The following is a 130,215-nucleotide window of genomic DNA, read 5'->3' as shown; positions in this document are numbered from 1 at the left end:
ATCTATCTAACAATCTCTCTCTCTCTCTCTCTCCATCTATCTATCTAACAATCTCTCTCTCTCTCTCTCTCTCTCTCTCTCTCTCTCTCTCCATCTATCTATCTAACAATCTCTCTCTCTCTCTCTCTCTCTCTCTCTCTCTCTCTATCTATCTATCTAACAATCTCTCTCTCTCTCTCTCTCTCTCTCTCTCTCTCCATCTATCTATCTAACAATCTCTCTCTCTCTCTCTCTCTCTCTCTCTCTCTCCATCTATCTATCTAACAATCTCTCTCTCTCTCTCTCTCTCTATCTCTCTCTATCTATCTAACAATCTCTCTCTCTCTCTCTCTCTCTCTCTCTCTCTCTATCTATCTAACAATCTCTCTCTCTCTCTCTCTCTCTATCTATCTAACAATCTCTCTCTCTCTCTCTCTCTCTCTCTCTCTATCTATCTAAGCTTTGCGTAACAAACGTAAGTTTACAGAAGGATTTCCTGTTCGCTTTAAATCATCCACGAGAAGACATCAAACACAAGCCTTGTACAGAAAGTGTCCAGTGTTTGACACAGACCGCTAGGGGTTTCTATGCACGCTGATATTACGCAGCGGGGCCAATGGCAACAAAGGATAACGAACGAGCGCTAGCTCCACCCCTTCGCTTTTCCTCTTATATATAAGCCTGGAGCTGACCCAGAAAACACACAGACCCGTGAGAAGATCGTGAGCACTGCGCTTTTGTGCCGGAGTATGACGCTTCAACTCGCGGAATATAAACTGTGATTCTTTGGCTTTGTCACATAAAGCTCGTTTTTCCTGCTGCGGTGGAGTCATCGAGCTGTGCGCGCGCAGGACACTGAGGTAAGACGCTTCAGCAGCGCTTCACGAAACTCAACGGTCGCGTCTAAATACGTCGCGCGCTACCTATGCGGACAGTGTTTTCGTGCTCGTGCGTTTTAGGGCAATCGTCGACGAGTGCAGCGTTTGGGGATGTGGAACGCGCGTGCGAGTCCGCAAACGCTGTCTTTGTAGGGAGCTCGCTAGGATTTGGGCCACGGCCGGTGTTTTAGTGCTCGGGGTGCTAGATCCATTGTTTGCTTCGCTGCATGGTGACTTTCTGTGGCTCTCTGTTGTGCATTTAGGTTTATGCAAGCTGGGCATGAAGTCGAATAATTTGCGTGCGTTTCTTTTCTTGTTGAAATTAAGATTGTTGTAATTAAGACGCTATTTAATTATGCAGCGTTTTAAAATACGTATTACGTACGTGGGGCGTGCGATGTGTATGAAGTGTTCACGTCAAACACTGATCCGCGGTTTAGGCTATTTAATTATGTTGTTTGCATGTTCACCATTGAGTCTTAAGACGTTTAGTGTTTGGGTGGGCAGTCAGGTGGGCTTCTCCTTGTTAAGCACTGTTTTTTTCTTTAGTGATCTAAAGTGAACCTCTTCGAACACTTGCACACTTGCCCATCATTGTGTTTATACCTTCTGGCACACATTAAGATTGCATCCTCCCTTAAATTAGGGAGGACAAAAGTGAACTTTGTTTTTGCCATCAATCAAATTCTGACTCTGAACCTCTTGCAGATTATATGGCAGAACACATGATGATGCCAATGAACCACGGTCAGGGAAACGGAAGTCTGCACGCCTACCGGATGGGCATGAACGGAGGCCTGCAGGCGGGCCCCCAGCAACACGGACCCCAGCCCGGCCTCCGGGCGATGCCTAACGGACAGATGATGCACTATGGAGCGGGGCCTCAGGGAAACATGGAGGCCGCCATGCGTCAACGGCCCAACATGGTCGGACCTATGAACGGACAGATGGGTCACCACCAAATGCAGTCGGCTAACATGATGTTTAACAACCAGCAGCCTCAGCAGCATCACATTCAACAGCACCAACAACAGCACCAACAACAGCACCACCACATGCATCCGACGCAACAACAACAACCGCAGCCCCCACAGCAGCAGCAACAGTACGTGAGCGGTGGTCTCACATCGCAACAGCTCATGGCCAGCATGCACCTTCAGAAACTCAACACCCAGTACCACGGACACCCGCTGGGACACATGGCGGGGAACCATATGGCCAACAGTGCACAGTTTCGAGTGGGTCAGGCCCAGCTGACCAACATGCAACACATGTCCGGACCCGCTCTCAGTTTAAACGGTATGGACGCCGACTTGATCGACGAGGAGGTTTTGACCTCGCTGGTCATGGAGCTAGGGTTGGACAGGGTGCAAGAACTTCCTGAACTGTTTTTGGGACAAAACGAGTTTGACTTTATTTCGGACTTCGTGAGCAAACAGCAGCCGAGCACAGTTAGCTGCTGAGCCTGTGTTGAACGGACGCTTGGGAGGCGATATGGGCCGAAAGAGAGTGGTGTTACTCCTTTGACGCGATATCGTTGCGACCGCGGTCACCAGAGAGAGGCGACGGCTTTCTTTGGACAGCAATGTGTGGACCTGTAAGAGGACGACAGTTCTGCTTCTTTCTCGCTGGAACCTAAAACCGTTTCCCAATGGTGAATGTAACAACATTTCAGGACCGTGAACTTGGTGCAATGTAAAGACACTCAACCCCTATTTGTCTTCAGTGCAGTTTTACATTTAAAAGTTTGTATTTATTTATTGCTTTATCAGACGTGTTAACATTGAACAAAGCAGCGATGACGTCTTTTAGAATGTGTGGCTTATAGGCAATGCTAAATTTATCCAGGGTACTGATTATTTAGACCCAGAGCTGTGTGACCCAAAACCGTAAGTCTAACGTTTTGATGGATGGGTGACGCTACCATGTTTAGTAACTCCAAACCACTGCTTGCTCACTTGCTCAGTAGTGGATAAAGCCTCTATCTTTGTCTGAGCTTTAGAGTTGCCTTAAATCAAGTTGCTTTTATTTATTTGTCCCCCATCGCCTCCTGGTCTATGGTCCAGGAGGGCTCAAATCTGTGTGTGATTTGTTAATAAAGATGGCTGAGTTTGAACTCTGGCCTAATTTTTCATCAATCTCTGATCTTATTTGTACAACAATTAGAAGGGATGAGATCCGTAAAGGCATGAGAAAATGTATAAAGAAATGTAGTTTTTGTTTGTAGGAATTTATTCTTCATCATTTATTCTTCCTAATGTCATTCCAAACCTGTGAGATATTTTGAAGAATGTTGGTAACAAACAACACTGGCCTCCGATGTCTGAACACAAAACCACAGAGACGTTTCTCGAAATGTCTTATTTTGCATTGCACAGAAGAAAAAGCCATATACCGGTTTCAAATAAACTCAAGGGTGAATAATTGACGGATATGTTATTTAAACTGTGTAACCTGGTCATGCAGTTGAAAACAACATTTCCAACAACGTATCTTATATAGATTATTAACTGATGAATAAATACAAGCTCCGCAAAAAAACAATCTTCTTTGGTCGCCAAAAACAACCTTCCTTGCTTAAAACCAAACATTATCTTTCAGGCTTAAAGGGGAATTAAATAACTACGCTTTCATAAAGCTGTTTCATAGCACCGTCTCCATCAGGACGCTTGTATATTACACTTTTAATACCAGAACACAGAATCCTAACTGCTAAAATGAAGCGCAAACCTTTCACCTACATACAAATGAAAGAAAGGTGTGTACGGAGGAGGTAATGGAAACTGTCCAGGTTAATTTGTGCTTACATTGACAATACACGGGCTTACACCAACCCTCGTGGCAATTGTCCTGGGAATAGAGGGCAAAGTGTTGTCCATTTACGGCCATGCTGTGGTGAGGGGGTTCTGGACGGGGGGATGGCTGAAGATTGCAGCGACAAGCCGTTAACGCTCCACTGTCACTTCCTGTTCCTCCTCGGCTAAGAAAGGGTGCAAAGAGGTTACTTAATAAATAGTAACATATTTCTCTCCCATTGCAGCGTTCTTGAGATGAGAGTAACTCTTGATCGTAGATTCTATACGTGGTTGTGAATGGTGAAGTTGCCAAAACGGAGACACGGATGCCATCAATAATTGCTGTTTGTTTAGAAACTGCACTGGTTGTGTTGAGTTTACGCTTTAGAAATGGGAAGATCCCTTAATCTTGGCTATATGTTGAGGTGAACACTAGCTGTCTAGTCTCTCGATGTTGTTCATAGTCACACTAAAGTGTAGATTCCCATTTAGGTTCTCGGAATGTCTTCAGTTCCTCATTGATTGATCGTTCCGTCTCAAGATCTGTCCAGCTCCAAACATGGATACATCTCCGTTTCCTGCGTTTAGATATCTGTATATTTATTTTGAGCAATAAACATATACACAGTATACACATATTCAAAATGAATGTGCACGTGGGTAATTCACACGGCCATAAAAGTATTGAGTTTGCGTCCATGGACGTTTTAATCACCATTAAGCTGTTAGCTTAAAAATGATGTGCGCACATTACAGGCTCTTTAAATAAACGTTTGGAGAAACGTCTGCATTAAATGATCAAAGCTGTTGGCTAAATTGCTAAACTGTCAACCTGTTATGTTTCTGGAGGCAATCGTTTATTAACAATGGCAAGATGTATTAAGAGACACCTTTTTCACAGAATTATGTTAAATTGGGCTAAATAGTTGTAAACCTGAGATGTTTCAAATGACAACCCCAACTTTTTGAGACCGATACAGCTCAAAAGAGAAGCGTTACACACGTTTGAATTGAAAGGTGGGGGTTTTCTGTATCACTAATCTCTCATCTTCTCTGGGGAATTCAGCCGTCCTATCAAACTTTAACACAACTTAATACACAGATATTAGATACATAGGTGTGTTTGTGCAACAGGGAGAAGGTAGGTGTGTATGGTTAGTGTTGTAATTGATAAAACACACGACTATTGTTTCGAGGAGAACAGTGTGCCTTGTATCGTCTCTGGGCGTCCTCAGATAACACCACTAATCCACAGGGTGTCTGTTAGATAAACTGGGTGTGGACAATTCTTACTTTCAGTTCTTGGCTGATTGTCGTTGCATAAGAATAAAAGATCGCATTCATATTCAACATCTAGTATAGTTATGTTTCATATTGTTACACTTGTGTTGTGTTTAAGAGTTTGTTGTTTTTCTGTGAGACTCGTGGTGCCAATGGTCCTATAAGGAACAAGACCAGACATACGCTAAGCGGGGTGTGACGGGAGACATTTGCTGTTGACTGTTTCTTGCTCTCTCTCTCTATCCGAGGCCACCCGCAATAATCTCTAAACATACACACCCCTCTGTTATTTTTGTGTGTGCTCTCTGAATTGTCCATTGTCAGTTCACTGCAATTAGCAGATGACAAGGTCATAAAAATTCTTGTTTAAAAGAACAGAAAAAGAGGGAGGCGATTACTGAAACTGAGATGGGTAGTCTGGGAAATTCTGTGCAGGGTTTTACCCAGGAGCCGCGCAGGATTATGGAGACCACCCCTCTCACGACATATCAGACGCTCAGCAATTTCTCTTTCTTAGACAGCTTTCCTGACAGCCGTTCGAGGGGTTTACTCATTCATGCCTGTTTCTAAAAAGAGAAGTTAGCACTTATTCTCAGAAATATCTCGACAGGAACAGTCAGTTAACTATAGTGAGACATTTTTTTAAGGCGGAAAACGGTTCTTCCATGGCATGTTAAATGCTCTTGAATGGAATGGTGCCATACATTTACTCAGTTGTCCCAAACATGTATACATTTCTTTGTTCGGTTAAACACAAAGATATTTGGAAGAATGTTAGCAACCGACCCTTCTAGCGCATTGACTACCATAAACACGATTGTATAATTTTTTTGTTCTGTTAAAAACAAAAGAAGATATTTTGAGGGGCATTTCTTGGGCACCTTTGACTTCCATTTTACGTTTTTCTACTATGGAAGTCAGTGATACCCAAGAACTGTCAATTGCTAACATTCATCCAAATATCCTTCTCTTTGTTCAACCAAGAAATGCGTTCAGGTTTGGAACATCCAGACGGTGAGTGATTCATGACACAATTTTCATATTTGGGTGGAGTATCCCGTCCAAAACAAAGGCTCATTAGAACTAAGTTCAGCGAATCGCTTACATTTTATAAATGTGACTTTGTGGTTGTTGAGAAAACAAAAAAGTGGGCGATGTCACATTTATATGTTCCTGAGGAGTCACACTCATGTACACTTTATAAAAAGTGCGTCATGATGCCATGGATAAAAGAACCATTTTGATGAATGGTTGCACAAAGAACCTTTAACAACCGAAGAAGTGGGAAAACATTTTTGGAGATAAAAAAGTTGGAAGAATCACTTAAAATGCAAATCGTTTATTCATCAGTAAACAGATGCTCTTCTAACCAATTCTTTAAATTAAACTATGAAAAAGGTTATTTGCCTTCAGGATGCAAGAACAAGGGTTATTGGTGGACTCGAAGACTACAAACTCTCGGATCTTGAAGCCTTTAGATAGGCCTTTCCTGCATATGAATTATTAGTTAAGATCCGAAGCAATACTGCGGCTTCAATTATATAGATTTTCAGTTTCAGATCACCAAATGAGAAAGATACAGGAAGAGAGCTCAAACTGTGAAAACAAGACGACCCTTTAACGAATACTGATGTTCAGATTTGCCATAAGCTTTCGCACATATCAAGATCTTCATTATTTCATATAATGGAATTGATCCCAGACGTGTTCAGGCAGGCCACAGCGCGTTTGACGGCCAAAATGGCTGGAGAATTCTATAGAGCGCTCCCCCTTCCGCTGTGTGACTTTCACCCCCTCTCTATCCACTGTTTATTGCCTTGGGCTTTTGAAGTTAAGGGCACTGTTTAAATTATTCATTTTTCTGTGTGAAGCTTACCTCGCAGCCAGGCCAGCTTCAACAAGCCAAGGCAGGAGTGCCACTGTTTGTTGTTTGTCAATGTTTGTGTGTGAGAGCGGCTTTAGGCTCCCGTGTGTTAATCTTAATGATGACCATGTGATTGCCGATATCACTCGGCTGTACGACTGTTCAACGCCAGGACGCACGGCGCTTTAACATAAAGAACCCGTGGCCAGATGGACAGCAATAAACTAAAGCCACCCGCGCAAGGTCATCCAAGTATATACTCTGAATGTCTCCAGTGTAGTGCAGCAGCATTTCAAGTACGTTGTTTTGGCACGTTGAGATGGAGCAGATTGAAATATCCATGTGGGTTTGATATTGGCCAACGGAGATAACTACTATCACGCTGACAACTGACGTACAAGCATGCAACATCGGCGGGCAGCACGCTTTCTCGGATGAGATGCACAACGGCACCAGCGAGCAATAAAGATGCGAAAACATTCAGGGGAGTCTGGAAGTGGTCAAACAAGTATCACAGATGGTAGATACTAAACCCGCACCTTGTGGTGCACAGTAGTGTGCAGGCGCTTCAAGCATTCAGAGCATTCTAGGGGCCATTTTTTATATTTGTAAAATGTCTGGCTGAGAGCGCACCTGTCTACACTTCCGCTTGGATAGCACCAGGTTTGCTGGATGCTCTTGAATTCTAAATATACTTGCTGTGATCATGCAGACTGAAAATAATGCTCAGATCCTGTGTTTTTCAAGGCATCTATACGGTCTTCCATACTTAAAAAATCTGTATGACGTTAGGAGGATGGAAGATAAGCTAATAAACGAAAAAATACTGTATTTACGGTAAATCTTTAGGTCAAGACATTGTTTCTAAAGTAGACTACAAAAACATCTAGCGTGAAAGGTGTTTCGAATCTTAACACATGTCGTGATACCGCATGATACCAAGATGTGATATTACTCTCCACAAAGGACTGTTCACACAGAGCAAACTCCACCCACAGAAATTACACAGATAACTCACAAACAGATGTTCATATAGAGACAGTTCCTACAAGGACGATTTTAGACAAACATTACAACTCAAATAAAAACACACACGAACTGCAGATTTGTCATTTTAGCTGCCGAATGCTCGGCTTATGATAAGAGCATTACTGTGTAAACACAATTACTGTTCGTTTTATAATGAAACGAAATAATTCAACAAAAGCTTTTCACGTATGTGATATCAAAACCTGAGAATTTTTTGAATTTGAGATTTTAACATAATGTAAAAAGCTGAATAAATAAGATTGATGAATGAGTTGTTAGAAAAGGAAATATGGCTGAGATACAACCGTTTAAATCCCAGGAATCTGGGAGTGCAAAATAATCTAAATATTGAGATTTTGAAGTTGTTAATCACGGGCACTGCGTCACAAAAATAAAGTTTAAGATATAGTTAAGGTAGAAATTTACCAAATATCTTCATGGAACGTGATCTTTCCTTAGTATTCCAAAAAAATTTGGCACAAAAGAAATCAATCATTTTGACCCATACAATGTATTTTTGTCTTTTCCTAAAAATGTTCCCGTGCTACTTAAGACTGTTTTGCGATCCAGGGTCACATATCTTGTCAAAAGCCTTCTTTTTGTTGAACCCACAACATTATTATAGATATACCTAGCACACAAGAAATGTAACTATTGGACAAAAGAACAAAAGTTCAGTCGTCTTAAAAAGGTCAGTTGTGCATTTCTTTCCTGTGAACGTTGTTAATGCCAGTTAATCTGTATGAATGACTAGTTCTGATAACATTCACATTTAAGCATTTGTCCAAATCGACTTGCATCGCATTGTTTTATACATTTGATTGACTGCGTGCAATCCCCTGTGATTGAGGACCTTTGGATTGCTAGCGTCATGCTCCACTGAGTCACAGGAAAGCTAATAAAGCCCTGATAAACACAGAAAAAGATATTTGGAAGAATGCTTGTATTTTTTGAAAAATGACAATGGTAGTCAGTGGTGCCCCAGAACTGTTCTTCAAAATATCTTCTTTTGTGGTCAAATGAAATGTATATAGCAATGTTTCCTACTATGGTGGCCAAGAACTGCTTGGTTACAAGCATTCTTCAAAATATCTTTTTTTAACAGATTTATACAGATTTGGAACAACTCGAGTAAATGACGACAAATTTTCTATTTTTGGGTGAACTATCCCTTTTAAATCTGCCTAACATGAGTCAAACCACTACTGATGTTGACAGAGCACTCCAGCACATTTGAGTCCACCGAGCTTTAAAAAAACATCAAGTCTGACTAACATCTGTACAGTTTGTAATAGCCCAGACCGCGCTGAAACTCATAACTGCATTGACAACAGGTTGGTTTAGCCAGAATGATGGAGGGGGGTTTTCCACAAAACAAACTAGAGTTTTTGTCACGTGACTGTATTGGCATAAAAGTATGCATAGATTCTGACTGAGGGATTTGGCCAATGTGTTTGCACACTCAATGGCTCCTTCCTGTTTTTTTTGCAAATGTGGTAAGACTTACAGTATGTGACATCCCCCTCTCTGCTCTATACATGTACCGATGTCAGTCAAAGACATAAACAAACTGCCACAAGAACACAACTCTGTCCCTTGAATAAACACTTTCACTGAGTGATGTGATAATATTTCACCAATATTTCAGATTCAATCTCTTTAAACGGCACGGCTTCATATGTTCCTTGAAGACAGCCATGCAATATATTCACCTAGTATTACCCATAGGAGCTTGTGTAACATCAAGTCCTTTTAAGCATGACACCTCATAAAAAACAACAAAAGATTGTGCTGCCCCCTAGTGATCAAAAAGTGTATGGAAAACCAGGAAAGTTTAATTGTATCATATCAATCATATCAACAGTAATTCATGGTAGATAGTAGCTAATCGACCAAAGAACAGTTCTGGTTCCTGTACATATGAAGATACGGATTAAATAAAAAAAACGTGGAAGAACCTACAGAAAATAGCTGCAGAACACTTCATTTTTATTTGAAGCTCATCGAGTATAACGCTCTCGATGTATGAACTCAACCATTTTGTATAAAGACTTCAAAAGTACAAACAACAAATTGAGACAATGTAAACATCAACACAATATAAAAAGCAGTTTAATCAGAGTTTAATAGCAGTAAATGTGTTGTCACACTAGACTTTGCGTTCCGGCGAGCGAAAACGTTTCCAATGTACCAAGGTCTGGCCGGCTATTTTGCAAGAAGACCAAATGAGAATTGAAACGCTACAAATTGACCTCTTCTATTATAAAAACTAAGTAGATATTATAGATTAAGGATAATCATATTATTAAATACAATTGATTAAAACAAGAGACGTATGTGACGTATCCTGTTAACACATTTGTTGTGAGGGTCGTTTTGTACACACAAAGTCTAGTGTAACGGCACCTTGGATGGTGTATAAAGTACTTTTTGTCAGATGGGTCATGGTTTCTGTGTGAGGTATCAGTCGGGTGTGGTTACCCGGCATGATCTAGTGTTTGTCTGAAGTGAATTGATGAAAACTAGTAATAAGCCACAAACACCCTTACTGATGTGGGCTGAAAAAAATATACATAATTAATTGTACAACATAAGAATTGAGGTCTAAAAAGGCCTATATACAGTCCAACTCCAGTCTATTCCTTGGCAAGGCCACAAACATGTGATATGTTCTGAAACAATACTAAAGATAACCGTAAATATGACACAAGAACAATCGGGAACATTAAAGGTCATAAAACATGACCGAAGTGTATGAAATGAATGGAGACATAAAATAAATGTTGCCGGAGCTCGAAAGCTTGCCGACACTTGCTACAGTACTGCTGGGGGACGCATGGATCCCAGCATGCCGTGCATCTTGAATGTGCTTGGAAGGGGTAGAGGATGAGGGCGTGACGGAAACTCAACGGCCCTGTTTCAGTCTGTCAATATGAAAGGTGAGTTTGAGAGCAGGACCCAACTTTAGCCCCATATATTTCATCATGACATCACTGCGGAGCAGGAGTAGAGCTTTGCCATCAATTTCCTGCAACAGAAGAGCCCCACCCAAATAAGACCACTTTAACTCCAGTTTTAATTACATTTGCCTGCAGAAAGAGTACAGCACAAAGCCGAAGTAAGACCAAGCAAACCAATGTTCTGCCGATAAAAAAAACTATTATTGTGTGGACTGCTTATATTTGAAAGAGAATTTGAAGCAACTTCATGCTAAATACCATAAAAGATAGAATACATGTTTTTGAATATCAATCTCGCTTTCCAACACGGATCATTAACAGCTTTACTCCTATCTAAAACAATCATAAAACAGATTTCAGAGGATGTGGGTTTTTACAAAAACAAAGAAAGTGATCGAGTCTCCCCATTTCTCACATACGTGTTTGCGGAAGAGGTCTGCGTGTGGTCCGAGCTGAGGGTCGATGTCTCTGATGAACTGCATAACATCCTCCACCGTCCACAAGTTGGGGTCCTGTCCGCTGGGCCGTGGGCTTTCTCTTGAGCTCAGGAAACGCTCTGAACCTGAGCAACAATATTAGGTTCACAATATATCTTTTTAAAGCTGCATTCAGACGTTAGTTAAATGAATCATTAAACTTATAAATTCAGCCACTAGATATAAGAATGTTATACTGTAAGTAATCCTCAACACTGGGTTACAGTTAAAATTAAAGTCCTACCCTCGCTTACTCAGCCTAGAGATGTTTCAAACATTTATACTTTTTTGTTCCATTTGTAAGAATGTTTATAACAGAACAGTTCTTGGGCACCATTGACTTCCATGGTAAGGAACAAAGTTAGTCAATGTTGCCCCAGAACGCTTTGGTTTCTTCATGATACTAAATATCTTCTTTTGTGTTCAACAGAACAAAGAAATTTATTCAGATTTGAAACAACGTGAGGCTGAAGAAATGATGACAGAATTTTTATCTTGGGGTGAACCGTCCTTTTAAAGGGTGTACCTGTTGATCCCAGGCGATGTAGCTGTCCTGGTGAGCTACTGTTCTGAGAAAGCGGACGTAAATGTCCAGGAGACAAGTGTTTTTTTTCCAAGACATCTGAGCTGCCGAACCCATTCTCCATCAGAAAAGGCTCTGATCGCAAGCAAAAATACCTTTTTGAATATGTATCTAATTCCATCTACACAACTATCCACAGTTTAGTGATCCTGTTAAAGGTTTAGTAAGAGGTGTAAATACCTTCTGAGGAGAGGCGATTTTTGGCTATTTTGTGCGGTATAGGATTGTTGTCGTAGGGGTCGGGCTGGAGAAACCTCTTAGTTCCTCGACCAGGTCCAGGGCACAGACTTTCTGTGAAGTTTCTCCTCTCTGCAACGTATACAAAGACTCTTTACAGCCACTGAAGGCAAACATCAAATTGGATTCAATGATCTATGCTAAGCAATGTTAAAAGTGCTATCGCCAGACCCGGAGATCGGCTGAATAGTTTCCAAAACTGTAAAGCTTATCAACTCTGGGGGAGTTGGAGAATGAGCCTATTTCCAAAAAAGTGGAGCGTTCCTTTAAAAAGCCCACGAGATAGCGAGAGCAGCATGAGCATTTGCATGCACGAGCGCTGACCTGTGTAAGTTCTGCTGTCGTAGTGAACTCCTCCCAGAAGGACAGGCCGGCTGCCAAACAATGGGTCACAGTGCAGGTTGTGACAGAGTTTCTCCAGAAATCGCAGCACGTATGTCACGCTGTTCACCGCCGGCAGTGTCAGAGTGTGGTGCTGTTGCTCAAAGTACGCTGTGGAGCCAAGTTTAGGGAAAAATTGCAAAATGAGGAGCTGAATTTGTAAAGAGATCATTGGTTTGAATGCTCAAATCTAAGCATGCGGACCTGATATGAGCTCTCCTCCATGGCCTGGTTTGAAACAGGAGAAGATTACGCTCTGGTTATGTGCGCAGTCCACACAGGCCTGAACACACTGTTGCAACACAGACGACGCTTGGCCTGGCCCGAAGTGGTCTGGCAGAGACTGGATTCGCCGAGCGTCCAGGTGGGGACCCACCTTCCCATACTTATTTAAGTACACACAAACTGAGAAGGAGAAATAAATGAAACGTTAGGAAAAACACAACAATTATTATTTCTCAAATTAATGTAGTTAGATTCATTAAGACTCTTGCAGTACCTGTAGGTGCCTGTAGGGCGGCACTAGGAATGGTGGCATTGTCCAGCGGAACCGAGCTGGTGTCCGGCTCTGGAGTGCTACTGCTTGGGGAGGTGGGCATAGGGTTTGGCATCAATCTGGGCTTTCTCTGTATGGAAATAGAGGTGTATAAATAACACTGCATCATTGATTCCTATACATTAGCCTGCTGATGTTCCAAGAGCAACACCTTGCTGCCCGGTTTGGGGCCTCTCTTTTTTGGAATCTTCATGGGTTCTGTCTGGTCCTGCTGTACTTTTTGGGCCCAGTTGGCTGGCAGTCTGCCTCTGGGTCTACCTGGGCCAGCAATAGCACCCTCCAACCACGCGGTCCTTTTGGCCCAACCCAGCTAAAAGACAAAGGAAAAACAACACATTGTCACTCATCCCCAAAACTGAGTAGAACACAAAGATACAACTAAGGTTGTGAAAAAGACCAATACTTTAGAACCAAATACACAGCAAAAGAAGAAAAAGACCCCAGACGCAATCTTGCCTTGCTTCCTGGTTTGGGGCCTCGCTTTTTGGGGATTTTAATCGTTTCCAGTTCTTTTCCAATCTGGGAACCAATCGTTCCCTTTTGACCCCAGGGTCCGGATAGTTTGGTTTTCTTGCGGCCGGGTTTACGTTTTTTCTGGGGTGGCGGTCTGCCTGGTGTAAGGGGCATGCCTGTCCCCTCCACGCTACTATCCGGAAGTAGACCAGGTGCACCTAATGTCTTCGGTAACCCGAATGCTTAAAAGAGAAAATGAAGGCTGAATTTAACAGCAGGTATATGTGAACATGAACAGGAAGCATCAGCAGTGCAGTAAGTTAAATGCAGACTGATAAAGGTGGTATACCACACCAATTAGCAAAGAAACACCACAATAGAAGACTTTATGTGCAGAACTCTGCATGCTGACCCATTTTTCTGTGAGCCATCTTAACAAAGAGACGAGTTGTGTTACACATTTTTGTCGAGGGTGGCCTCTAAAGTGCTAGAGAGAAAAGAGAGAGAGAGCAAGGAAGACAGCACAAAGAAAAGAGAAAAGGAAGAGTAAGAAGGAAAGAAAGAGATCTTGAAGAACAGATAAGCAAGATCAAATAAAACATTTACACGGCACTCTTTTAAAATGTGTGCTAAAATGAGACCAAAACAGCATTCTTCAAATTGCACAAAGCAATGACTTAAACTAAACCAAAACCTGTAAGAGAACTAACACACACACAAACCTCAGAGTATGAGCTTTACAGACCTGTTAATAAGGACAGCATTGCAGTTTATACAAATCCAACAAAGAAGAATGAATACTACACTGCCTCACTAAAAGAGGGTCTGTCGTTCCTGATCTTGCAGCGCGTGTCAATTTGTGGCGTCTTATTCTCTCACTCAGATCACTTCCTTCCTGCCCCTTACTTTCGATGCACTCTCTAAAGCCATGTTACGTTTGCTGATGCTGACAGGATACCCAGAGACGGTCGTCTTGCAGTTTATAATACATTTAATTGCATTGACTTACGGCTATGCTAAATACCGAACACTTTCTAGATTACTCACAATTCTGCAGCGAACACTGACAAGCATGATGATATTTTCCTAATGTCATTTAAACACGTTGACAAGCAAAACTCGCTTACCTCAACCATCTGTGAAGATCTACAGTCTCTTGATAGTGGCCTGGAAACTTTCTTCTTCTGACAAACTATCAAGCGTTGCGTCGTCTTTTTAACCCTCTTCTCTCACTCCCCAAATCATTTCAAGATGAGAGCCGCTATTGGGCACAGGGTTTGTAGTCATGCCAGATGGGTGGATGCCAACCTCTTGTAAATCAACACTGTGAAAAACAGTTTGTGTTCTCCCTGACTTTCCCTTTATCAGTTATTGCTTAACAACTGATGCCCAGAGATCCAACGGTACCAAATCTGTCCCTATTTATTCCTCTACCTTTGTGTTGCATGTTCACATTTGCGTTAATTTGCCTGGTTAATGGCAGGTTCTGCTTACCACCAAATAAAACATACCTGGCTCACGTTCACTGAATCTGGCAAATGTGCACTGTGCTCCTACATTGTTTGTACCCCCCCTAAAAAATCCTAATCCATTCTCCTGAGCTAATGCAAACAGGTGCAAATCTAAAATGATTAGAAATAAATCGCACCTTTTGTGCCTGGTGGCTGAAGGTTGTCTCCGGTAAGTGCGCACCAGCCCACGGGGAAGATGTCTCTGGAGTCGTAACGGCAGTAGTAATCGAAGGCACCTCGCCAACCGTCGAAGGTGACCAGCACCTCCACGCCTCGCACCTCGCCCACAGTGGCGGGACAGATGAAGTGAGGGTTCTTCCTGTCCACTGCCTCAAGCTTCATCCCCACCTGAAAAGAGTTTTGCTCTGGAGCTGGCGGCTCCTCCTGAAAAACGGAAAAAAGTGAGATTTTCTTCTTAGTTAAACGACTCGCATAAACACAGTAAACCTTTGAAGAAACACTTTTAAGCCAGACAAAGTGTTGTTTATGTTCGCGACGTTTGACAGGTACCTTGTGAAAGATTCGAGCCGGCGCCATTTCTGCTCCATTGAGAGTTTTTAATAAGAACATGGGCCATGAAGAGGCATTCAGACGAAACCCTGGAGAACAGCATTTACAGTTACTTGCCACTCAAAGTATAAAAAATGTTTGCTTTCTAATGTATGGATGCAAGATGGGATGCTCTGACAATTCAATATGTTGGTTGATTACATAAAAGCATGAGACGGCCTTTATTTGCGATGACTGTAAAGGTAAACATACTTGTTTCTAATTGTTGTGTTCTAAGAGTATTGTGCTAAAGTATAAATCGGTGGATGGTGACATCTAGAGGACAGTAATAAACCTTTATTTTAAAATAAATAGCATTTCAAAGCTTACTATAACAAATGTTATAATTTATTCAACTCTAACTAGTAAAAATGTTGTAATAAGAATTGTTTGTCTCTCTAACCGAGCGGCGGCTGCAGCATGCCTCCGTTCTTCTCGCAGCTCCCAATGGGTTGGATTTCTGAGGAGTCTACAAGGCGCCAGAAGTCATTCTTGTTGTCACTGCCATCTAGACGCAGACGGAGACGAGAGCCTGTCAGGCCCACCACAGTGGCGATGCAGGTGGATGTAGTGTTTCTTGGGTCCTCAGCTTCAAGCTTCATACCTGCCTTAAACTCGTTTACAGGAGGAGTGGTGCTCTGCAGAGAGGGTAGAGGTCACTTCTTTAACTTTAGATTTCAAAGTATTGTATATCGTAATGGAAACGGATGTAAGATTGATACTTGACGAATCCAGAATCACATGTGCATGACAAGACTCACCTGTCTGAAGCAGTGAGCGGGTGCTGCCGTTGCGCCGGTCTCTTTCAGGTACTTCTCCCAGCTAAAATGCCCTTAAACATCAAGGGAAACACGTGAGCATCAAATGGCGCTTCAAACCTTATATTTCAACCCTATACAGACTGTAACTAAGCAAGCCTGTCTCTCAACATGATGCTCAAACTTCAACTTAATCGTTCCATTCCTACAGGCTACAATTTCTGTTCTCACATTTATTTCAAAGCGGCAAGAAGAAACTTGTTACCTTGATACTGGGATTGCACTCGAGACGGGCGACCACTGCGAGGGTGCTTGATCCTCCTGCCATCTTTCCACTCAATAGCTAAAGGCAGAAAAGACTCATTGAATGTAAAAATAACAACATCCTTTAATATTATTTGTGAATCATACAGATGATTTCAAGCATCGACAACATAAACGTTATGTGGCCTTAACTCAACTTCTCGTAGACCTTAATTAACCTTATTAATTAAATTTAATACACTATAATATTAATATAAATTAGAAACAAAATAAATTGTTATACTATAACTAAACACAGACCGGAAGTTGACTTCGGGCCCGGTACATACATCTGATGAAACAGTCTACATCTATAAACTCTTGTTATAGTTCATTTCTATTTTAATGGATCTTCTCCCTTTATCAGCTGTGTCTGTGCCCCCAAAACAAGCGCTTACAAAAATTAAACCTGAACCCTATTTTACTGAAGTACCACGACACCATTGACAGTGTTGAAAATGTGCATAATTGTACACAAAAATTCAACCTACCTTTCTGTGGTATAGGTTTCTTCATGGTCCACCTTATTCAATCTCTCTATAAAGAACAAACACACACAAAAAAACATTATTCCATCAATATTTTTATTGTAGTACTTGTATTTGTATTGTGCTGGTCAGCTGTCATTGGTAAAGCACAGAACCATGAGCCAATTCCAGCTATATTACCAGGATCTAAACTACGTTGAAATCAAAATGTAATGATTTGTCTTAAAATGAATTATTTTTCGTCTAGACTGACCAAGAGGTCTTCAGGTCAGACGCTTAACAAGCAGTCATTGACCCTAAAGGTCAACATAAAGTGATAAACAACAGCATACTACATAAGTAAATCGCTTCAAATCGTCTTTTTGACTATAACAATAAACTATACGACTATAACATCATGGCATAAAACACTTGAGCAAAAATCCGTTAAACCACGCGTTGTCCCATAGGAATAAAAAGGCTAATAAAAATAAACAAGCTATTTTGCTCCCGCGCGTATTTATCGCTTATGTTTTCAAACGCCAACTTAATGTCTTCACGCAGTATACATAATAAAAACAGGAATTACAGTCATGAATACTCAATATATCTGTTTTGAAAGACGGCTCCAGTCTCACAGTTTTTCAAGTCTCTGTTCAAAAGCAGAGCGCCTTTGAGCGCCAAACACACGGTCCCTCCCTCTCCATAAATGACAGGGCAGCGCATCACTCTCTCCCAACTTTACACCTCCAACAAAATCGTATTATTTGCTGTTTTGTTCATTTAAAACGCGGGAATCCCTCCAGGGATCGCTTACGTGCACTCGACAGTTTAAATAAGAAACTTTATAATCGGCATACGTTACTCAATGAATAACATATGTTGCTATGCTACCTAGCATCACAACATGCATGACTTTTTTTATAACGTGACTTGTTTAAATTCCATTGCTCTCAGTCACAACTTACAGAAACAACACTCATTCAGTCAAAGTTGTCGTAGGGCAAAATTACACTTCTAGTGTGTGTACAGAAAACATTAGCTAAATGCTAACGTCTAGTCACTTTTTGTGCCTTTCCCTCTAAATGTACGTTTTGCTAACTCAAGTTATTAAGTGTCGTCGAAGCTGCTTCGCGATTGTTACGTACGGTAGTAAGGGGACTTTTTACCTTGTGCGGAAAGATTTTAGTGTAATTTCTCAAACGTGAGGTTTAGTGTTTATCCGCCATGTTTGTAGTGCGCGTTTGTGTGTGTATGTGTGTCGAGCGCGTGGTGAGGGGAGGGGCTGCACGCGACTGCACGAGACGATAAAAACCCATCGAATGAGCCAAGAAGGCAAACGCGTGTTTATCTCGACTTTATTCGTTTGTTTGTCTACCACGATGTGTGCGATAGAAACCGATTAAGTTGCTTCGTTGGTGTTTTGTTCGACAAAGCAGCAAAACAAGACAAAGCAACAAGAAAGGAAAAATCATGTTAAGGAGGCTATAATGCATTGTAACAAAGAATCAGAAACAGTGCTCAAGATTCTAAAAAATGTGTTTTAATATAAATTATACTAAATTAGCTTTTTTATGTAAAAACGTGAAGAACGTTTTATGTTAGTGGGTGCAGACAAAATGTATTAGCCTGATATCAAATCTATCGTCTAATATGTTTTTATCGTGCATTCCAATTAATATCAAATCAATTTAAAGTCGGCCATTATAACTCAAAAATATTACTATGGCACAAGAAAACATGATGACATACTAAAAAAATCAATTTTAAAAACAGAATTATATCATAATGGAAGCATACTCTTCATAATTATTAATGATGTGCTTTTTTATTTTAATCAATTTTCTATGTTACTATCAATTATAAATCTATTATATGATGTAGTGTTTGGTTCCAAAATGAGATACAAATCTTTTTTTTTTTAAATTGTGCATTCCAATTAATATCAAATGAATAAGTTGATTTGTTTTGATTTAGGCCATAATAACTAAAAAATATTACTATGACACAAGAAAACATGATGACATAATAAAAAATCCATTTTAAAAACAGAATTATATCATAATGGAAGCATACTCTTCATAATTATTAATGATGTGCTTTTTATTTTAATCAATTTTCTATGTTACTATAAAATATAAATCTATTATATGATGTAGTGTTTGGTTCCAAAATGAGATAAAAATCTTTTTTTTAATTGTGCATTCCAATTAATATTAAATCAATTTAAAGTCGATTTGTTTTGATTTAGGCCACAATAACTCAAAAATATTACTATGGCACAAGAAAACATGATGACATAATAAAATATCAATTTTAAAAACAGAATTATATCATAATGGAAGCATACTCTTCATAATTATTAATGATGTGCTTTTTTATTTTGATAAATTTTCTATGTTACTATAAATTATTCATCTATTATATGATGTAGTGTTTGTTTCCAAAATGAGATAAAAATCTTTTTTTTAATTGTGCATTCCAATTAATATTAAATCAATTTAAAGTCGATTTGTTTTGATTTAGGCCACAATAACTCAAAAATATTACTGACACAAGAAAACATGATGACATAATAAAAAATACATTTTAAAAACAGAATTATCTCATAATGGAACCAAACTCTTCATAATTATTAATGATGTGCTTTTTTATTTTAATCAATTTTCTATGTTACTATAAAATATAAATCTATTATATGATGTAGTGTTTGGTTCCAAAATGAGATAAAAATCATGTTTTTTATGGCGCATTCTAATTAATATCAAATCAATTTAAAGTCGATTTGTTTTGATTTAGGCCACAATAACTCAAAAATATTACTGACACAAGAAAACATGATGACATATTAAAAAATCCATTTTAAAAACAGAATTATCTCATAATGGAACCAAACTCTTCATAATTATTAATGATGTGCTTTTTATTTTAATCAATTTTCTATGTTACTATAAAATATAAATCTATTATATGATGTAGTGTTTGGTTCCAAAATGAGATAAAAATCATGTTTTTTATGGCGCATTCTAATTAATATCAAATCAATTTAAAGTCGATTTGTTTTGATTTAGGCCACAATAACTCAAAAATATTACTGACACAAGAAAACATGATGACATATTAAAAAATCCATTTAAAAACAGAATTATCTCATAATGGAAGCAAACTCTTCATAATTATTAATGATGTGCTTTTTATTTTAATCAATTTTCTATGTTACTATAAAATATAAATCTATTATATGATGTAGTGTTTGGTTCCAAAATGAGATAAAAATCATGTTTTTTATGGCGCATTCTAATTAATATCAAATCAATTTAAAGTCGATTTGTTTTGATTTAGGCCACAATAACTCAAAAATATTACTGACACAAGAAAACATGATGACATAATAAAAAATCCATTTTAAAAACAGAATTATCTCATAATGGAACCAAACTCTTCATAATTATTAATGATGTGCTTTTTTATTTTGATAAATTTTCTATGTTACTATAAATTATTCATCTATTATATGATGTAGTGTTTGTTTCCAAAATGAGATAAAAATCTTTTTTTTAATTGTGCATTCCAATTAATATCAAATCAATTTAAAGTCGATTTGTTTTGATTTAGGCCACAATAACTCAAAAATATTACTGACACAAGAAAACATGATGACATAATAAAAAATCCATTTTAAAAACAGAATTATATCATAATGGAACCAAACTCTTCATAATTATTAATGATGTGCTTTTTTATTTTAATCAATTTTCTACGTTACTATAAAAATGTATAATTTATTTTATTTTTCATTTAATGTTGTAGTGCCTCAACCTACACGTATTTCAGCTTATTCCAGATGTAACATGAAGTAATCGTTTCCATTCGTTGCCAGTGTTTTATTTAAACGTAATAAACATAAATGTTTAAAAAGTTTTAATAAACTTATGACCTTGTTTTGAAGCAGTTGGGAACACTTGTAACTGTAAGCTTTTGGCAGGCAGGGGTCGCGCAGCTGTCCAACGGTGACCGTGTCGTGTGAGCGAGGGCGGAGTGTAGTGAGAGGGCGGGGTCTAGTGGGAGGGCGGAGTGCACTCGGAGGGCGGGGTCTAGTGGGAGGGCGGGGTCCAGTGGGAGGGTTCATCTGTACGGATCCTCCTCACGGTGTTACCTGGAAAAACTATGGTAATACTTGAACGCCATAGTGAAGGCATGTCCCGTGAGCTCTCGGAAGATGACTTTTAAATAAGGTATAGACGCTATATTTAAGACACGCAATGTACACGACGGAACGCAGGCGCATGAGCCTGCACGACACGAAGAGAAAAGATCCCGTCCGAGTTTCGGCTGGAAGTTTATGGCAGGATCCTTTAGCTCTCGAAATCGGCGCCGCCAATAAAGGCTTAATATCGCCGCGGAGTCGTACCAGAGCGCTATCTGTCATGTATATCGCGGTAAACGACGGTTCTGTGGCTCCAACAGAAGAGAACCTCTCGTTGACATGTCTTAAAGAAGCCTGCGCAGACGCGCACGCGCTACTGAAGTGCATTTCGTTCGAGCGCATAGCTCTGGGCACCACAGAAGTCCTGGACGCGTTCTACAACGCAGGCAAGTTGAGACACGCACTTACTCGTAACTTTCCGTAATTTCTTTATTTTCCTAAAATGTTCTTTTCGTACTGTTGTAGATGTTGCAGTGGTGGAGATGAGCAATTGTATCTGTCAGCAGTCGCTCTTCTATCACCTGGGCGTCAGAGAGAGTTTCAGTATGACCAACAATGTCATCCTCTACTGTAACAAACAAGAAGATGATCTGCAAGTTGTGAAGGTGTGACATTGCACACTTACAACACATCATTGTACGATTCGTGAAAAGTGCACAAGGTTGTCATAAATGTGGGTTTTTTTAAGCCACTCATATAGAAATTGCGACACTGAAGTAGGAAAAGTCCAGGCTAGTGGTCACACTGAATTTGTAGACCAGGGTACACATGGGGTAATACAAATGTATAGATTGAATGCACTGTAGTGGCTTCGGATGAAGGCGTGCGCCATCTGCACAAATGTGATGTTATTAAAAAAATCTGTTTTAGTAAAAGACTAAAATACAGCTTTCCTGTAGCTCAGTGGTAAGAGCGCAAGGTTGTGGGTTCGGTCCCAGGGGACTGCAAATACCTATGTAAAATGTATAGAATAAAGCAATGTTAGTCGCTTTGGATAAAAGCGTCTGCCAAATGCATAAATGTACATTGAATTGGTCAAAATTATAGATTTTTCTTTTATGGCAAAAATCATTAGTATATTAAGTAAAGATCTTGTTCCATGAGGATATTTTGTAAATTGCCTTCCTTTAATATTTAAAAACTTTATGTGAGTTTATGGATTGCCACAGTTCCCCTGAATAACAACTTCAAACGGCAATTTTATCAATATTTAGATTTTATTGCACTCTCAGATTCCAGATTTTTTAATGGCTGTATTTCAGACAGATATTGTCCTATTCTAACGACTCATACATCCAAAGAAATCTCCTTTTTTCAGCTTTCCGATTTTGAAAAATTAAGACTGGATTCGTTGTCCATGGTCACATTTGTGTGATCGATCTTGTGACTTAAAACCTCATAGTTGTGACAACTAGCCCCGGTCTTTCCAGAATATGACTATAAATTGCTCTGTTAATTTGGTTCTCTGTATTCTTAACAGGAGCAATGTGGGAGCTACACTTTTATCCCCTACATGGTGTCACCGCAGGGTAAGGTGTTTGCCTGCGATGCCACTCTGATGAGAGGAATCACAGATTTCCTCCAATCCAGCTTTAAAATCGAATCCTTGCTGACCCCTTTGGTGGATCGACTGGTCAAGTTGTTGGAAAGTGTTCACATTCATTCGAGGTAAGTCTGTGCATCGTGTAACACTGCGCATGAACTTTCTTTACTGCATGTTTACAGTAAATCATTACATCACCCAAAACAGAAATGTTTTCATGATTTATTTAATTTTGTGTGTTTGCACCTCCTGCATTTGCAGGATGTTTTTATCTGAAGTGACTTACGGTTATACGTGTATTTGCTTGGAAGTCAAACATATAGTGTTTCCAGTGCTACATTTGACCAGGAAGCTCAGTCTATACCCATATTGCACTTTTTATACATGTTAAACACGTTTTCTGTTCAAAGCGAATACCTGCACGAGGCGATCCGCAGAGAGATCCGTCTGGCTCGAGAGCACTTCACAGGACAGGTGCTGAGTCAGGAGTTGGGTCGGATCCAGAAGCGCTTGGACTCGGTGGAGCTTTTGAGTCCAGACATCGTAATGAGCCTTCTGCTATCGTACAGAGACATTCCGGTGAGGACTGAAGTCATATGTTTACAAACTTAAGCAAACACGCAGTCATTTTATCTAGCGAACAACTCGTTGACTTTCTCACATTTCGGTCCATTTATGGCCTCATTATCGTAACTCAATTGTGTATTTCCTCAACCTTTGCTGTGTTCGGTACATGCCCACATACTTGTGTCAGCACTTCTTTGTGTGAGCGTATTGACTGCTCCTGCACATCCACACCTCAATTTGTTTAATTATTAATGAGATGTAGAAATGCAGTCACACCAGCCTTGATGCGTTTACCATTGTGTACTATTTTAAGATTTTCCAATTGAGCTATTTCATTGTGTGTGTAATATAAGAAAAGCAAGACATTTAATACTCCCTGACCAATTGACTAGACTCATTGTCAGAGGTTGTGAAATATATGAGGTGCCATCCAAATGAGTGAATAATTTATTCAAACTCGACTCTCTTTCCCTATCCCATTCAAGGATTATGATTCCATAATAAATCTGGTGGAGACTTTGAATAATTTGCCGATGTGCTTGGTGACGTCACATCAGAACATCAAATTTCAATTTATTTTTGCACTGAACAGGTGAGCATTCGGGTTTTGAAAACACATATTTGTTGTTTATTCATGGTTGTTTATTTGTGTGATACTACTTTATGTTAACATCAAGGGGTTTATGTGCATTTTTAGATAAAGGTTTATTATTGTTTAACATGCCTTTAAAGGAGGAATCACCCTGGTGACCGCGCCAAGGCTTTACAGCTCATTTTACCCATAGTGGAATCGGGGGGCTCGGTGGCCTCAGATGTGTACTGCCTGTGCGGCCGCATCTACAAGGACATGTTCTTGAGTTCAAGCTTTAAAGACACAAACAGCAGAGACAGAGCATGTTACTGGTGGGTCTTTCTTCATACGCTGCTAAACATCCTCTTTATTATAGGGTGCTTGGAATTAAATTAAATGTTGTCGAGTCCTTAAGACAAGATAAACCTGCTTGTGTGCAATAATAAACATGATGAATGACATTCCTTTTCCACACTCCATTGGTGTTTGTTTATATTTTAGGCTTAAACATTACACTTTACTTAAAGTTTGTGACATTATGCCAAAAACATAAGGTTCCCAATGAGCTAAAAAAAATCAAGATGAATGAAATATAGCTTTTTGAGTGCATTGTTGTTTTAAGGATGTTTCTTTGCTAAAATAAAACAAGACAGAAACATGGTTTAAAGCAATAGTTTACTCCAAAATAAAACATTTTGACATCATTTATTCACCTTCATGGTGATCATAATCTGTTCACATTTTGAGAAATGTCTCCGTGGTTTTGTGTTGATAAAATGCCAAAATGGACAAGTGTTGTATAGTAGCCAACATTCTTTAAAGGAGAACTCCGTTTTTTTGTGAAAATACACTTAGCACACGATATAAGTACAGGAGAGTCAAACTTTAAATAGGAAAAATATTGAAACTCCTTGGTCATTTTTGAATGCGATGCTACTGGTCTAATTAGATTCAATGATCTATGCTAAGCTGTGCTAAAAGTGCTATCGCCAGACCCGGAGATCGACTGAATAGATTCCAAAATGGTAAAACTCAACCATTTACTCTGGGGGAGATGAGAATGAGCATATTTCCAAAAAAAGAGGAGTGTTCCTTAAAAATATCTTTTGCGTTACGCAAAAAAAGTCTTAGGTGTTTTGAGTGACATTAGGGTGAGTAAATGATGAAAGATTTTCATTTTGTTCGTCATAAAAAACAATGTCCTATATCAGTGTACCCGAGAATCTAAATTTCATAACATATGAACTTGAACAGAGAGTAAATCTTGATTTTATTAAGCTTATCAATAATGTTTTTTGGTTTAAGGATTGGTCTAGTCTTGTTGTTGTATTTGCGTGTAAGGATAATTTTCGAAAATTCAACTTTGTTTTCTACCCTCATGTACTTTTACAGGTATGGCAAGGCCTTTGAGATCGAATCCTCTCTGCACTCTGGAATCAATAATGTTGTGCTTCTAATAGCCAGCGGGCATGAATTCGACACCTCTATTGAACTGCGTAAAATAGGTTTGTTTGTGTGTCCCTCACTTACCTTCACTGTCCTGATTGTATGCCTCCCCGTATATAGTTTGCTTCTACTATGTAATGCTTTTTGAGATAAAGTATCATATGTTAGTTAGTATATAGAAACTGACATTTAATGGCCTGCTTATTCAATTGAAATGCCCCAGGCACTGCACATATTGAATGCTTGATAGCACAAATGTGCTTTGAGAATGTGAGAAAATTGTATTTTTTGAATGTTAAGTGGATGTCGTCATGGTTTTTTATGTTTGCAGACATTCATGCCCCATCTCCTGTTTTCATAAACAGATATAGATGTGCATGAATGGATACTGTCGGTATAGGTTGAAACTCCGTCTATACTCCATAGTTTAACATGGATTTGGTTTAAGCTGCTCTGTGTTTGTGTCTGGAGTACAGGTGTCACCCTCAGCAGCCTGCTGGGCAGGAAAGGCAGTCTGGAGAAGATGCAGGACTACTGGGATGTGGGTTTTTATCTGGGGGCCGGGATCTTGGCCAACGAGCACAAGAAGGTCGCGGAAGCTTCTGAGAAACTCTACAGACTCAAAGCACCAATGTGGTGAGTAAAGGAAATCGCTTATTATCCATGTTGATTTTGGCTCCTTAAAGTAATGTAAAGGTTTGGTTGTCACCCCAGATTCAAACATCTGTTTTGTTAATACTTTTTAATATCATAACATTTCCATGGTTAAAATAGAAAGTGTTCTTAATACGAGGTGATTTCTCCCTGATAACAGGTATATTGCATCAATTATGGAGACGTATATAATATACAAGCAGTTTGCCAAACCTCGAGAAGTGAATCATCCCATACAAGAAACCGTGGAGTTTTGGATGAAGTTGTTGGTACAGGCGTGCAAGCCTACAGTTTCCACAGCCCACTGCCCAGTAAGACATGTTTTCTCAACAATACACCATTATTGTACCAGCCAAGAGGCAATTCCTTTTACTTTATTGTATTAACCACCACAGTTTAAAGAACAAGTCCAAAAATGTGGAGAACATAAACAAATCCAAAATATTTGTAGGTTCTCATTCTGGAACCAACCAAAGTGTTCCAACCCAGCATAATAAGTGTGAGCGAGGAAGACGACAGCCGGACGGTGCAGCTAAGACATGTTATACCTCCTGAGGTAAACACAAGTTGGGTTTCCATGTTTTATGGGGCTTTTCCATAGAGCAGAAATGTGTATACTAACTGTAAAAATCTCTGAACTTTACCCCTAAACCTAACCATCACAGAACACCTTTTTACATTTTAAACAACATTTTGTTTGACATATAAGCTGTTTTCCTCATGGTGACCAAAAATGTCCCAAGATTATGGAGATTTCTGTACCAGGACAGCCCACGCAAACACTCACTGCATTCAGGACTGATTGTATTGGCTGTAGTTTCATTCCATTGTTTTGTTAATCACGGTATTGTGAAATGGAGTATGAGAGACTTGCTGGCTGCCGTATGCTATGTAATTATTTGCTGTGCACATGTTTTTGGGAGTGTAATGTGCTTTATTTGGCTTTCCCAGAAGGGTCTTCATGAGTGGACTTTCCCAGCATCTGCTATTCGAGGAGTAAGGTACTGTATGCTTTTGGGAATGGTTTCCACAAAGTTTTCCATTCCATGCAAACAGAAAGAAGCTTTAGAGTTCATGCAGCAGTTTATAACCCCCGGTAGGGCTGGTCTGTTTTGGCCACAGGCCACAGATTTTCACTGAATAGGTCTTTTTTTTTAGAAACTTCCTCACTTTGCTTGGCCTAGTTGACGCCCATTGTCTTCTTTCCAGGTTTTTAGGTTGATTTATTTACAATTGAAAGAGAGATTACACAACGTTTCCACACGGAGACATCTAATTTGTATAAACCGGCGCATAAATTTCATCGAAACAAAGGCACCTAGTTTCATTTTCAAGTGTGCACTTTCCATGGCATTTTAGCTCTGTTTAGTCAGTTGGGTCTTTAACTACACTAAAAACTTCCAGGATTTTCCAGCTTGCAGTTGTCAAATCATACTTTAACGAACTGCATTTGGATCGATCTGAATGTAAAAGAGCTGCAACACATTTTGTGTACTATTTTCACAGCAGTACACATGATAAATGACGAATCACTGTTGTTCTCCCACAATTACACTCTTGCAGCGTCTCAAAGTTCGATGAACGGAGCTGCTTCCTGTACGTCCTGTATAATTCCGACGACTTCCAGTTGTACTTTCCCAGTGATCTTCATTGTAAAGGGTGAGCTGAACTCCTCCTTTTGTGCCAAAAACAACCTAGAAACCTTTTGTCTACAAGCCTTTTGCTTCTAATAAACTTAACATGAGCGATTGTGTAATGGCAAAAGAATGAAGTGTTGGCACAGCATCAATGATAAGATGGCGATGATAACGAAACGCTTTACTGAAATATCATGCGTCACGTGGAAACAGCTTTCCAAATGATTAAATGCCCTATCCTATAATTTGTCACTTTTCAGGTTTTGTGATCTGGTGAATTCCCTGTTGCATCAAACCGAATCTCCAGTGGAAGATTCCAGTCCTGTCAGTAGTGCTGAAGAAGTTTTAGAGGTAAACAAACACAAACTTGATTGTCCTCGCTACGTGTACAGTCTCAATAACCGTATAATTCATTCGAAGCATCTTTTAAGCACAATGTGCACAGACAACAACAACAACAAAAAATGATTTATTGTTGCCTTAAAAAGAATTAACACTGAATCTCTATGGCTCATTCGAAGCATTGCTCTGAAAGTGTTGCATTGAAATCTTGAGTCATGCCAAGTTGTGAGCGTAGAAGTCTTACATGACTTGTGCTACCATAATGCAACTGCTTTATCTGCCCGTTTGCTTCCCTTTTACTATCTTTAGTATTCTCATAACTCTACCGTTTCGTGATGCTCTTCCTTGCCCTTACTGCCGGTTTAGTGCTTATGTAGCATACTGCAATTGAATGCCTCTTATGACCAAACTGTGTTCCGCTGTGTTTTTAAAAAATACTTGGAATGCATTGTGCTTTTAACTTAGAGTTAAGCTTAGTTAATCATTGCTACATTTTTTGTTCTTGCGTAAGCTGCAGCAAAGAATTTTATTTTTGGGTCACTTCTCTGGGTTCTCTAAATAGAATAGTTACATTGAATAAATGTTTGACTAATATATTGCGTTATATAATGAGTGTTCCCCATCTATGCGATTACAATGCATTTGTTTTTCTCCATCTTTTGCAGTTCATGTATGAGAAAAATGTGAATGGAGACAAAGTGTTGCTGGGAAAAGGAACCTATGGGGTGGTGTACGCCGGTCGAGATCTCAGCAATCAAGTGCGCATCGCCATCAAAGAGATCCCAGAAAAAGACAGCATGTAGGAACACGTTTTTCCAGACAGCCAGTGTTTCTGGTTGGGTGGTTGACTTCAAATCACCTTCATTAATCAGTTTAGATGTCAGATTTTCTTTAAAGTGGTCAAATCGTTTAAATTTCCATTTACGATACGTTGAAAAGTGTTTGTCGTTTGGTACTATGAAAACATGCAGGACCTATTAGAACTTAAAAAACGTAGAAAACTAAAGAAAGATTTCATAACCATTGTATCTTAATCTTAAAGGGCTACTTGACCCAAAAATTAAAATTCTGTCATCAGTTACTCACCATCGAGTTGTTCCACATCTGTATGTATTTTGTTATTCTGATAAACACAGAGAAAGATATTTGGAAGAATTCTTGTAACCAAACAGATCTTGCCCACAATTGACTCCCATAGTTGGAAAAATGACATCATTTTTTGTTGTCCTGTCGTACACTAAAGACATTTGGAAATATGTAGTTCGGGGGCACTTTCGACTACCATTTATTCCTACTATGGAAGTCAATGGGGGCAAATCTGTCTGGTTATAAGAAGCATTCTTCAAAATATCTTTCTCTGTGTTCATCAGAACAAAGACATTTGTACCGATTTGGAACAACTTGAAAGCGAGTAAATGATGACAGAATTTGTGTATTTTTGTATTTTATCTTTTTATCAAATGTGTGACCCCAATTAAGTTATTTTTTATCCATTTGCATAATGGTCAAAGATCCCTAGAATTCATTGATGTTTGTAAGAGTAATTCTTATTTGAATAATGTCCACTTCATCCAAGTATCCCATAAAGTCAGATAATCATAATGTCTACTTGGTCTCATGTTGGTCTCTGTCTAGGACATGTATGTATACTGTCTTGTTTATGATATGTGTTATTGCGTGTCATTGATGGTTTTCTAAAAGAAAGTCTTCTCTTCTTGCTTGCAGCTACTCTCAGCCGCTTCACGAGGAGATCGCTCTACACAAGAGGCTGAAGCACAGGAATATTGTGCAGTACCTGGGCTCAGTTAGTGAAGACGGTTTTATCAAGATCTTCATGGAGGAGGTTCCTGGAGGTATTTCTCATTGTTGTCATAATTAATCTTTAACTGTTCCTCTTTGACGTGGGGGAGAAATATTGATTTTGCAAAGTCTGTTGAGAAATTCTCAGAAAAAGGGTGTGTTGTGTGTGATGTATGCGTGGGAGGAGATCTCTAGCTGGGAATGTAAAGAACATGTGCTATACTGAACACAAGACCACACCCCTTTTAGGGCAAGGACATGAGGAAAGCTGAAAATGAGATACTCAAGGCAAAACTCTGGTCTACAGACTTTGGTTTTTTATTTTAAGAAATACGTATGTCTTGTCCAAATGTTAAAATGGTACAAAAATGAGCTTGGGAGCGTATATATAACATTTACCAGCAAATATTTGCTCAAAATATTATGAATAATATATATTTTTTGATGTCCCATGTTTGTTGTCCACTCACAATACAAGTTATAAAAACAAAACTACTGTGCAAATCTTAAAATATTTATTGGTTCTAAGGATTACTTTTTGTTAACAGCTGTCAAAAAATGCCAAGGTCATATTTTACTTCAAAATGACATCATTTATATTTTGCATATAGAAAATAAAGCTTACTTTTATGGAAGTAAAGAATGTTGCTTTAAATTGTTTCTTTATGCAAAATATAATTTACTATTCTTTTGATTTGTGGTGAAATATGTTATTTGTGAGACGCTTTTTCAGTTATCACTTTGTCACACATTATAACTAATGATTAGTCACTGTGAACAGGAAGTTGCGATCGTTATTACTTCCATATTCTGACTTATTTCCGAGCGAATCAATTCTTTAGAATTAGAAAAATAGTAGACGTGGCTTGTTTTTCACTGCAATGTGATTGGCTGTATAACAAGTGGAACTGACAGCAGACTGACAGTTGAAGGGGAGGAGCTCATGGATGCTCCACCCAAGCCGTCCAACTTACATCATTTGAGATGGATCGTCACAAAAGGGCGGTGGGGTTTTCAGATTTTAAACGAACATTATGAGGGCACATTTATTTTTAAAAGAGAAGGACCTATACTCATGAGCTATTTACAATAAATGCTGCAATATTTTATGAAAATGCAAGAATTGTCCATTTTACTTTCACTGCGACTTTAAGGCTATTGTATAATTCTTCAACCTTAACAAAACAATTATTGACTTGCTTTTTCCCAACAGGAAGCTTGTCATCTCTGTTAAGATCAAAGTGGGGACCTCTTAAAGATAATGAAGCAACCATTGTCTTCTACACCAAACAGATTCTGGAGGGTCTGAAATATCTGCACGATAATCAGATCGTCCACAGGGATATCAAAGTAAAAAACATTACTGCACTATGAGATGATCAACATCAGAATTTCGTCTACATATTTCATCTCATGGTATTGATTTTCCTGTCTCCAGGGTGACAATGTTTTGATAAATACGTACAGTGGCGTGCTCAAGATATCCGATTTTGGCACCTCAAAGAGATTAGCAGGAATCAATCCTTGTACAGAGACGTTTACAGGTAAGCCGAGTCCTGTCGTGAATACTTGCACGCTTCTCGTGTTACAGTATGTACACTTGTGTGTTTACTTTACGAACTCCTCCCGATTCATTCGACCTCAGGCACACTGCAGTATATGGCTCCAGAGATCATTGACCAGGGTCCTCGTGGGTACGGGAAACCGGCTGATATCTGGTCTCTGGGCTGCACCATCATAGAAATGGCCACGGGGAAACCACCCTTCCATGAACTGGGGAGTCCTCAGGCAGCCATGTTTAAGGTGCTGAAATTCAAGTCTTTTTTTTATATATTTGATTTTATATTAATATCTATAGTCTGGTCCAGATTTTTTGTGCGCCGTGACAAAATTATGTTTAGAAGAATTTTGTGGGACCCCCTAGAAACAGTGTCCGGGACAACGATTTTGATAGAAGAACATATCTTTTACTATATTGTGTAGTTTAGGACACTTACGTGACTTGTATTCACAAGTTCACAACCCAAAACATCTATTATACACCCACTGTTGTTTGTTGTGATGTTTGTTTACATTCCTTTGTCACATTCTCGTCGGTCATTGGTAGCGAATTTTAATGGTTGACTGCACTTATGGAAAGGAAATCACACCCTGTTTGCCTTATAATTTTACCTCACAGGTGGGCATGTTTAAGATCCACCCCACGGTGCCGGAGTGCATGTCAGAGGAGGCTAAGGGTTTCATCATGTGCTGCTTTGAACCCAACCCAGATAAGAGAGCCACGGCCTCGGAGCTTTCAAAGAACCGCTTTCTGAAGGGCATCCCGAAAAAAAGAACAAAACCTCTGACGGAGAACTTCCTTATAGAACCTGCAGGTGAGCTAATAAAACGTGGTGTGTAGACCCTCATCTACAAGAAGATATAACAAAACATCCAAAAATAAAAACTTCAAACTTTTATGACTTTCTTCCGCTGAACACAAAAGCAGATTTTTTAAGAAAGTTGGTAACCGAACATCACTGACCCCCATTCACAAAACTAAGCAAGTGAATGGGGGCCGGTTATCAACATTCTTCAAAATATCTTCTTTTGTGTTCCGCGGAAGGAAGTCATTCAGGTTTGAGGGAATGATGAGGGAATTTGTAACTATCACTTTAAATCTGGTCTAATTGTGAACACATTTATTTCTGTATCTATCTCACATAGATGGCCTTGGAGCCAACGCACTTGTTTTGAGGGCCATTGTGTGTTTAAAACTAAACCGTGCTTGCGTTTGGATTTGTTTGCAGGAGACTTTCACAGGAGCATGTCTGTTCCCATCGCTATCTATGTGGAAAACGCAGTTGTCGACCACATTGAATTGTCCAGCTCTTTTGATGTAAGGAGGACCAAACTTGCTCTCAAAGGAAATGACATCGCTGCGAGTCCTCCCGGCTCTAGCAGCTTTTTGTCGTAAGTAAATGCTTCAAAATGTAGATTTACAAACACTCCTTATCTTACTTGCAAATGTATCTTATCTCTTGCATTTGTTTGGGTATTCGTCCGTGTATGCATTTCTTCCTGGAAGGGTACCAGATGAGCCTCAAGGAGACATGACTACAAGCCCTGCGGGTTCTGGAGAAAATCTCGGTCTGTTCATGTTGAGAAAGGACAGCGAACGGAGAGACACGTTACACAGAATTCTCACCGAGTACATCGACAACGTAGTTAAAACCATTCAGGAAACCCTTCCTCAGGTAAACACAAACACCGCCGTGTCACTATTACTTGGAAACATCTGAATGTTTTATGTGAAATGCCCTTCTTGAAGGTCTGAACGTTTGATAACATGCTCGTCATTTTTCGTATCTTCCAGACAGAGGTGCACTTTATCACCTCAGAGCAGATCGGTGAGCTGATTGGCTGCCTGGGAGAGAACATCCGCTCTCCAGACAGAAGACACCTGACTAATAGCCTCCTCAAATTGCGCTCCACCCTCACCAAGGACTCTGTTCCCCTCAGCAGCCTGCAGGCGGCGCTCTTTAGCTTTCAGGATGCAGTATGTACTTTACTTTCAGTTCATTGTTATTATTGGTGTTAGTAAATGACTGTATGGGTTTTAAAATCACATTTTTATTGCTATTTTATTCTTTTTAAAATATCAGCCACGTAGCATTAAATAAATATGATTATGGATATTTTCACAAACTGTGCATAAGTTTTGCTTTGTTTGCGAATGTTTTTTTTAAACGTTATTTGTGTTTGTAGGTAAAGAAGTTTCTGCGCACACAGCAGATTAAACCTCATTGGATGTTTGCCTTGGACAACTTGTTAAGACAGGCTGTACAGGATGCCATTACAGTTCTGCTCCCAGGTATGAAAAGTACACCTGTTGAGAGCACAATGGGCCCCCCAAAGCCTCTATTGCACCACTGAATGCTTTGTTATTCACAGCAGTTTCCCAAAATGTGTTTCTCAGAGCTCAAACTTCAGCTGCAGTCTTCATTTGAAGAGGGCTCGCCAGAATCCGAGCATCCCGAGGAGACTGCTCATGAAGACACTGTCATTCCTATCATGATGATCAATGGGGAATTAGAAATCTCAGATGTTCCTCAGAAGTCTAAAGAGAGCGAAGAAGATCTGGTCAGCGATCTCATCCCCAGTCACTCTTCACTCGCAAATGAGCTTTCTGAACTCCGAGATGAGACCAGGAGGTACACATTTTAAATGTTTAGTCTTTTTTTATTACGAATAGCTTTTTTTATTCACAATTTATTATGGAATAGTAGAAAGTTAGTTTGGTACTAAGTTTGTTTTTGATGTAATGAAAAGTGATGTTAGTTAAAGTTTTTTGCTTGAAGAAGCCACAAGAAATGAAAACGGATTCATTAACATTTATGCATTGGCCAGACACGTCGTTCCCTCACGGCTCTCGTCCCGCCTTGCTCGTTACATAGATCATGTTCCATGAACATATTTTGTATGAATATATAAAAACTATATTTTTGTGAGCGGATGGCCTGCGTCGTGTTAAAGGGTGTGACAATCTAGGAAAGAAGCACACGTCTCTCAAAAACCGACCAATGAGATCACAAAAAATTGTGTGTACCATATGTATGAGATGTTCAGCCAACAGTCCGTGACATCTGAGGCTAGCACACAAAAAAACACATCGATTTCAAGCTGCTTGAAACATTTTGCGCTGTGTTTCAGGTTACTGATTCAGCTGAATGAGAAGGAGAGGGAATTCCAGGAACTTCTCAGGAACTCACTTCAGTCAAAACAAATGCACATCTACACCCTGGAGGTCAAGGCATCCCCTGTGACTACAGGTCACTCCCTTTCTTCTCCAATTTGTACCAATTTCTTTTTGACAACTTATTCGCTAAACTCGAGCAAATATCTGTGAACCGCTACCTCGGTATGAGGAGTTTATAAGGTGTGGTCAAAGAGCGATGAGTGTGAAATTCTCACAACAGCTCCACATGCCAACGCATGTCTTCTGCTCTGTCGGTAGTCTTGATCCTTTTGGAGGATGTGTCCTGTCATCATCCACCTAACTGTTACCCAACCTCGACTATCCCAAGTTTAAGCCTCACCCTCAGGCCTTGTGTTTTCACCCTGTGTAATTGTATAGATATAATCCTTTTGTCCTGCTGATGGAAGGTGGATCAAATGATTCAGAAACACTGCCCTGCACTTTTTGTTATGAATCATTTTGCAGTAAAGTAAAGGCATTTCACTGGGAAGAAATCCACATACTGATACGTCATATTAGTATCAGTTTGACATGTAGTCAATGTGCATGTTCATGCTTTTCCACAGACAAAAAAACATCCAACATTGCCCCCAACAACACTATGGTGCGCTGGTTGAGAACCATCCCGGTGGATGAGAGAACAATTGAAATTGTGAGTGGAACTTCTTTGCAAATCAGGTTCAGAAGTTGATCTGAATTCCCCTACTTTTATTCTGATGTTTTATTAAATAGTTGCTAATTCTTTTCTTTTTTACTCGCCCACATGTCATCCCAGATGTAAATGACTTGCTTTTCTCAGTTTGCTGTGTGTTTCGTGATGAAATATCGTATGACCACTAGTCACGAGAACCAATGAGATTTGAAGTAACCAATGAATTAACCCACTCGAAATGATGGATGTGCTTGCTTTTGGTGCTTCACCATTTTGAGTCATGTATAAGAACTTTAAATATAAATGAATTTGTTTGTGTTCAACCGAAGAAGGAAGTCATTTACACACCTTTCATTTTCGAGGAATTATTCCTTTTAAGATATAGTACTTAAAGAACAATATACCTTTGTTGAGTTGTAATCTTTTCTTTGTTTAAGCTTCTTTTCCATGACTTCACCTTGGAGGTTCTCGTCCATCTGACCTGCAGAGATGATCTGCACTACTGCGGCATCAAGTAAGTAATAAGCGTTGACATCATGAAGATAGCACACGTATGTGGTGTAACATCTATGTGTTTGTGTATCTGTTCAGAGGTGCAATGCTGTGTCGCTTGTGGGCTGCCATTTCCAAACAGAGGAAGTCTCAGCTCAGTCCGGTGAAAGAGGACACTGAAGACACCTTGCTTTAACACACATGACCCAAGTGTTTTTGGATACTATGAGCTCAGTGAGTTTGCAATGTATGTGCCTTTTATTTGGCATTGTTTTGGTGTCTCGTGAAATGACACTAAGTTAAAAGACAACGATTTCCAAAAGGAAGATAACTTGGAAAACAATGTGAAATTCTTATGAGTAACCTGTTGATTTTGATATTTAAGAACTCTTTTCTGTGAACCCTTTATGCTACCATTTCTTTTCTGAAAATGTTGCATATGTGCGGGGTATTAAGTTGTGTGTACTACTGTATGTATTAAGGTACAAAGAATCTGTATTTGTATTTATGAAGTTTGAGATCTTATACTGACAGCTTTAGCTTGAAACTGTACAAACAGTGGAACCAATCACGCGTCACGCATCACCGGTTCCTAATCAGAGACAACTGGGACATACACACAACAGATACGGGCACGTAACAACAACTAACAAAATGCAATTGAAAGCATATAATAAATCATTAATCTTAGTAATAAATGTGTTAATAAAATTATTACATTTTTGTTTGTAGTTTTTCGTAATACTTTATGCAGAATTAAGCAAACCGAGTCACATGTTATTTTTTTCTTTGTCTATTTGAAAGTCTTGTTAAAATGTGCTTTGTTTCTCCTCAACATTGTGCATCTCGCCCATAAATAATTTGATTTTTTTCATCTTAATTATCAAGGTATGCTGCTTTTATTATTGTACATGTCAAATGTACAGAAGCTAAGATAAGGCATAGCATCGTCTTTTTCCGGGTGTGAAGAATCTGCGTTTCTGACATCTCTGTACATTGATTTGACTTTTCCTGTACTGGCAGATGGAAAGGAACAGTGTGTGTTCATGTGAGGACGGCGGGTGGTTCCAAGGCCTGTTTGGAAGAAGTGATGCCATTCACTGTAGCTTCCATCAAATGCCTCCTTATGTTTTTAAACTGTTGATGTCACCATAGCAACAGCCATTACATCATACTATTACCCCGTTTCTGAGTGAAGGATCACACATAAATGTTACTGTCTCTCCCTATATACAGAAATTATCAACTTTCATATGATCAAGCGATAACATGAAGCGTGAAAAATGATGCATTCACTTTGTCACAAAGGAAGTGATCTAATCATGGGGTTTGGCTTCTCTATTCATTTACAGATATTGAGGTCATTAAATCATTTGTTTTACAATCCATCACAGTCCTCTGGCTCTTGTGGGGATCATGCTGTTCATCTGGGCGTTGACATGGATTTACTGATGACATGCAGGTCAGGGCTTTGTTATAATGACCCAAAGCATGAGTGGTTCCTACCCATCGTCCCTTTTCCAGTTCATGTGAAATTTCATTTTTGCAGAAACGTGAGAATATTTAAGATAGTCACGAGACACAAGCACAAATGAGATTTGAAGTTTCCAAAAGGCCGCTAAGTTGGACGTTTGCAGAAATCTGAGCTCACTTTGGTTTCGTTAAACAGTCAAAATATATCTATAAGTAACCCAAAACATAAGTAATTTTCTTTCATAAATGTGCTGTTTCTCTTTAAAAGTATTTTAATAACTAGCTGAATTTGTTCTACTTAAATGTATCTACGTTTTGGAGCATTCATATGTTGATTTCCAGTATCGTAACAGTCTTGATTATTCAGTGAGAGTTTCTAAGGCATTTAGTCTGTTATCTATCAAACAGCATCATTCAACTAAAGATTAAAGTGTTATTCAATGTCACATGGCCTCAAATTTTCCGTTTCAACCAGAAAGGAGCAAGAAATTTCCCAATGCTGTGAACAAGCTTGTTCAATTTCACTGTTTTGCTTTAATTGATTTTACATCACTGGAACATTTATATTTAATGACTTGCCAAGTTGAAAGCCGAGCAGAGCATAGCTTTGTCCTTTAAATCTGGTTGCTTTTCAAAGCTCTCAACAGTTTGGGGAACAGTGGCAGGTGGAGCAGACGCGTCAGTGCCAGAGATTGTTTGCTTTGTATTTTCTTCTCATTCATGGCCAGTCCTTTTTAATTCCATGTATATTTTTAGCTCTCACTGTTAAAACCTATTTTGTCTTGTGCAAGCTAGTGGTGCATGAGATCTGTTAAAAATTGAATAATAAGGATTTCTCAACAGCTCCATTCATTGCCTCAGAGGATGTTACTCTTCTTCATCAATGAGATTTTCCACCATCTCAAAGCTCCAATACGTCGTCCTTATCACTGTTCTACAGCTTCAAGTTTTATAATACTGTTCTATAGTCTACATTATGTGAGGAAATACATTTAGTGAATGAAAATATGACAGCTAAAGCTTTTGACCCACATGAGAATACAACCGCATGAAAATCTGTGCTGTATTTTTGTTTTATTTTGTGAACTACTACAATATTTCTCCCAAAATTAAAATTGGGACAAGAAACAGGTCAAAATAACAGAAAAGTTTTTTTTAGACCTCAGATATTGCAAAGAAAACAAGTTCATAATCACTTTTAAGCAATACAACAGTAATATTTTTACATGTATTTAAAATATTTTTTATGTGATAACCTAAACTGTGATCACACTTTCCATGTGTCTTGTCATGCTGTCAGTCTTTCACATTGCTGTTGGATGACTTTGTCACTCCTGATGTTTGGTTTGATTTTATTGAAATTCAACAGACACTGGACTGGAATTGCCTAAATACATCAAATGCTGAATAAATGAACCTTGGCAATGGGCTCTTAATTTTTTCCGCAGATGTATATGATGATTCCTGGAAAAGCTTCAGCATTTTTTTTTATATTGCATAGAAGATTGATTTCAGGAAATAATGGGGAAGGGGATCAGGAAATGACAAGTGACATTCAGACTTGTCCTGCCCACATTATGAGTTCAGTAGCCCATGTCAGAACTGACGTGAAAGTCAAATCTTCAGTAGATCCAGAGAAGTTTTGAACTTCAGACAGCAATGACCATTGATTTTTTTTTTTTGCTGCTGTATGTTTGCATCAATGATAATGCTCATGCGTGCCTGAACAGCTGCGTGACTTTTTGTGTGATGAAGCAGCAATGGTAGTTATTTGACCTTTTCACTGTCTTATCTTAGTCTTCTACTGCAACTCAAGCATGAAGTGTGGTCTGCTGCTCCTTTTAGCTTCACAGTTCAGCTATATTTAATGCAGCGGGCTCAATTTTGCATCTGGGTTATAAATGTTCCCTGCATGGATCTTACATTTTTCAACACTTCCAGATGTAGTCCTCCATGCAATAAAGCGTGAGGCAAAGACATTTTAAAGAGGAATTTAAGCTTTTAAATGGATCAGTGGTGACTGAAATAGGGTCACAAAGGGTCATTTACGCACTGTTTCTATTTTATTCTCTCTCTCGCTAGTAAGTACAATGTTTGTCATGGTAATGAAAGGGTCTATGGGCGGTACTTTGGGTGGGTCAGTATGGGGTGGGACTGATTTTAAGGTGTAAAGGGGCAAAACGGCGGGGGGAGGGAGGGTGGTCGAGGCCCACAAGGAGTTACAGTGGTGGGGTCATATCATGGCTTGTGGATGCTGAGAAACCCAGAAGACAAAGTTTTGGAAAATATAATGATTTTATGATTGAATTTAGAAAAAAAACGTAACCGATTATGGGCCATATTCCTCTGTGGAAAGGTTTCAATAAAACTCACACATATACCATTTTTCTGTTACATCCATATCAAGCACTTATTTTAGTAGACATCTTTCAGTTATTGATGGGACAAAAATCTTAGAAACTCCAAAATGAAACATCACAACGTAAAAAATGACAATAAGTGTCTTGCTTGTTTTTGCCTGACTCTACCTTGGGCAGGGACGTCCTTGGATGACATATTTTATTGCATTGCTGTATTTCTATTTGTCTAAGAACGATGTATGCTTCCTTCAGTCATTATTTACTGTGGTTAAAATTCCAACAACGGTGTCTGAAAGCAATTATATGTTACTGGTCAGGTCCCTTGAGTGGACGCAGCGTGTCGATACAAACTAGATTTGTTAGGAGAAGATACCTAACATTAACAACCATTAGGGACCACTGGATCATTTGTTTCTTGTCTAACATAGATATAAGGTGCAGCCAGCCCAATTTGGTCTGTTGTGAAACAAGATGTTGTAGAGAAACATGTTGACACAACAATCCTTACATTGAAACATGCTTCGTGATAGATTGCAACAGTGAGAGGATGCATTCTGGACATTCCTGTTATTGTGATTTCATTAAGGGGCCAGTGATGACCCTGACCATGCAGAGATGCTGACCTCTGGGTTCTTTGGGACAATGGGCAGGCTTCTTCAACCTGACACTATTGAACATGAGTCTCAACAAGCATATATAACTAACTGTCTAAACTAAATCTAAATATGTGACCGCAATAGGGTGCAATGTAACAAACCGCCAGCTGTTAAATTGCTTCTTAATCGAAGACATCCAGATAATCATGGTTATCTTGAACACTGTTGTATTTTATTTTATTTGAACTTTAAGGGTGCGATGACAAACTTGCGTCGCACATATTCTGATCATTCCTCTTGGTTCATAAATCTGTGTACGTTTTCCGAATCGATGCAAACTTATTCACATTAATGCATAAAAAAAGTCAGATGAAAGTTTTTTATCTCATGTTCTCCTCCCTAAGTGTAGAAATCAATTATACCCCCGACTTGGTTTGCTTAAATATTCCTTACGTATCTGTCTGAATAGGGGCTACATGGATATAAAGGCACTCTCACATAATCAAAAATTACATATATTTCGTTGCAGGTTCTTTGAGATCTGCTAAGATCATGCACTCAGAGATCATCCCCCTCCACCGCTCTGTCCAGTTGCAGTAGTGACAGGTGGCTCTTGGGGGTTTGTGCTAACACAGGCCAACAGCTGCACAAAGGAGCCCCACCGGTCTATTCGGGGACGGGATGTCCCCTCTCAAGCGTGCCATTTGCACCCCACAATATAAGCACCAACCCCCCTTCAGAAACCTCCACCCTCATCCCCTCTTGAGCAAATGCCAGCTGGACTCTACAGGTGGCAAGCAGCACAGATTGGAAAACATATTTTTCTCTGTTATCATTGTTTCGCTTTATATGATGTATTTAGTTATATTTTGATTAAAAGATAAACTAATTTATTATGATCCTATAAAAGTATGACATCATAACATACAATTTATGAGTGCAAAATTTCTTTTAGGATATTTCCACTTCGATTCGGAAATAATGAGAGGAAGCTCTTTTAATGTTAATAAATACTTTCAATTAAACTTTTGTTTAAATACAGACCCTCTTTCCGGGTTTGATGTTGGAAATATCCCACATCCGAGGTGGGAAACTACCGACTATACAACACCCTGATTTTTATTAAACATGTAAAATAAGCATCGTTTTATGATTTTATTTGTAAAGGTAACGTCATTACAGTCTTATTTCGTTGGTTTGGAAAACTAATTGGTTTAAATTTAGCGTTAGCCGTACCTGCGCTATGAAAACTGATCTTAAAAGGATGAATATAAAACTCATGTCTCGTAATAACAATTAAAGCATTATAGTAGCATAATTTGTAACTAAACTTGGTTTTGTAACAAAATTTGTAATAAAAATTAAAGTCTTTTGAGACGTACCCTTCAAATTCAAAGCAGGTTCGTACGGTAAAATAATGAAGGATATTTAAAGTACTACGAGTAATTCGGGCTCAAAATGACAAAAATGAACATTTCCAGAAATTAATCTTAAACGCGTTTGTAGAAAAACAACACAATCTAACCATCGCTGGATATTCGGGAGTGCTCTTTTGCTGCGCCCACCCCTACCCGGCGTAATGGTACAGTCCACACCGGAGGCCGAGCTGGGCCGATCGCAACGAGCAGCGCGCCGTCACACTCACAGCGGCAGACAGAAGCGACCGCGTCCGCTGTGTGGGAGAAAGTTTGTTAAACCTCCCCGCTTCATGAGGCTCGGAGAGAAAATAATATTTCGTGGTTGGACTTCGGTCTCTCGATCTACGTGCACACGTCACGTTTTTTTAAATCCTACCATCTGATTGTTTTGAGGATTTTTGTGGAAACAGGGATCGGTCTCGTGCGTCTTCTCACCGGAGCGACCAAGGAAAAAGTTTCCCTGTCTCACTGGAGGAATGCATACATGTTATACGAGGAAAACCCGCATCATCTAACACAACAAATGGAAGGCAAAGAAACGGACACACAGCTGGGAATAAATCAGTTGACATCCTCTGAAGCACGTAAGTCGGGCTATATTGTCAAGCGATCTATGATCTGTGCACACATTAATGTGGTCCGTGAAAATAGATCTGCTAGATAAGACCCCCAGACCTTCCAGCCTAATAATATCGTTCGTATATACATTTACATTTAGACATTTAGCAGACGCTTTTTATCCAAAGCGTCTGTATACCGTTGTATAAGGAATATTGCTGTATCCGAGGTTAACTTTGACAGGATGTCGAAAGCGTAGAAATAAAGCTGTTAAATGGGTTTAATATAAAGTGGTGATATCAGTTAATTTATCTCTTTATTCTAATAGTTGTTTTAATCAGTATTTATCAATGCCACCGAATATGATTCAATTATTGCTAAGGTTGTTATGACGTCATTGCGTTCAGGGTATGACGTGTTATGGGGCCTTGCGTGACGTTTTGAATTACACAATCAAATCAGGATGAATGGACAATGCATTAGATATTAGTTGGCACATGGACCTCTATCATGTCATATGCGGCTTTGTGGATTATTGCGGTGTGTGATGGACTTGCATGTAACAACTGACGTGTGATTGTTGTGTCGACCATTTCTGTGCAACCTGTATGAACAAGATGATTAAAGACGAGTAGATGCTTTCATCCCAGTGATTGATCTTGAATCTTCTCAATGTGAAGACATCATTTTGAGGTTGGCATCACAGATTGTTTTTAAAGCTTTTACTGTTCATTACACCATTAAGCTCAACTGGTTTGATGTCCTAAACTGAATGCTTTGAATTACACTCATTGATTAACTACTATTGGACTCTGCACATCCATTGACTTAAAATGCATGCAATTATGCATGATAAGCGCGCATCTTTCTGAATCTAAAGCCTAGACCATGAGGTGGTGGTTTTATTATGTGTATTGTGGTTTGGACTTTTGTTCCTCATGAGGACAGTTGGATGCACTTTTGCAGAATCATACAACTTTATACGAATTGGACACCTTGTATAATAGTTACGATTTCATCAGACTGTCAATTCCCGTGTAGTGCTGAATGATACGTATGCAACTTCATTCTGTTCAAAAGAGGCAGATAGGAATCATATTTAGCACCGATGACTCAAATAGATGGCTCAATAGTTCCTTGACTACCAAATATTACCACCTATCTGAATCTATCTATGAGATGCATTACCTTAAATCTTTCTTAAACTAGGTTTAAACACTTGTTTTGTGTTTTCCAATAGTCTACATTGTTACAGGAATGCCCTTTGACAAACAAGACTCGCTCACTAAAACGCCTTCTCTTACATTGGCATTTAAGTTTTTATTTAGACGGTTGAACAATATGCTACTTTTATACATTAAGGACCTCATCTAATGTTCCCTGCTATTAACTTTCTTTTAAATCCACCAAAGTGGCGCATTTGTGACTTAAGACTGATGAAATACTTTTGGCTGTCCTGTCATTTTGGGTAAAACAAAAGACACATTGTCTGCTAGCACACACTTAATATCGCATTATTCAATTGTGTAAGAAAAATGCAACGGGAGTTGAAGTCCTCACCATTAATAGTGTGTCCTGAATGGGATCTGAGGCGTTTGCAGTCGGACGAGGTCTGCTCTGTGGTGTTCTGCCTTGTCAGGAATTTTGAAGAGCATCTTCTAATCTCTCTTTTCTTTAGATTTGCATTCAGGCACGAGTGCTGCTCGGTTCCCTTCCGCCTTTCATTTTACACCCCCGGCTGTCGGCACTGTTTGGTGCTCTCTCGATTTTATCCCCATCTGCTAACCTGAGGTTCTTTCTTCATTGTGCTGATTCCTTTGGCTAAATCTTGCTCAATGAATTTGGATCCTCACGTCACTTCTTGCAGCCGCTTAAACGATCCAGTCAGGGTTGACGCATCAGCAAAGGCAGAAATATTACCTAAAATTTTACCTTAGTATCAAATCGGTACTCGGTATCGACCGATACTGAATCTCAGGTATGGGAACCGGTATCGAAAGCAAAAATTGTGGATTGGACCATCCTATTCCTCAAACATGCATTAGTTATTGCTTTAATGGCCATTTCACATTAGTTTAGCTTTTGCATGTTCAATAAAATAGAATGGCAACAGGTGTGAATTTATAATTCAAAACATATTAGTGTTTTTATGGTAAGAAAAAGTGTGGGAATGTTGTCCATTTAATGTTTTATTGGATGTGATAGCACTGTTGACTTTGGTTCTAGATCATTCTCCACATGGGTTTGTGTTGAGGTTTCTATAAAACATAAGACATGCATTGTTCGTGATGGTCTGAGTACCTTTGTGTTTTCATCATGGAGAATGTACCAGTGTGATCAATACAAGTTGGCCGCAGTTAGTAAATGGATATCCATTTAAAATTCGTATTTCCTTTTAGAAAGTCTGTGATAACTGATAGGGTCAGTTTCGTTTGTGTAACATGTAACAACCCCCTACAACACACATTCATTCACAAACATCTCTGTCACACCCGTTGAACAGAATCATTCATTTCCAAAACACTGAACCAATGAGCTCTTACGTAAATGTCCCCATTTTTGGGATGACAACATTACAGGCTTTGTAAGATAGCATTAAGCATTGGGCAGGAGACCAAGACCTTGCAAGTTCAAAAGACACACTGTTTTGGGCAACAAATTGGCATCATGCTTTTGTCAAAATAACCATTAAATGAGTGCTGATAGCCTAGTTTCCAAACATTTCAGCCCGCGACCCCCAAAATAAAAATGAATCGAGACCCCCCCTATCGGGGATGGTTAAAGTATACAAACATCCCTTGAAAGTGCGCACATGCACTTATTAGGTCCATCCAAACGCGCACGTTACGGCAACATAATGTTATTTCATAGTTATTTACTCGTTGTTTTAAACTTTACTTGTTGTTTTAAATAAATTATGAACTATTACTAAAGATGGTCGAATTTCATCAAACTGTTCATCAAATTTTATAAAAATTAATATCGTATCGCATATGACATTTTTCCTCAATATTCCACAGCCCTACTGAAAAATAATCTGCGTGGGACTGTTTAACATCATCCTGTTAATTGACTGGCTGCACCTAACCTATTGCGGTTGCTGATGATGTGTCGTAATCACATCAGGGGTCATGATCGAGGGGGAGGAAATTTAATTTGGCATTCAACAATCAATTGATCCAAATTTATGAACCCAAAACCACAAGTGTTTCTGACACTCTTATACACCAGTGATGATAAGTGAAGCAGCCTGAGGAATAGATGGTTTTCTCCTCCGCTTCACATCTGCCCTAGAAAGTGTGTCTCTGAAGTAATTAATCCCCCCGAAGATTTTCATGATGTCAGACCCAGAAACGAAAAGGAAATATGAAGAAATTTGTAAAGCCTCCTACATTTATGCATTTATAAAAGAAAGGCTTGATAATCCAGTTAATTTAATTTGGACGATCTCTACAACCACTCAAAAATATTTGAATATTCTTGCATTTCATTCAAACGTTTGCATGTAAAAGGATTTTCCAAATCCTTTGTGTAGTGGTGATAATCTTATTCCTCTGCATAACAAGTAGGCTGCAGTTGCCAATTGACACATTTTGAAGAAGCTTAACATGTTATTAGAACAAAAATGATTGTTCGTGTTGGTAAACAGGACAAAGATCGAGCTACCTTACTACAGCCCATCATTTGACAGAATGTGCTGTGTTTTCTGGTGTGGCCACGGAGTGCTAAGAATGTTAAACATTCCTTAGTGAATGTGTGTCTTCAGTTCAGCCGAGAGCGAGGGAGAGAGCTAGTGCGAGAGATTGGCCTAGGAGATATACTCTGCAATTCTCAGTTTTTCAATGAATTACGGTTAAATGCCGCCACATTCGAAAGCCAGTGGGCGCTCTTAAGCAGAAACTCTGAATATGGGAAACAGAAGAAGAACGATAAGTTCCAGGAAATGCCAATTGTCATATTCTATCGCTGTTCTTATAAAATATAATAAAGTATATTTATACTGACGATGTTTGACGATTGTTGCTTTTTTTTCAAATGCACGTTATAAACAGCTAAATCTCGTAGTAATTTTAGATCGCGATAGAGAGAGACGGAGAGAAATGAAGAGCGAGAGAAGAGGAAAGGAACTGTGTAACAAGATTCCAGGCTCATGCCTGCATACAGATGGAATCACGTCAGGTCTGATTTCCCGTGTAGCACCCAGATGGTGTAAATCACAGGCCTGAATCAAGAAGCACTTGCAGGACAGACACACTTGACTTTTGGCTTCTCATCGCCTCACTAGGATGAAGGCATTCAGCTGGACTGAAAAATGACTTTCATTAAAAACGTTTCTATCATCATCATCATGTAGACGGCTTTGTTGAATTCTAATGATCCCAATTTGGTTGTGTTGTTGGAAACTGTTTAGAATGGGTGTGTTTTTTGCAGTTCTGTTGGGTGCCATTGCCACCACTAGAAAAATCTGTGCTGTGAATCTAATGATTATCTTTAAAGCCTTGAGTGTTATATTAGAGCTGTGCCAGAACAGACTTCAATGCATAACAGTGTCCTAATAATGAATTGAACTTCATCTCTTTGCATGTTCCAGATTTTAATGTTCAGCGATGTTAAGACCTTGTGCATATTAATCAATGGATCATTACCCACTTTATTAGTGACAGAGTTTTAAGATCCATATGATAAAGCATACTGCATATTTATAAGGTGTTGAATGTGTCTGTGAGCCATCAGTACACAGAAAACAGGAAGTGACTGATGTTTTCTGAAAATAAGTAAACATTCTCTGTTTCAAAAGGCAGTGAGCTGCTTTGCTGTTTATGTTGTTTATGTTACCTACTCGCAATGCATTTTGGGATTGCTTCTTCTGCAAAGCGTATTTGCAATTCTTCCTTTCAATGTGTTGGTCAAAACAACAACGTGTCTCAAAACCATCTTCAGATTTGTTTCAAATGCCATCCCAATGATGTCTTGCGGGTTTTAGTACAGAGCATTTCTATCTTTCTAAAAATCACTCTAAAGAATCTGGGAGGGCCTTTAAATACCTGTCCTGAGCTACATTCATTGTCAAACCATCTTGTAGGTGGTGTCAAGTTCAAAGGTTAACACACAGGAAGTCCGGGAGGCAATCAGGGACTTTCCTGTTTGTCACTCTCTTACCCCTGTTTTGCTGTGAGAATCTTGTTGTTATCCTAATTTTAGTCTTAATATTCTCCATTTGTATGTGTTGTCAAAGGTTGTTTCTCATTGTGAGATGACTGGAATAGAATAGATCCTACCATGAAGCAGACAGACAGTAATGACGATCAAGCTGATATGTTCTTCAACGTCAGAGAAGGCTGACCCAACCAAATATCACTGATCTGAGTTTAAATATACTTCATTGTTATTTCACACATTCAAGGTTTATAATATCATTTATTTTCAATTTTTATTGACGTTTTGCTTCTTTGTTATATATGGTGAATAAGGCTGGATGGTAACGAGTGTCCACCTAAAGAACCTGGCTCTTCTATTTACTCTCACACTATTCACTTTATAAAGTCTTAATGCAACACAAAATTGTCTTGAGTGCTGATGCATTTTACTTCAAATCTTAAATGAATAGGCAACAGAGAATAATGCTGACCTAATAACCTTTAAAGGGGACGTGCAACAGTGTTTTGTGCATTCTGACCTCTTTACAATCTTAAACTTGCTGTCTTCTCATGCTTGACATGGTCAACTTGTCAAAGAACAAGTTGGACGAATTACGTTTTATTTCAGTGCTCGATACAATCCCCCAAGGTTCGTATAGGTTTTGGAAAGTTACCGTTAAAACTTTTCTTAGTCCCTTATTGGCCAATTCTCTCGGAAAAGCATACCCACTGGAAGGCGGAAGAAATAGCCCGTCCACGTGACAAGCGGCAAGCGATAGGAAGACCTGCTTACCGTCAAGTTTGTCTGCGTTGTGGGCCTGCAGCTCATTACTCTTGCGATAGTGAGAGAAGTTGAGGTGTGTTTGTTTGTTCATGGCATTTCAGTGATGGATGTTGTATAAAAGATGAACATAACGTTGGATTTGGAGATTGTTTGAAACTGATAGATGGAGCACTAAAAGATGCCGGACCTGAACCGCAGGCTGCAAGTGAAACTGCGAGTCAAATGTCTGTGTTTTTATGGCAATGGTTGCGCGTCGTATGTTTCCGGAAATAATCAAACAGCTGTATCTGTCTTATAAAAATGCGGTTAAAATAAAGACTGTACGGATATTTGAAGGGTACGATACTATTCTGTAAGTACTCAAGATTAACATGAGATATGCAGAAACTGTCTGAGTTACGACCACTTTAATCAATGTTTCATATTTGTTATATATTTTTGACCACTAAACCATCGAAACACTGCTTGCATTAGCTAGATAGACAGCAGTTTAGCAAATAAATCCAGTTGTTGCATCTTTCTCTGGTCTCCACCAAAATAGTAAACATTGAAAATTGACCATTTGACCAATTTTTTGCCTAAAGCCTTATTGTAAGCCTCATGCTTTCATTTCCTGTCTAGTTGATTTTACGTTTAATTTGTTATTCTTATTCCTGACTGGGGTTCTCTCGGCTTTGGTGTGAGTGAGTTTACAGTAAGTGTACATGCTTCAACTCTAAGGTTGAGTCTAGATGTGGAGCCCGTAATTTGGGTTTTGCTGCTGGGATATCAACTGGGTTCTTGGGTGGGGCTGGAACCAAAACACACAATTTAACAAATCAGCAGACTATTTTAAATAGTTTGCGTCATGCACATGCTGGCCTAAAGTTAACCTGGTTTTCATAACCTAAGGGTCACAGATTTGTGTGCATTGCCTTGAACATGAACAGTTCTGACCGTCTTAAAATTACAGCAGGTATCAGTTCTTTGATACTTATAATAGCTGTTACTTAGTATCTATAGTAATATGCTAATTAAAATGAAATAAAATAATCTATTTACCACAATATTTACTTCATTGACAAATAAACAACACAAAGCAAATCAATATTACATCTTTTATCATGAAGAAGGAGGATTCATTGCATTTAACATTGCTAGGATGTATTGTGGTGCAACTTACGACTTACAATTCAATACATCTAATACGTTTATTTGTGTTGGAGAAAATCTGTTGTTGGTTTAAAGTCCCTCTTGTTTACTCAAATGAAAGAAGTCTGGAATATTTAACATATTGCACGAGTCCCCAGGGGAGACTGCTGGCATGGTGACAGAGCAGAAAGTTATGAATGGCATCCGTCTCTTCAGTTCCTCTATGCCTTTCATCTGTGTGATGTATTGCCACGTAAGAGACCTGGTCTCTTCCTATAGAGATCTTCACATTGTGGTCACAGACTCACAGACCCCTGAGACCTTCTGCTGGGATCAAACCACAAACACTCATTTCATCTCATTGTGGTTGTGGTTTGAGTGGGACAATGGCGTGTATGAATGAAAGTCTTCTCTGAATGCCAGGACAGCATTGTATTGAACATGAATTTTTGGCAGATTGTATAAACAGCAGTTAAACAACGTCTGTTTACATCAAGAGGGAATTAAGATGTTAACATTAACAATCTATTTACATTTTGCGCAAAAATGTCACAAAAGTGTGGGATTATTCGGTGGTGAGTAAAATGTTTTGGTGAACTATACAATAACAAAGTTAGACTATCAGAGAACTTTAGGGCACAGTCTCTCTCTTTCTGGCCATGTCACAGCAACTGCTGTTTACTCTGAGCTTCCAGTTAGTCTGGTCCTCTTCCTCACACTCCCCCATAAGAGGCACCCTGGCTGCTTACATCATCCATCCGGGGTGAGGGGCCTGGGGGTGGAGGATGAGGTAATTCATTTGGCCTCAAATGAGATGCAGATTCATTCTCTCTCAACCCCCCGGTTCTTCTGTTGTCCCCCTCCCACCTCACCTCTTCCGATCTTGGATTTAACGGTCACTGCTTGCTTCCATTTCCGACTCCCAGTTCCCTCTCATTTCCATTTTTGAGAATGCATTGCTCAAGCATAAATTAATGCTGTGATTTTGGCAAGACTGCTTTGAACAGTTTTTGAGGGATTTGCCTGTTTTAGGACAACACATTGACTAATTTTAAAAAAATGCCTAAAAACTAGGGCTGTCAAACGATTGATCACGATTAATCGCATCAAGTATAAAGGTTTGTGTTAACATATTATATATCTGTGTACTGTGCATATTCATTTTGTATTTATAGACACAAAATATTCACATACTTGTCTATATATTTAAGAAATATTTGAATGTGTTAATTTATATTTACCAATAATTGAAATTCTAAAAGGTTTTATTAATTGTTATATTTTTCTTAAATATATGCATTTATGTTTATTTGTTCATAAATACAAAATTTATATGCACAGTACATCAACATATATTATGTAATCAAAAACTTTTATTTTGGATGCGATTAATCACGATTAATCGTTTGACAGCCCTACTAAAAACACATTTGTGTGCCTTTGTGAATAAATGTTCAGTTCATAATTGCTCTGTTTATTTTACTAACAGAATTTATTCTGTAAAGAATGTAAAAATATAAATGCATATAAATTAAAGGGTACATTTGAATGCATTTTAATTGTGCTTGAGTTCTAATTATATATTTTTTTATAATATTATTACTCCTTTTTTAATGTTCGTGTAATTTAGGGATCCTGTGTTGTTGTGTTGTAGTCGTTCAAGTTTATTGATTTGATTTGCAAATCAAACAGGTTGTTGGTTTGATACCCACAATAAGCAACTGAGCCCACAATAAAGTCATGTATTATAATATATATTGTATTAATTATGTGTTATGACACTCCCGGTCGCTTGAGGATGATTGTCTCTGTAATAAGATCATAATGTTGTTCTGTTATGATGGGGCACACAGAATGGCATGAGAGTGGTGTGTTATATTCTCCGGGAATATACAACCCATAAAAAACTCAGGTCTAGAGTCGTAATGCTATATTCAGCTCAACATATATAATTCATTGCATGACAGATGTTGTCGCTGGACAGCATTGCCAGTGGGGACCTGGAGGAGTCAAAACGTGCCTCAGGAATACCTCAGGTTGTTTAAAGGGACAGTTCACCAAAAATAAAAATCTGCCATCATTTATTCACTCAAAAACATGTAGTTGACTCTTTTCTGTGAAACAAAAGAAGATATTTTGAGAAATGTCTCTGTGATTCTGTGTCAATGCAATGGAAGTCATTGGGGTCCAATGTTGTTTGGTTACCAACCTTTCTTCACAATATCTTTTTTGAAGAAAGAAAGTCAGGTGTTTGGAATGACGTGAGTAAATGATGAAAGAAGCTTAAAAGGTTCATACTGAAACTTACGCCAGATTTGGCAGTGAAATTGACACACTCTCAAACTGATTGACAGGCAGAAAGTTCTTAAATGTCTTCTGAATAATGCATTATGTCTCCCCCTTTTTCTGTAGTGCTTGCAAAGTGAAAAGTGTGACCCATAATTGATACCTGGCAATTTCAAAAAGTTTTTTTGCTTTTAAAAATGACTTTCATTGAACTTCCAAATATAAGTCAAGCTGAAACTCTCACTTTTCTCATTCCGTGTGGACCGTGCCGTAGCACCCTGACCTTTTTGCCATAAAAACAGTCCACCATTGGTGTTGTTTTAGTCGCAATGGCTCTTCTGCCTCATAGGAGCTGAACAGACATGTTAAGGTGCAGACATAACAGTGATTCCTGTGAGTCAGAGCAGGATGTTTTCATGTGCGCTACAATTGAGCTCATGTTCAGTTAATAGCATGTACTCTCATGTAGGATCTGTTTCTATCTGGGTTAGAGAAGCTCGACTCTTTATTGTTGTGAAAAGCAAATCGGACTCTAACCCAATTCATTCTCTTATCAGTGTTAAACTAGGCGATCAGCTGACTGACCTCCTCCCTGTGTGACATCATCATGGGCTTGAAGCCTAAACATTTCTCAAACTTCTTGAAACTAAAAGAATCCGGAGATCATAGACATTCTGCTGTAAATAACTCATTTACTGTGTTATGCGATGAAGAAATTCATATATTTCAAAAGATGAGTTTTTTTCTGTGTGAACCTTTCCCAATTTTTTGATTTTGGGTTATAAAGGAACAGAGTCTGTATTCATTTATTATTGAGATTTACTCCATCTTACTCTAAGCCTTACATTGACTTGAGAGTATGAAAATAAAACTGGAAGACCCAGCCTCCCATCACCGGCTTAATCGATGCTTTAGAGGACACTGGAAGTAGTTGAGGCGTCAAGATCCACATTACTAGCTTTAGTCTACAGAGCAATTCTTCAAACTACCAATATTCAAGTTGTCTTAAGACACTAAACTGTTGCAAAGTCATGTGTTATGGATAATGTACCTATCAATCTGGTTAAATCTCTGTGGTATTCAACTGCTTATGGATCTTCTATGCGATCATAGATCCAGCTGATTAAGTTAGGTGAACATGCGTTTGCAACGGTTTTGGAATGAGGATGAACTGGTCTTTGTCTCTTTGTAACAACGTTTTTTTCTAATGCAGATCCCTCTGCCATTCCGGAGACTGATATGAGTGAACCCAGCACCGAGAAAGTCAAGACGCCCTCAAAAACCGAATCCGGCCTTGAAGCCGACGCACCTACAAAGATGGACTCCACTCCGAAATCTGCTACCCCAACACGATCAGAGGCCATTCCAAAGTCATCGGCAACACCCACTCCGAGATCAAGTAGTCCCAAAAAAGGTGGGTGCTATAAGAATATCTAGGAATATCCGCCACTTCTTATTTTACCCAGCTGAAAAAACAATCAAATTTGTATTGGATTTAATAGAAACTATCATGGTGTCTACTGGTATCTGATGGATTCTATCAGTGGGATGTTAAATCCTATTGGAAAAAATGGCCTAAACACACTTCAATAAGGGATTTTGTGGTGGATTTAAAGGAAAAAGCTAATGGTTTAAAATGGTATTTTAATGGACCTAAAAAAAAAGATTTTTGATGGTCTCTATTTGTTTTTTTTCAGCAGGGTAGGGCAACAAAAGTTCAATATTTATTTTTTTAAATATTTATGTCCAAAAATTGTTCTTGTCCTCTTTATTTCCTGCTTACCCCTTAAAACTGTAGACTAGATATTACAAAAAGCACAAAACATGAACTAGTTCACTCGTTGACCACATTGAGCTGATGTGCCAGCCATTCAAGCTTACTTTCCATCCATAAGGAACCATTATAGGATCTCTTGGGAAATCAGATACTTATTCTCAGAAATCAGCTCTGTTCTAATGCTGCCTTCACTTGCTCTCGGAATAATTGGAAATATGAGTTTCTGAGGTAAACATTGCACATGAACGTCCTATGATGTCGCGTTTCCCACTGGGAAGTTGGGAAATAAGTTTGATACCCGAGTTCCCGGGATGGTTAGGGCTTACACAATCAACATGGCGTACGGGAGAAGGATTTCTGGTATGATTTATTTGTTTTTCCGCAACAGCTTCACTACCTTGCCTTGTCGTTGAATTAATACATATTTACATACAGTAAATGAATAACCATTTGAATGATACTGCTAAAATAGCATGTATTTCACAAATATTCCAGAATAACTATACTAAACTATACAGTAGGACGTACGGTTGAAAAGCAGTCCTTATCATTATTTGATCCATATAAATATTTCTTAATGGCAAGTAAACGTCAAAAGTATGATTCTGGCTCAATACAATACTCTTCACATATGAAACAACCAAACATCTTTAATTTTGAGATTTAAGTGGCTATGATCTTATGAAAATGATCATCATTTTAAGATGATATTTACGACAGCTTTTGTTTCGGGACTTAAGATCAATCTTGAGAAAAAAAAGAATGTTTCCTGAATCCGGCCCCAGAAGTTTTACATTTATACTGAACTTTATCCACCCTGTGTGCTAAATGTTTGATGCTCAAGCTGATTTGTGGAGGTTGTCAGCAGGTTGCTGCTATTCACCTTTAGCCATCACCTGAGGTGAGGCCTGACCGGGCGTCACATATCACAGAGCTTTGCCAGCTGGCAGGATTCGACTGTACTTCGTGGTTTTTGTCACGTTTATTGTATAATGCTTTCACTTGTGCACATGTTGATACGTACTAATGCAAGAGTTGTTTGGGTTTTGAGGAAGTAAGCAGCTTTTCTTTGCCTGCTTTTTTATTGATATTATGTATGCTAATTGAGGAGCTTATTTGTTTGTAGGTTAAATGCTAAAGATATGGTAGATGTTTATGATTTATCCACTTGTACTGTATTTTATTGCATCAGTGCTTTGTGCTTTGTTATTTAAAGGTCCAGTGTAAGAAATTTAGCGGCATCTAGCGTTGATGTTGCGAATTGCAACCAACGGCTCACTCCACCACTCACCCCTTCCTTGCGAAGCACTACGGATGCTGACTCGCCATTAAGATGTCATGTTTATGGCTTTATATAATATAATAAAACGCTACAATATGTAAGGTCTTTATGCAGTACATTGCATTTTTGTCAATAGATCCTCCCAAACTTTAAAGCTCTTGAATTGCATGCATGCTTGTTGTATAATGTGCCATGTCATCATTCAGCCGCAGACTTGATGGCACTTGTTAGTTATTGGATCGTGTCGTACAGTTGTGCACATTTGACCTCATCTCACTGTAAAATACATTACTGCTGTCAAGTAGCGGTCGACCTGCAGCTCTTGTAAAACTGCACACTCTGTTCCACAGAACATTATCCTCCATCACTCCTGCAACACTGCTGCCAATACAGTGTCAATAATATAACAGTCACGCGAAAGAGAATGTTAGGACAGACCTGCAGGAAGGGAAGGACTGCAGTTCACTTCTGAACAAGACATTGACTCACTGTATAATGTGTGAAAATTGAGTCATGTCTGTACCAGATTACAGAGATCTTGCGCTGCAATAAAATCATGTTTGCACATGCAGTGCCCTCCACTAATATTGGTAAATATGCGGAAAGAAGGCTGTACAAATAAATCGGCATTGTTTCTCATTTCGATCTTTTATTTAAAAACATCTACAAAATTCCAACATTTCCAAGTTGCGGAGTCAGTGTAGTAAATACAAGGGTGCCAATAATTGTGGCCAACATGTATGGAAGAATTTTTTTTTACAATGTGATATTCCCCCCACTTCAAATTGTTTTCCATCAATGAAATGTTGGAATTGTGTCTTTAAAAAAAAAAAAGATCAAAAGGAGAATCAATGCAGACTTATTTTTACAGCCTTCTTTGCTCATATTGACCAAGGGTGGCAATTATAGTCGAGGGCACTGGATATGTTCTGTTTACCAGTTAAAATATCCATGCATTCACAAGAATGAATGAAGACACAAAAGAAGATCTTTTGAAGAACTTTGGTAACCAAATCACATTGATCCCCATTGACGAACATTGTATGGACACAAAACTCAAAGACATTTTCAAAATATGTTTTTTGACTCTTGAAAAGGTTTGAATGACATAAGCATAAATAAGTCAACACAGAATTTGTTCTTTGGCACTGGGTGATTTAAATACATTTACTTTAATGTCGTTTTACTGATAAATTAGATTATTTTGCAGCTTTTACGAGTAAACCATAATATAAAACCTTCAATACACTTCAATTGACAAGTGATTTCATGTGTTTTGTAAATTATTCTAGCATCCATTCTGACCAGAAAGTCCCATTCAATTCAAAATGGTACTAGCAGCACATACTGAACATTCTCCTCAAGTCTGTTAAGAGATGTTGATGTAATATCTTACTGCTGTCTCGAACCCTTTAATTCCTTTTCTGGGTCGGCCCGCTGCTTTTCCATCTCTGTTAGATGACTCATCCACAGGAACATGGACCACTCGACAGTGCCTGCAACTTTCTGCGCTTTAGTTTCCTGAGCTCTAAAAATACTTGTTTAAAGTGGAGCACGGGTCATGAAGAGGAACGCTGCTGTGGTCTCATGATCATTATTAATGAGCTTCCTTACTTAAAAAGATTTGATAAAAGTGATATGTACTTTCTGGGTCATTAGATGCAAAGGCCATGAATGCTTTGTTTAAAGGGATCGTTCACCCAAAAATTCTGTCATCCTTTACTCACCTTCTGATTTCAATCCGGTGTGACTTTCTTTCCTCCGCAGAACACAAAAGGAGATATTTTGAAGAATGCTGTTAACCGGCACCCATTGACTGGCATTGGGTTTCGTGTCCAGACAATAGAAGTGAATGGGTGCCGCGACGGCTCGGCTACGAACTTTCTTCAAAATATCTTCTTTTGTGGTCTGTAGAAGAAAGTCATAAAGGTGACAAGAAGGTAAGTAATGACAAAATTTGAAACTGTTCATTTAAATTTACATCAATTGAAACATAAATAAAAATAAGACCTTATTCGGATGCTTTTATACAAAGTAATATTATACAGTAGATTTATTATAGGGTCATTTCACCAAGAGCAAGTTTGGGGGTTAATGATCTTGTTTCTAGAGCAGAAAAGTGATGCTTAAAATGTCTTTCCTTTTAAGAGCAGTGATGTAAGCTTACCACACAATAACCTCACTTTTTCCAGGCACCCCACAGTCTGCCTGTCCGCCTTTATCTGTCTACATATTGGTAGATGCTTTTATCCAAAGTGACTTTGAAGATATGCATTTTATCAGTATGTGCGTTCACTGGAAATCAAAGCCGTGATCTTGGAATTGGTAGCAACATGTTGAACCAGCTGAGCTTACTGTATAACGTCTATCATTTCATGTGTTTAAGACCACTGTGGTGGGTAGAATAAAGGAAACGTTAAGAGCAACGGTGTGGCGATTTGGAAAGTTAAACCTAAATTTAACATTGCATTTTGATTCTCCTCAGATGTAATGAAGTTGGAGGACAGGCAAAAATTGGCAAAGGAACGGAGGGAAGAGAGGGCAAAATATCTCGGTAAGTCAACGCAGTGACACAGCGCCACCTGCTGTTTAGCACACTTATAAATAACGTGGAGACAATTTGCATGTTTGGTTATGTTATATGTATCTGTTCTATTATTCTTTTATGATAGTTTAGTATTATCTTATTAAAAGTTTTTGTTATTAATATTAGTTCGAATAGTATGTTTATGAAGCTGCTGTAATATGCAGTAAACTATTGTATATTGATGAGCAACACACTTTTTATTAATATTTTAAATTGACTTTTAATTTGAAGTAACTTACCTTACAAAAAACCTACCTAAATGCACCTCTAGTTTGGTTTTCAGGTTTCTTTCTGGTTAGAAATGTGTTTCCGGGTTCCAGAGTTATAAGAAGCCTTTTTCAGCTTTAGCAATAACAACTATCACGGTCTTTCCGAATGTTTTGCCGCTTCTGTGCCTTTACTACACCAGCAGTGAGATGACAGCCGCATGTTGGCTGTTGTCTCCGTTTATGTCGCTGTGCTTGTAACGGCTGCTGATGATGCTGTGCTGCTCTGCTTTGCATGATTGACAGATGTTTGTCTTTCTCACTTTACCTCCCCAGAACAGCGTAGCCATGCTCAAGGTAAGCCACTCCCCGTCTCTGGTGGTGCCGGTGACTGATACGCTTTTGGGTTTTCATCATTTTTCGCCCTCATTTTCTTATGTGCTATGTAGAGCTGCCTTTCATTTTCCTGCTCACATAATCATGATCATTCACAGGGTGTCTAAATGAAACTGGCAGACAGGGTTTTTCCACACCTCTTCCACAATCCTAATAGGATGCTTGATTTCTAGCTGGTTCAAGCTGGTTTTACGGAATGATCTAAAATACCAGAGGGGTGGGTCTGAGGCTGATGTTTCTGCCACATCAGCGCAGCGAGTCATCAAACAACTTAGGCCATAGTCAACCCAACTCATTTAATCCTCACTTTATCTTTAGCCTGTTACGGTAAACTGCATCTTCTGACTTAAAATAGTCTAAGGTGCGGTGAAGTGAGTGAAATGTTCAGTGCCAGACCTCATCTGTCTGCCAGCACGGTTATGAAATGTTAATGAAGAAAGTGGCCCGGGCTTTCTCAGGCCATCACTCTTTTATAGCTGTTGAAAACCACTCTTCATAATGCTGCACAAATACTTTTTTGAGCATTTATTAATTTATTGAGTGTTCAGGTTGTAGGTGGATTTCGTAACATTAGGTCCCTCGGTTGCTAATGTTCAACTAGATTGTACTAAACTCTGATGTCATGTGTTATCTTAGTCGCTGTACGTAATGACAGTTCATTTGAGGGGCAGACAGAGTAAACGGAGGAGCTCGTAACATGTTATTGTATAATAACATCATCATAATCACCATCATGTGTGTTCAATGTGTCTTTGCATTTCTGTCAAATCGTGACACCATAATGACATGCTTTCATGTTTATAATTTCCCTTTTTTAAGTGCTCGGATTATTATTTTATTAACATTACAATTATTAAATTATGATTCAAATGATTCGCAGAAGGGTCGATTTAGCTCCTGTTTATATTTGACGATAAAGTGTGACTTCACGCTCTTTAATGTCACTAATGGAGAAACTAATTATGAAGCTGCATAATAATAATAAAAGGGTCTAGTTCTCAGCTCAAATTCTGAAAGCTTTTAGTGAATCATGTTTAGTTATGTTCTTAAAAGTTGTATTGGTGTTGAATGCATTTGTACAGATGTGGCTTTTCAACATGCTCCATTTTTATTACCACACTAAGAAAAAGCCTTATAATACATAACAAACAGAATTGTGGCAACGCATTGCATTATGTAACGCAAAGGGATTATTTACAACATACCTCTGTGGGCTATAGGGGAGATTATTCATGAACTCAAAGATCCCTAAAACGGTGGTCTGGTTTTGCAAGTTAACAATCTCGCTTTCTTTTTCCTTTAGCTCATAAGAAATCTCAGTGGCTGGAGAAGGAGGACCGGGCGCGGCAGGTGCGAGAACAACAGCTGGAGGAGAGGAGGAGGAAACTGGAGGAACAGCGACTAAAGGCTGAGAAGCGTCGCGCTGAGCTGGAAGAGAGACAGAGACTGAAACTGGAGAAAAATAAGGTGAGCAAGAATCTAGATCATTAAAGTACATCGATTGTTCTGTCTCACTACACAAAAGAAATCTAAATCTACTCCTCCTGCAATAAACATCACAACGGAAGTAGGATAAACATATCCACAAAATCAGGAGAATAAGAACACCAAATTCTCACAATCTCACTGGATCCGAAATGTAATGTGCGATGAGCGGAGGTATTTATTTGTGGACGTGTATAGTGTATAGAATTGGTCTCGATTTATACTTCTTTTTAGAAAGGTCAATGCTGTCTGCCCAGTGCCTCTCATTGCACAATATGAGTGTTTTCTTCACACAATCAATGCGTTTGATGTTTTTGTTTGTTTGTGTAGGAACGATATGAGGCTGCGATCCAAAGGTCCACTAAAAAGACATGGGCAGAGATTCGACAACAAAGATGGTCGTGGGCCGGAGGCCTGAGCGGCAACTCCAGCCAAAGCCAAAGTGAGTTCTACTGCGTATACTGTACATAAACACACACGCTGTAACTGTGGGTATAGATTTGTTTTTCCAATTAATGTAACTGCATGTATGCAGAACCAGTGTTAATATAATAAGCTGGAATCTCAATGGATTTGTTGGTTTTGAATGAGCTGGGAAACTTATAATGTTTTATGAAACTTCCGGAGACCAAAACAATGTTGATTTTGAAAACTGGCGTATATAAAAAGTTAAAAAACTTTGCACAAAAAAATACAGCGTTCATTGTCCTTGGTAGCCTCTCCATATTTTATTCTTTTCACTTTAAGATTTACACAAAGAGATTGTAATAAGCTTCCAGAAGCGTGTTCGCATATAACCAGGGGTGATAATGACTTGCTAAGAATGCTGGGTGTTATGCTAATGAACTGCGGCGCAGTTTTGATCCTCCACCCTCAAGACACAAGACCTCAATTTATAGTCTTCTCAAAGCTGTTTCTCCGAGGATTTTTTTGGAATGACTTTATGCTTTTTTTGTCCTCTCACTGTCATTTTTCAGAAATCGAGGCGGTGACCTCATTATAAAGTCTGTAGAAGACAGTTAACTTAAAAAAATATGTGACTCTTGAACATACCTCAACCCGATGCTGTTTATTTTTTACCGATTTTGTTAATCGGTAATTAAACTCAATACAAGTAAACTAAATAAATATAAAGATAAAGGAGTTTCTTGAATAGCTAAAATGATAGTGATGCACCATTTTGGTTACCAGCTGGATGTTATCAGATGTTTTGGAACATTTCCCAGCTAAAAGCCCAGGTAGCATCACGTCAAAGCGAAGCTCTCAGCCTAAAGTTGACTTTACAGCATGATGCTTTGACCCATTTATACTTTTCCTTTGTGTAAAGGACTAATTTTGGGCTCAGTCGCTACCCGTCGTGTCCGAACCCCCTCAGCATTGTGTGTGCGGTGTTTTCTGGATTTTGCAGGCAGATGCTCAATATCAGCGGTCAACCTGCCCAAACACGTGGATACAGTTATAAACAAGAGATTCTCCAAATCCTCCGGCACTCTCTGGAACTCCCCGAGCAGAAGTAAGGACACGCCTCTGGATAAAGCTCCTCCCACGTCTCCACCGGCTCCTTCCCTTGCATATTATGAGTTTCCATTTTACCCCTCACTTTTGATTTGATCTTTGAGATCGATCTGTCCGTTCCTCTATATCACAGAATCATTCCCTCCCTCCAGACTCGTCTCCTTGTCACTTTGATCCTTCAGTTTGATCAATCACGATTACTTCCGTTTGTTTATTGCCCTGAAATGAATGTTTAATTGTTGCAACCCTATCATCTTTCACCGTCGATTCGTCATCTTCCACAATGGTGTTTTTTTTCTGTTTGCTCTTTTTTGGTGGTGGTTGTCTTTATCATTTTCTCATCTCCTGATGTGGTCTATGTGCAGGAGTGCGTCTCCGTACCTTTATCATATTAAGCATGCTGGTGCAATGAGTTGTTTTAGTTACTTAAATTGTGGGAATTTACAAACAATTTGCGAAACCAGGTTTTCTTTGTCTCGGGTTCATATTGAATGTGACACTTGGCTCTCGCAAAAGGGTCGTTTACCAGTAAATTGAGGTGAACATGAGCTGGTACAAAAATGGTTTCAGAAAGTGATTGATGATGCTTTTATGCAGTGTACGGAGGCCATCAAATCTCTGTGGTAAGTAGGGCACACTATATTCATGAGTGTTGCCTAAAACAGAAGATAAGAGGGATGCAGGAAGCAGAGATGCTGCTCAGTATTGTAGATAAAAGAGTTTTTTGTGAGAATTTACTGCAGTCTTTAAAGAACAGTTCCCCCAAAAATGAAAATTCTGTCATCATTTACTCACCCTCAAGTTGCTCCAGATCTGTATAGACTTCTATGTTCTGATAAACCCTATAGAAGATATATTGAAGAATGTAGGAAAGCAAACAGTTCTGGGGCATTTTTGACTATCATTGTAATTTTCCTACTATGGTAGTCAATGGTGGCCAAGAACTGTTTGGTTACAAGCATTCTTCCAAATATATTTCTTTGAGTTCACCGGAACATATATATTTATACAGATTCGAACCAACTAGAGGATGAGTCGTGATGCTGACAGAATCCCTTTAAGATGAATCTTCAGCTACTATCTCTCGCTTTCTCTCTTCGCTTGCTCTCACTCTTTTGCTACTTCTTTTTCTCTTGTGCTCTCGCTTTCTCATTTCTCATCACTTTTCCCTCTCTCCTGCTTTCTCACTCCCTCTCTTAGTTTATGACTCCATTTTCTTTCGTTCATGTTTGCTCCCACAGCCTTATATTTCCCTCTTCTTTATCTCTTAGACAACATACGTTTAGAATGAGCTTTGTCTTAAACTACTTCAGACAAATAAAGTTCTGATTAAGTTCACGATGACGGATGAACTCCTGAAAGTTTGAAAGGTTACATTGTTGCATCTTACGGGCGAGTGATTGTTACTTGTGTTATGTTATGTGAATGCTAACGTTTCGGTCTTCTGGCAGCTCGTAGCATGCAGTTGAGTCCATGGGAGAGCAGCATCGTGGACAGACTCATGACACCCACTCTCGCCTTTCTTGCCCGCAGTCGAAGCGCTGCCAGCGTGCTGAGCAACAGCCGAAACTCCAGTGAGTCTATACTGTCATACTAGTCTTCATCTCTGTGCTTAACCTTCAAATGAAAGCAGCTTAGGAAGGGTTTTGTTGTGTGATAGCTTGCAATAATCTTGAGATTTCTTCCATTTTAGAGTCTGTTACATTTTAATAGTTAACACATGAATTGTCTGATTCCCTATTTCATAACCTGCATTTAAAGTGAGATCTATAAAGTTGGTGTCACCCCGAATACAGCGCTCTATTATCAATTTTATAACGGACTTTGAAGCTTCTGTGAATTAAGATTTGATTAATAAATGTTCTTCTCAATTGGATCTTGTAGATTCTCCATTGTGCCCACGCTCGGCGTCTGCCAGCCCTCTAACAATGTGTTCTCACCGACCACACCGCTGCTCTGAACGCTGGACGGTCACCGCCAGCACGCCCAACATCGCCCAGCGCAGACGCGACTCCACACCTGTGAGTTATTAAAAGCGTTTTCACATCCCATTTTGCTATGATAGGGGCTGAGACGATTCCTTGAGGAACTTGAGTAATTCAAAAAATAAAATAAAGAATGTTGCCTCAAAGCTTCGTTTAATCCATTTAACTTCATTACACACGGAGCACTGCGTTTCCACACGGACTGTTATTAGTAACGCACAACCTGCTAAACTCTGTACATGTTACAGGAATCTCAAGTCCCACGCATTCACCATGAGACACACGCACTTTAGTCTGTTCACACACTCGTATTTCTCATGGCTGATAAATAAGATAGCTTATTGAAATGGTGAACTGCTGTTTTACTAACTTTTAGTCTATTATGTGAGTGAAACATGTTTTCCGGCTGCATTGAGTCCATAAATGTACACATGACATCTGGCAGTTCTGCATGTTTGAATGAATGAACAGCACAGTTTACTTGCTACACGAATGATGCTCATGAATTTGTCTGCGTCTGCGCTTGATAAGGACATGAACTTCATCTCCAGAGTTGCTCCGACATTTTAACATTTTCTTGTTTGAGTGAAGAAACAGATATACAAAAAAAATGGCGTCTTCCTACAACCTGCCAAAATAAAAGTCCGGTTAACTCTGTATTTTTATGTGAACACATATATTACTATTTAATTGTAAAAAAAAGAAGCTAAAACTAAATAAGATAAACTAAATGCATCATGCATAAGGTGAAGTTAGTTGTTTACCTTAATGTGTCTTGTTTATACATTTATGTTATATTCCATTTTGAATGTAATATGGCAACGGAATGTACTAAATGGCTTTAGTTTTCACAGATATAATGTATACAATTTCAGCAATAAATATGTAAAGGTTTCTCAAAACAAAATAAATTAGTTGTTAATTTTAAGAGACCTGTCCTGTATAATTAGTATTGCTCTTTAATAAAGAAAAAGTGCTTATTTTCCAAATACACGATTAATTGATGGAAAAATGTGTAGAATACTTGATTACTAAAATAATGGATAGCTGCAGCCATAGCTATGATATAACAGAAGGTGAGAATGATGGGAAATATGCTAATGACCGATCTCTGAACTTTTTCCTTACCAACAAATTGTGTACGAAACAGACCATACCTCCAATTTATTATTTATTTAAATGTATGTGTTTTGTGGTAAAATAACTGCACAGTATAGCATCGGAAGTCTTTTTACAGAAAGCTATAATATATGAGAATGTGCTCTTTTGTTTACTTATTTTTGTTTCTCAATAGTTGAGGAAAGATAAGAAGGACAAGGACAGAGAAAATGAAAAAGAGAAAAGTTCTCTCACCAAAGAGAAGGTGCTGAAGAAAAGACTGTCCATGCCAGCTATGAAAACCAGTACAGAATCCAGGTAAACTTTGAGTTTTAGGACTTTTTTTTTTTAATGAATTGTTAATGCTTAATTTTAAAGAGTTCATTTCGTTCATCGGGTTGTTTTCATGTTTCTAGCCCGAGTCCCTTGTCCAAACTGCGAGCTGCGTCTCCTATCACACCCAAAGGTCGGGTGTTGTCCCCCAGCCCTGCTGTATCCCCCAAACCACCTTCGGCCCGAGCGATTCCCAGCACCCCTAAAGCCAGACCCAAGAGGGCCAGAACCCCCGCCCGCCTGGAGACTGGCACCGCCTCGCCTGTTGCCGTCGAGAAGGTCAAGGAGACTCGCAGGCCAACTACACCCGAAGAGACGAAGAGTGAGTGTCTCTTCGCAAACTTTGACGTTGTCTTGTTTGTTTTTCTTACTTGGTGTAGTTTTGTTCATGAGGATGAGTTTTCCTCTGTCCAGTCCTCATGTTTTTCTGTGTCATCCCCAGCCTCGTCTCCCGCCCCCTCCATCGTGGTATCATCGGTTCCAGACACGCCTCCAAGTGCACCCGTCACGTCAGTGTCCACGCCCTCTGCCCCGGAGGACACTCCTCTTGTCCCCGCCCTCCCACAGATTGCATCTCCCGCACCCTCTCCTGTCAAGACCATGGCTGGCACCAACGACCCAGAGGAGGCCACTCGATCCTGGCCGAGAAGAGACGACAGGCCCGTGAGCAGAGAGAACGAGAAGAAGAAGAACGGAGAGAACAGCAGGAGACAGAGAGGTTGGCATCAACAGAATATGAAATGTTTGGACTAGAAATATCTTTCTTCTGCAGGATATTCTCATTTTGAAGAATTTTGGCGATTTAACAACATTGTTCCACATTGACTTCCATGGTATGGACACAAAAACCACAGAGACATTTCTTAAAACATCTTCTTTGGAGTTATATACAGGTTTTGAATGACATAAGGTGAACAAACGATGACAGAATTTCCTTTTAAACAGAATTTTCCTTTCATTTTCTTGACCACTCATGTCCCTAGTGTCAAAGCTCAACTCCAGCTCAGATAACATACATATGGGGAAACTTTAAGGGTGCGTTCATACTTGTAGTTCGGCTCTTTTGGAAAAAAAATGTAGACCTGTTTCGCTTAGCGTTCAGACTAGCATTTTAACAGCGAACCTAAAGATATCGCACCTAACAGCGAAGGTATTTTTAGCAAGCCGGTAACTCGCGAAGAGCTCATGAAGTGTTTAAAGCTGTCAAAACGGCGCAAGGAATTCCTCCGTTACACAAGCACAGATCTAATAAACACTCCTTTTATATAATCACTTGATTTTCGGGTCGTATATAGTTATCACTTCCTGTTTTTGGTTCACATTTCAATCGAACTGCGCCAGAGTTGGTTTTAAACTGGACCGAGACCCATCTTTCCAGCGGTCTCGGCCCGATTGTTTGGTGCGCACCTGGGTTCGGGTGGCAGCGGTCACACTAACACTAATAAACCCCTCTAACAGAGCAACGGCACCAGAGTTCGTTTTAATCTATCCAAAAATGGCATATGTGAACGCACCCTTAAGCATGTTATTCTTCATACAACTGCGTGATGTATGAGCTGCAGAAATAGCTGTGTGTGTGTCATGGAGCTGTTGACATCTGGAGTTTGGGGACAGTTTATGAGTTAAGGGGAGGGGTTTTTGTAGAAGCGTAATGAAAGTTCCACACTGTCTATCCTTAAGTGCCGACCGTCGCTATGGATCTGGATTTTCCGGTCACGGCTAAAGATATTCACAGATTCATGCTTCTCAGCCATTGCACATTTCACAAGCATGCGTCACTTCGAAATGCTTGATTTTTAATTGCTTTTTCAAGTTAAATGTGAAATGATCAATCTTGCAAGTCCACTAACATCCTACTTCCATGGTCTTATGTGTCTATATTTATGTGTGTGTGTCACAGGATCCAGCGTGAGGAGGGGTTAGTGCAGGAGGCAGAGGAGAGGAGACGCAGGGAGGAGGAGGCGCAGCTCATGGCGGAGCAGGAGAGGTTGAGGGAAGAGGCGGAGCGCCTGCGTGAGGAGAAGGAAGCGCAGGAAAGAGCCAGATTTGAAGAGGAAGAGAACAAACGCCTTCAGAAACAGGTAAAACAGTCAGTCTATAAACATAAGCTGTAGAGCCAGAGTGATTGACAGCAAAGCTATTTATATTAACAAGATGCGTCATTGCCATTGAAATGAATGGGGAGGAACGCAATTAATATGGACGCCCTAGCAAAGCTTTGCATCTCCATGTTGAATACAACAGCTAATTCTGGGTTAGGTATGTTTTGATGCTAGTTTGACCATCTTAAACCAGCACAAACCAGCACATGACCAGCTTAAACCAGCACATGACCAGCTTAAACCAGCACATGACCAGCTTAAACCAGCACATGACCATCTTAAACCAGCACATGACCATCTTAAACCAGCACATGACCATCTTAAACCAGCACATGACCATCTTAAACCAGCACGCGACCAATTTAAACCAGCATAGGATGGGTTCGGTATGTTTTGATGCTGATTTGACCAGCACATGACCAGCTAAGGACCAGCACATGACCATCTTAAACCAGCACATGACCATCTTAAACCAGCACATGACCATCTTAAACTAGCACGCGACCAGCACATGACCAGTTTAAACCAGCACATGACCATCTTAAACCAGCACATGACCAGTTTAAACCAGCACATGACCAATTTAAACCAGCACATGACCAGTTTAAACCAGCACATGACCAGTTTAAACCAGCACATGACCAGTTTAAACCAGCACATGATCATCTTAAACCAGCACATGACCAGTTTAAACCAGCACATGACCAGTTTAAACCAGCACATGATCATCTTAAACCAGCACATGACCAGTTTAAACCAGCACATGATCATCTTAAACCAGCACATGGCCAGTTTAAACCAGCACATGACCAGTTTAAACCAGCACATGACCAATTTAAACCAGCACATGGCCAGTTTAAACCAGCACATGACCAGTTTAAACCAGCACATGACCAGTTTAAACCAGCACATGACCAGTTTAAACCAGCACATGACCAGTTTAAACCAGCACATGACCAGTTTAAACCAGCACATGATCATCTTAAACCAGCACATGACCAGTTTAAACCAGCACATGACCAGTTTAAACCAGCACATGACCAGTTTAAACCAGCACATGACCAGTTTAAACCAGCACATGACCATCTTAAACCAGCACATGACCATCTTAAACCAGCACATGACCATCTTAAACCAGCACATGACCATCTTAATCCAGCAAATGACCAATTTAAACCAGCATATGCTTGGTTAGGTATGTTTTGATGCTGATTTGATCAGCTTAAACCAGCTAAGAAAGACCAGCTTAAACCAGTATAAACCAGCATCAAAACATACCTAAACTGACATGCTGTTTTTTTCAACAGGGGTATTATCATAGGAAACAAACGTTATGGTACAGTTTACGTCATTTTTAATCGTTGTTTAAATTTAAATATGTAGATAAATAGGGATTTTAGAATTTCACGTTTTTTTTTAATTACGTAATAACTGCCCGGAGGCGTGTCGCAAACATGGCGAGTGGAACGACTTCCCGAAACAGACTTTGTTGACAATCATATTCATTTAGATTATATCAAGATTATATTATTATTTTATTGAACTTTATTCATCACAGTTTTTATAGAAAAACAAAACCAATCACAATTTTGTACATTTCTTATTTGTAGGTTTTAAAGCAATTGCACAGTCATTGTAAAACACAATATTACATGTAAATAAGCACTTATCTGTGACAAGTAGGACTTTTTTTAGCCTTTACCACCACCTTGTGTTCAAAAGTGTAATTAAGTATTAGATATTATTTGATAAGATTCTTCGTTCCCTTCTTGGGTGCCATTTTTACTGTCACCGGCATTGAACCATAAGCTCCTTGTGTAAAAGGGATTCGTTACCTGCAAAGAAAAATTTGGCATCTTGTGATTTGACAACTGCATTCAGTTACAATCTATGTGAAAAGAGTTGTCTACATTCCTTTTTTGTTTTCCAAATGGGAAGGAATGTGGGCCATAGGATTGAAGCATTACTAAATCACAGCCACAATTTCAGTTTTGGGTGAACTATCCCTTTTAACATGAACTAAATGAACGACTAAATGAATAGAATGGTTCTACCTTACAGTAGCAGGTGTCAACTGTGAAGAAAGTAGATTTATTCTATCCCGGCTATTCAGTGTCAATCTGTTTGTGTCTGTAGAAGGAGGAGGCTGAAGCAAAGACCCGTGAGGAGGCAGAGCGACAGCGTCTGGAGAGAGAGAAACACTTCCAGAAGGAAGAGCAAGAGAGACTGGAGAGAAAGAAGGTAAGATAGATCCTCGGTTAAGTTCATAGTCTGTATATAATGACTGTAAAGGCACACCTGTCACCTCACGTTCTGAACTGATGTGCTAAGTTGCTTAGCAGGAACAATTGTTAATAAAACGGTTACTTTTATACACCCAGAGCTGTGTGTTCAGAGACGTCATGAAGAGGAAAAGCTCATGAAACTATCATAGGTCTTGCGACACTTTGACTCGACGCTTTCTCAGTCTGTGAACCTGTACACTGAAGGATGATGGCCTGACAGTGTCATTAATCCTCTAGGACAGCACGTCCCTCTTCATGTTTATCTTCTTTATGACTTCAGGACCACACATTTTTTGAGGAAGACACAATGTCCTATTTAGCCCAGAGCTGTGCTTTTACATTATGTTGTATTATTCAGATATCTCGAAGCTACCATGTTATGTTTATAACACCAAAACGGATGAAACAGAGGGACAGAGAGGGAGATTTAGATCGACTGTATTTATAAACAGAGCTACATACGGAGAACTTGACTTTTTTAAATTCACAGTAATGTAAAATAGTCGATTAAAGAATATTTAACCTATAGGTGAACATTTGGGGGAAATATCCCATTTTTTTAGTTTCTGTATTACAGCTGAGCTTTAGAACTGCAGTTTAAAAATGCTTCTGAGCAAACAGAACAACACTCACGGCACTTAGCATGTGCATAGGAGCACATCATAATGTAATTCAACATATTTACTTTACATCACTATGGTTATTTGGCTGGTAGACCTTATTTTCTTTGTTCCTTTCTGGATTTAGGTCCACATAAATTTAAGTGCTATTTTTTAAGTGCTTTTTTATTATATGTACTATTTTTTTATAATTTTACTAGCACATTTACTTCAGTTTACCAAAGTAAGTAAATATACTCCGTGGCCGAATTATTAAAAACAATGTTATAACTTGTTCTCAAATAAAGGACTTTTATTTTGATGGGTTGCCGCAAAGGGGTGTTTGACGGAAGCTTCCTCGTTGTGTAACGCGGACGCTGAAAACTCCACAAGTGCAACCATAACACTCTTTCACTCTTGAACACGCAAAACAAGCAGATTACAAATACATCGCGGAAATCATATGGCCCTAGATATCACACATACGTCCAGAAAACTTCGGCCATTTGGACATCATTCATGGATTGAAAATGACTAATTCGCCATTTAACACACGAATACACAGAGATAAAACAACATGTCGATAACAGTATCGTTTGTCACGAAGCTTATCGATACTCTGGTATCGACCCAATTATGTACCGCTCCAAAAAAGTACCGGTTCTCGGTACCCATCCCTAGGCCTGAGTGATTTATTTAGTAATCATGTGTCACTCGACTCAATTGTATGTTCTATAAACTTCATAAACTTCAGTGTGAGGTCTTATTGCAACAGCACATTTTCTCTCTGTGAAGCATTTAGTATAAACGCTTTTGTCCTGATCTTCTTTGTGTTTCTGTGTCACTAGCGTCTGGAGGAGATTATGAAAAGAACACGCAAAACAGATGCTGGAGACAAGGTACAGAACACTTCTCATTTCAAACCGCCTCACTGCAGCAGTAGCACACTTGTTATTTCCCTTTGCGGTTCAAGAGCTCAGAGTCCAACTTTGACATTTTCTTTCCCTTCCTTCATGCAGAAAGACATAAAATCTCCATCTCAAGTCAACGGGAAAGATTCCACAACGGACTCACAGATGAATAAAGGTATTGATCAACAATGGAGAGTTGAACAAATAGATCTACTAGAATATTTACTATCATGTTTTTTAACCCTGTATGAGTTTTGCCTAAATTTTCATAGCTTTGCTTAAAGTCCACGTGAACTGGAATTGCTGATCGTTTTTACTTTTGTATTTTTGACGCGAGTGAAATGGAATTTTGAATGCCGAAAATGTTGCAGTGGCTTTCGTCTTTCTCTGCGATTTGATTGGATGTATAAAACAGCCATTGCATTTTGAAATGGAAATGGCAGCAGTCTGACAGTTGAAGGGGAGGAGTTAACGGATGCTCCGCCCAAGCCGTCTTACACGCGTCATCTAAGATAGATAGTCATTACATGACGGAAGTTTTTCAGGTTTTCCCTGCTTTGGATAAAAGCGTCTGCTAAACGACTAAATTTAACTAAAGAATATGAGGGCTCATGATTTTTAAAAAGAGAATGACCCACATTGATAAAATATTTACAATAAACGCAGCAGTATTTCATGTAATTTTCAGTTTCCCTGGTACTTAACATTTTTCCGCGTGAGGAGGAAATGCATAAATACAAATTTATGATCCGGTTGAACGTGCAGTTTCTGCCAATCTCATATTAATCTTGAGTACTTTAAAGTATTATTGCATACTTTGTATGTTTGAAGACAGGGGGTGTAACTCTAAGGTACTCAAGATTAATATGAGACTGGCAGAAACCACGTGTGTTAGAGCCGCTTTAAGTATGAGAAGCCAGCACGTTAAACATTGCAAAGAAGTAGGAATGCATGAAACCGCGTTAAATCACCCCTTTAAACAACTTTTTCACCTCTGAAAGGACCTTTAGACAGTGATGTTATATGGAATACTTCCTCAGAGCTTTGAGTTGTATTTGTTTTATTCAGATGGAGAGGGAATAGCGTGCAAACTTCTGCCACCCCACAATGCTTTATACACACTGCTGCCTTGTTTGCAGGCCTTACATCATAAATCTGTCTAATGAAAGCAAGATCTCTCAATATCTTCTCTGAGGATAAGCAATGGCTGCATGGTGATTTCATCACAGTGCATTAATGACCTACATTGATAGGAATGAAACAAAAATGATAATTTCACCTAAACACATACATATAAATAGTACATTTTGAAAAAATATTCTTGCTGTGGCTGTAGATGCAAAGAGCTGGTAGTAAATACTGTATACTCAATCTATCAAAGACGTTTGAATACATATACAAACAGAGTTCAAGGTTGTACATTTTTATTCTCTTCTACTAAACTTGGGTGTAGATTGAAGACTTTTAGGAAATTAGCATTACACATTTAGATCTGTCATTAAATACCTACACGCTCTCAAAAGGCGCATAGATGCTCAAACATTTATCTGGTTCTACAACCAGAAATCTGGCAACATTAAATATCACCTATACAAATATCTGGCAACATTAAAGAACATTAAATAATCATTTTTCTCCGTCTCGTAGCTTCCGAGGACTACCAGCCAAGCGCAGCCTTAAAACAAGATGGCCAACATCAAAGTACCATCAAGGAAAGGTAAGTCGTGTTTCTGAATGCTGATTTATGTAATTTAAGTCAAACCTAAAATAAAGAGACTAAACACAAATTTACATTGAACTTGAATCTATCGAAGTAGAATATATAATCCAAGTATAAAGATGAACACTTTAAATGTTCAAATTTGAATAACAGAACCATAAAAAGATGGCCTCACCGCTTACAACCACTAAAAGCGGTGGTTTTGGGTCATTCTCTCTGGATTTTAAACTGAACAAAGCATTATTTTGGCTGTCTGCATCCATCAGTCACTATCTTACACAGACTTAAACCATCTATGTCAATGCTGTTTTCTGTCTTTTAGTCTGTCAGTTCTTGTCGTCAATGGAGTACAGCCTATCAAACACGAGAATGGTTTGTCAGCCAAAGGGAATACCGATCACTTTGAAGACATCCTCCAACTGACCAATCACACCAATGGGCGGGAGAAGTCAGAAGCGGACATATCCGATGAGCCAATCATGGCTTTTGACAGCGGAGAATCCTTCCTTAAGAAAACAGGTCCAATTAAACCTCAGCATGTGGCAGGTAATATCTCAACTGGAGTTGTCAGACAATGCGTTTCTTTGGCAGGTTTCATTTTTTTCGGTTCTCTTTCCTTAGGTGATAAATGAAATGTTTATTGCTTTGCTTAAAAGCTGCGTGTAGTGGATTGAAAGTATATGTTTGCGCAGGACATGTGTTTCCACGAAATCCGATTTATGACCTTGTGACGCTGTACAAATTGAAAAAGCATGTTTTCTCATGTCATCAAACATCATTTTTTTCACGTTTAAATGTGCCGTCTGGGAAACTTGCACTGTGTGGGACCAGAGATTATCTCTCGCCGTTACTTTTGGCGCTGGAGAGACGTTGGCCTTGTATTTCCAACTCTCATTGGCGCCTTGAAGTTAAGTGCCGTCTCAGGTGTGGGCCTCAGAGTAGGCGTACGTATAATTCCTAGAAGAGCCTGAAGGGCGACAGACCGGGTAACGGGGCGAAGAGGCTAGCAGGTTTTGGCGCTGTGCTAGATTCCACAAATGGTGTCGAGGACACGTGATCCAGCTCCGCTTGCACCCAAGGTTGGAAACAGGAATCCTGGCTTAGCTTCCCCTTCCATTGGCCTGGTCAGCATAACTTGTCCCTGCTTTCCTCAGCACGTACGACCACCTGCCAGCCTGCAGACAGCCCTTCAGCTGTAAGCTATCTGCAAAGAAAACACAAGAAGGTTCAGCCCAGGGCATGCCAGCTCTCGTAAAGCGAGGTGTACATTTTTATGCGGAGGTGATATCTAGCATCTTTGGTATCGGGAGCTTGATCTAGTGTCGTGTTAAGTATAGAATTAGCAGTGACAGTTTCTTGTGCAGATAAATACGTTAATATCCTTGGCACAAAACGAAGTCTTCCATAGGTGTCCTACAGCTTGCAGGCCACGCAAGCCTAAGGTGGTTAAGAAAGCAAATCTAGTTATTCAGTTAGACTTCACACGTTAAATGCATTAAACACGTATCCATTTCTAACTCCCTCGTTCTTGTTTTGTGTCCCCCAGAGGTCCTCTGAGGTCATGAGTCATTGGACGAAGCCTTACATCTGCATCGTCTGAGAAGCCAGATTGAAAAAGTACAGCATGAGCACACCCGCGCCAAACCCGAAAACTGACTTCTGTTTAGATTGCACAAAGCAACCTCGCTATCAAAGCCTTATGGCGAACGCTGGAAGATTACAAGCTACACAACAATCAAGCTAAGCTAAACAAGATCCATTGATATGCAGTGGCATCACCGGTCAATAGGACTCACACTAGTGGCAGACCAGTTCAGGCCTCTTTCTGATCACCACACCGCGGTGGTGATAATCTTTGTCATAATTCATGCTGTTATGGGTTAAACACAGACGTGCTTTGGATGTTTTGTTCTTTATTGTTTAGCTATTTAACGTGAAGACACTTGTAACTACTGGATACAGTTGTATGTGAATAGTGTAAATTGATGTGAGGGGGAACGATCTGTGAATAAAACAGATTGAAAGAGAGAGCCGTGTGTGATGTTTTGGATGTTTATATGATGTCACATTGTCAAATAACCTTTTTTAATGCCGTAACATTCCACTGAATGAACACAATTCATTTGTTTACTACTGACATGTGTATTTGGTATGAGATGATGCAAACAGACTGTTGAGCGAACGCTAATCTTGAAAGGTTTTATGCAAAAATTTTGGCCAAAATGCAAACAATAGGTTTTTAAATATAAACACAATGCATAGAACAAATAAAAGCTTTCAGGTAATAAAGCATACGTTGAATAGTTTTGCCAATTATTAATATTTGAAGAGTTCATTTGCACAAACAGATATCTTTTTTTTTACTTTTTCTATTGTGTTAGTTAGTTTTATTTTTTACTCAATCTTGTATTTCTTAATCAAAACAACCCAACTGCAGTTTGATTGATGTTTCTTGGAATGCACAGAAAAAAACAGGATTTTTACAATGGTTTAAAAGTGAGTTATCTGTTTTTGCAAATTAACTCTTTATTTGTTGATCCTCTTTTGTCGTAATATTTTGTAGCCGTTCTCCTGGACTTTGACTTGGGAAGCTTGAAAGATGTGTTGTGTGTCGTTTTTTTGCCTCCTTAAATTATTTCCAAAGCTGCGCTTCAGTTTGCAGTCCAAGTATACGACTATGTAACAAATACGTTTGTAAAACACTTTCATAATATATTTATATGTAAAGCAAAGACATCCATCTTGTTTTATTTGAACATCAATTTTGGCCCTGATGATATATCATAGAAGTCTTCACTTAAAGTTATACGGGATTCATACAAAATATGCTGTAATTATGTGTGATATAAATATTTTGTTGCGTGTCAATGGCTTAATAACACTGTCTGAGATTAAACATGACATTTATGTTCTGTAAGTAATACCTATACATTTAGTGTTCATTGATTTATTATAAAACACAGTTTTTTTACTCATGATGGCCAGCAGAAAATCCTCCATTCATTTTTGTGCTGAAAATGAAAATGTTGTCATCATTTACTCACCCTCTTGTCATTATAAAGCTGTATGACTTTCTTTCTTCCGCAGAACCCAAAAGATGATGTTTCCATCCCTTCCATTGTATGGAAGCAAAACCAATGCGAGTAAATGGCCGCCGGTTTCCAACATTCTTCAAAATATCTTCTTTTGTGTTCTGCAGAAGTAAGTCATACAGGTTTAAAATGACAAGAGGATGAGTAAATGATTCATTTTTGGGTTAACTGATTTCTGTTGCACTTTTTTATTTGCAGTCTAAATATCAATATGATATTTAAATCATATCTGTGATATATCAGAAACGTGTAACCCTTTGGGAAAACTAACCAGATCCAAGATGTCTTGTATATCCTCACTGATGCTTTTCCAGGAGGCCAGCGGGCCATCAGTTACATGCTTATACCGGAATCCCTGCCAAGCTTACATCCCTGTGACCTTTGTGCATATGCTAAAGTGCTTTTGCCATCTGTATATCATGACATCCAAAACCACAAGATTTATGCCCTCTCCCTCCCTCCACCCCCTAAATATGCTGAACTGATCAGATGGAGCAAATGTTTAATAACGCCATGGTTACCTTCTCTGTAACAAGGTTCTTGTGTTGGCATGAACATCTTGTTGGCGCTCCTGCAGGGTTTCCACAGCTAAATCCCTATGAGCGAAATTCTTAGTTGCATTTCCTTACCTCGTGCAAAACAATTTCCATCGAATAGTCTTTTCATTGCTTCTGATTTACAGATTGTGGTCTGTAACTGATACTCGGGAATTTGTATTCAGAGTCAACCTCCATGTGGTGACCGAGATTGAAGTGTTTTGATGTCAATTTGCGGGACATCTGTCATATTTATACACAGCAGAGGGCAGCAAATCAACACGGATGTACTGACTCACGATCAAGTTTCTGTCACCTCAAGACATTTGCGATCCCTGCCAACATTTATTTTTCTTTGCCGCGACCGTTTCAGAGAAGAATCCGAAGCATGGAATTGGCTATATTTTCCGGCCCAGCATTCCCTGTAACTTTATATGGACCCACAAACGACTGGTTTGTTTCAGAGTTGTGTTGTTGCCGTGGGGATTGCTCCAACTGCGGTTGCCGCTTGTGTTCTCCTGCAGAATAAGAGGGCCTATTTTTGGGACAATGTCAGTGGCTGGTGAGTTATATGGCGGAGGCCACGGTGAGGAATTGATGTGCCAAAGATGAAGGACAATGAAAGGTACACAACTGGGATAGAATGATGTGTCAATCTAACCCATGAGATGAATGTTGATGCGAACGGGTCCTGCAGCTGAAACATCCAGTTGGTCTTAAGGAAGATCGCCAACTTGAGCGCTGTTGACCATATAAAGTTTGTCTTTAACTGAGATTTCCTTTATTTTAATGTTGTAGATGTTTTATTTGTTTCTCGAGTAAAAGTGATCCAACACACCTGTTGTTAAAGTCATTAGCCCTAAGAATTCTTGCCCATCAAACATCTCATAACATTTACTCATGTGACGGATACTTGTCCCTGACCTACTGGGCATTCCATGTTATTCATTACACGTTTAATCCAGTGCTTCCCAATCCATGGCGTATAGGCTAAATCAATTTTTGACAATCTTTTTATGGTACCGTAAACCAAAATGTTGAAAAAACACATTCAAAGTGTTCATCTTTATACTTCGATTATATAATATACTGTATACTTTGATTATATATTATACTTTATACCTCGGTTGATTCAAGTTAAATGTAAATGTACACTAAGGTAAAAAAAATGGTGCGCTTCGCTAATTGTACTTAAAATGCTCTATTTTAACATGTTTAATTTTGTACTTAATATAGCTACTTGAATGCACAGTACTTAAATGTATACTACTTTCAAATATACTTTAGTACATCATGTTGTAGAAACGGCACAGTTAGATTTACTTCATTTTTTCCTTCATTTTTTTTTATATTAAAGTGCACAATTATTATGTGGGAACAAAGCACTGACTACATTTAAGTGTATTTAAGAGAAGTTGTTTCACCTGGGTATGGATGAATTTTAAGGCAAAAAGATTTGTGAACTATTAAATATCTTTTTTAATACATTGTGCAAATACTATGCCGTCCAATGGATTACAGAAATTTGTTACCTTGACCAGAAAGATTTTACCAGAATGCATTTTGTGGAAGCCCACATAGAAAAAATACATTAGTGTCCTGTAGTAGTAGTAGTATACTAAATTGATATATTTTAGTATATTTAAATATTAACTCTAGTGAAGAGTAGAAAAAAATCCTAGACATTTTAATTTAGGCCTACTATAGTTAATACTTTTTTGCACATAATTCACACAAAACCCTAACAAACTGGTAGTCAATATTGATTATTTATAGAGACTTTTTGTGTATATTGTGAATATTTATATGTACCTGTAACAACCAAAAAACAAAATAGGGGCCTTGAACGTTTTGCTAGGTTTGGTCTTTGAGGACTTACCCCTCTGAAGTTTGGGAAGTTATATTCGCTTGAAATCAAACCCGTTACACTGGTGTTGCTAGTGCTACAGTCGTACAGGAATACACAGAAACATAATAAATGGTACTGAAAGACAAACATGTCATCTACACCACTGCTTTCCATAAAGTGTGAGTGTCATCGAGCGGTCAGGCTGTGTGGTGATAGAACAGCCGTTTTCTACACGGCAATTTTCTAATCTACTCCATCAAAGGGGTTCAAAGAAACTTCTGTCCCCAGCTCCTCTCTCTCACTTACTCTCCGCTCTTATCTCCCAGGCAACAAGTCCCCTTCCCACAGCTGTTATCGCACGATGGCATATTGACGTGAGGGTGCAGAATGGCTGCTGCTCAAAATAAGCCCATTGGAAATTGTCATTGGCTTTTGAGTCCTGGATCCTTTCCAGGCAGGCCTGTTTTGTAATTCTCTTAGTGCACCATCTTTATGGAAAATTGCATTGAGCTTTGCACATTCTGCCATTCTTACTACATTTCAAATCATTTTGTTAGGTGTTTTGGGAAAAATATCCTACATAGTAGGAGGTCAAAGTAAAGGGGGTGAAAAGTGTTGTGGTCGCCAAGGACAGATGGAGATGAATGGACAACAGCTGGACAAACTTTGGTCTTGTTGTCTTCATGCGTTTGGGCGTTGGCAAGCTTTGTGATCAGGCATCTTCGATGGCTTTCCCTTTGGGATCCAAATTGGTTAGACCTTTGAGGGTCCGTGTTCTTACTCTGATGAGTCATTGTACCCTCTTGTGATTGGAAGGAATATTGAATGATGACTGAGTTTTGTTAGCCAATAAATGCAATGTAGTTTTGGGATTATTTCATCCAGATGGCAATTTGGTGTTGAAAAATGAATTGAAATGCTGACAGAGAAAGAGTTCACATTTCCCTTTTGTAGTTTTTATTTTTGCCGATGGAAAACTCTTAGTAGTGATGCTAGGGCGGTGTGGGTCCTTGCCATGCTGTTCAGAATGGCTGTTAGCCGATTGATATCGAGTTACCAAAACTTCTGGGTTGTTGATAGCTGTTTGCCTATGGACAGATCGTAAAACGTTTTTGCTTACTTATAAATAAAACCGTTTTTAAATTTTACTGTTTATTCTAAAATATATCGATTAAGATGTTACTGGCGATGTACAGTAAAATTGAATCTATATTCTATTTTATATTCCAATAATGGATTTTATTTTCCTTGCTAGCTAGAGGGTTTAATGTCACAACAGAGAACAACAGCTGCCCTCCTATTTTATCATCTCTATTGAGAGCATTTCACACCACTGGTGTCTTAAAGCCAGAGATTCATGGTCAGCTGAAAACCGTCATGTGAGGCATTGGATTGTTATTACTAACTGGACTAGATGAACTATAAACCAGTCCCATCAACCTCTTGCACCACTGTTTAGCTTTGGTACACGGTCCAAAAATTGACCCAAGCACTGAGGATACCCTTAGAAAGTAAATCTTTGCACTTCAAGAGTGTATATTAGTAGGCCTACATCAACAGTCGCCTCGTCCTGATCTTGCGACCGTTTTTGACTGAAATGTGAATGAAACTTATTCGTGCAACAAATCCTTTTATTAAAGAGAATGATTTTGTCATGTTAGGTACATCATTAAAATTCAGTTTTTTGGGATCAGTCGGAGCTCTTGTGTGTCACACTGGAGAACAGACACTTAGGACCTGTAGACAGTTTGTGGAAAGGTCTGGGGTGTCAGTGAGTATCACCTACCAAACTACTCCACAACACACAGCAGGAGCTCTGGGTTCTTTTCTTATGAAAGTCGTTCATGCAATTCCAGTGTTTGCTATGATATCCTGTTAAAGAGACTGTCAATGTTACTAACCTTGTTTCGTGCTTTTCCGAAAAAAAATCAGCTGTGACCTAATAAATCGAAGCAGCTGTCTGATCAATCTGGATCCTTCAATCTTTCAAACTGCATTCCCTAACCGTAGCTCTTCTAAATCAAGATGTCATATAAAAAATATTTAGGGTCAGAGAAGGGCAAAGGGTTGGGGATGTTGATATTTATCGCTTATTTTTTTTTACAGTCAACTGCAATATCCTCTTTAGTTATTCAATCTCTGCAGCTGTGGACATTACAGCTCATATAAAATCTCTCTTGGCCTGCATGTGAGTCCTGGTTATGACATCGAGATCTATCGGCAAATACTCAACTCAAAAAATATTGCTTGACAAAAGAAAGAACAAAACCATATGTACTTGTAAACAATCCTTTATCACACCTCCTTTTATGAGTTTTACAACATTTACATTTACATTTAGTCATTTAGCAGACGCTTTTATCCAAAGCGACTTACAGGCGGGTTAGGCAATGGAAGCAATTGGGACAGCATAAGTACAACAAACGCATAAGTGCAATCAAAAAAGAAGACTGGTCTCATATAATCTAACTCAAATGAATAGAAATTATATATAGCATGTAGTACATGTAGTTGTGTGATAAATTTGACTATTCTGTAATATCAGTCTTTGGCTGAATTTGCAATACGTCACATTGTTTAGAAATGTGCTTTCGTCATATTGGTCTGGCTGCTATGCATATTTTGAACTTGTTTAAGTTTTTTCTTCTTGTGGTTGAACGTGCTCAATTCCAAACATCTTGTACTGTAATTCTCAGAAGACATATATGCATTTGGCAGACGCTGCTATCCAAAGCAAAGAATTGCTTCCTTTAGAGGAACACTGTATAGGATTAATAAGGATCTAATGACAAAAATGCAAAATAATATATGCAACTAGGTCTCCAGAGGGGTATAAAGACCTTACGTGATGATGCGTTAAGTTTTTGTTACCTTAGAATGAGCTATTTCTATCTACATCCACCCCTTACATGGAATTCTCCATGTGGTTTCTACAGCACAAACTGCTAAAGAGTGCGTTTTATAAATGCGTTATCTCCTTCAGCAAAGAAGCGAAAAACGTGATGGCATCTTTGTCCTGTGTCAGCCACCATAGTGCTTCGAAAAGGGAGGGGTGTAGTGAGCCATTGGTTGCAATTCGCAACTTCACAGCTAGATGCTGCTAAAACCACATTGCCTCTTTAAAGCACTTTACAGCTAATTTTCTCACATCATTATCCTATGTGAATGGCCTCTTGACTTTATTTTATAATAATAACAATATCTCATCACTGTTTTAATAGTTGACTTCATATTCACAATCTCACAAATAGATTTAAAAGATTCATCAGTCATTATAGCTCGCCAAACATCACAATCATATGTTTAATTTTAGGAGACAGCAGAGGGCAGATGGCTTCATGTTTTATATTTATGGAAATTAGATCTTGATCTCCTCCATGGCCCCTTGGGCTTTGCCGTCCTTCATTACCCATCGGACTGGCGTGGTACCACTTATTAAAAATAAACTTCTTCTAAACACCCACCGTAGTAACAAGGCATCCAGAAGCGTGTCATGTTTCTTTTGGGGGAGGCCAACCGCATTAGCCAGCAGCAACTTGAGAGGATCTTTGTGTATTTTATTTAGATGCCAACTATGCTAAATCTACTTAACATTTTCAGTGTCCCTGGTTCCCTTTCCATCTCCTCTCGTTGCTTTATGCATGGCTGCTTCTCACCTCTGGGGGGTTTAAGATGGTGCTGTTGCAGCTTGGGGTCTGTTTAAGAAAAATGCATTCATATCTTTGTGGAGCTCGTTTTCTATCGCAGGGGAAAGTCATATGCATGGAATTGATCTTTTATGTAGATTTCTTAACCAGCTTGTGTTTCCATGCCAGTCTTACTCAAGAGTCCTCCAAGCAAATAAATAGCTGCTGTTAGCTGGACTGAAATACAGTAAACAATGATGGTGGGATTTATATGGTTTATTCCTTATTCAACCCTGGAACGAGTCTGTCAGATTTCCAGAAACATGTGGTCATCTCTGAGGAGGTCTTAAGCATTCAAATGAAGTTATAACATTCGATTCTTGGTGAAAGAAAGTCTGTTATTGGTTTTAAGACAAGTATTTGTTCATACTGTTGAATTCCCCATCCACAAGCTAAGCCTACCACAAACTTTCCCTGCCATAAATTGGTTTCCTAATGAAACATATAGCAACACAATTTAAAGTGATAGTTCACCCAAACATGAAAATTCTGTCATCATTTATCCACCCTCTTGTCATTTCAACCCTGTATGACTTTCAATCTTGTGCAGAACACAGAAGAATGTATTTTTAAAGATGTTGGTAACCAATCAAGTTTGGCCCCCATTGACTTCCATTGCATGGACACTACATATCTCAAAATATCTTCTTTTGTATTTCACTGAAAAAAGAGTTTAGAAAAACTGGAGGATGTGATAAACCATATGTTGTAAATTATCTTTGTCTGAACCTGGTGTCAAACTTTCACACAAGCTTTAAGGATGTTAAATGGAAGGGAGCCCCATGATTTGACAATACTGTCACTTGTCTGCACAGCTGTTTTGGAAAGCTAAAAGCATTGAACTCTGTATTTTTGGGATGACCACCATCCTCTCGCCACCTTGGTTCTATGGTAGTGCCAAGAGTTGAATGGAAATTGGGAAATTGCTTTTAAAATCAGAGCCATCAAATGCACTACATGTTTGCTCATGTCCTATGCGCTGGGGGATGGCACAGTCTGAGCGGTTGTGACAAACGGTCCACATCTGTACACGAGAAGCATAGGAGACGAAACAGTAAATAAACAGAAGAAAAAATCTGGAAGAAGTGAAACAGAGACTTGAGCAGAACGCAACAGAACAGCCGGTCCATTGAAACCAATAATCTTCCCTGGGATCATTTTTTAAGCCTAGAAGAGATCATTCACTTTTGGTGCGTGAGCGAATATAAAGTAAAAAATATGTGACCAAACTGTAAGTCTGGCTATTTTCATTCTTAGATTCAAATATCCTTTGAATGCATTACAGATTTATCCCATTTAGCCAATCGGAGCCTTTGTCTCTTTTCACTTGTTGGTGTGAGGAAATGAAAGAGGCAGAGAATGTTTTTCTCTTTGAGCTCAGAGTTTAGCAGAAACACTCCTTGTCCTTGTTGGATTGTAAATCCTGGTTATATTCCATGGCCCTTTGGCTTCATGATGCTAACAGCAGCCAGTGTGGAAAATACTGGATTCCGGCCTTCAAACAGCGATGTGTCCAGCACTAACAACAAATACAAAACAGTGCCACGCTATTACTCACACGGAGAAAATGTCTTGACAGACGGGCTGATTGGCCTTTGATCCTCATGGGAAAGAGTTCACGGGACGATTTACCAAGTACAGAAGAACATCGTGTAGAACAACTGAGATTTACAAAACAATCAGATCTTAATAGATTTTGAACATGTGGTCGCTTATGTTTTCCAACAAGAATTAAATCTAGAATACTAGGGAAGAGGGAACAGATGTTCTGTACGAGCCACCAAACGTCACCAATGTCATCAGCCACTCATGAGCTGAAGCAGATTTTCTGATTTTGATTAAAAATAACAATGTTTTTTATCGTGAATTAAATTGGGCAAAGGATTTGTTCAGTTTGTTTTGCATTCAAGTAAATTCTGAAAGCATGTTGTGGTATTTGGTCAGATTGTTTTAAGTGTGCTTGTCATGTAAATGTCATGTTAACATCATGTCATTATTACATCTATGCCAGTTACACAAACTCTTAATTAGACAGCTGGTAAATGAAACTTTATTCTGAAGGAACCGAAAGCCTTGCTGCTGTAAAATTTTGCTAAAGTTTTTTTTTTGCAGGTAACTTACTGTAGATTCAATTACTGCTTAATACTACTTTCCTATTAGTACCGTTTTCAATCACTTTAATCAAAGTTAAAACACCTTGACTTTTGAGATTCAAAATAAGCAATAAGAGACTGGCATTAGCACAGCAGCACTGCAATAAAAAAATCAAAACAATGACATTTTTTTAAGCATTTTTGTCTTGTGTTCTAGTAAAAAATACTTAAAACTTCCTAATTACGGTTCATTTACATTACAGGAAAGTGACCTAAGATATATAGTCTTGTTTTATGAAAGACAGATATGTAAACTATAAAAGCTTATGCATTAAACAAAAATGTTAATTAAATGTACAGTAAGTTACTGGCAAACCTGCTGCGAAATTACAGTAAAGTTTTACCTGGAGATAAAGTGATTTGTGAAAAGTCAAACAGTAGAACAAAATATTTTGGACGGAAAAGCCATTTTTGCAATCACTTAAAGATATGAATATAAATCAATTTTTCAACAGTACCTCTTGTCTGCTGAACGAGAAGTAATGAGTTGATTACTACCTGGCAACATTATCAGTTACTGATGAGTTACTATAAGAGTTGAGAATTACAGTATATTGAATCAAGCTGTTATATATATTTACTGTTTTAACTAGCCTACATGTTTATGTTCATGAACTTAAAAACCTTTTAAACTGAAGGCATGTGCCTATTTTGTTTTTAATTAGTAGACGAAAAATAATTGTGCAAACATACTTATTTCTTTAATGAAAAACTTCAATTTAATTTAAATTGAAGTTAATTTAAATTGTTCATTTAATTTTTTAATTTATTATATTTTCTTCAACAAAAAAAATAGCTGCGAACAAGAGCCAAGAGAAGATGGACACATCTCAGGATGAGACCTTAAGAAGCTTCTTAATAAAATGCCAAGAGTATATTTTCACAAATTCAAGGTAAAAAGTTGTCTACCTTAGTTTTTATAGTGACAGTATAATTCCTGCTTTTACATTTGTGTTATTCCATAGTTTAAAACAGTTTATTATTACTCTGTCTTTTTTAAAAATATGAATAAAGAATGATTATAAGACCCTAAACTTTTCCACAGTAGCACCATGGTATCATGTGATGTTTGCTGTCACGTGTCAACGGTTTTGTCATCTGAGGTGCAGACAAATAAGCTGATGTTAATGACTCTTTGTCAGCAATGAGAAGATAATGACACCCAGTCCAATCAAACCCGTATGAGCTGCTCCTGCCTCTGTTTAGAGGCTTTCATAAAACCATTATTTTCAGATAAGTAACCAAATGGGAACAAGAATGAAATCCAGATGGGCTTCTTGGACTTGGTTTCCATAGCTGAGGTTTGGGTATCGGTGACGGTGTGCAAGAAAAGAGAAAAATGTGCTAAAATAAAAGAGAAAATATCTGCTGTTACATAACTGGACTGTCTGATGATGTGCCTGTGAAAGTAAAACCTGATGTCAATGTTAGCATAGCTTATAAGCGTATTATGTTGATGAATAAAGAATCATATTTTCCTTCAGTCAAGTCACTGATCCCACGCCACACGTTGCTAAATTCTGGTATCTCATGCAAAACCACTTTAAAAGCTTATCGGATAGATTTTCATTCATGGTAATTACATTGTCTCCTAACCAGTGTTGGTTACGTTACTCTAAAACAAATAATGAATTACTAGTTACTAATTACATATTCAGTACTGTAATAAGATTAAAAACTCCAAAAAGTATTTCATTACTTATTACTCATTACTTTCTGTATTCTATATCGACCTTGATTAGTTAAGTGATTCACGGATAGACACGAAAAGACTCTTAATAACTGACTTAAGTTTAACAAATGTGAGAAAGTTACATTAATACGTGCATTTTAAAGTTAGACTTTGAACGTCAATTCCACTATTTCACACACGACACAGTATTTGGTTCAATTACATCCGAAGTAACTGTTATTAAATTACGTAAAAAACAAGAGTAATCCTTACTTTACCTTTTTAAGGGAAGAGTAATTCAATTGCAGTAACTACTTAGTAGTTTCACCCAACACTGCTCCTGACCATAAATGCAGATTTGTATGTTTGTATTGTAAGTATTTTAGCTGGATTTAAATGATAAGTCTCTTATAACCTCATTTTATCATCAACAGTAATAAACATCTTGGATGCTCATATATTTCTAAACGATATTTGGTGTTAACCGTCAACGTAATGCCAACTACAGTTTGAAAACAAGCATGAATAGTCTTTGCAAAACAGCTGCACACCCTTCTGAACAAACATCGTGCGTTGAGTTTCTTATTCTGGGAACATATTTCTCAAGAGACCGTGTGGTTTATTCATAGCCTACAGGTGTCCTATATATGTCCTTTTGGTGGTGCGGTGTAGCTTGTAACCTATTCAACCACATACTACACAAAACACACTTATATATTTGGATGAGTTTTTGCACCCTTGAAGGCAGCTGCGGAAAGGGGACGCTGTGCAAAACGTTGTTCGAGATAATGACGTTGTTTTTGCAATTGAGATACAGAATTGAGAACTCTCCCCTTTGAAGTGCATAGGGAGTAGGAATGTTCACTTCTGGAATTTGTACATTAAACGATAAACATATACACAAATAATATTAATAAAAAAAAAATTTGTTATCGTTAATATTTGAAGTGCAATTTGTCTCTATCAATTGTTAATGGTATTATAATGAGTCAAGCATCTACAGATTTTGTTTTTAAAGTCAAGCACCTGTGTTTACTGTACTCAATCTTCCAATTAAAATGTGCTAATGTATTATTCAATACTGGTATTTATCGACAGGGCTATCAGCCAATCAGCATTAGCCATAAGTAACCTCCGTCACATCTTCAAGCAATGTTTTGGAGCTTTTGATCTAACCCTTACTGCTATCGCCAAATTTTGTGTTGGTTCACAGTTTCCAGACTGGCTTTAATGCAGCAGACTTGATGATTGGGTCTCTCCGGTTCTTAAGGCAGCAGTAGCTGTCTACTCAGGAAGCAAACTATGCCCAGTCCCTCCATGAAACCCACTGTGAGAGTGTTAAGAGAGGACAGGCTGTTCCTAAACCTACACGTTGCACCACGACTATGACTAGATGCACAAAGCATCAGATGAATTTGAAGAAACGGTCACCTGTCACGAGTTACAGAACAATTTGCATCCTCACATCATTTTGACAGACTGAAGGTCTGTTCTGCTTCATAGCTGCAATGTTGTTCCATCTCTTAATTTTCCTTAAAAGTTCTCCATATTCCTGCACCAGATGTTTTTATGCACTAAAACTGTGTTTAAGGAACTTTGGTTAGAGAACCACCGTGAGTGAGTCATAGTGGGTTTCGAAATAACTTGGACTCTATCTAGTCAAACTAACGGCAATTTTGTACTTCTGACTCATCAAAGAAAGATTATAACTGCAATGACTAAAACAGGATACTTGATGCCATACTTTATTGCTGTTGCAACTTTATTTAATTATAACGTTCTGCTTGCCAGCCATTGTTTAGCGCATCTGCATTCATTTAACCCATTTAGGCTGTTTTGATGGCATTTGAACGTTTTAAGTATCCGATTTATTTAGCTCTGTATACACAATCCAATTGTATGCATTTGACTCTTGTTATTGACAAACAAGGGATGCTGGTCTTTAAAAATCAGAAGTTGTTTCCACCCCCGTGAAATGAATAAAAAAAGTTCAGTTTTCTTTGTTGACATATATCCTGGAGAACAGAAAGATTGTGTGAGACCCATTGAAGGAGTCTTCCCATTTATAGACATTTCATCGGACGCAAGCGCCTGGCCCGAAGTTAACTTGATCTGTGTTTGGTTATCGGTCTTGCCATATTCAAATTTACTTTATATTGAATGTATATTAATATTGATTTACAAATGACTCTTTCTTCGTGGGAACAGAAAAGAGGATATATCAGTGTTTTTCTCCCTAAAATAGAAGTCAATGTGGGTCAATGTTTTTTTTACCAACGTTCTTTCAAATATTGTCTGCATGTTCTGCAGAAGAAAGAAAGTTTGGAAAAACACGAGAGAAAGTAAATGAACAATGTAAGAAATGAAACAAGATAATCCAGGTTTAAAACAACCCTGAGTTAAATTCATGTGATGTGGATGTCTTTGAAGTGTTTGATCCGAGGAAACGTGCACACTGATCAAATCTAAACCTTGAAAGCCAGTTTGGATGAATCTGCCAAACGCATTAATGTCAATGTAAAAACATCTGGTATATAATTGAGCATTGATCAGATGCACGCGCCTGGCCCGAAGTTAATGTTTTAAGTGTTTGTTTTTCGGCCTGCCTTTTGGCTAAACAATTTGTTGAATTATGGTTGGAAAATACCTCAAGACTTTTAAATCTGAACAGATTTTTTAACACTAGACATCATACACTTGCAGACTTTTTGAAAGTTTCAGATAGAAACACACTAACTGATCAAATCTTGCGCAGACTTTCTGCAACAAGTCCAGACTGAAAATCTAGAGTATTTTAGCCATAAGTCATGTAACGTCGTCGCATTTAAGTTTACCCAGTCATGTTTCTTCTACTGGTAACCCAAAATAATACTGGCTAGACATACTTTTAACTTGCTAGCTAATGTCATTTCACCTTGTTTTCAGGAATCATCTACAGGGAGTCTTTTTTAGTTGTATTAGTTTGGGCCACAAAAGCGTGCATGCGCAGAAACGTTTGTTCATGTTGTTGCTTTGAAACGTCTATAGATTTCCACAGGTGCAGTTCAATTCCATGTAGAGTCGAGCTTTGTAATAACATCTAGGTTTTAAAGTTCACATTGAGTCTCTCGGGGCTTGACACCTTCCTGCATTGATTTAATATCAGGAACACAAGCTGTATGGGCCCTGCAGTGGGGTTGAAAGTGAATTTACAAAGCCAAAGTCTAGAGTTCATGACACAAGCATAAACAGCATTCTCTGTTTGCTGATATCATGTTACAGTAAAGGAGATGGGCTTTGAATCATAGATGTAGACATCTATACATAAACAGTGGGAACTAGACCGTTTCAGAGAAAGAACAAAAAAAAGAAAAGAAAGTTTTTCTTTAAAGGTCCAGTGTATGAATTTTAGAGTCATCTAGAGGTGATGTTGCGAATTGCAACCAAGAGCGGACTCCACCCCTCCCTTCCAAAGCACTATGGTGGCTGACACAGGACAAAGATGCCTTTATATTTCACTTTTTTGAGATAACGTATTTACAAAATGCGCTCTGCAGAGCAGTTTGTCCGTTTAGGGCTACTGTAGATACAAGATGGCGGATTCCATGTAAGGAGACCCGCGGTGTATATAAATAGAAATAGCCCATTCTAATGTAATAAAAACATAACGCTTCATTATGTAAGCTCATTATGCACCTCAGTATGAATGTGTATGTTTATGTATATTATATTGCATTTCTATCCTGCCTTGATGCCCGATGACTCCTGAGATAGGCGCAGGCTCCCCGTGACCCGAGGTAGTTCGGATAAAGCGGTAGAAAATGGATGGATGGATGGATGGATATTGCATTTCAATAGATCCTCCAAAAAATGACACATTGGACCATTAAATCCGAGCCAAACCCTGCAAGGGGAACAGAACAATGAATCTGTCTGAATTCATCATGCTGTCATTGACCAATCAGAACCAGTATTCCAGTAATAATATTTATTGGTGTATATGATGTATGATGTGAACCCAATCCACACCATCTGTAGTATGTGACTATCTCACGCTCCAAAGGATCTTTATTTATATAATGGAAAGTTAACGGTATAGTAAGTGTTAAGAGATAAAACATATGGATGGAGGGGATTTGGACAGGCGCAAAAATTTACCCTTGTTGACAAAGGGGATGGGATGGAAATGGACCTTTGCTAAAATCCAAAAGGTGTTTGTTTTATTCCAGGGAAGCCAGTGGGATTGTTTTACTCTGTTGACCGCAGTGGCTGATTGTAACTTTCTTTATTGAAATAACACATCACAAAACTCCAAGCAGGCAGTAGGGCTGTAGGCTATATCGGCAGCCAGGTGGATTAACTTGTGTCTGGGGAGCTGGAGGGAGTTTTCTGCCTCATTTGTCGTCTCCTCTCTAACGTATACTGCCGAACATCCATCTCACCGTGGGATTTGACCTTAGAGAGAGTGGCAGCTGGCCGACGTGTTTTTCAACATGCAGTGCCTGTGGGCACATGCTACTCAAATACTCCTCCACCTAACGCTAACACCACAACTACACGGCATGTCAGAACGAAAAAAAACGTAAAGAAAGATAAATTAGATTTCCATGTGATTTTTCCTGGAGGGGTGGAAGTATTCATTCTTCTGCACACATATGAAATCCCTGTGAGAAACTCTGTCATTCTAATGTGAGAAAGAAAGTCTAAATGGCGGCATCTTTCTCTTGTATGCATAGGATGCTTTTATTGGATTATTTGCTCAGAAAAAATAAGGAACATCAGCGCAATGATGAAACCAAATATGATATATCAGCTGCTGTCTGAGCAAATTAAAATGCACATGTGCTCTATTATATGAAAAGTTGTTTACGACTTGTTTGTCGAGTTCACATCTTTTCAATGTGACTTGTGTGCAAACAAATTTATTGCATTCATGTTTTCAAAAAGTTCCTTTTTTCTTTGGCAGAAAAAGTTGGGAAATGAAATCTTAAAGTTTGAAACGATGCAACATTTTCATTTTTGGGTAATCCAACCCTCACACATTTCAGAGACGTTTGTGTTTATCCTGCGAATTGAGTATATTCATGCTTGTGTGCCGAATTTGCACGCTTTATGATTTGTCCGCCTTGTTGCAAATAATAGATTCACCAGATGTTGCTCCCTATTGAAATGAATTACAGCCGAAAACTAACCTGAAACAGCATACTGAAAATCCAATCATGTCAGGAAAGGATTTTTATCCGACCTTGTCTGTTTCTCTCTCTGGCGTGCACTTAATGGCTGGAGGTCAGTGGGGTCAAATATTCACAGACCCATTTTAGCTCAAGGCTTCCCCTGAAATCTCTTACATACTGATTCATCAAAATCCACGCATGAATCCTCCTCCCACGAACGGTCTATTCCTGACACAAATTTTGCTCTTTACCAGTAACTCCAACTGAGCCACCTGTTCTCTGGATCCCCGCGAGGGCTCTTCTTTTATGAGTGATCTGCGCAGCTTTATATTAGGAGTCTATTTAGGTCTTCAGGTTTGGCACGGAGCTGTAACTAGGGCTTAAGGACCATACTTAGATGAGGAAAGTAGCCTGCGCTCTTTGGTATATAACGCCAAAAATCATTAAAATGCAAAGTTAAAAATCCTCATGTTTTAAAATAAGTAAGGATGTAAAAATGATTGAGAAACATGCTCAAATATCCTATTTTTTATGCTATATTGTTCAGAACAACTGCTTTCTCTGAAACAAAACAACAACCGTGTTTGCACTTAAACCAAGTTTATATAAACAATTGAAGCTTTAGATTCTTGTTTTGGTCTCTAATGAAACATTTGAAACATGTCATTTAAAGATCTAAATACAATGTATACAATTTTTTTATTTTATCCCTTACGCAATAAAACATATTCTTGTGTATATTAAATATAATATAAATATGAAAATATATATAATACATTGTTAATATATTACCATATCACAATAAACAGGATCATATAATGAAAAATATAAGCCTTATTTATTTTTATTAAAATATGAAATATCATTATTTATTTTTTATTTATATTTATGATCATTCATTTTATTCATATATTATATTATTTATTATATTGCATTATGTTTTTCAGTATAACCCCATATATTTAGTTTCACAAGTAGATATTCTCCCAAACAATTGTGTTTTTATGAACTTTCTACATGCATTCGATCTGGCCGGAGTTCATTTCACAAAGTCATAACATTCATGCCCAGATGCGTTGCAAATTCAAACAACTGACTCACAGACAATAGTTATATTTAAATGCCAACATTTCTAAATACTTCCAGCCCGTTTATGACCGTTTAATGTAGTAAAACACAGCTTACAGTTGACCTGTTTCGGGTGTACTTTAATTTCACTTACGCACAACATTTGTTCTTTCACACTTCAGTATTTGGACTTCCTTAACTTTCCAATGCATTAACACTTTGTTGGAATGTAATGCTTCTGTTTATTAAGGGTTGTAAATTGTTTCCAGTAGATTCCTGAATAATTTATAATTCATGCACGGTGCTGTTGAAATACCAGTACCTTGGCAGTCGTTCCTCTTAATAGATTTCACTGTTGAGACTTACAATCAGGTAAGGCAGTTCAAATAAACACCTGTCCAAATATTGGTTTAAGCTTCTTGTAAGACTCAAATGCACAAAGACAACAGTTAAAGAAAATAAGAGATACTGCATGTGACCCACACCCAAACTTTAAATGCAATTTCTACCCTTTCAATTATGGTATGAGAAAGCAAATGACTTCATCTCTTTATTGAACAAGCCATAGTATTTGCAATCAGACCCTTTTGCATACATATAGAATTTGCATATTAGAGACATGCAAACAGATCTTACATTCCAATCAGGATGTTTTTTGGCAAACCAAATAATGTGATCTGAGGCAAATCGAAAAACAAAAAACGTGTCTGGCTTGTTTGGAGCAGGCGGTTGTCCGTGACATGCTGTTCCTAGTTGAGAAAGCTTTCCTATCTCAACTTTAAAAATTATGGTTGCTAACACGAACTGATCATCAGACCCAGAATGTCCAAATTTTCTAGATGTATCGCACTGGTGTATTATCTGATGTATGCAGAAGATAAAACATTTGTAGAGTTTTAAAATTAGAGTCATTCTGTTACAACTAATTTCCCCATGCACGAGTATAGCTACAGATATTGATCAGATATGATATCTGATACTTTGACCTGTCCAATCATCACATCGGCTCGACAAATCTAACTATGTTGTGATTAAAACCTCAACATTGTTGCAGGCTCTCCGATTTCTTCCACCGTCCTTGATGACATAGCCAGCTGGTTGCTCTTCAGTACAAACCTTGCTTTGAATTTCAAAAGTCTCGCCATAACCATATACAGGAAAAAAACAGGTAAATTAGATCAATGTCAGAACGCATGGGAATACAAAGCCATGGCAATTTACATATATATACTTTCGCAAAGCATGTCCAGTATGTATACAAAAACATTTTACTTGGTGTCTGAGCAACTGATATATCACAGCTGTAGGCAACATATATCTGCAACACTTCACAATTTGGTTAACATTAGTCACTTAATATGAACTAACACCGTGTTATCACCACAGCGCTACAAAAGACAATAGAACTTTTTAGAACCTGTTTTTAAATGTTGAAGACACGGTGTAACAACGAACAAAACTTCCACAGCATTTATTAATCTCAGTTCATGTTAACTTTTCATTTTTTCAATACGTTTTTAAAATCAAACATTAGTTTAATGTGCAATGTGTACATTTTAGCGGAATCTAGTGGTCAGTTTGCGAATTGCAACCAATGGCTTCCTCTCCCCCATCCATTTCGAAGCACCACAGCAACTGACACAGGACACAAAAGGTTAATTTAAAATAAAATGTACCACGATGCCTTGCAGACCTTGCTTATAATAAGTGCAGTTAATATTAAGTCTGTTACTGTCAAGATGCTGCCCTTTCATGATGCCTTGTGCTAATCCAATATACGCTTTAGAATTCCACAGCGGATCTTTTGAAGCTGAACATGTGGTGGTATCAGAGGCTGGCATGTTAAGGCCTGTAACACAATATCATTTCTATTGTATTGGGAAAACAGATGCTATACATTGTAAGTTGTTACTGGGCAAAAGATGTGATTGCATCATTGTCACAGTGATTGTCACATAATTTGATATGTCATGTGTCACTGAGGGCACGCCTGTAAATTCAACATATCCCTCAAGCAACAAACAGTGGTATGAGAAATAAAGACAAGCAGAAAATTGACACTAAATGTTTGACATGTTTCTTTTTGGCACTTTTAATATTTTGGTGGCTGGATGTACATAAAACCTTTAATTTCTTTGAGTCCTTGATCATCACGGAAATTTAAATCATGTATATTTTTCTGTTAATTTATTTAGTTATTTTGTCTTGCGGAATGTAAATAGCTCTTATCAGAAATACTTTCATTAAATATCCATAATCTATGTTAAATGTCTTAATGTCAAAGTGTCATAATTAATAAAATCTAACAAAACTATACTACATCATTTTTAGATTATGAGTTTCATTATGCAAGCTATTAAGGCCCATATTTTCCATTGCTCTAGCAAAAAATCCTCTAAAAATCTCTCTTCGGTTTCATCTGTTTGGACTAAGAAACAAAAGCACAGAATGGGCTTTATAATCTTGTTCCAGGACTCTCTGTTGGAATTATATCGATTGCAATAATATTCTTTGTTAGATAACCTGACAGCCAAACATTTTCAATAAAAGTTTGCTTTAAAATGCTTTTGATCCGATCTTAATTTACTTGATGCTACACAATAGTAGCTGCATTTAAATTTACAATTTTGGATTATACTGTGTTCTCTGAAAACTCCTTTAAGAAGTCTGATCCAAAGACCAAAGATACCTCTGAGACGAAGAATAAAAGTGAATCATAGAAACACATGGGAAAAACTGGTTTCAGATTATCTATAAAAATGCTTCAATGTTACAATTGTTAACATTTACAAAAACAAACAAAATGTAGAAGACATGCAAACATTAAATTATGTTCCAGTGAGAGTTCTTTTTCATTAAAACTGACAATATAATTGGTAAACAACTAGTTTGTGTAACCCTGTTTATATTTTTTGCGTTGAAATAGGTAACAGATGCTCAGAAATGCCATACAATCGTGAGAACTGTTATCAAATAGTGGCCGGGAAAACAAAGCTGGCACTAAATCTTTCTTCCGCTCAGTGATGCTTCGGCCATGGAGGTGTTGTAAAATCTCTCTGCTAAGACTATTAAATAAAACAGTTTTAACAGCTGTCATATGTTTCAGACTGAAAAGTGAATTCTCTTTGCAAAATAATAAAATCTGTCAGCATATCTGCTGAGTCACGAAAGGATTTAACTCTGATCACATTTTTATACCAGTTGTATGCTTATGAGGGGAGCATACATTTTTTTTGGTGGGGGTTAGTCTCGTAATATACAATTGATACAAAATGCACAATATATTTGATTATAATATGCAAAACTATATACTATTATATTTAAAACAGGCTAACGTAGAAGAACAGGTTCCTTTCACTGTCCTGCGCCTAGCGGTCTTTAGAGACATGACAACTAGCCCATAAACAAACGTAATATAAATATTGTAAAAGATTAATTCACAAAATGTACCACATCCATTGCATAAATTTAATCACATTTGTCATTATAATTTGAACCCAAAAACAAATATCTGAGGGACTCCCCAAAGTCCATTTTTTACTTCTTAAGGGGGGTGCCTATGCCTTATGGGGGCTCCCCGATCCCCCCAGCCTCCCTTCAATTCGAACACTGGTTGTATGTATCTGATGATACATTTAAAATCCAAAACGCTTATTTTCATATGGAAATTTACAAGGTTACTTAAAACGTGTTAAGTTTTTTTTACAGTATTCTTAACATACAGGATATATACTAACATACACTCTACATGTCTTCTCCGTACTGGGAATTAGTTTTACTCATCCGAACACACACGGCTTAACATTTGCAATGCAAAAGGAAACATAAGAACGGTGTTATGATGACCTCACTTAACCCTTGGCCTCCACTTTTTTTATATCAGTGTCAAGATGCTGTAAATCTATCAAACACAGAACAAACAAGCAAAAAAAGTGAATAAAAAGCACAAATATATTACATCCAAAGACCATTTAATAGGATTTAATGGGCATAACAGTGCAAACTGACGAGACATTACACGTGGATGTGTTTAATATCACTACAATAATAAAACAAGTACAAATTGTTTACTAACTAGGCTTGAGGGACGCATGCGTCTGTTCCTTTAACTCTCCTGTGGGCGGGGCTACAGCTCACCGCGCGTTTGATTGACAGCGGTCTTCCAGGAGCGAAACTTGACTCGCGCAACTTGTGAAAATCACGCTGCGTGTTTCAGTCTCGCTGTCACAGACCAGCCGGTGACTCTGAGCACATTAACATCTCTTATCTCCTTTACATAAGTTCACTTAAATACTTGGTACAGTTCTAGCCATGACTTTTTAGATTTTAAAATGATCACTAGTTGACACTCTCGTGCGTTTGTTTGTTTTGGCGTTTTGCATTAGAGAAGCAATTTGAATGCGGACACTTGAGATGAAACCAAAAGGATTTTAAAGACTACGTCGGTTGTTTTTTTTATAATAAGCACAACGAATGTTTTTAAGTCAAAACTAAGGGACAACTCTTGTCGACTGTACTCGAGAAGACGGTCCTGTACATTGACGGTAACGTGACGTGAATCACTCCGGACTGAATCAAACTATAGGTAAGTGACGAGTTTATTTAAAGAAACCGAAAGCATATTGACCTGGCTTTGAGTTTTAATATAGTTATATTTAAAACTATCAAACCAGTTCTGTAATTGAAGCGCTTTAAACTTCATATAACTTACATATTTTAGCATTACTATACATTTGAGGGAAATAATCTGATGATTAAAAACATTACAAGAGGTTTTTTAAATACGGTTTTAAAAGCAAAAGCTTTACTAGTTTGTAATGCATGCGAATTTGACAGAAATAAATATTGATGATATCATGCAGCCTATTAAATAACGACTGGGCTATTTATGGTCATATAATTCATCTCTGACGTACATGACTGAATGTTTTTTTTCTTCCAAATATTGATTTTTGTTTTTTTTCTAGATGTTTGCTTTATTCTTAATATCTTGAACTCATACCGAGATATATTCAATTCAATTCAATTCAAGTTTATTTATATAGCGCTTTTCACAATGTGTATTGTTTCAAAGCAGCTTTACAGGGGCAAACAGGAAAAACAGAAAAGTTAAAACACAGCACAGTGCATGGTATTTATACAACGAGTAAGATCATTCTAATAAATAACATCTAATTTCTAAATAAATAAATAAATGAATATAAATGTCTTGCCATGTAAGTTATTCATTTCTATGCATCAAACAATTTTCCATTGTACATGTAAATCGAAATTCCCAAAAAAAGGAAGAACACAGGTGTTACCTGGAGACAGCTAACAATTGGCATCAGTTGTTACTGCAGGTCTGTTTGTGGCCATGTTTAGATCAATCTTTCTTCAATGAAGGGTGCTTAAATGTATCCGTAACTTAATGAACCTGCTGTGTTTTTAAAGTCAGGTGTGCGTTAACACCACTTGGCCCAAAAGAAATTGACCATAAACGTCAAGGTCTAAAAAGTGAATCTTACGAAAAAATAAAACTCTCCTATTGACCATTAGATGTTATCTGTTCTTTTTTGAGCAACTAGGCATCATATGATACCTCAAAGCTATCCTTACACGCCATTCTCTATAAGCTATAACATCTTGTTCTTCACACAATGTTGAAATAGAGAGGACTTTGTGAAATCAACAAATGATGACAGATGACGGAGAGTGATGAAGAGTGGGGGGTTGAGTCGCCAATGGACCCCATTTATTAACTACAGGACATCTAATCATAAGTGAAGATTCTTTCTTAGAGTTTGGGGTCCTTTGACTCATTCTTGGCTGTGAAAACATCTTTGATGTGTAATACAAAGAGTTTGGTTCCAAAATGGGATATCTTCAAAAATCATGTGTTTTATTGTGCTTTCCAATTAACATCAATCAAACTGCAGTTGGTTTTTCAACATTATAGCTAACAAATATACAGCTCACTTACGCGATAAAAACATGATTCTCATTTTGCAACCAAACTCTGAAAATAGTTATTTAATAATAACTCTTCACAGTGAATAATATCATTCATTCATTTAAAAATATTATTTAAGTTAAAATAAAGGAATAGAATGAGTCACAATCATCTGATATCATGGCTCCAAGGAACCCAAACTTCATCAACTGTTTTTATCGAGTTGCCCGATGTAGCTCAAATAAATATTTAAATCTCAGACAATCAATCAAGTTTTCACCCCAGTACCTCGACAGGTTGTTTTTTCAGTCGAGCTAAAAAGAAGTTGGTCCATTTCTGTGGAACAGTTGTCATGGCCTTTGATAAGGAGCTCTGTTGTCAGATGGACTAACGCAGATAACAAATGGGATGCCGGCTGCTAATGCAGCATCTGTGGTTTCAGTGATAGAAGAGTTGATTGAGTGTCGGCAGGGTGCTGCGACCGTGTCAAGTTGCGCTATTGTTTACATCAACTTTCCCCCTTAAAAGAACAGGTGAGGTTTGAGCCACAGCTGTCACTTTTGGTTGGCATCTGTGTGTGAATGTGAGATTGTAATGACAGCACAAAGGTACAGTCTGACCACCGGAGATGATCGACACATTTTTAGATCGCAAATCCTGTTGACTAGTCTATGAAGCATATTCCAGTCCGGGATAAATAGACACTCACACATAGTCTATTGATCCCAGAGGATTGACTATATGAAGATTAGAAGACAGCTGCTCATTCTTAATCTAATGATATCATGCTTTGAAATAGATCTTGCTCTCTTTCATACTCCATGCAAAGAAGCTTTCTTTATTATGCTGTAATGTGTCATCAGTGCATTTTAACATCTCTCTACCCATATGAGGCAATTAGATGGAGGCCGTGGCATGCGCATAATGGTCACTACAATGTGTATCGATGAAAAGCTTGAGCTTCTGTTGACAGAATCTGAAATCTTTCTTAGTGGTCAAGGAAGTTTACAAGACATCTGTTTTTGTGGTTTGTTCCAGAATGTCTGCACGATTAATCCTATAAGGATAATGATCTCAGCCTCCCATGATTAAGGTATAGTGATAGTGTGTCAGTGTGATATCAGCAAGCACAAAACATCATCAGAAGGTCACACTTTGTTCATTTTTGGAGCGGAGTGTAGAGATGCATTTTGAAATACGTTCACAGAAGTTTAACAGCTGCAAATTATGATGTTTTCATTGACTGTAAAGTGTATTATGTAAATACTGAAGATAGAAATTGACAGAATAATCGTGATTGGTTGTGAGTTAAATTTTGAGCCCTACAATGCACATTAAGGGGTATGTGCACACAATACAGAATATATAATAAAGACAAACAGTATAATGTGCATTTGTAGTGAGCAGATTAAACAGAACGGAGTGAAAAATAAACGTATTAACGCCTGGTTTTGCTCTTATCTTGGGTGTCTGAAACCAAGTGAACTAAAGACAAGGTGCTGGAAACAAGAAACAGCTTTTTTTTTTTGGTTAGCTACTTTGCATCTAGTCATTTAGGAGACAAAGCTACTTACAGTATAAATAAACAACCCCACAACAACATGATTGAATAGGTTTATAGGAAATGCTAGTTAACGTTTTTATTTGCTTTTGATGAAGTTGTGTGTTTTCTTGACAGTTGTGAAGTTGTGGAGGCTACAGAGAGTTTTAGATGAAAGATTCATACATCAAATGTTATTGTAACGCTTAATAATAATGTATTTCATGCCAACATGACCCTAGAATGAACAAAAGGCCTCTTCTACAGCTTTTATTAATGTCCACGTTAACTGTTTAGTTGTAACTGTTAAAGTGATAGTTCACCCCAAAATGAAAGATCTGTCATTACTAACTCACCCTCTTATGATTTCAAACTTGACTGATTTATTTTCTTCTGTGGAAAACAAAAGTCACATTTTTAAAGAATGTTGGTAACTGAACAACAGCACCTATTCGCTTCTAAATGGACACAAATTCAATGCAAGTCAATGGGTACCGCCGTGGTCAGGTCACCAACATTCTTCAAAATATCTTCTTACAGGAAAGTCATACAGGTTAAAAACGACAAGAGGATGAGTAAATGATGACAGAATTTTCATTTTTGGGTGAACTATTACTTTAACTCTAATGTTAACTGTATTGAACTTTAATTTAATTGTAAGTGCAATTGCTAATGTCAACAAATAAGGGTTACCGATATTTCTATATAGTTTTCCCTAACCCAATACATCGCAGTTCCTCCATATTGAATAAAGCGGACATTTGAACTCTGCTTAAGTTAAGAAAGCCAAAAGTCTGGCTGTCTGGAGGTGGCAGGAAATTACGGACTGTTGTCCAAAATCAACAAGCAGTTGAAAAGAATTAAACAAAAGCTTGATAAGAATTTAGATCCATTTAGTTTTTACTAAAAAATCTGGATCTATTCAGACAATCACGTGTCACACAGAGATCCGGCTTAAGCATTCAATGTGCAATTTCCTGTCTATAAAGCTTCTTCTGAGAGAGCTTCTCTAGCTCCCAAATAACTTTGTGGAGTTCAACGGTAAACTCGGATTATGTGATCATACAAATGCAACGTGACGAATGTCACGCAATAGTTGACGGTCTGTTTGCATTTTATTTGAGTTCCTTTTCTTCTGTAAATAGAACTGGAAGCGTTAATTGTTTGCTCATTTGTCGGCGTACCAGTCCAGCTTCGGGCAAATTGCGGTATCAAGATAGCAATAAAATGTTGCAATTAAATTAAATTAATATTACATCCTCACTTCACATGAATGCACAAGCATGCTCCTTCTTTTACGACGCTGTAACAATTCTTTTCAAGAAGCAGTTGTACCCACGAAATGATTTCTTTATGATAAGAGTTGTGAGAGTTGCTGACGTGCGATTGGCCTCCAGAGTTCAATATGGATATCTACAACCTTCACAGGCAGCTCAAAGCTCTCGCTTTATCTCGGCTGCAAGTCTATTTAAAGGCACGTTGTTTGATCATCAGTGTTCCCCCGCGTAAACCCAAGTGTCCAGTTAACCAGGACATTTGTGGAGGGTAAAGGATGACGGACAATAGACAGAATCACCTTTCAACAGCTCTTTAAATACATTCGGGATGATATTAAAGATCCCGTAAAACACTCCCCGCCTCACTAATGCGGTTTCACTTTACATCTGTCCTGCCAAACCTGTTGTGATTTCTCATGGGTCCACGTCAGCAGACTTAACACAGGCCGTGTGTATTTTCTCTTTTCAAACTCTTTTTCTTATTGGTATATTAAAGGTGATGTGTACTTTTTGTTTGTCGTTGAAGAACTTTTTCTTCACTGATCATTATTATTTCATTGTGGGGGTTTAAGGGTTAATTGACGTAGATCCAAAACTACTAGAACACTTTATCCTTTGTTGAATAAGGTCTATATCTTATTTCTTTACTCCTGCTTTGCCTTTAAACAAATCATCATTGTGGTTATAATTCAGGATTTAGCCTTACAGACGAGATTAGATTATGAGATATGGACATTTTTATTCTCCTTGCTTTGCATTCTTAATGTATTGGAGAGAAATCTCTCACTGTAGACATGAAAGCTTTTTTCAGAAATTCTTTTTCAAACAAATCTGACTACAGCTCCTAAATTTTATTTATGGCTATATGTCTGTAATATTTTTTAATTCTTCACAGGTACATATGAGAGTGGCAACAAGCAACAATGTCTAAGAAAACAGACTCCAGGTCTCGATCCCGGTCGGCATCCAGATCCCATTCGGATTCTCGTTCACGCTCCAGATCACAAAGTACCTCTCGGTCCAGATCCAGGAAGCGCAGATACGGGTAAGCACCAGTTGTGCCAATTTCAGTACAACCACTTGTAGGTGATTTAGTTCAGTATAATGTGAATCAGTTCTTGGCTGTCACATTAGTAAATCTCTACACTTGTAGAGTAATAGAGTAAAACTGAGGTGCAAATTTCACAGCAGATGTTCCATGAAGGGAGTTAATAGTTTAGATTTTCAGTTGCTGTTTCGGTCTGGTTTTGTACTTTTAGATTAAGATCAGTCTGCACTCTGGTAGCCTTGTGTATGCAAATCTACATTAGCAGATTTAGGAAGAAACTTCGTGTGTATCCTGTTATGCATTTCAGTTGAACCTGATGATGATTTTAGTGGTTATTAACTCAAGTTCACGCAATTCTTTGTTTAACACAAATTGAGACATTTTTCTGTAAATCGTTTCGCTTTATGCACAAAAATTTGCATTTTGGACTTGAGGGTTCGTGATTAAAAAAGTGGGAAACAGCTTCATAGTGCCCTATATTTTCAGAGTATTTAAGATTATTGAACGGTTTATTTTTTGCTCAGTTTCCATAAAAAAGATTTTGAATGACTTATACAGGTTGTATAGAAAACTTGTATCCAGTGTTTGGTGCCACTAAGTAATTAGTTACTGTAATTGACATACTTTTCCCTTGAAAAAGTAAAGTAAGGGATTACACTTATTTTTTCTGTAATTTAATAACAGTTACTTCTGATGTAATTGAACTAAATACTATATTCAATAGTGGAAATGACATCAAAATGATAAGTCTAACTTTAAAAGGTATGTTTAATGTATCCTTCTCAGATTCGTAATACTTTGGCCAGTTAATAAGAATAATTGATGTGGTTATTTATTATGCACTTGAATGAATTAAATGAGCCGTTTCATGTCTTTCCTTTAATCACTTAACTAATCAAGGTTTTATATGATATAGAAAGTAATTAGTTATAAGTAGTGGTGGGCCGTTAGTGAGACTATTATCGCGCGTTAAAAAAAATGTCGCCGTTAATCTATTCTCAAAGTTGGGTTGGGAGCTGGGTCTATACTACGCAAGCTATGATGACTTTCACCTTGATATTTTAGCGCGGATGTATACCAGCTTAACTGCACTGTACGGGGCGAGAACGAGATTTTTCAACTCGCATGATTCGCGTCATTCGCGGAAGCAGAAGCCGCCTCATCATCTCATAACCAGGACTTCATTCGCGCGATTTTGCATTAACACATAAATCACTCGCGCTTGACGCGCCATTCGCGTTTGGTCTGAACACAACATAACGTTACTGTGAAATTACCGCATCAAACGTGACGTGCTAACATGCTATGAAGCCGCCGGGTTTGCTTCAGGGAATATTAATTTTTAAGAAGCTTCCTTCCCAATAGAAACATCGACAAGACTAAGGTTGTTTGCACATTGTGCAATGCGTTGGTTTAAAAAAAACACTTTCTCTCAACAGGTAGTGGTCTAGCTTTAGTTGAAACCAGTAACTTTGTATTGAGATCTAATGTATTATGGCTCCTGTATGACATATCGCTTGTTGCTCCCTCACTCTTTGTAAATCGCTTTGGATAGAAGCGTCTGCTAAATGACTAAATGTAAATGTACTGTAGGAGCTCTTCCAGTCTCAAGTACCACCTAAACGGAAATCATCCCTTAGCTAATGCGGAAGTAAACACAAGTTCATCTTATTGAACATAATTTAATTTTCATCACCAATTATCATAGTAGAACAGCTTTCTCAAGCAGTTTGTGATGCATTTTGGAAACAGGAGATGAGCCCCTGGTCTTATGCGCCACCTGGCTTGAGAAACCCGTTCTCAAAGACTTACTTTTAGTCATTATTTGGGTAGCACACATATTCTAAATGCCTTCGGCAGAATTCAAATGAGCCATTTTAATCTAGATTAATCTAGATTAATCTTGGAATTAATCTAGATTAATCTAGATAAAAAAAAAAAATCTATGCCCACCACTAGTTATAAGTAATTAAAAACTCTTTGGAGAGAGTAATCTTACAGTAATCTAAATACACTATTGAATATCTATTTAGTAACTAGTAATGAATTACTTTTTTAGAGTAACTTACCCAACACTTCTTGTATCATACAGTAAATCCTCCTTTTGAAGGAAAACTTCACCCAAAAACTAAAATCCTTTTATCATTTACTCACCCTAAATTTCTTTGTTCTGGTGAACACAGAGAAAGATATTTGGAAGAATGCTTATAACCAAACCGATTTTGTCCCCCATTGACTACCATAGTAGGGAAAAATATAATGGGAGTCAAGGTGCCCCAGAACATTTCCTCTCCTACATTCTTCAAAATGTCTTCTTTTATGTACAACAGAACAAAAAATATATAAAGTAATTTTGCCTACTATGGGACTCAATGGGGGGCAAGATCTGTTAACAAAATATTTTTCTCTGTGTTCAAAAGAACAACGAAATTTATACACAACTCGAAGGTCAGTAAATGATGACTGAATTTTCATTTTTGGGTGAAGCGTAACCACCTTCTGATCTGAATATTCACTGAATATTGTCTTCCCAGTCATTCAGTTTTGAATCTGTTATTTCTGCCTTATAACATGGTGTTGTCTGAACACATGCTGCACAACTATAATGTACAACACAACATAAGATTTTCTGTGTCCATACATCTTTAAAGATTGTGGGTTGAAAAACTGGTAACTCTTTAGTTTGTCCATACACACACAATGGAACCTCGTTGTAAAAACACGCATGATTCATGCTCGGTTTCCCATGACTCATTTTACTTTAAAATCAATATTCCGGCGTCGGAATCGCCCGTGTACCCACAGATGCCAGACCAAAGTTACGTAAGACACGTGGAAAACAGCCAAAGCTTTAACCCCTGCTCTCTGGCTTGCTCTCGTGTTGTAAAGGGGCTCAGGAAAACACACACGGCCAGAGAAATCAGCTCAGTCAGCAAGATTTTATTTTACTGTAGACGTTCAGTATTGTTTGTCATCCCCTGAAGTCTGATGTTTGAGAAGGGCTGTGGCTTTGGAAGGCTCGGCACATTTTCTTATTTCTTGAGCTAAAAGTGTACTCCACGTTCTCCGGAGGGCTGGTTTTGTGCTCATGGCTTCTTGGGTAGCCAAATGTAAACCGGTCCCGCCAAAAGACGGCTGAACTGTCTGAGACGAAAACTGTTACGTACTTGCCGAAGTCTTGCTTCTTTAGTTTTTCAGAGAGGTTGAATGATTTTGCCACATGCACAGATGCAGTTTCCTCTGCGGCAGACATAGAAATACAATGTTGATTTTTCATGCAAATGGATTGCACAGGTTGCAATATTTTATGGCTCTTATTTGCAAGGGAAATTGAGATTGGTGTCGTGTTGCTGACCACAGTTTTGCCACTGTTTAAAGACTTGAATGGGAATGAAATGTGTCTGAGGATAAATCCTCCTGGTTTATGAGGACGCAGAACAATGGTGTCCTCATAATTAAAAAAGCTTCGAAAAGATCTTTTCAATTGAGCTTTAGTTAAAGCACAAAGCCAATGTGTCGTAACTGGCAGGGTGAGAACCTCCTCTTTGCTTCGTAGAATGAGAGTAGAAATCTTTCCCATATGACCCATGTGACTGGCTCTTTCCATCCGCACTGAATAGAGGAGATGCAGAGTGCTCTTTTCATCGCTGTGAGAGTATCATGTTGCTCTGTACGCTACATTCTCACTCCGTATTCCAATGAAAAAACGTATCAGGTGAGTAGAAACGCTAAAATTCAGAAAATTTAGAGCTGTAATAGTTTCCTGTTGTTTGTAGTCGATTGATTCCATGCAGATTGGTTTCAAGGTGCTAAAGTTGGCCAACAACTTAATGCACTTTTGGGTTTCACTATACAGCAACAAAATGTTTTTTTATAGCATGCAAGTTTAAATAAAGTGATTAATCTGAACGTTGTCAGTGTTTTCTTTTATTTATTCAAAGCTATTGTGCATTATTGTATTGATTGTGAACTGAGAATTTACGTTCAAGTGAGATCAAATTCTGTAAGCTATATAACAACGTTTGCACAGAATAAACCTGCAAAGTACAAATTGTTTAGTTGCTTTTGTAATGTTAAGACATGTGGGTGCATGAGACCCTAAAATAAATGTGAAAGATTTCTTTTGCTACTTATAAATAGAACACTAGAACCGCCATGTGGCTAATGTTGAAATTGCACCTGGGGCTTTATTGGTTGTATCAAAATGTTTGTTACCTGAAGGAATTCTTTGCCCAATTTGATAAACAATACATTGAATTATCGTTGTCAATATACAGTTATGGAATCTATAATTGCTAATAACTGCTGAATGAATGTTATTTTAGTTCTACATATAAGCTTTTGAAGGGACAGTTCTTAAAATTAAGAAACCATTCCAAATGTTCATTAAATCAGCATTTCTAAATGTATCGTGGCTATTCCAGTCCAGTGTCTGTTATATTTCGACAAAATCAAACCTCAGGAGTTACAAAGTCATCCGACAGCAATGTGAAAGACTGACTAAGCACATAAAAACTGTGATGAAAATCAAGGTCATCACCAAAAAATATTGTTAGTAGTTCACGGAGTGAAATTAAAAGGATCAACCTAGTACATGTTGAAACTTTTTCTGCGGCTCTATATGGGTTTGAATAACATCGGGGTGAGTAAATGATAAATGTATTTGGTTGAAATATTATTTAAAAAAAAGTTGCTTTTCATTAAGGCCTGTGTTCCCATTTGTGGCCTTCATCTTTGGCCTTCATCAGTCAATGTTGGCGATATCCTGGTTCTTGACATCATGTAGGATAATTTTATGCAGAAAACAGTAAACCGCAAAAAAAGGACTTTAGCTGGGACTGTAAGAATTGTCTCTCATCATCAAATACAAATGAGCTTTGACATCTTAGTCTGTCTTTTCTCGTTGTCTTCAAGCTCTAGGTCTCGCTCAAGATCCCATTCCCCGCCCCACAACCGGGAGCGCAATCACACACGGGAGTATCAGAACCAACGTGAGTTTCGAGGCAACTACAGGGGCTTCCGGAGGCCGTATTACTTCCGGGGCAGAGGTCAGGGATATTTCCGTGGGCGCTTCCAGCGCGGAGGATGGGGCGGATATAATAACTACAGACCCAAAAACTGGCAAAACTTCAGGCAAAACTATCCGCAACACCAGCAGCAGCAACAATACCCCAACAGCCCCAAGAGGGGGCGCTCTCGTTCACGCTCTCCCAAGAAGCAGTTGAGTAGCCCTCAGTCCCGAAGTCATTCCCGCAGGTCTGACAGGTCATCCTCGGGGAGGTCACCACAGTCGCATGCTTCTTCCTGCTCCAACTCTGGGTCTGCCAAGCGCAACAAAGATGTAAGAGAGAACGTCCCTGCGTCCAAAAAGACTCCGAATCGAGGAGAGGGAGATGGCGCTCTGGCGGAGGTGGGGAAGTCAGATGGAGATAGGACTTTGGAGAACGGTCAGGATTTGACAAACAATGACATCAGCCCTAAAAGAACCCAAGTTTGTTCCTCTGTCACACTTTGTCATGGCGACTCTGTGATGAATGAGTCAAGTCCTGCTCATAAGAGTTCAAACGCTTCTACTAACGGTGCCGCCGCCTGGCAGAATGTTGTAACTGCAACTGCAACTAAGAGTCCCAAAAAGATAAGCCCTACACAGGGTTTCAATGGTTTTGGGATCTTAGGAAATGTTGACCAAGATGATACAATTGCTATTTCTGCAGCGTTCTTGAAGTAAGTATTTGTATAGAAAATATCTGAATTGACCAATTTCTCATTCTTTAACTCTCTCATATTGTTCAATTTTTTGGACTATGTCTATTTGATTTTCTTTCTTTTTTAAGTTTGGAAAAAGCAAAATATATGTGTGTGCCAGACATAAAGAAAACAGTTCTGCCACTCAAGTCCATCCACGAAGCTATTGGAAACCAAAGCCAGCCCGCGAAGAGCTAGATATTTCTGACCTGAATGCTATGTTTACAAATGTCAGCAGAGAGTCTGTAATTTAGATGTGCTAAAGGTCTGAAGGGTGTGTTTTTGCACTTTACGAAAGGATGTAATATTCCCAGCTGCACACACAGTTGTTTACTTGTTTCAAAGTGGAAGCTTTGTGTTTTTTCCACGGTAAAATGAACCATTACATTCCTCATTTTGAAATACTGACAGAAGCAAGTCTTGGTCACATGAGCCCATACGTGTAAATAAAAGTCACTAACTGTACATTTCTCTCTCATCAATCAGATTCCTCGAAGAGCAAAAGCTTAAAAAACAGACCCCTGCGTGGGAGAACAACACAAATAACGACAAAAGTAATGAATTGTTATTTTGTGATAAAGGAAACGGAGTCTTTGAAAAGGGGTCTGACGTTAAGTTGTCTCGCACTGTAGATCCCGACAATGCAGAAGAGAAGGAGAAATACAAAAAGAGTTGTGAAGGCGACATGCCATCCATCAGTGGCACTCAAAGGCCGTTTCTGTGTGAGGAAGACGATGAAGAAATGGAGATTTCTAATAAAATGAGACATATGGAAACAAATCCTTCCAAAAGCACGAAAGTCACACTGTCGGCTCGTGAGATGTTCGAGGAGCGTATCAGGAGGCTGCAGGACATGGCGTTGGACGATGAGCTGGAAGCTCTTCTGGTCAGCCATAAACAAGAGAGAGCGGCAAATATCTTAGCTGCTCTGTCTAAGAGAGAGCAGCTGGGTGGGACGTTTAAAGACCCCTCTCATGAAAGGCTCTCAAAGGTGAAACGAAAGGAGAAAAACACAATGGAAACCTCTAAATCTTCACAGATGTCCAGGAGGAGCTCGGAGAACCGCGAGCAGGAGATGTTCGTGGTTATGAGCGAGGAATCTTCACCAAGAGCGTCAGCGAAAAAAGGAACAGAATTCAGTGTGAGGATGGATGAGCTGGCAAGGTAATGTTTGATTGCAATCAAAGTGCCAAGGAATTATCATTTCTTCTTGAATTTTTTGAGAACATCCCATTAGATATTCACTTGAGATGTGATCTTCCTGGTCTGCGGAGATCCCATTTGTACCAGTGAGAAAAAGTACTTATATTTACTGTATATTCGCTTTGTTTGGTAGGTCATCTGTTTTGATTAATGAGAGAAGGAATATTTTGGATTTTCTTCACCTGGATAAGAAAGATTGGGATCTTCACTCTGTTCTTCAGCACCTTCATGCTCAGCAGTCACTCAGGAGCCCGTCTGAACTGTTCGCCCAACACATAGTTTCAATTATTCATCACATCAAAGGTAAATTTAAACTCTTCACTTAAAAACTTTAAAGGGATCATATGACATGGCTAAATCGAATAAAATCGTTTGTTTTAGATGTAGTGCAATGTGTTTACATGATTTTAGGTTAGAAAATGCTGTATTTTCCATGTACCGTGCATGTTTGTATCTCCTCTTTGCTCCACCTCACTGAGTTTTCTACTAAGCTCATCGATCTGAAAAGCGCGGTGTGCTATGATTGGCCAGTTTACCAGTGCGTAGTGATTGGTCGAATACTGCAAGCGTGTGACGAAAATGTAGCGCCTCTTACCATATTTGGAACATCAGGTTCCTCTTCAATTGTACTGACAGGTACACCCAACTTACTTGCTTGCGGTCTTACCACGAACTGACGTAGATTTGTGGGTGTGTGGTTGTACGTGGCATTTCAAGGAGGTCTGGGTGAACATTCACTTTTAGATAGAATGCATCTTTTGTTCCGACACTTGAATTTTTGCAATTTTACGTGTCTAATTCAACGCCTGGGGAACCACACATCAATATGGTGTGCGCAATATGATCCCTTTATTTATTTAGGAAATATTATGTATATTTACTCACCCTCGAGTTGTTCTAAAGCTTGTCAATCTGTTTAAATTTCTTTGTTCTGATAAACACAGAGAAAGGTATTTGGAAGAATGCTTGGAGCTAAACAGATCTTGGCCACCCTTGACTACCATAGTAGGAAAAAAGTCAATGGTAGTCAAAAGGGCTGTTTACTTAGCTATAATTTTCAAAATATCTTCTTTTGTGTTCAACAGAACACATTTTTCCTACTATGGTAGTCAATGGTGGCCAAGAATTGTTTGGTTACAAGAATTCTTCCAAATACCTTTCTCTGTCTTCATAAGAACACAGAAATTTCTAACGATTTGAAACAAAGCAAAGAAGACAGAATTTAAATTTTTGTGTGAATTGTTCTTTTACGATTTACAATATGCAATTCTTTTCTTTCCTTTCACAGCTCATTATTTTCCTTCCACTGGAATGACGCTAAACGACAGATTTGCCATGTACCAGAGAAGAGCTGCCGAGAAAGAACTCATGAAGCAGAGAAAGAGTCCAGAGATACACAGGTACACTAGATTTCATACACATCCCAGTGATTTATTTGTTTTAAAAGCAAGATCCAAATATGTATAACTGCTCTCTATTCTCTATCTCTCTTGTCACACCTACACACAGGATAATTGATGTTCCTCCAAGTGCTTTTAAGAAGCACGCACTTCTGTTTGATGAGATGAAAAACTCCATGGAAAACAGCTTCAAGGTGACCGAAAATTTTGAAATATGACGTGTTTTGGAAAAGAATGCTGAGAAAGCGATCCGGCCAGAGCATTCCTTGGCTTCCTTCTTTCTCTAAACTCTTGTTTCTACTGAGAGAGGCATAAAGTCCAAAAGTGGCAAAACGTGGTGCATTGAGGTTGTTGTGTTGTAAATACTCTCACAACGTTTGATGGTAACCTTTTACTATGGGTACAAGCCTTCCTAAGGCAGTTCATCAGAGGTCAGAAATGGAAGTGACCAGTTGTACTCAAGTCAAATCCATTGAAAGGACTCTAAACAGTTGTCATAGTAAGTATTTCTCTTCAAAGCCTGCAAAGAACACGTGAGGGAACTTTAGGCCAAGTAAAAACAACATACTTTCATGAGCACCAATGAAAGTATTACTGCTGTGGTCGTAAACTATTTGAATACAAACTCTGTACTGCGTTTTTTGGTTTCTGCACTGTTTTATTTTGTTGAGCAAATGAGAAGAGAACGAAATCTTCATAGCCTTTTGACGTCCGATGATATTTCTGAGATACATTCAAGAAGCCCTGCTAAATCCAGAAACACTGACCTCAAAATCTTGTCTTTAATGAAATAGAGGAGGGCATGCTCTCTCATCCGTTTGCATGTTTTAGTCAGCTGTTGCTGAGTTTTTTCATTTTGGTCCCGTCCCATTCAATGCTACATGAAGCTAACAGAACACGTCCGCTAACCCTCATCTGGCCACAACGTTTTCTCTCTCCTCATCACAGGTTGACGGAAAACAATATAAAGGCGATTCAGTGGACCTTCGCTTGGATATTGAACGCAGAAAGAAATACGTTGCCAAAGAGAGAGGTCACAGGGAGGATGAGGATGGAGGAAGAGTATTGAGGGAATCTCCAGACACAAGCAAGGAAACATCCACTCAGAAAGCCGCAAATAACAACAAAAGTTTAAAGTGAGAACCGTTTTTACTCTAAATGTTGGAATTACACTTATTATCAAGGTTGCACAAAATTCTGAATTGAATTGAGCCCCTAAATTCCCATTCAATTCTTGAATTTGAATTGGTATTGCGAATGCAAAATAAAAAAATTCCACAATTTATTCAAAGACATTCATGATACATAATTTAGGTGTATTTAACAATGAAGCTTTACCGTATTTATTACATATGATTACATCATGAATTTCATACAGATATGATTGTATGGACTTTATGTACACAATACTTTATTATAGTAATATAGGCCTATTTTTTTACCACAAATTAACATTAAAAACATACTCTATAAAATAGATCATTAAAATGGTAATAACTTTCAAATTCTACAAAACATTTGAGGAAATGTTGACCATTAGATGCAACAATGTTACCCTGTAAAGCACTTTAAGAAATGATAATTGCATTTGCCAAAACGGTGTTTCATTTAATTAGTTTGAAATGAAGATATTCAACAACTTAATGTGATTGTCTGTATTTCCAGTAGGAAGAAAAATGTATGTTAAAAGTATCACATTCTCACTGATATGTGATAAGAATGAATTTCTCTGAATTGCAATGAATTCAATTCCACATCTGTAATTCAACATAATGTAGGAAGGAGTCAATTCAAATTCATTCATTTAATTAAATTAAATTCTGAATTCTGCACAGCCCTGCTTAGTATGATTCATCACCTTAAGTCCTGGAGATCCACATAGCAATTTTTGCAATATTAATAATAAACTTTATTTTTTACTGTAAAGCTTGTTGAGGTAAAAATACGAAACATGACAATGACATCCAGAAGTTTGAAACCACAAGTCTTTGGGACAAGCCTTTAGGGGCTTTTCTGAACAAAGATGCCAGAAGGTGAGTTCACACTGACAGCTATTTTCAGCAGCAATGACACCTGACAATATGAGGCGACATGAGAGACGGCAGACGTTGTCGATATAAAAGTTGAGCTGTTTGTGCCATGACCAATGGCTGTCGATTGAAGTGCTGACAGTGGAGCTTACATGATAGCGCCGCCTACTTTAGTTAAGAAGGAATGCCTACTAGATCACTGTCAGTGTGAAAGCACCTGTAGTCTTTCTGTATATTTTTTGTATGTTGGAGAAAGTCTTATTTTTCAAAGCGTCTGTGCAGGTAATTGAAATTGCAAGATGGCGTACATGTTTTGACTGTTGATCAACATCTGCCGTGCGTTGACCAATCATATGTCTGAATTACGTTACTTCATTTCTAAGGAGAAAAAAGAAGAAACGAGAGCGTTCACAGTCCTCCTCCTCATCTTCATCTTCTTCTTCCATTGACCGCGAGGAAGACGCTGAGATGAAGGCAGAAAGCTTGGTCAAAGCCCGACTAGGCTTTAGAGAGCCTTTTGAAAGAGGACGTCTTCGAGGAGGCTTCGTAAGTTAAGCCTGTTTTTAAAGAACCTAAAAAAGATGTTGGTTTTCATTGCTCTGGACCTTTAAAAGTTACCATTTCTTTCCCCAGCAGCTTAGAATACGTGGTAGGAGTTGGAACCGAGGAAATTTCCATGGCAACAGTAACGGCAAAGATGCACAGATGCACATGTCAATGAAGAATGAAGGCTGGGATCCAGAATACACTCCCAAGAGCAAGAAATACTTTCAGGTATGTTTCGATCTCTTCAAGCACTCATCTCGCTTACTGTATTCTTCCAATGTTTGAATTACAGAGCTTTAAGATACGTTTTTTAAAGGAGCAATACTAGGTTTTTAGGAGGATCTATCGACAGAAATGTAATATAATATACAAAACTATTTCTTCACATGTATATAAAGACTTTACGTAATGAACCGTTATGTTTCTCATACCTTAGAATAAACTGTTTATATCTACATACAGAGCGGGCCTACATACATTGAATTCGCCGCCATGTTTTGTACGGCAGCCCTAAACGGACAAACAACGCGGATAATCCATGATCCGTGCAGATCGTACTCTACGGTTCGGAACACATGTGACCCGTGGATTAAATGTAAATTTATGCATCGTTGAGTAAGAGAGTAAAACGCGCTCTATCTACAGTTTTAGCGCAGACGCGCTCTCGCTCTCAATCTCTCGCTAGTACAATATTAAAGTGGTTCAAGATAAACAATGAAAACTACTCCGTCATGCAGCTCATATTACAGCAACATTCAGACAAGAGCTCAATGAGAATAAACTGATAGTTATGTTGTTTTACCAGCCCATTCACTAAAAGATTCCTCCAAATGAACTAACAGAGCAAAATTGTTGCTAAACGCCTTTGCACAGTGAAGTTCTGCATCTTACAAGTCTTTTCAAAGTCCTTTTCTGGAACTGTACGTTCTCATTCCAGCACAAGAAAAAAATGTGATTCATGAAGTAGTTGTAACCTCTTGAAATATTGTCTTTGCAGCACAGTGAAAGAGACGTTGAAGGTGAGAGGAAGCTAATGCAGATGCAAGGGCGTGGTCGTGGTAACGTTATGCGTGGAAAGGGCCGTTTCATCCTCCGGAGGGCCACCAATACCAACGCCACAAATAATACGAGCCCCAAATGGGCCCACGATAAATTTCAACCCACCGACGATGAGGGTGAACAGCAAGGAGAGGATGTAAAACAGGACCACAAAAAGTGAGACACCGCCGGGCTCTCGGATAGAATGGAGCAGTGATGTTGGCAGGATCATTCGGAACGCTAACAGAACTATGAGATCCCTCATCAAGCTTCAGAAGATAATCACTGATGGATTGATCGACCCTCACACTGTCATCTATTTACTTCTCGAGGAGACTTTGCTTTTTCATGTTTCATTGTGTTCATCACCTGGTTTTATTTCTGCATCTCAGTTTTTTTGAGTACAAGGGAGTGATTTGTGCCTACTTTTATTAGTTAGATGTAGATTTTCTGTACTTTTTATACTGTATGTGCACACAAATTTGATAGCTTGACACAAACACTCATATTATGGATATCTAACCTAACTTTGACATACTGCTACAGCTGGGCTTAGCTCACGGGTGTGACACATTTCCCAGTATCCATCAACCACCCCATCTCTAACCTTCCTATTCAATCTCTCAATCTATAATTCATCTTTTTTGTGACACATTTGCAACATGCAAATTATGAATTATAATATATATAAAAGATAGCATTCATATTTTGAGTAACAAAGCAAGTTAGATGTGCCATAGTGGCTAAAGTGTAGAATTCAAGTGGAAATTGAGTTATTGACCTGATAAGAGACATTATTGCCTTTTGAATAAAACTTTGAATAGATGTACATATTTATATTTTTAGAACTTGAGAACTAAAACTCTTTAAGACCCTGTGAACCTTGTGTCTGTTGCATGCTTTCTATAAATGACACAGTCTCGCTATGGGACCAAACTACTGCAGGTAGACACTTTCGTCCCAGTAAATGAAGTGAGGGGAAAACAGCTTACATATTTGCTTTTAAAAAGTTTAGTCGGTGTAGGTGAAAGATTTAAAAAGGAATTAGTTTTTGAAGTTTTAAAGTGAAATAAATATATCATGAAGAAAAGGGAAAAATAAAAGATATTCAATCATATTTAACATTTTTTATTTGTCTGGGTTCTGATTTGCACTGTGCAAAATATAAGTTTTGCCTTATATTTGTATTCCTGCTTAAATACTGTACCTAATAAAAAAAAATGGGAGGATTTTACAACTGAGTGATTTTTTGTTGTGTTGAGTGTGAATAACCTTTTAAAACTTTATGGACGGATAAGCTTAAAGGGATACTTCACCCAAAAATTCTGTCATTATTTACTCACCTTCGAGTCGTTTCAAATCTGTATAAAAGTCTTTGTTCTAATCAACACAGAGAAATGTAAAGAACGCTTTTAACCAAACAAATCTAGATTGACTCCCACGGTAAGAAAAACTTCTTTATCTTTCTTTTTGTTCTGTTAAAAATGTAAAAGAAGCCATTTTGAAAAGTGTAGGACAGTAAACAGTTCTCGTGCACTACCGTTGTTTTTTTTCCTACTATGGTAGTGAATGGGGGGCAAAATCTGTGTGGTTATAAGCATTCTTCCAAATATCTCTCTTTGTGTTCATCAGAACAAATAATTAATACCGATTTGTAACAGCTTGAAGGTGCGTAAATGATGACAGAATATACATTTTCGGTTGAAGTATCCCTTTAAAATAATGTTTCATCCAAAAATGAAAATCCTGTCATCATTTACTCACCCTCTTGTCATTTCAAACCTTTACATTTAGTCATTTAGCAGACACTTTTATCCAAAGCGACTTACAAAAAAACAATACAGAACAACATAAGAACAAGAAAAAGCATAAGTGAAGTTAAACTGGTATCATAGCCTAACTCAGTATACATCTAACCATTTATTAAAGGATAGAAACAGAAGTCAGAATTAATCTGAATGGCGCTGACGCCTAGACGATGTGACGATCTAGACGATTCCAGAAAGAATAATCGGATTTTAGAAGGAAGTGAATCATTTTCGTTAAACACCATAAATTTTACTATTCATTGTTTAATTATATTGCATTAAAGTGGTCAGCCTACCTTAATAGTCCATTAAAAATGAATATCTATTTCTATTTAAACTGGGTTTAAATGAAGGCATACAAGTACTTTATCTGCCATACATTTTCAGAAAAATTTACAAGATGACATCAACACATTAATATTTAAAAAAAAAACATCCTACGAGACAAAAAAATCTGCCTTGTAACTTCTTCCAATCTGTTTGTTTATGTCACGTGACTCCTTTACAAGGTGCTCAACACAAACCTGTCACACCTGTTACTCTCTCTCTCTCTCTCTCTCTCTCTCTCTCTCTCTCTCTCTCTCTCTCTCTCTTTCTCTCTCTCTCTTTCTCAGGGTATAACGTGTCACGACTAGCCGGGACTTTTTTCAACAATGCTGATGTTTAACCAGAAAGAAGGAGGTCTTAGAATACCTTTGCTCCCTGTAGATTGTGCAATACCTCTCATTCAGACAGCGTGTTTCATGTCACTTTGAGAACCAAACACAGTCGACATATCCGTTTTGCTGCACCGGTCACCGCTTTAAATGGCCATGGGTGAGTTTTTATGCACTTTTACAAAATAATGTCTTTGGTGTTTGGTATCCTTCGTTTGTGTTTTGTTTCATTTGTGTAGTATTATGTGTACGTTAGATAATGATTATGGAAATGTTCTGTGACACAAATTCAATATATAAGAGTAATTATAACATAACAATGCCAGTTAACTGTTTCTGTTTAAGTGTTTCTAACAGTATAATGCATTGCATCGATTTATTTAGTAATTCGCTAATTTCTTGTCCGGTTACAATGTGTATACTATTTGTATTGCAACATTATTGTGTAATTGTTGGTCTAATACCAAGTGTAACTATCAAACCTCCATATTTGGTGAAGAAACTTAGAATACAGTACAGGTCATTAAATGAGAAAGAATGACTCTGACATTGTTTATTGGTTATTAAGATACTAAACCTAAAGAGTAATAAGTCTACGCCCAGAAAAACCTGTCATAGAGGCTGGATCTGAATTGTATCTTCCAAAATGACCCAATGGTGTCATATCTCAATGCTAATCATGCACGTGCACCTTATGCATTCTTGAGTTCATTTCACTGAAGTTCAACTCGCATACCCGCACATCTAGGCCTGTTGAAACACATCTGCAGTATTGCTCTTTAAAGTCACATAAATCCTACCATTTGTTGATTTTCCTCCTGTTTTTTCATGACTTTCAGATTATATATATGTCATAATTATATGTTTAAAGATCAATCTCGCTGGTGGCTAAAATGTGGGTGGTGTAACATCATAAGAAACTAGATCGTAGAATCACACACAAACAAAGTCCTAATATAATGCATTGATCCAAGACTATAAAAGCCATATTCGTAAATTCCATAATATCACTTTTGTCTCGTCTCGTGTTCATTCTAGAGGTGCTTGTGCTTCTCGACTTCGAGGCGACCATGGAGGACGAGCTAACGGTGATGGTGGGGGACGTGGTGAAGAATGTCTCCAAAGGCAAAGAGGAGGGATGGCTGGAGGGAGAGTTGAGAGGAAAGAGAGGGATTTTTCCTGCCAACTTCGTCAAGGTCTCTTTCCGTGTCCGTGTGTATGTCTTGCCAAAGCTTCTTGTTCCCATGATGGTCATTCTCCAAAAAACTTCTCTTCCCACAGGAAGTGCCTGTTTACTTAATAGGGGACAGCAACAGAGAGCCAAGAAGCCTTAGAAAACGTAAGTCCCTTCATCATACGTTGTTTAACACTCAAACATTGTGCAGGACGGCCCTAATCACTATAGACGTTCATGCGTTTATAGATCAATTTCTTTGCATTTAGTTCATCCCACATTTGCTTGAAACCTTAAGCTTTAGTGCTTAAAGTTTCCAAGGCATGGTGTACTAAAATAAGCAGGCTAATGAAAGGTTTGTGCCACCACATCCGGTCTCAAATTATAGCTACTACCAACATCAAGACTATAGGCTAGGACTATACTATATCCGCTATAAAACAGTGCAGAGCTTGTCACAAAAGAGTACTTGTAAAACTGAAAACTGGAAGTGTTTCTACAGCAGTTCGGTTTGATTCGTCCTCATACCTTCATGTGTTTAAAAATGCTCCATTTGCTTTCCACTTACTTCATCTCTCCAGCGAAGAAAGCGAAGACTCTGACGAGAAAATGCGAAGTGACTTATGCCTACACTTCTGTCAACGAGGACGAGCTCCAGCTGGTTGTCGGGGAGACCATAGAGATTCTTAAAGAGGTATTTTCTAAACTCAATACTTCCTCAAAAATGTAGAGTATTTTCTGTGAGATGTTTCATATGTTCCGGAATCAGGATAGAAGAATAGTTTATTTACAAATGATAATGCTTTGCGATTAGTTTACTCACCTTTTTGTTCAAAACTTGGTTTGATGCTGTGATTCATGAGGCACGGCAAGAACCCACAGGAGGATGACATCAAAGTACAGCGAGAGTCCTTCGAAAAATGATAGGAAGGAGGTGCTTTCGAATCGCTCTCGCGGTGCTTTGATGTCATAAGCAGGCCGTCTGTCGATTCTGGCATCGCTGCATGAAGTCGAACAAGCCTTTTGTTTAGTGAACAGGAGTTGTGACTATGTCTCCAAAATCACAAAAATACAGTAAAAGTTGTTCATAACACTTGTGTGATTTAGTTTACTAAAACCTTCTCTGTCAGAAGCCTAGTAACTCTAAAAACCGTAACGGTTTGGCTTTTCGGTCATAAAATTGAATCTTCGAAGTGAACGTTTCATCCTTGTTCTTGTACTGTATCGTAATCTGTCCTTAAAAAATGAGCAACAAATTATTAATACATTTGCTTTCTATGACATCTGTGACGAACATGTCAATGATGCTTTGCCAGGGCAATAAGACTTTATATGATTGTCGGAGTGAATGATTCAATGAATCATTAAATGAATCAATGACTCATGACAGAAGTTTTAAATCTTCACTGCATGAAAATGTTCCTTCAATAAAATGACATTTCTGTTTTGCCTGGCAGATCGAAGATGGATGGTGGATGGGAAAGAAAAATAACCAAATAGGAGCCTTTCCATCCAATTTTGTCAAAGAAATTTTTGCCCCTTTAAAAGGTGACGTGCACTAAAATGTGGCTTTTATACGCATTTCTTGAACCTAATCCTCACATCACATTGTTTGAGAATGTTTTGACAATATATGTCTTACCGGACCCTCTCAATCTTCTACAGACAATAAGATGATTGACAGCAAATCCAGACCTAAACTCTCTGAAGCTGTTTTCAGTAAAGAGGTAAAGCGTACTTCATTTGCTCTTCAGTTTGTGTAAATAATATATTCATTAAATATTCGCTTTTTCGTTTTTTTTTAAATCAGGGAAAAGCACAACAGAGAACAAGTCTAAGGAGAAAAACATCAAACGGTGAGAGGCCTAAAAACATTGTAAATATGATGATCTTTCACTATTGAAAAGCTGTTTGTCTGGTTTTTAAAGTTGTTTTGCTCAAGAGGATTAAATGGCACTGGTACCATAGCTGGTCTATTTTTGACCGTGACAGTGACACAAAAACAGGTTTCAAGGGAATACAAATGCAGTCTTCAGTGAATAAACGGTCTATTCTTAAAGAAACCACCCTTAGGGCTTCATACCAGATAAGGAGCAACTTGTGCTTTCACATTCACTAACAAAACCTTCAGTTTATACAGACAAAGGCCGGTTTATTGCTTTTCTGTATAATGTTAATGGCGTATCTGACTGAATGCATCTTTGACTTCTCTACAGTAAAAGAATGTTGTCGGGGGATGTTCGACTACACAGCTGTTGCCGAAGACGAGTTGAACCTGAAGAAGGGAGACGTCATTACAATAATCAACAAGGTGTGTCACGGGTGACCGGCTCGCTGCTTTGTGTTTATACCGCACACATTATATTTCCTGATCGAAAAATATTGTACCCAAAAACATTTGTGTGTGTAAGGGATGATGGACAGTTACGCTGTCATTGTTGCAAAACAAATACCTCTAGGATGATTAAAGTCCCCACCTCTTTCCGTAAATGAGTTTAATAAACGAGAAGAAAGAAATGTGTATGATATGCTATTTATAGAACACTTCGAAGATGTAAACCGGTTGGTCCAGAAGAACATCATGTGGTTGTTTTCCAACACTCCGTAAACTTTTGAACCAACAGAACATTAAGAACCGAATGAAAATATTGAACAAATATATTTTATTATAAATGTAAGATTTGCTAAATAATATGAAATAAATATAAACTCAGACCGGAAGTGCTTCTGGACAAATGTTTGCATCTTGCGAAGTGGTCTATTTGATTATATTTAAAACTAAATGCCAGAATCGACAAATCAGATTTAAGCATTACAAGGAACTAGCGAGCAATTATATATAGTTATTCAAACGATTTTGCCTTTTAAGAGATTGACATTAATTATAATTATTCCATTAAATATAACGCACCATTAAAATAGAAAACAAACTTTAGGAAATTGTTCTGTAAAACACTTCACATACAAGCAGATGAAAACAATTTACTCCGTAAGAAATCTAATGCAATCGAATGTTATGCAATGTAAAGCTAATAGGCCTATACAATAGCATATATATTTCTTGACACATGTCTCTATGGTTTTGATCCAGTGTGATAATTTTGCTTTTCCCTTGAAATTTCTTTCAAATAGTATTTTAATATATCTGTACACCACTTTGGTTACAACTTCCGTCGTTAGAAATATGCTTCATAAATTAATAAACTTAACTAGCACAAATAATGTACACAAGTGTTTATCTTGGGCAGAGAGTCAGCTTGTGTTTTTCTTTTCCCATGAAGGCTTGCGAGGACGAGGGCTGGTGGGAGGGAGAACTAAATGGACGCCGGGGATTTTTTCCAGATAACTTCGTCATGTTGATCCCAGCGGATGCCCTTCATGTGAGTGTTAAAGAAAGTGTTCTCAGGATTGGCCCATTTGCGCTGGGCCGGAGAACAGGATCCTCCCTTGTATCAACATTGTTGTGGGGTTGTAGTAATGCTCTGGCTTAAAAAACTGAAGTTAGCCCAAGGAAATTCTTTTCAGTTTACAGTTTTGTTTTTAGGGCTAAAGCCCTTGTTTTAATGGCATGATCGTGTCTTTGATGACACTACGGTCTTAATGACTATTTACTTCCTGTTACTTTTTGCTGATTGAAAGAAATTGATTTGGAGGAGAGGAAGCTTGAAAAGCGTGACTTGAACATGAAAACAGCGTGCGCTTTATCTCAGAAGGACTCATCTATGTTTTGTTGACGTTTTTCCTTTGACGCAGATCGCAAATGCGGGCCAGCCACCGGCAAGACTTGGTTCTGTGAAAAGAGAAGGTAAGACTCATGTCATGGTGGCAGGGCAGGTTCAACAAGTCTGTTTTATCAGATGTTTTTAGAGATGTTACTAAAACAGGTGACGGATGATTTGATGGTGCTGGAGTTTCTGGAGGTGTGAGAGCTTGTTTGTTAAGATACTGATGTCATGTAAAGGAACGTGTCAGGTTTAAATTCCACATGAGGTCACTTAAAAGCTTTTAAACACAGAATAACTCACAGCTACATGACTTTGTGTTCTGAAAATATTACAGTTGTCCATTTGATGACATCACTGTATATCAGACGGTGACGCATCCAAAATCATATACATGCATAATAAATATTAAAAAATAAAAAATACATTCTGTGCGTTGTCTTTGAAACCAAAAAGATTTGATTTCTTTATCTTAAAAATAAAGTACATAGTTCATAAAAAGGCAATAAATGCTGTTAAGTCGGAACACATCAGAGATAAATGACTCATGAGTTATGAGGTATGCTTTTATTGACGGCTAAGTCATCAGCGTCTAACTCATTTCCTTATTTGATACACAGATACAATCTTGATCAGACATACCCCAAAAAATCCTATTCTAGTTCGGTTTTTACTTTAATCACATCTCATGACATTAAAATGATTATAACATTTGGTTTTATTGAATGTACACATTATTTATTTACGATCATTTATTTGACAGAATGCATGCATTCGATCGGTTTGTGCGTTTCTGGGTATTGAACCCACGACCTTTAAACGCTTTATCATTTGAGCTACAGTTCGGTTCATACAGCGCTTTTCACAATGTGCATTGTTCCAAAGCAGCTTTACAGGAGCAAATAAGAAAAACACAGAAAGGTTAAACACAGCACAGTGAATGATGTTTATAGACATTCTAATAAATATGATCTAATAAATAAACGAATGAACAAGCCAAAACTGCCCTTCAGGAACAACTCATTGTTTTTCATAAAAACGAACTAATGCGCTTCACGTGCACTAGCTCCTAAATACGATTGGGATCTGTACAGCTTCTTTCGCACTTGTTATTTATGGGACAGGAAGTGAGCTTTCTGCTCATCTTACATGTCAGTTTGCACTCAAGCGCTCCGTGACAGCCGACTCCTTCCCCTCCACCCCCTCACAGACAGAAACTAAATGATTACAGAATGAATCGCTCCTGTATTATTCTTGAGACCGTAGTAAAGAGGCATCAAAAGCTTTCATACACTATAATGAGTGTGAAAATCTCTGTAAGGAGGTCAATTTAAATCTGACTTGATACATGTGACAATCGTCACCGCAAACCACCGTAAGAAACACTGAGGCAGCTGTTAAGGGCTGTGACAGGAAGTCGTAGGCCACGAAGAGAGGTCATGTGAACAGACTCTAGAGGAAAGAGATGCTCTATATACACGCCTTCATTGCCATATGCAGAGAGACGCGTGATGCTGGATAACTGACGGGGTACGTGAAGATCATTTTGGGTCTTTTATAATGTTGATGAACGCTTAGAGTTGTTGGATTTACTTTACTTTTGTTGGACACAGTTTATGTAGGGGTGGGATCTGGTTTAAGGAATACTGAATAATGTACAGGGACGTGTCAGCCTTGCTTCATGTGCAGCACGTGAATGAAGATGCGGCTTAGGTTGTAGGTTTGCATCCCACATAAGGTCATTTTTGCTTGGTAAAGTGAAATCTCTAGGAGTTGTTAATGCTCGGGTCTATTTTTGTTTATTGGAACCCGTGAGAATTGTTGTGTAGCCACGGGAAACAGCAGGCCGGTGAACTGCTCATTTGTCAGTGAAACTTCACAACGTTCTCATGCCACGGAGACCTCAAGTGTGTTGCATGTATTCATGTTTATATTGCGCAGTTTGTGAAGGAATTAGGGACTGTTTGCGTTAAACTTGTGTTCAAATCTATTGTAAGAAAATGAATGAATTTTATTGCAAACAAATGTTAGAGAATGGGGCACCACATTGACATGATGCTGACTGTAAAATCTTGTGTCTCTCTGTGTCTCAGCGAATCAGATGCCAGCGATGGACCAGAACAGCGCTGATACAAACTCAAAGACAGAGACTAAAAGTAATCATTTTAAACACACAATACAGTACGGTACAGTACGGTACAATGGGGTTCAAATGTATGACGTTAAAATGTATTCATTGGTTTATTACATTTGGTATTATTAATATAATGAAAAGTTCTGATAGTTTGGCCAAAAATCAAAATTCTGTCATCATTTTCAACCTGTATGAATTTCTTTCTTCTGCAGAGCACCGAAGAAGATATTTTGAAGAATGTTGGTAACCGGTGGTCTTGCATTACTTTTGTGTCTCTATACAATAGATGGCAAATTGTTAGGTTGCCAACATACTCCCAAATTGCAAAACCTGATGATTCATGTTATTCCAGCATAACTTGAATGACCTAAAAAGCCTATTGTGTTTCACACGTTTGTACCCCACCGTACCGTACGATTAATGTCAACAAAGGAATATAATGCAACCCGGTGGCATTTTATCGACCGCTCTGTCCTTTTTAAACAGATGAGAAACCAGATGTGAAAGATTTTCGAAGTGACCCACCTGGTAAAATTAAGTTGCCCGGTCTACACAAACCACCGGTCCCACCACCACCAGTAAAGGACAAGCCCATCAAAACGGTTCCAAAGTAGGTGACGCTTCATATGAGATTCAAGAACTTGTGAAGGACTCTCTGCTTGGTTAAAGAATCGTTTAGCATCAGTGTTATTCCAAAGCTTTTTTAAACAGTCACTTTAATGAAGAGGAATGGAGATTTTATGAGTTGCTGAGGGACTAAACAAACTCAAACTGCCTGTTTCCTGTTTTGCCGGGTAAACAAATAATAAAAAGCAGAACCGTCCCTGTCCTAAGGCGGAGTAAGAAAACTGTTCTGACGGGCGTGCAAACACAAAGGATGTTTTATTATGTATTGATAGAACAAATAATGCCATGTTTTCAAAGTTCACCATTTAAACATTAACACTTAAAGACACGAATAGAGACGAATAGGATACATGTAACCTGGATGTTTATTTCAGTTTTTTGGAACATTTTAAGTAACTGATGTTAGCTGATGTATGTTTTTCTTTCCTCTTAGGAATGAAGAGCCGCCACCTGCCTCACCAAAACAACTCCTCTTCTCGGCAACACAGAAAGAGGTTAAAGACAAGACCCCTGACCAGTTTGACGGTATAGACGTGTCCTCAGAAAAACTCAACCATCCCACGGCCAACAGAGCAAAACCACCGCTGAGAAGACCACCGACAGCCCTCCCCACCTCCCCAAATGTGAGTTTTGTGCTCGAAAGATCTTAATCGTGGTCATGCGTCAGATTTAGGTTAACCAACTTGTTGTTTTGTAGAAGTTTGAAACTCTTCTCTTGAAGGCGAAACCCTTTGGCAAACTTTTGAGAAGCTCTAGTGTAATCTTCTCTTTGTCGTTTATAAATATTGCAAATAACGTCTGTTGTTCGTAAAGATTTCAGCTCAAACAGACCCCAGTTCAACATCAGAGAAGAAAGATGGAATACCACAAAATATCCCAGACTTACTAAAGGTTTGGATAACACTTTATTATAACTTTCAGTAATGAAGTTGTTATACTATATAAGGCTTAACAGATCACTGGTTAGTGTATCTTTTAAATCGTTCACATATTATCTCATTTGAATGTACACGAACAACTGTTCTGCTAAGCCATGTGTACGGTTTGTTAAAGACTTATTACTGAAAGTTCTTATAACGTGTTACCAAAAGTTAGAAAACAATATATTGTTATAGAAAACACTACTTATACCTGGCAACACTGGCGGTGTTTTTCACAGGTTACAGATTCAGCACCTTCTAACAAGATTGACAAACCAACCAAGACCGAATCTGTGATTCAGAACGACAGCCCATCTCTGGCCTCTGTGCTGACAGAACTCAAAGATCTGCGCATGTCTCTGGATCTCCTCAAAGCTCAGCATGAGTGAGTATAAACATCATACAACCACACTGAAATGATCTTATTACTTCTATTTACCGCAACATCCCTCTTTCCTCGACAGGAGAGACATACAGGATCTTAAAGATGAAGTGAAAGATGAGAGAGAAAAAAGGACCAGACTGCAGGTGAGTCTATTTTTGTAAGATATGGTTATTATAAGGGTTATTAAACAACATTAAAAATCAGAAAAACATCAACTACATACAAAACTGTTGGGTTATTTTAACCCATGAAGGGATCAATTATAAAAAAATTGAAATAAACCGCAAAACATTTTTACAGGGAAAGTTCTCTGATTTTGAGGCATTTTTCCAGAACATTTAAGCTTGCTATATTTATAAATAAGCCTACACTTCTTGTGTACTGTGTCGTGTACCGTTTATATCCTCAAGGGGGCAGCGTTGAGTTACAGATACACAACTGATACAGATTTCATACATTGGAGCTTTCCTATTTACTTCAGCTGAAATATCATACAACCTTTCTTGTAAAATGTCAACCGAGTTACTTTTATAAAGTGTCATCACAATATTATGTTATATTATTTTATGTACATAATATACTTATAGTTGTACAATAAACCATGTGTGATTTGATTATTTGCAGGATGAAGTGGAGGCTCTAAAGAAGAAATAGTCAGCATAAAATACCAGGCATATTTCACCACCCCTCGTGCACATCAATGTGAAGACTGCCTTGAGACAAACCTGGAATATCAGAGGAATTGGAGAGCGTAAAGACACTTGACAGATGTTACCTGCTGAATAATTTCCGACCAAATGGACCAAAACTTTATTCCAAAAGACTTTATGTCTCTAATATTCTAGTAAGCAGCTCATATGGTTATGGGAGCACCTGCCACGTTTCTTTATACGCGTTCGCTTTTAAATGTGTAAATACCAAATATTGGAGTATCTTATATTTTTACGGTAATTTAGGGTTAAACATATGATAATGTATTTACACTCGTTTTATTAATATGTTGTTGTGCTGTATCCTGTGGACAGAAAGCAATAAATAGTTCCACCGATATGGTCAAATATCTCAAGACTTCATTTTCTTTGAATCACAAAAATGTACATCTACATGAAAAGTTGTGTCTGTTAAAATGATCATTGATGAATTGTCTATATGTCACACACATGTGTGAAATTATCCAAATATTCACTGTTTATTTCCTTAACCCAATATCCTCAAACAGAGAACTTATGAACTGACACAAGACGTTTAATTCAAGGTACATTTTTGACATTTCAACAACAGAAATGAAAATAATACAGCTATTTTTGGTCAATGACAGAATGCGCTGCCCAGTTCCCAGTTTTCCCTCTGAGAAAGATGTAGAGACTGGTGCAGATTTAGTATCTCTTCAGCCAAAAAACAACATCTGGAAACCATGAGGAAAACATTAGATCCTCATGAAGCCTCTGACAAATCAGTGGGAATCGGCTATTTTTAACAGCAACATAAACTAATTCCCATAGAACCGTGTTTGTAAGGTTTCTGAGTCCTGTCGCTGTGATTACAGTACCACCATTCACAAAGAAACTCAAGATTTTTCCTTTTTTGGGCTTGTCTTTGATGCCATGCGAGTCTTGTACATATTAGGCAATTTAACTTAAGTATCTTCATAAACTTCAACCATTTTAAACAACGACAAAAGTTGTTGCCTTAGAAAATACTGGCATTATCTTCTATATAAACACTTCTTTGTAGACATCGGTTGACTTGTCAGACTGTTTGGGTTTTGGATAACTGCTAAGCTGAATAATATTTAAATCAAAGTGTAGATGTGTATGCCAAGAACTCTTTGTGTGTTTCTTAATCAAACAGGTGATCTGTGAACAGGAAATCGAAACTCGCACCTGAAATCACCATAGTAACAAGAGACAAAAGGATGAAAGATGGATCCAAATACCAAAAAACACTTTGAAAGACAAAAACACATCGAGGGTTTTTACACAAACCAAAAACTAAACTGGGTCCCTTTGGTTGCTTGTGTGCTCTGTTCTGTTTATAAAATAAGTGCTCTGATCATAAATGTTAGGCTATGCAATGTGTAAAAAATTAACTATTAATATTGATGCAAAAACAACCATGACATTAATTTGAAAATGCATAATATCGAAAGTATTGTGTGTGAAACTGTCTTTTTGTAACTATTATTTTGAATGCTTGAGCTGAAAATATTCAATAATATGTCCTTGACTGATATGTTATCACCCATGGATTAAGATTGCAAATGCAACCGATGGGTAAATAAACTTCGAAAAGAGCTAGATGTGTTTTTTTAACCAAATTTTCTGTTATTGCATGACATGACCTATAGGGAGAGCAATGCAATACTTAAAAATAAAAGCATAAAACATAAAAAACAGCACAAAAATGGCACGTACAAAAGTGCATTTGCTTTTTGCGAGCCTCTAATCATCTCCTACAATTCACAAACCCTGCTTAAAATATTGGATCCGGAGCCTGTAATAGTCTGTGCTCCACAAGAACTTAAAATAAGCACCATTAACAACAGTTCAAATATAACTCATCATCTGAGGCTGTATCTGTTGCTTATAGAATTACATCAGTACGATGTAAAAAGGAAATGCAAAATGCAATGATCTTTCATTGATACGTCTGTGAAAGTAATGATCTGACCCGAACTGAAAGGAATGGCTTGAGTTTATGAACTTCTTGGTGTGTTAGTAGTAATGCACCCTTCCAATAGTGCCCGTCCCCGCACCCAAAATATCCGGCTGTCCATTTCTCCAGATCTCCCTGATGATTCTCTCCCTATCCTCCAATCGCTGCGCTCGCTCCAGCTCTTCGGCCGAGGTGAACACGTTCCTGTTCAGAGTTCCATCAGGCGTGGTTTGGTGGTTACTCACGGGGATCTCTGTGGTGCTATGGAGGACAGGGTGCTCCAGTTCTCCTGCATCTTCATCCTCCTCATCATCACTGTCGTCCTCCTCTTCCTCGCTATAGTCTTTTAACTGTTTTTTCTCCGGTGTTGAAGGTGCTGTCGTGGTACGAGGTTTGCAAGAGATCCTGATGACCAGGAGACAGAGAGTGAGCACTAGACCGAAGCATACGCCAATGACGAAATAAAGGCCAAAACTCTCTGGATTTTCTGACGAGAGAGAAGAAACGGAGATGGATTAATACATGTACATGTCCATTTTATTTGTGGCAAAATGTGTTCCCTAAAATCTCTGGTATTCATTTATCCTCGCGTTGTTCAAAACGTGTCTTTATTCTGTGTTACACAATAGAAGATATTTTGAGAAATGTGTCAAGGGAATAGATCAATAGGGCCTTATGCTGTTTTGTTACCAATTTGTTTCAAAAGATGTTCTTATGTGTTTTACAGAATTTTGACAAGAATTTTGAACTTTTTAACATTCATATTTAAGGTAAAGTGTGTCATGTTTTCACCATTTTATCACATATCAGTAAACCAAAAATTGAGATTAAAACGGGTTTCCAAAATGGTCCCTCCGTCTGACATTGGTTGTCAAACATAGACATCAAGCGAACAAAATAATGTTTTGAGATAGCACGAAAGAACCAGTGTTTCACTTTTTGGAGAAATCAACCTATTTGTCATTGTATATAAATATGGCGGATGAGAAATTGTTAACATAAAAAAGACAAACTTCAGCTTTAATTGTAAATATTAGAAAAGCACTAACCTTTAATGTGAGCGTAAGCAGCGATAGTGTTGCTTAAGAAATCCATCTCCTTCCTTTTAACGTTCATTGTGTTTTCGTGCTATTTTCAAACCTAAAAGAGAAACACCAATAAGGTGGATTTTCTGCACAGTAGGCTACATAGAGAGAACTTACTTTCTTTCTCTTAAAAACACATGCAAACAGAAACCTTATTCTAATACAAATAAAAACATCTTAAATCCACATTTAAACAGACACTCCTTGTGCAAAATCCATATGCCAAATGCCACTCAGCGCACCTTTAATGAAAGTGTTCTTTTTATTTGGTCGATAAGGCATTGGTTTCATAGGATTGTGCACCGGTGGTCAAAGTGAAGTACAGCCTTGGCATCCATGTGACCACCTCAAGGTCTCTTTGCGAGGTCAAAATGTCAATTTTTCCACCCGCTAGTGAGGCCCTTTTCCTTTACAATCTCTACTTTATAGCGTCTAGACAGCACTCAGACCTTTGCTTTTGGTGCTTATGTCCGAATAAAAGAAAAGAAGATCCGAGCCGCTTCCCTACTGACATCAACTCCAATGCATTTCATTGTTTTGTTTGTTTCTATAGTGTGTTTCCTCTGACTGTGAACTCCCAAGAAAAGATTCCTTTTTCCTACAGTCAACAAATAGAGCCGCACCCCCAAGTACAGTAGGGCAAGAGTTTGAGAAGGTTATATTTATAACCCCAAACAAACATATCCTCTCTATCCTAAGACGGTTCTGCATCTGGTTTTAATCTGAGTCCATGTCGCATTGTAGGCGCCACAGAACACGCAGGGACTTGCCGGATCTTACTACATTTCCTGCCTCCCCCTCCTCTTCACCCCATCCACAACAGTCAGAACAGAACTTCCTGCTGACTTTGGCTTTTCTAGCGCACTATTGTTCTGACTGAATGACATCACGGTGCTCCACATAATGGTTATGCATTCTAAGAAAAAAATAGGAATGTAAAAACACATCAACGTAAATCAACATTATTATTATCACACATTTTTCTAAAAAGTTTTATCGTTTTATCAAATTTTATCGTGTTGAATAAAGGAGCACTTCACCTCAAGATCCTCTCATCATTTGTCATTAAGTCAGTTTTTACTATTGTAACAGCACATATTTTAACATTTGGTGGTTCAAATGCCCATGTGAGATCTCTCTTCAAATTCAAATTATTTTTAATGTATGCTTTTTCATAGTTAGGTAAGAGCCATTTTCAGGATTGTCACATCCATAACGCTACATATTCCTCATAAATGGACACATGAAAATAAATGTAAAGTAACTATTTTATGTTCTATAAAGAGGCATCACTTCTCCATACATTGGGTATTATTGCTTCAGGATTGTGCATTTTATTTCACAGAAATCCTACAAAGTTTATCGTCTCCGAAAAACGCATCCTTCTTTTGTCACATCCATAACGCATATTTATTTCCCATTTTTAAATATATTTTTTTTTCATAGACTGATATTTTTGGATGTTTTGAATCTATCAACAAGGGTTCAGTAAAATATAAACGGATGGTTCAATATAATTGTAACACATTCATTCTCTGAGCATTTTTATGTCACGTCCATAACGCAAAATGTCACGTGAAAAATCTTTTGTCAAAATGAAACGTGACGACATCTTAGTTCGGTGTGAGCCACCGTAGGGCTTCGAAAGGGAGAGGTGGAGTGAGTCGTTGGTTGCAGTTCACAACCTCACCACTAGATGCCACTAGATTTCATACACTTTCATAGAATTCATACACAGCTTTAAAATATGTTCTTCATTGAATGTACAACAATAAAAATGCCTTACCATATAAAAGGCAGTTCAGGACTTCAGTTCTTCTTCATTGTGAACTTTTGGTTCGGCTGAATGAATCCTGTACCATGTGTTGTGCAAATATTGTGGTCCTTCTTCTATATAATAAAGAAAACACACACATGTCAGACCACATCACATCCAATTTGACCGAGACATCTGAAGAACAAACAAATGACGGACACGTTTGTTCAGTTGACACTGGAAGTCGTCTTGGCAACGCACAGCCTTGAACTCTTGTTCACCAAACTTCAATAAAAATCCTTACAGACACGAACCCAGTACATAATAAATTAGTTCTTAAGAGAAATAAATAGAGATAAACAAATCACGGTGAACTGACTGTCAAGATGTATTTTCTTTATTTTGTAGTAGGCTAACGTCTGCCGTTGGTTTTGATATGACAAGCCTAAATGATTCAGCTTGAAAACTGAATAAAGCTCAGCTGTCAGACATTAGGCACGAGCTTGAAACATAATGGCAGATGGTGTAAAAGTCTTCTCTTCTGTGGGTAGAGATGTGGCAGATCGTGTTGGTTTAGCAGAGCATGTGTGC

At 38.3% G+C, this 130,215-nt stretch overlaps 7 protein-coding genes across 14 annotated transcripts in view; 5 read left to right on the top strand and 2 right to left on the bottom strand.

Annotated features, from left to right (window-relative positions):
* The first annotated feature begins 669 nt into the window (after positions 1 to 669).
* Positions 670 to 2,989, top strand: cited4b (Cbp/p300-interacting transactivator, with Glu/Asp-rich carboxy-terminal domain, 4b). The gene is made up of 2 exons (XM_056762449.1): positions 670 to 839; positions 1,566 to 2,989. Exon 2 carries the CDS (start codon positions 1,571 to 1,573, stop codon positions 2,318 to 2,320), a length of 750 nt encoding a protein of 249 aa, XP_056618427.1. The 5' UTR covers positions 670 to 839; positions 1,566 to 1,570; the 3' UTR covers positions 2,321 to 2,989.
* Positions 2,990 to 9,798: 6,809 nt separating this feature from the next.
* On the bottom strand, positions 9,799 to 18,340 carry LOC130433218 (polycomb protein SCMH1-like). Of its 3 annotated transcripts, none has more exons than XM_056762969.1 (16): positions 18,230 to 18,340; positions 17,085 to 17,130; positions 16,556 to 16,633; positions 16,294 to 16,364; positions 15,936 to 16,170; positions 15,494 to 15,582; positions 15,121 to 15,367; positions 13,476 to 13,714; positions 13,171 to 13,329; positions 12,963 to 13,089; positions 12,668 to 12,868; positions 12,407 to 12,574; positions 12,026 to 12,154; positions 11,789 to 11,920; positions 11,206 to 11,348; positions 9,799 to 10,854 (listed from the first exon to the last, which is right to left on the bottom strand). In XM_056762969.1, the coding sequence occupies exons 2-16, from the start codon at positions 17,107 to 17,109 to the stop codon at positions 10,732 to 10,734; spliced, it is 2,166 nt and encodes a 721-aa protein (XP_056618947.1). In that variant the 5' UTR covers positions 17,110 to 17,130; positions 18,230 to 18,340; the 3' UTR covers positions 9,799 to 10,731. The 3 variants fall into 3 exon arrangements, with proteins under 3 accessions (XP_056618947.1, XP_056618948.1, XP_056618949.1); XM_056762970.1 differs by lacking the exon at positions 18,230 to 18,340 and adding an exon at positions 17,650 to 18,189; XM_056762971.1 differs by lacking the exon at positions 18,230 to 18,340 and adding an exon at positions 17,662 to 18,189.
* A 2,853-nt stretch (positions 18,341 to 21,193) lies between these two features.
* si:ch211-1i11.3 (mitogen-activated protein kinase kinase kinase 5) lies at positions 21,194 to 36,423 on the top strand. The gene is made up of 28 exons (XM_056762813.1): positions 21,194 to 21,653; positions 21,733 to 21,872; positions 22,748 to 22,935; positions 23,221 to 23,389; positions 23,863 to 23,969; positions 24,110 to 24,280; positions 25,341 to 25,453; positions 25,871 to 26,030; positions 26,209 to 26,359; positions 26,500 to 26,604; positions 27,000 to 27,049; positions 27,612 to 27,707; positions 27,946 to 28,036; positions 28,693 to 28,826; positions 29,753 to 29,880; positions 31,041 to 31,177; positions 31,266 to 31,371; positions 31,473 to 31,630; positions 32,007 to 32,202; positions 32,617 to 32,779; positions 32,895 to 33,063; positions 33,183 to 33,365; positions 33,575 to 33,680; positions 33,786 to 34,020; positions 34,520 to 34,638; positions 35,132 to 35,217; positions 35,655 to 35,731; positions 35,809 to 36,423. Exons 1-28 carry the CDS (start codon positions 21,323 to 21,325, stop codon positions 35,903 to 35,905), a joined length of 3,966 nt encoding a protein of 1,321 aa, XP_056618791.1. The 5' UTR covers positions 21,194 to 21,322; the 3' UTR covers positions 35,906 to 36,423.
* A 5,328-nt stretch (positions 36,424 to 41,751) lies between these two features.
* map7d1a (MAP7 domain containing 1a) lies at positions 41,752 to 73,762 on the top strand. Its single transcript, XM_056762507.1, is given in 20 exon segments — positions 41,752 to 42,140; positions 52,667 to 52,867; positions 56,998 to 57,066; positions 57,642 to 57,662; positions 59,005 to 59,168; positions 59,517 to 59,628; positions 60,595 to 60,699; positions 62,153 to 62,275; positions 62,586 to 62,722; positions 63,981 to 64,102; positions 64,201 to 64,439; positions 64,560 to 64,751; positions 64,754 to 64,835; positions 66,018 to 66,198; positions 68,356 to 68,460; positions 69,952 to 70,002; positions 70,123 to 70,189; positions 71,662 to 71,731; positions 72,057 to 72,280; positions 73,281 to 73,762. Coding segments are annotated over 20 exon segments (2,376 nt in total). The 5' UTR covers positions 41,752 to 42,040; the 3' UTR covers positions 73,292 to 73,762.
* Positions 73,763 to 95,132: 21,370 nt separating this feature from the next.
* Positions 95,133 to 113,939, top strand: thrap3a (thyroid hormone receptor associated protein 3a). Of its 5 annotated transcripts, XM_056761808.1 has the most exons (12): positions 95,133 to 95,528; positions 100,588 to 100,737; positions 105,655 to 106,464; positions 106,972 to 107,039; positions 107,118 to 107,649; positions 107,822 to 107,991; positions 108,977 to 109,088; positions 109,198 to 109,282; positions 110,037 to 110,224; positions 111,502 to 111,664; positions 111,752 to 111,892; positions 112,662 to 113,939. In XM_056761808.1, the coding sequence occupies exons 2-12, from the start codon at positions 100,616 to 100,618 to the stop codon at positions 112,881 to 112,883; spliced, it is 2,613 nt and encodes an 870-aa protein (XP_056617786.1). In that variant the 5' UTR covers positions 95,133 to 95,528; positions 100,588 to 100,615; the 3' UTR covers positions 112,884 to 113,939. The 5 variants fall into 5 exon arrangements, with proteins under 5 accessions (XP_056617786.1, XP_056617785.1, XP_056617783.1 ...); XM_056761807.1 differs by having other exon boundaries at positions 106,972 to 107,649; positions 111,755 to 111,892; XM_056761805.1 differs by having other exon boundaries at positions 106,972 to 107,649.
* A 1,191-nt stretch (positions 113,940 to 115,130) lies between these two features.
* sh3d21 (SH3 domain containing 21) lies at positions 115,131 to 125,188 on the top strand. 2 transcript variants are annotated; one of them, XM_056761810.1, is made up of 17 exons: positions 115,131 to 115,326; positions 116,205 to 116,362; positions 116,448 to 116,505; positions 116,922 to 117,034; positions 117,798 to 117,888; positions 118,006 to 118,067; positions 118,151 to 118,196; positions 118,557 to 118,651; positions 119,622 to 119,720; positions 120,094 to 120,145; positions 122,156 to 122,218; positions 122,683 to 122,806; positions 123,257 to 123,446; positions 123,637 to 123,714; positions 123,983 to 124,128; positions 124,208 to 124,271; positions 124,753 to 125,188. In XM_056761810.1, the coding sequence occupies exons 1-17, from the start codon at positions 115,317 to 115,319 to the stop codon at positions 124,780 to 124,782; spliced, it is 1,479 nt and encodes a 492-aa protein (XP_056617788.1). In that variant the 5' UTR covers positions 115,131 to 115,316; the 3' UTR covers positions 124,783 to 125,188. The 2 variants fall into 2 exon arrangements, with proteins under 2 accessions (XP_056617788.1, XP_056617789.1); XM_056761811.1 differs by lacking the exon at positions 123,637 to 123,714 and having other exon boundaries at positions 115,133 to 115,326.
* A 105-nt stretch (positions 125,189 to 125,293) lies between these two features.
* eva1ba (eva-1 homolog Ba (C. elegans)) overlaps positions 125,294 to 130,215 on the bottom strand; it is a 12,461-nt gene continuing 7,539 nt past the window's right edge. Inside the window, exons 2-4 of the mRNA XM_056761812.1 lie at positions 129,655 to 129,758; positions 127,833 to 127,923; positions 125,294 to 127,270 (exon numbers count right to left, since the gene is read on the bottom strand). Coding sequence (XP_056617790.1) covers positions 126,843 to 127,270; positions 127,833 to 127,899 — 495 coding nt within the window. The 5' untranslated portion in view covers positions 127,900 to 127,923; positions 129,655 to 129,758 and the 3' untranslated portion in view covers positions 125,294 to 126,842. The remainder of the gene's footprint in view (positions 127,271 to 127,832; positions 127,924 to 129,654; positions 129,759 to 130,215) is intronic.

This window comes from Triplophysa dalaica, chromosome 12 (assembly GCF_015846415.1).
Source record: "Triplophysa dalaica isolate WHDGS20190420 chromosome 12, ASM1584641v1, whole genome shotgun sequence".
NCBI classification, from domain to species: Eukaryota; Metazoa; Chordata; class Actinopteri; order Cypriniformes; family Nemacheilidae; genus Triplophysa; species Triplophysa dalaica.
Note: the sequence above shows the minus strand (reverse complement) of the source record. Positions and strands in the feature narration are given on the sequence as shown.

Bases quoted from the DNA above. Each gene is read 5' to 3' on its own strand.
- cited4b (XM_056762449.1), top strand. From the start codon at position 1,571: ATGGCAGAACACATGATGATGCCAATGAACCACGGTCAGGGAAACGGA.
- LOC130433218 (XM_056762969.1), bottom strand. From the start codon at position 17,109: ATGAAGAAACCTATACCACAGAAAG. The intron at 16,365-16,555 runs GTAACAAGTTTC...TTGATGTTTAAG, and splicing joins AGTGCAATCCCAGTATCAAG to GGCATTTTAGCTGGGAGAAG. The intron at 13,090-13,170 runs GTGTTGCTCTTG...ATTTCCATACAG, and splicing joins GCCCCAAACCGGGCAGCAAG to AGAAAGCCCAGATTGATGCC.
- si:ch211-1i11.3 (XM_056762813.1), top strand. From the start codon at position 21,323: ATGTACACGACGGAACGCAGGCGCATGAGCCTGCACGACACGAAGAGA. The intron at 21,873-22,747 runs GTGTGACATTGC...TATTCTTAACAG, and splicing joins ATGATCTGCAAGTTGTGAAG to GAGCAATGTGGGAGCTACAC. The intron at 31,631-32,006 runs GTGCTGAAATTC...TTTACCTCACAG, and splicing joins CTCAGGCAGCCATGTTTAAG to GTGGGCATGTTTAAGATCCA.
- thrap3a (XM_056761805.1), top strand. From the start codon at position 100,616: ATGTCTAAGAAAACAGACTCCAGGTCTCGATCCCGGTCGGCATCCAGA. The intron at 107,650-107,821 runs GTAATGTTTGAT...TTTGTTTGGTAG, and splicing joins AGGATGGATGAGCTGGCAAG to GTCATCTGTTTTGATTAATG. The intron at 107,992-108,976 runs GTAAATTTAAAC...TTCCTTTCACAG, and splicing joins AATTATTCATCACATCAAAG to CTCATTATTTTCCTTCCACT.
- sh3d21 (XM_056761810.1), top strand. The intron at 117,035-117,797 runs GTATTTTCTAAA...TTTGCCTGGCAG, and splicing joins CCATAGAGATTCTTAAAGAG to ATCGAAGATGGATGGTGGAT. The intron at 118,652-119,621 runs GTGTGTCACGGG...TTTCCCATGAAG, and splicing joins TCATTACAATAATCAACAAG to GCTTGCGAGGACGAGGGCTG.